This window comes from Peromyscus maniculatus, chromosome 10 (genome assembly GCF_049852395.1).
Source record: "Peromyscus maniculatus bairdii isolate BWxNUB_F1_BW_parent chromosome 10, HU_Pman_BW_mat_3.1, whole genome shotgun sequence".
Taxonomy (NCBI): domain Eukaryota; kingdom Metazoa; phylum Chordata; class Mammalia; order Rodentia; family Cricetidae; genus Peromyscus; species Peromyscus maniculatus.
The window spans coordinates 96,675,883-96,820,061 of record NC_134861.1 but is presented as its reverse complement, the minus strand read 5'-3'; the positions used below and the strand labels follow the sequence as shown (position 1 = coordinate 96,820,061).

The window sequence follows — 144,179 nt, the reverse complement described above, 5'->3', positions numbered from 1 at the left end:
ATGTTCATAGCAGCACTATTTGTAATAGCCAGAACCTGGAAACAACCTAGATGCCCATCAACGGAAGAATGGATGAAAAAAATGTGGTACATATACACAATGGAGTACTACTCAGCAGAGAAAAACAATGAAAGCATGAAATTTGCAGGCAAATGGATGGAACTAGAAAAAATCATCCTGAGTGAGGTAACCCAAACCCAGAAAGACAGTTATGGTATGTACTCACTCATTGGTGGATTCTAGATATAAAATGAACAATCAGACCACAACCCATAGAACCATAGAGGCTATATATATAGCATGGAGGTCCCTAGGACGACTGTGGCATATAATAAATTTCAGTTTTACTCAATTATTGAAAAAAAAAATAGCCAAATGAATGGAAACACATGAACTATGAACCAAAGACTGAGGGGCTCCCAGCTGGATCAGGCCCTCTGAATAGGTGAGACATTTGATTGGCTTGATCAGTTTGGGAGGCATCTAGGCAGTGGGACCAAGTCCTGTGCTCATTCCATGAGTTGGCTGTTTGAAACCAGGAACTTATGCAGGGACACTTGGCTCAGTCTGGGAGGAAGGGACCTCCCTGGACTGAGCCTACCAAGTCGATCACAGTCCTCGGGGGAGGACTTGTCCTGGAAGAGGTGGGAATGGAGGGTGGGCTGGGGGTAAGGGGAGGGCGTGGGAGGGGGGAGAATAGGGGAACCCATGGCTGATATGTAGAACTGAATGGTATTGTAAAATAAAAAATATATATCAAAAAAAAAAAATGGGATAATGAGAGGAGGGTGTGATCCAGTGTGACTGCTGCCCTTTCCAGACAAGGAAGGACACAGAGCAGCACACAGGGAAGAAAACCCATATGACAACCACCAGAGGAACCACCTGGAAGCCGAGAAGACACCGAAGCACCCCCACACCGTGACCGTGGACTTCAAGACTCAAGTTTCTGTTTAAGTCGCCCAGTCTGCGTTATTCCTCTATGACAGCCATGGCAGGCATAATTCAACAACAGTCCAAAATTTTTACTTGACATTTCTAGTAACAAGTCATGAGACCGGAAGAAACATCTCCACTCTCCACAGTAGAAAGCAAATGTCCACAGTGCTGAACCAAAGACCAAATAGCTGTTCTGTTCTAGGTGTAAATCAAAGAGTATTGATTTAATAAATGTAAACTAAAGCTCATTGCACATGGAAATTACTTAGAAAATGTTATCTTATGCTTTTATATTTGAGAGATTTTTATTTTATCTTTATTTTTAATTTTTAATTTGCCTATTATTATTTTAACTTTTTTCATATATATATATCCCAATGCAGTTTCCCCTCTCTCCTCTCTCCCAAGTCCCTCCCCCACTTCTCCCCTCCACTCCTCCTCCATTTCTCTTCAGAAAAGGACAGGCCTCCCATGGATATCAACCAGCCATGATGTAACAAGTTGCAGTGAGACTAGGCACCTCCTCTCCTATTAAGGCTGGATGAGGCAACCAGATAGGAGGAAGGGTCCCTAAAGCAGTTAGCAGAGTCAGAGACAGCCTCTGCTCCCACTGTTAGGAGTCCCACAAGAGGACCATGCTACGCAACTGTCACATATATGCAGAGTGCCCAGGTCAGTCCCATGCAGGCTTCCTGGTTGTCAGTTCAGTCTCTGTGAGGCCCTATGAGCCACGTTAGTTGATTCTGTGGGTTTTTTTGTGCTGTCCTTGACCCCTCTGGCTCCACAATCCTTCCTCCCCCTTTTCTGCAGGATTTCCCAAGCTCCACCTAATGTCTGGTTGTGCGTCTGCATCTGTTTCTGTCAGTTGCTGGATGAAGCCTCTCTGATGACAATTGGATAGGCACCAATCTATGAATATAGCAGAATATCATTAGGAATCATTTCATTGTGTTGGGACTATTACTTTTAACTGTGTACAGATGTGTTATATTTGTCTGTGTTGCAGAATATTACTTTAACTATGTAAAGGTATGCTGCATTTGTTTACGCGGCATTTAATTATGTAAAGATGTGTTGCTCTTTTACCTTGCCTGCCTAAGGCATCTAATTGATCTAATAGAAAGCTGAACAGCCAATAGTTAGGCAGTAAAGGGATACGTGAGGCTGGTGGGCAGAAAGAATAAGGAGGAGGAGGAATCTAGACTCGGGAGAAAGAGAGGAAGATGCCCAGGGCCAGGCAGCCACCAGACAGACAGACACGGAGTAGGACATACAGAGTGAAAGATAAAACAAAACATAGATGAAGAGAAACAGGTTAATTTAAGTTATAAGAGCTAGTAGGACAAGCCTAAGATAAGGCCGAGCATTCATAACTAATAATAAGTCTCCACATCATGATTTGGGGACTGACGGACTGAGAAAGCCTGCTACACCATTGACCTTTTTGTTTTCTGCCAGTCAAGGTTGGTTCTATCCTAGGTCTCTGGACTATCCAACTTCTGGGTCACCATTTTCTCTTTTTATTGAGAAAAAAATTTCATAAAATATATTCTATTCATAGTTTCCCCTCCCCCAACTCCTCCCAGATCCTCTCCATTCTCCATCCACACAACTCCACACCTTTTCTTTTTCTTTCTCTTTCTCTTCAGAAAACAAACAAGCCAAAGGGGTAAAATCATCACCATCATCATCATCATCATCATCATCATCATCATCATCATCATCATAATGAATTACACACATACATACATAAAACACAAGATCAAAAATTATAATATACAGGAAAAAATCAGTAAGACAAAAAATTCCCAAATAAGGCAATATGAGACAAAACATCTACAAAAATATCGTACATAGTTTGTTTTGTGTTGGCCATCTACTGCTGGTCATGGATCCTACATTTAAGTGTGGTTAATATACCCCATGAGACTCTATTGGAGAAAACTAATTTTTTTGCAATTGGATGTCAACTGGAGATAGCTTCTTGGTTCAGGACAGGAGATTGTGTCCACGTCCCCCTCTCAGCAGTGGGACCCTACCTGACTTGAACCTGTGCTTGTCTCACGCATGCTGCCACAGTGCATACAAGTGTCACATCTGAGTTCACATGTGTCAGTCCTGTTGTGTCTGCAAGACACTGTTTCCTTGATGTCCTCCATCCCCTTGCACTCTTGCAATCTTTCTGCCTCCTCTTCTGCACAGATTCCTTGAGGGGAGGGGTTTGATGAAGACATCCCATTTAGGACTGGGTGCCCCAAAGTCTCTCGCTCTCTGCACATCATCCAGTTGTGAGTCTCTGTGTTAGTTTCCATCTGCTGCAGGAGGAGTTTTCTCTGAAGATGGCTGAGTGAGACAACGATCTATGGGTATAACAGAACGTTGTTAAAAATCATTTTATTGCTATGTTACTTTAGCAGAACAGTAGCATTCCTGTAACATCCAGGTGTTCTGATTCCAAGTGTCTATGTAAGAGCAGGGCACTTGCCTGATTGCAAAGTTCCGAGATTCGTGCTGAGAGCCATCACCTATGAGGCCAGAGATGCTGATCTGGGGTCACGTGCATTCCAAGGCTAGGTCATTACTCACAGAGAATCAAATTGATGAAGTGGCCCAGGGTGACCCTGTTTTAATTGGACGGATGGATTAGTGTGTATCCCTGGGCACCCCACGAGTCATCCCTGTAGTCATGCGCAGCTTCTAAACACCAATGCTGAGGACACCAGACTCCCTGAAACCATTTTAAGGGGAGAGTACATGGAGTTTCCTGTGAAGGGACTCCTTGCTGCTGCCCTTAGGGTTATTACAAGACTTGGAGAGAAAATGTCCCCATGGAGAAGTTAAATGTTTCATGAGCTCATGTTCTCTCTCTTTCCAAAGAGAAGATGTGGGGGAAGGGTCAAATCCTGGAAATACTAAAATAGTTGTAGAGAGAGGAAGGCCAAATTAAGATTCAAAAATATGTTGTTTTGCCATGGAAATAGTGGAAAAATGAGTTCATAGGAGTTTCTTTCATTGAAACTTTTGGAAGGAAACATCCAACAGTGTTGGGGGAGGGGAGTCTTCCTTCCCTGAACAAACGCTTAAGTTCCGCCATCTGCACCTCCACTGGAAGTGCATGTGCCCTTACCTGGAGATCATTGTTCCCTGGACCATCTGAGAACACAAGGACATGATCCACGTGGCATTTAAATTCAGCCAGCAACTAACCCTGGGCTGTTTGGGTTCAGAACCTGCTGCATCTTCATTTAAGCCCATAGTGAACCATCTTTTCTTCTGTTGGCTCTGACCTGATTATCGTGAATGCAGATGGCCTTGAAAATCCAAAGCAACAAATTTTCAGAGCACTTTAACCAGAAGCGTTACAGTAATACGCCAAGGAGAACGTTCATGTTCTCCTAGGAGATGGTTCTGGTTTTATTATTACTGCTGAGTGAGTTTAGGACATTGTTCTGTTGTTCATTTACTGGAGATGGTTTTACAAGTAGATTAAATCCATGGTCTTAGGAGTTTGTTGGGCTGCCTGGATGACAATCCAGCCTTGTACTTACCAGCTGCGTGAACCTGTGCCTCAGGTCTCCTATTTATATGTGGCAATATTAATGAATAAACTATGTCACAAATGGAAGGTATTATAAATGGGTAACACATCATGAGATTTATACAAGAATGGCCATAGAAGCATTCTTTCTTGTAATAGCACAATAGCTCAGAACGTACTTCAGGGATGGCTGGAGAGATGGATCAGCAGATAAGAGTGTTCACTGCTGTTGCAGAACCTGAATTGGGTCCCTAGCATCCATACTGGGTGGCTCATAACTAGCTACAATTTCAGATCCAGGGGGACCCAATTCCTCTGGCATCCATGGGTACCTGCACTCCCACACACCTGCCTCCTCACACACGCATATGAATATATGTAATTGAAAATAAAAAAAAATTTTAAATAATTTTAAAAAATGTATTTCAGCTTACTGTTATACTGTGGGATGGTCTGTATGTCAAATGTGTTGCTGATTGGTCAATAAATAAAACACTGGCCAGTAGCCAGACAGGAAGTATAGGTGGGACTAACAGAGAGGAGAAAAGAAAGAACAGGAAGGCAGAGGGAGATACTGCCAGCCGCCACCATGACAAGCAGCATGTGAAGATGCCGGTAAGCCACGAGCCACGTGGCAAGGTATAGATTTGTGGAAATGAATTAATTTAAGATATAATAACAGTTAGCAAGAAGCCTGCCACGGCCATACAGTTTGTAAGCAATATAAGTCTCTGTGTTTACTTGGTTGGGTCTGAGCGGCTGTGGGACTGGCAGGTGACAGAGATTTGTCCTGACTGTGGGCAAGGCAGGAAAACTCTCGCTCCACTGTTACACAGAACCTGCTAACACAAAGCCTATTTCATGAGAAAATGTTGAATATCCCACCCCATATAATGTACTAGGTTCCAAAACTGCTGGCTACAGGGCTGGAGGGATGGCTCAGTGGTTAGGAACACTAGCTGCTCTTCCAGAGGACCTGGGTTCAATTCCCAGCATGGCAACTCATGCCTAACTATAACTCCAGTTCCAGGCCTTCTGATACCCTCACACAGACATACATGCAGACAAAACACCAACAAACATAAAGTAAAAATAAATTATAAAAAAAAGTTTTAATTAAACAGTTTTTTTAAATAAACCGTTTTCTAAATGCTGGCTACATAGTGTGGAGTAGAGAACCAGCCATCTGTCCTCATCCTCACATGGCTGACTGGTGTGGTTCACTACCACTGTTCCAGATTGCCAAGGTATGCTGCTCTGTGTGTCCCTGTCACAGAAAAGGGTGGAGCACTGGCAACAGAGTTCTCCTGAACACACACCGCATCTCTCCATCGCAAAATCAAACCAAGGCTAGATAGCACCACTCCGGTAAGCCACATTGGCTTGGCTGTCCCTGTCTCCTCCTCCTGGCTTCACTTTTGGCCAAGGCATTCAGTCTGGTCTTCAAGGTTTGTTTCCACACAGACAGAGTCTTGGTTGGTTTTCCCTGCTCACCTGCCTCTGATAGCGCTGGGTCACAATGCAGAAGCACAATAACTGGCTGTGATGCCGTATGACTGACCGGACGGACCGTGGTTTGCAGTTACGCTATCAACTATCTACTCAAGTTTTAGCATGGGGTTTTGGACAAGGGAAGTTGTGTGCACCAGAGCTCAGCACAGGAAACAGCTCGGCTCCTGAGGGAGCTGTGTTCCCGGACTCCTGTACCCCACACAGGGAATTTTTCTCAAGCTTTTCTCCACTTCCGTAAGCCCCTTGGCATTCCTTCTCTTCCTCTCAGGCCAACATCTACCTTTCTCTGTCCCACACCCGGCAGACCCTTCCTTCCTCCCAGTGCCGATTCAACCAGAAATGTCTTTGTACAACTGGAAGCCCGGCAGCTGCGCTTCTCCTGCTCGGAGCCTAAGTTTTGATTCATCACAATGCTTGCTCTACGGCACAACCCCATTTTTGGTTCAGCTATGCTTTTCTTTTATCTTTTATCTAATAATTTTATGTCATTCTTTCAACAGCGAGTACCCCACGCACATACCACGGAAGGCTGGCAGTTTCCAGCGTTTGCCTACAATGTCTCCGCTGTCTGTGCCCAGCTTCTGGCCACGGAAAGTAGCCACTCCCTCCCAATGTGTTTTCTTCTTCTCTTTGTTTTTCCAAAAATACTGTTTTGGCATAGTACAACAATTTAAGAAAGCATATAGGGTAGTTTGAGTACCTATAGCTTTCTTCAAGAAGTATTGTAGTGTAATGTAATTTTGAGGGTGTAGCTTTTTTTTTTTTTTTTTTTTTTTTTGGTTTTTTCGAGACAGGGTTTCTCTGTGTAGCTTTGCGCCTTTCCTGGAGCTCACTTGGTAGCCCAGGCTGGCCTCGAACTCACAAAGATCCGCCTGCCTCTGCCTCCCGAGTGCTGGGATTAAAGGCGTGCGCCACCACGCCCGGCTATGGGTGTAGCTTTTTTTGTGTGCATGTGGGGGTGGTATGCATGCATGTGAATGTCGTGGTCATGTGTGTGGGGGTGTATTTTTTTTTTTGGTTTTTTGAGACAGGGTTTCTTTGTGTAGCTTTGCGCCTTTCCTGGAACTCGCTCTGTAGACCAGGCTGGCCTCGAACTCACAGAGATCCACCTGGCTCTGCCTCCCGAGTGCTGGGATTAAAGGTGTGTGCCACCACCGCCCGGCAGGGGGTGCATTTTTGTGCAGGTGCATGTGAAGGCCCAAGGTTGGTACCAGGTGTTTCCCTCTCTCTCTGTCTCTTTGTCTCTCTGTGTCTCTCTCTGTCTCTCTGTGTCTCTCTCTATCTCTCTGTGTCTCTCTCTGTCTCTCTGTGTCTCTCTGTCTCTGTCTCCCTCTCTCTCTCTCTTCCTCTCTCTCTCTCTCTCCCCACCTCCTTATATTGAGTCAGAGTCTCCTGATGAATCACTGTTTGGGCTGGTCTGGCTTCTGGCTAGCATCGTGTTCTGATTTCTGGTATCACCTGTTGTCCCTGGGAACAACCAGTGGGCTACCACACCCACCTGACATGTATGTGGGTTCCAGGGGTCCAAACTCCAGTCCTCACATTTGCACATGTGCTTTATCTACTGAGCCATCTCCTCAACTCCAAGTGGCTTATTTTTCACAAAAATTATACTCTTAATATTTAATTATGTTTGCTTATTGTCCTTACAGTAAGACAATTCATTATATAACTCTACTGTAGTTTACCAGCTCTCTTGAAACTGGGCATTTGGATTTATTTTTTCAAAATTATTTCAAATAAGAAAGAGTGTCAGCCGGGCGCTGGTGGCACATGCCTTTAATCCCAGCATTTGGGAGGCAGAGGCAGGAGGATCTCTGTGAGTTCAAGGCCAGCCTGGTCTACAAAGTGAGATCCAGGAAAGGCACAAAAGCTACACAGAGAAACCCTGTCTCGAAAAAACCGAGAGAAAGAAAGAAAGAAAGAAAGAAAGAAAGAAAGAAAGAAAGAAAGAAAGAAAGAAAGAAAGAAAGAAAGAAAGAGTGTCTTTATGGAAATTCATGTATATGACTCCTAACATAAAGGTACATAAAGATCTTTAGATTTTCTTTTTTCTTTCTGCCTTCTTTCTCTCTCTCTCTCTCTCTCTCTCTCTCTCTCTCTCTCTCTCTCTCTCTCCTTCCTCTTCTCCTTCCCCTTCCCTCTCTCTCTCTATTATAGAATATACCTAAACATAGAATTACTTACCATAGAGTAAATCATTCAACTTCCAGCTTAGGAGGCAACGCCAAATTGTTTTCAAAATAGTTGAATCCTACCAGAAATACGTTAATCCATTAATATATAGCCTCTTTGATATTTTATGGCTTTTTAATTTTTAGATGTATTTATTTTATGTGTATAAGTATTCTGCCTACATGTATGTCTGTGAACCATGTATGTGCATGGAGTCGATGGAGATCAGAAGGCGTTGGATCCCTTAGAACTGGAGTTATGGATGGATGTGAGCTGCCACGTGGGTGTTGAGAATTGAACCCCAGATCCACTGCAAGAGTGACAGGTGCTCTTAAGTGCTGAGCTGTCTCTCCAGCCACTGGACATTTGCAATTTGTAGTTGGGTTTGAAATAGGGTTCCACTGTGTCATCATTTCCCTATCCCTAGTGACATTAAATATCTCTTCAAGTTTGCTGGCCATAGCTCTTGTGTGAAACAGCTATCTGTGACTTTTGTCTGTGTCTTAATTTGTCTTTATAACCTTTTCTTATTAGTCTACAAACGAACTTGCTCGATCTCACCTCCCTTCAGAAGCTAAGTCAGGCTGGGCCTGATTAGCACTTGGATGGGAGTGAGTTTTAGTTATAAATATAGAGTCGCCTGCTGTCACACACGTTCAGAAGAAGCTTAAAGTGTAATTACTGAGGGCAGTTCCTCAGGGTGGATGTCTGATATCCACTTCATGTGATAAAAGAAGGACCATAGCTGGAATATGAGCAGAGGTATGGACAGTAGCAAACTCTTGACCAGCTGGGTAGAAACCACCCTCACTTCCAAGAAATGCCACATAGATGGCTACTAGGTGTGTGGCCTGGATTTCACCAGTCTTATGTTCAAGAGCCTAGAAGTCTGAAACAAAGGGGGCAGCGGAGTTAGTTCTCACTGTAGCCTGAGGCAGATACATCTCAGGACTCGCCAGCACCTCTTGGGACTCCTGTCTTGTGGGCTCATCTCTTTCTCTATCATCATGTCATTTCTCAATGTACTTCTGGGTCCTCTCCTCTTCCCAGAGCACCAAACATTGAGTTTCAGTCCCTTCCTAAATGGATCTCTAGATATCGGACAATTGCATCTGCAAAGGTACTATCTCCAAATATGACCACATTCTAAGGTTCTGGGACACAGTACCTGAGGTGAGAAAGAAACTATTGGGGGTGGGGGGACAGCATATTGGAAATAAGTTAGTGGAGAATGAGCAGAGGCAGGAAGTTCTCCATCATACAGGTCAACACCAAACCCCAGGGGTGCCAAGCAACCAGCTAGACAAAGTGACCTGACAAGTGGACACCAGCCAGCCTCTGCCATCAGTGACTCACTGCTAGCATGTGGCCAAGGTGATAGAGTGGCCACTGGGGCAGGTAGAGGGGATGTATGCAACATGGGCTCCCACTCACCAAGGCCGACTTGACGATAACATGACCCTGCCAAAGGCAACCTGTAGGTGAAAGGGATCAATATTGAATGCTCTGTACGTATCACAGTGTCCTGTTCTTTTCCCCACTCGGCCTTAATCAAAAACCACTGGCAGTCACCTGGAGGGGCTCTCATCGATGTTTTTAGTGGGACAATGTTCCATCACCATAGCTCTTTTCACATTTCCACAAGCTTGTCATGGGAAGACGGGACGCAAGGACACGGGAGAGGACCCTGTCCCTACCTGCCCCTGTTTCCTCCTGCTCTGCTTCCACGTTACACATCAGAATTGAACACTCGGGGAAGAGCTGAATTTCTGCAAGCCATTAAGTTCAACTCTTGATATTGAGTGATAATTTTAGAAATCCATTTCTGGCTAGAAGCTAATAAGGCTACCGTTCTCTCCAATAAATTATAAAAGCAGAGACTCTCTCTGAAGAAGAAGTAGTTTAGAAGAGCTGAAGAAGCACTCCCAGGGTCGGAGGACAGTCAATAGCAGGAGTCCGACACCCACATGAACAGGCTCAATCCAGTCAGGCCTCATCCCAGTGCACGCACGGGTCTCTCCTAGCCTTGAGCTTCCGGAGGACTTGTGGGGGCCAGTAGAAGCGCTAAGAGAGAACCTGTCTACCTTGCTCTCACCCCAGAACTGCAGCCGCTGCTTCCGGATGTCCTTATTTGGCGTCTGTTTCCTCTTGTCCCTCGAACAGTTAGCTGGAACACACTAGGGCAAGTGGTACTTGGCACTTCCTGAAAAAGACCACAGGCCAACACTGCAATTACTGAGAGGCCCTGCCTAGACACCACAGCGCCTCAAGCCTCAATCACCGGAAGAGGAGATGTCCTGTGCTCTGGTGAAGAGGCTGGATGTGAACAGTAAGGGGTCCATACTGCTTCTCTATGAATACAGATCCCATCAGAAAGGTGTTTGCAAAGGGAAACTGTCTACACAGGGTGACTGATGACCACCAAAAAATGTTCAGCAGTTCAGAATATCAGAAGAGGGTGAAGTTCTTGAGGAAGCAAGGAAGAGGCATGAGTATTCAGAAAAGAGGTGCATTTGCCCACTGATCTGGAGCTGGGATGAACTAAGTAGTTTTATAGTTGACCTATTTTGTTTATCAGAGTCCTGGGTAAAATAATAATAATAATAATAATAATAATAATAATAATAATAATAATAATAATAAATACTTAGGCAGACATGTAGCTCTATGTCCTGCATGGCCCAGCATGTACAAGGTCCTCAGCAGATAAAAGATTCCCTGATGCCTTAGTAAACTGCTCCTTCTCAATGACTAAAACAAACCAAAAAATTCCCTTCCACTGCTGTGGAACAAGCCATATGCTAGCATTTCATAACATAGAAGTTTCATAACAAAGAAACCAATTCTTATACCACATATGTACTATGTGACTAAGCCAGTCATGGTCACAGACCACTGTAACCCCAGCACTCAGCAGGTGAGGCAAGAGGATCATGAATTTAAGGCCAACCTGGGCTACATACTAAGATTCTGACTCTAAATTAGATAGATAGATGATAGATAGATAGATAGATAGATAGATAGATAGATAGATAGATAGATAGATAGATAGATAGATAGATAGATGATAGATAGACAGATGATGAATTGAAAGACAGACAGATGTGATTTTTGAATTAAATAAGTATCTATAATTACTTTCCTTGGATGTTGTAACTCTTCATCAAAATAAATAAGTCACTCACATTACATTGTGTAAATTTACCAGTGTCTTTATTCACCTTTTGAGAGAATTGCATTGATATAGATAAAGCTACCAGAATATTTCTGTACAGTGCCTCTGTGAACACAAGTTGTCCTTTCTCCAGGATAAATGGTCAAAGTTTTCTTGCTGTGCTATCTGGCATTACACAGTTGACTTTTTTTAGAAGACACTACCATACCCAGAAACACAGAACACACTTTTCCAGCATTTGTAATTCTCAGTATTTTCCTGTAATCATGAGCAGGATGACTCTCTTCCTTTATCTGTGTGCCCTGTGTAAGCCTGAGCACTGTTTAAATATTCTAAAAGTGCTGACTAGGTCTACTCCTAGTTGAGCTGGGGAGGGGTGCTTTGGCGCTGCCCCAGCTCCTTCCCTGGGAGACACAGAGTGCAGGAGCTTGGGTGGAGGCTGGGGGCTTGGGAGCATGCCTGGCCCCCACCTTCAGGTCCCCGGGGTGACAGATGCTACATTCTCCTTGCACTGCCTTCTGTGGTTTGAACTCAGGATTTGTTCCTAGTGCGCTACTTCATCATAACCTTATGGAGAATGATATTTACCAACAAATATTGTTAGAACAACGAAAGCTTTTTGATGACAAGCTTCAAAACTATGAAGATGATAAGGGAAAGGAAATTGAACCCCTCCAACAAATGGCATCTTAATTAAGTAGAATCAATTAAGTACTGCATTGCACAGATGAAGATTACTGAAGATGACAGTTAAGCAGAAAACATGCAAATGGAACTGCAAATTCTATTAATCCCATAGATGCAACTTTTCAGCTTGGTCCCTTGGAACCTGTGATCAGCGCAATCTTCCCAGACTATCCTACCTCTAAAATACACTCAGCAGAGCAGGGACTGCCTTCTCCACCCCACATTGACTACCTTGGGACATCACTGGACTCCAACATCAAACAGCTCAGACAGTAACACTCACCCCCGGTAGCATTCTCATTCTCTTAGCCCTGTCTATGTGTCTCCAGGTACAGGCCAAGAATTCTCCTGTCTAGCAAGGGAGGCTTCTGTGATGCTAATGAATTCTACCCACATGTCTCAACCCCAAACTGCAAAATAAATTCTTCTGGATCTACCTAGTCTTGACAGACAGCAGCTTGGGAAGTAATCTAAGTCACTCACATATCACAGAATCATTGAATTGTCTGTGTCCAATGAAGCAAGTGGGTCACATGACAGCAGAGTCTGATGGAGAGGCGGGATTGGCGGAGGAAGACAAGCCCATCATCAGGCAAGTCTTGTCATGGGTTAGACATGAATTAATCCCACTAAGGTAGTTCTTCCAACACGCATTCTTCACGGGCTCTGGTAGAAAGGTATGCAGACTTTTTTGCACATCTGGACTTGTTTCTGAGCATTGGTGACCAGAAGCATCCTGGGAACCAAATGGTTTAGTTTGTAAAATGGTACCTCTCAGTCTGCCCTGCAAGAAGGAAAGGCTCAGTGGCCAAAAGACCATGAGCCCCATTTGGGGTGATACCCTTCAGTGTCACTGGACCTCACCAGATGATACAAAGAACACAGCAAGCCTCAGAAGGTTCAGGTCCCTGTGTCCCCACAAATACTAGCATTGTAGTTGAAAGGGTTTCCCACCGTCAGTCCTGTTTGCCGGGTGTTTTAACAAGATGCAATCCATGACTCCTATGTGGACTAAATCAAAATTCCTTGGGATGTCAACAGGGTGCATAGCATAGGATAGGGTTATGTCACAGTGACAAATACTGCATTCTTACATTCCCCAGTGGCTATGGAAAGTCCATCCTCATAGTGCCCTGGGTGGAATTAGGAGGAGAATACATTAATTGTTCAATACAGGCTACAGGGCAAACATTGTCTTCCACAATAAATCCTTCTATGAGTTCAAGATGCACAGAATTCCAGATGGGGCTTTTTTCTCCTCGTGAAGTATTTTCCTCGGCTAAAGGGAGACAGAATGGAGTGTTGCATGTATGCAAAATATGCAGCTGGGGGGAAGAGTCTTCGCAGACACCAAGAAGTTGCTCATATTCAAGAAAAAAGCTTCACATTGGGAGATCAGCAGAAGTATGGGACCTGCCGCCCTTGGTAGGATGTAACTTTTAAAGGCAGACACAGTGGAGCAGCAACTGAGGCAAGATTTTTAAGAGAGCTGGAGCCCCAGAAAGGAAGAAGGAAATCCAGGGGACACAAGGCTACTCTTGGATGATGGAGAACACTGGGTTTATGATGGACCATCAATGAAGCATCTTGATGCTGTGACTCATTAGGCAGGGAAACTCAGGTGACCAACACATGGTGACCAACAGGATAGGGACAACTAGGCAGTGACCAGTCTTCCTTCGGGAGAACCTATCCCTTCTTAGTGAGGAAATCCCTATCTCAAGACACTGACCTTCCAGGTGAAGGCAAACAACCAAGGCAGGAAAATACCCTGTTTCCTCTATGACAGTTACTTGTTGACTTCAATCCTGAGAAAACGTCAAACTTGGAAACAAAACATCTTTTCTAAAATCCCATGCTTTAAATGGTATTTATAGGTCTAAGTCTCACACTCTGTTCTCTAGGTCTGGTGTTAGAAGACCTCTGTTTTTGAGTGGATACTGTCTTGAGTTCTGCATACACAGATATGTGTGCCTTCCCCTCTCTCTCTTTCTCTTTCACACATGCATACACACATAAACACACACACACACACACACACACACACACACACACACACACACACACAAACATACACCATAGCAGATTTTTCATAAATACTCTATATTTATGGTCTCCTATAAATTATGGTCCCTTAGAACTTTAGAATTTAGTACAATATATTAATTGAGTTGAATGTTAGGAAATTACAATAACTTATTTTTAAATTGAATTATTATCCTGTTGAAAATAAACTTGGATTACAATTATATGTTGGGTTCCTTTAAAAAGTCATGCTAGCCGGGCGTTGGTGGCGCACGCCTTTAATCCCAGCACTCGGGAGGCAGAGGCAGGCGGATCTTTGTGAGTTCGAGGCCAGCCTGGGCTACCAAGTGAGTTCCAGGAAAGGCGCAAAGCTACACAGAGAAACCCTGTCTCGAAAAACCAAAAAAAAAAAAAAAAGTCATGCTAATTGGGCTGAGGGGCTGGCTCAGTCAGCGAAACACTTATCTTGCAAGTTTGAAGACCTAACCCCAACCCCTAGAAGCCACACAAAAAGCCAGATGTGGTGCCATGTGCTTGCAATCCAAGTGCTGGATGGGGAGGTGCAGAGACAGGAGAATTCTTGGGGCTCCCTGGCCAGCCTGCTAAGCCTAAATCATCAGCTCCAGGTCAACCAAAGATCCTATCTCAAAGTTCCTGAAGGTGTCATCCAAAGTTGTCCTTATGCCCATGTACATACACATGCTAGCAGACTTGTACACACATGTGCTCCTAAACATATACATGAACACATAAAGACATTAAAACCAGTACTTATAAAACATATTCTTTCTCAGGGAATTCACATGAGTTCAGGGATAGTATATTTCAGACTGAATCTCCACCATGGATTATGCCATGGTCAATGATCTGATCTCAGCTTTAGCAATTCAGAAACTATTTTATATATTGATCTAGAAACCAAAGGATGCATGGGCATTAGCCATGCCAAGCTCCCAAGAGACTGCTCTTTAAGCTAGAACATCGAGTATAACAATATGGGACAAAGCTGCCCACAGAAGGGGAACCCATTTCTTCTGGCTTCCTGGGTCTTCTCAGAAACCCAAACAGCAGGGTGAATGTTTACTGAAGAAAAGTGCAGGGTGTGTGGTTTTCCCGCTGGAATCTTTATGAAGCAAGCCTGGACGGATGAGAACATCCCTTCTCTTTAGATAGCTCTTGGTGAGTCAAAGTCTTTGTCCAGAAGATTAAATTATTCTTGGGCTATGACTGTGCTGGGAAGAAAGACTCACCTTTAATTCCCTTCTTTTGGGACATAGAATTGCAACACAACCCTTCATCCATTACTTCTATTACCACCCTAACCCCCAAGTATGCTAGTATCCATTAACTGCATTTTAAACCATCAAAGGGTGCTTTGGGCCCACTCTTATGGGGCTGGATATGATCTGATAACTTGTAAATAACTAACTACTACCATAGCCTCATAGCAAGCGGGAGGTGTGGGGGAGACAAAGACAGAGAGAGACAGGGAGAGAATTCCTGTAAAAAAAAAAAAAAAAAAAAAAAGCAATACATGAGTTTCGAGCTTGAAGCTTCTTGGTATAATTATATTACTAGCATTTAACACAGATATCTTTCACTCCAGATTTTTTAGAGTCTCTAATGCCTTGATGTCTACACCATCTCTCCATGAACTGAATATGTTTAAATTCTAAGTATTAGCTATGTAGATAATCACAGTGATACTTACTAGTGTTTCTAATCATGCAAGATGGTATCTAAGCACAAACTCAAAGGTGTTCTGGTAACTAATGTCATTACGTTATAACTGCAAGTCACTTCTGACCGCTGGAGCCACCCTTCACTGTGGCAAAGAAGCAGAACCCTGGAAGGGCTCGCAAGTCCTGGCTTGAAGTGGCTTCCTGATGCAAGAGATCTGCCGTGGAAAGTGGTGTTCCTCCCTGAAGATGCTTGTACTACACTCAGAACCTTTGAAGGGTTTTTTTTTCCTTTTTTTTTTTTTTTGTGGCTAACTAAATTGACATTTTTTTAATTGAATTACTTTGTTCATGTATGTTATAGGTTAAGTGATCTCAAACTTCAGTGACTAATACAAAGTATAATTTTATTTTTCTCCTGAATAGGACATCCTGGGAACGGTCATGCAAGGTTGACAGGGTGTCCCTGCCATCCATATCATGCCCCTTTCTTGTCTGGGGCTTAAATAGAGGTCCCAGCACCCTCCACCACATCCGTATCTCAGGCAGTGTGAAGTGAGGGAAAGAAGCGCGCATTTCCCACTTCTTTTAAGGATGTGGTGTGGACACAGCTCATAAGGCTTCTGCTGACTATACAAGTGCAGCTTGCTGCAAGTAAGCCTGAAAAATAATCCCCAGGAGGAAGGCAGAGCCCAGCCACGAACCAGTAGGTTGATGGTTGAAGAAAGAAGAAGCAGGCATGATTTGGGTGGTTTTGATCTCCTCACACTGCCTAGTAGATGTATCCACAAGTAGCCATGGCTGCTGCATAGTAGCAACCGCAATTGGAGGTGAGTGTAACAGAACTTACCGTGTTACGTTCATTAATATGGCTATTGGGTTTTTAAGGCAGAAAATGCCAAGTTTTAAAGAGAATTTGAATTCTTGGGCATAGTTAGCGTGAGTGTGGAAAGGTACAGCCACAATAGGAAACACAATGGCAGCCACTCAAAAGGTTAAAATAGAATCACTGTATAGTGTATCTACTCCTTTTCTGGACAAATAACCAAAATAATGGGAGTGAGTTGTACATAGTGGCATTATTCCCAATAGTTAAAATTTGGTGACAACGCAAGTGTCGTCAACAGGTGAGCAGACAATTAAAATGTGGTGTACACATACAGTGGAATTATTATTTAGCCTTAAAAGGGGAGGGAATTCTGAGAAGGGGAGGCCATGACATGGATAAACCTTGTGGGCACTGTGCTGCGAGATAAGCCAACCCACACAGAAACAATCTGGCACTCTCAGCACAAGGTGTAGTCAGTGCCACAGGGGTTGGCATTGCGGCTGACTGTGTGGAGAACTTCCGCTTCCAGAGTCCTGAGGATGGCTGTGAAGGGTTGTGCACTTGAATCTGTTCAATACCACTGACTGCACACTTAAAATTGTCCAGGTGGCACATTTTGTGCTATGGCTACTTTACCAGCATGAAAAGAAGAATGAGGCTGCCTTCTATTGCTCACGGCTGGCACCCAGTCTCTCCTAAGCTTTAAGTCTAAACTCTTCCGCTGGAGACTCCTGATAATCCTAGGAGACAAGGCACTTGCCTCTTGACAAACTAAGGAAGCTGAGCTATGAAAGCCTGCCTCAAAAAATAAGGAAAGTGAAGCGAAATGAAGTTTCCTGCCCCAAGCGGTCCAGCAAGTAAGTCATAGGGTCAGACTTTGAGTGTACGCAGTCTCCCTGTGCCTACTGAAGAGAAAGCATCCTTACAACTCCTTCCCTTGCCATGTGTGTGAGTTTACTTTAGTCTCATAGTAATCTCCTGGTACATTTACAGGTGGGAAAATGGATTTTTAACATTCAATAACTTTTCTGAAGTCACATGGCCAGCAGATGATAGAGAGCAGCTTTTCTCCCAGGCAGTCTTGGGCCTTGTCCCCAGCCCAAAACAGAGCCAAGGCCCAGACCTACACACACACAGCACTGTGTACAGGGACAAAGAGTACAAGCCAGCACGATTCTGTTTCATCTTCTAACGGTCTTCCTATTCTGCCTTCTAATTCAGCAAGAGTGCCTCACAATATAAAATTAAAACAGCTCAACCACCAGGAGCCGGGGGATGGAAGTGGATTTGTTTTGTAAGATGAGTCATCTTCGTCCTCTGTCTGGTAAAAACGTTGTTTTGTCTCCCCGAGGCCCTCGGTGGTATTTAAGGTTATATCTACAGATACCTTGAGTTTGTCATCTTTGACTATAAAAATAAAGCCACATGGCATGCTGCAGGTCCTGCACTCGGGCTGAATGCATGCAGGTGGGAGGAACGAGAAGTCACATGAGTGGCAGGAAGTTTCCCAGCCAAATGACTGTGAAGCCTTCCAGTCTTCCTGCTGTGTTGGTGACATGTGCACCCTCCTTCCCACTCGGAAAGAGCTCCCGGTATCCAGCCATGCGTCCATACTCTGGACACTTGTCAGGAAGGCAAATCTTAGGAAAAATTGTAAACTCCATTCTGTCCTGAACACCACCACTGTGTCCCTTCGGAACTATCTTGGTGGCATCTTCAAGCTATCTTCTTCATAGTTCCAGCCTCATGTCTCTGTCCCTGCTTAGGCTCATGCAGTATTAGTTTTTTGAGACATGAGTAACAAAACAGACAAAATCCCTCATCTTGAGAAGTATGCATTCTAGTGGGATCTGGCAGGAAGTAAACACAATACAGTATAAATGATCGTGTTGTTTAATTTGTTAGAAGCTCATTAGTACTGTGTAGAGAGATGAGATGGAGTTGGGCCCTGAATTTAGAATGAAGGAGGAGAAGGGACAGGTGTGTCTTGCAGCATTAATAGTATGATGATCAGAGGGAGTGGCATTGAGAAAATGTTGGGAAAGACTTGAGGCTAAGGAGAGCATAAGCCACGTGGATAAGAGGGAAGAGCATTTGAAACAGAGGGGAAAGATGGTAGAAAGGCCTTAGGTGAGGGGGTGTGAAGGGTTAGAAGATCCAAAAGGAAGGAGAATAATGGATCGAGAGAGTGAGTGGTGGAGAAGAGGCAAAATAGTAGAAGATGGAATCAGCAAGATCCTAGATCATAGTGTTTTGTAGGCCAGTAGAAAGGGTGTGTGTGTGTGTGTGTGTGTGTGTGTGTGTGTGTGTGTGTGTGTGTGTGTATGCGCACGCAAAGCATATACAGTTTAATCAATAACTTTATAGTGAGGGACAATGTTTACAACTTAATCTTCTTCATCTTACATGCTTTCACCACACAGAGTGCAAGAGTCTCCCCTAAAACGGCCTCCCTAGAGCTGAAGAGTCTATCCTACCTGCTCACCTCCCCTTACCTACTCGACATCTGTGTAGAAGTGCGTATAACCCCACCGAGAGATAGAGCCAGAGAGAGACGCCGTCTGCCACACATGCTAATGAGAGTCCAGCCCTTTGGGCTCAACAACTGTATCTTCCATTTAGGTAGAAGCCATGTGTACACATGTGCCCATGCACACACAAACATGAGCACATGCATGTATCATACTCCTACGCAAGTAAGTATATTGCCAAATTCTTAATTAATTAAAAGGTAGCTGATCGGACATCAAATGCAATTAATTTTGGGGTAAAACAGGGGTTCCTTAAGAAGAAGAAAAGAATGCCGGGTGATCACTGGGAGCAAGACATAGAGAAACACTGGCACACTCTGATAAAATGGCCAAGAGGAGAGCGAGGGCAGCAAGCACTCCACAGCAGACGCCCGCAGCCGTGTGTGATTTCTGTGACCCTCTCCGAGCTTGCTGAAGGACAGCTGATACACAGGTGCTCTGTCTGCCCCCTAAGCCATTGGCAAGTGCAGCCTCGAAATCCAGCTGTGCAGCCTGTAGACACAGTTCTGAGTAACAAAGAGTGAAGAGACTCTCTCACAGGGCTCTGTGGTCACTGTCACCTCCCGTGATACCGTCACCATGGTAACAAGAGAGCTAGTGGCTTGAAGGGGAAAGTGGTGGCCCTATCATGCGCAAAGTTTCTCAACATAGCTTTGGGAACAGTGTCCGAGGGGAACTCAGCCTGGATGAAGGTCTCTATCCACAGAGATGCTAGGAGAATCTCCCCAATCAAAACCACCAAAAACATCTCCAGACTTTGATCAATACCAAAGCACCCCCTCTGAGACCCAGCAGGCACGGAATGACCCTGGTGTGTCATTCTTTACCTAGTTCATTCTCAATCTCAAAATCTATCTTCTGGGCTGGAAAGCTGGCTCGATGGTTAAGAGCCCTCACTGCCCAAGAATGAGGACCTGCGTGGAGATGGCAGCACCCACAAAGCTGGCTCTGGCCCTTCATGCCTATAACTTCAGCACCGATGGGAGACAAGGACAGAAAGAGCAATGCGGCCTTCTGCCTGCCAGTCCAGCCAAAACCAGCAAGCTCCATGTTCAGCAAGACTCTGCCTCACAGTCATCAGCAGAGGGTGATGGGGGAGGACACTGGACACCTTCCTCTGGCCTCCCCATTCATGTACAGCCCTGTGCACCCACCCATGTATGTGCGTGTGTGTATGTGTTTGTGTGTGCATATACTACACACATACACCACAGTTATACATTCAGAGACACGAAATTAAATGAACGATCGTTAATTTTTAAATACTAACTCTGTGGAGGATGATAAACCTGAGCCTTTGAAACAACAGCTGGAGTGGAAGTAAAATATAATAGAGAGAGATAAAAACTCAGTGTCAGAGTTCTGGTTAGGCACTCTCCTTCTTCAATGCTTTTGCCATGACTCTGGATGTTTTACAGAGGTGAGGAACCACTTAGTCGGGGCTTGTTAATGTGGTTAAGAGTTCTAATCCCTATGAAACAATTTAATCAGTGTGAGAAAGGACCTGGCAGCCTCCGCCGCCCTTGGACGAAAGGTTAGCTCATTCCTTCCTGTCTTGCGTGAAATAGAGACACAGTGTGGAAACACACCTGCCTCCTTGGCTCAATAATTAAGTCCTGTCTGGATGTAGTGTAAAAATAGGTATTCCTCTGTCTGAACATGAAAATAGCCCTTCCCCAACAAAAGCCAAAAGTTTCAGGGCTGGAAAGATGTTTACTTTTGTGAAAAAGTCCTTTCCTCTGGGGATAATTTTGGGACTATGTAGGAGTCCGGCAGGGGTAAGCAGGTATATAGGGCTCAGAGACCAAGCTGTGTGAGTGTGCTTCCTGCCGAGAGCGGGGTGAAGGCAGTCACACGTGAGGGCAGGCACACATGCTGCTGTCATGCACATCCTTCCCCTTTGAAAGCAGGGGCTGTGCTGAAATGACAGTGACCACAGTTCATGGAGCTCTTGATTCTCACTGGGTTTATCCGTCCATCAGATACGGCCCGGCACTGCTTCTCCCTGTGATATCCCAATGAATAAACAAAAATCCCTGGCCTTGCAGAAATTTTTAATAAATTGAAATTAATCAGACATTTCAGTATGCTCCTGTCATCCCAACAACTAGGACATGGAGGCAGGAGGATCTGGAGTTCAAGGCCAGCCTCAGCTATGTAGTAAGCTTGAGGCCAGACTGGACTATATAAAACCCTGTCTCAAAAAATAAATAAAATATATGGATAAGAAGATGGATATTACTACAATTATACAAATATCTACAGTGTACAGTGTCATAAGTGAATAGATAATGGAATGGATAGTATTACAATTATACAAATATCTATAGTGTACAGTCTCATAAGTGAAAAAACAAGCAAACAAACAAACAAAAAACCCAACAGGAAGACACTGAGAATTTACTATAAATGGAGAATGGGAAAATATTTTAGGCTTTGTGGACCAAATTGCCTTTCAACTCTACAGTCATACCCAAGCTCTGAAAATAGACGTGTGCCTTTGTTCCAGGAAACCTTTAATTGCAGGTACAGGTGGCTCTAAGTCATGATTTGCTAAACCCTGAGATAAGGTTTAAAAAAAAGTGGGGGCAAAGATCCTGGTCTCAAGGAAATCACAGATTTAAATGAGGTTATTGGGGTCTCATTGGAAAAAAGAATATTCTCCCCAAAACCAGAAAAAAGATGAAAAAAATAGGTCTGTTTCATACAGAGTCAGTGTTCAAGGGGAAGTCCTGCTGCAGAGACATGGCTGGTGTGTTTTCCACATTAGGGGAGACTCTGGCTGAGCCGGAATGAATGAGCAGCCCTACCCATCACCATTCCCACCTGGTGTCTCCAATTCATCTCTGACTTCCTTCCTGTTTTCCCTTTTTTAGTAAAAAGAAACTGTGTTGCTCTAATGAGGAAGGGCTCCGAGACAGGCTCTTTCCTGCCCTAGGGAAGGTAAGAAGCATCAGTTCATTGTGATCTGTTTCCATTGTGGTCTGGGTTCAACTCAGGACCAAGAACAGAGATGGCAGATGAGGGTGAGACCACCGGACCCCAGGCACACCTTCCCACAGCCCTTTACCAACACAGACAACTCACAGCCAAAACCTTCATGACCCAGTGAGTAGATACAAAGTACTGTCTCGCCTGCCGCGTCCTGCTCGTTCCCGGTGTGTTTTTTAAAGAAGCCGATGCCTTGAACCATTCTCAGGAGCAGAAAGCAGAGCTGTTTTTCTAAACACCAGTAGACCTGTGTGCTCAGAAGTTCTCTGGATGCTGATGCTCTGAGGAAAGGATGACTGGGTTCCTCCATCAGAGCAAAGCCAGGACACCTCAAGGGTCCATGGGCTCCCCAGGGCAGAACAATACACCTGCAACCATGAGTGAACCCATGGACCTGAGGGAGCCTTGCTGTTGGTGGTGTGTGAAACGTGATTTCATTTAATTTCAGATGCAGTCTGCATGTGATGCAACTTGGAATTTAAAAAAAAAAAAAAAAAAAAAAAAGCTTCATTTATACCCTGCCTTGTTCCATGGGGGGCGGGGAGGGGCCGGAGTTTCTGGATTGAAAAATGCCAAGTCATAGTTCAGAATGAAGAATTCTAAAGGTTCCAAAGACAGAAGATTTTCTTCAGGATTCTGACTTAATGTAATTGGAAAAATAACGGAGAAACTGTGGCAGGAACTACATGTCTTTCAAACTCTTTGTAAATAAATTTTCCAGTCAGGATTAGGCTTGGCTGTACGGTGAAGAAGTGAGGTCATATTCTCCGTGAGCACAGGGACCAGGCCCTGCTCATCCTTAGCTGGAGAGGGTGTGATTAGTCCAATGAATGACCTTTCTCCCTCCACTCAGGTGAAGGAATGACTCAGTAGTCCAGTTGTTTCTTAGGCAAGACAGAGGTTCATACTCCCCTCTTGTGGCCACTTGGAAACATACTGGCCCGTACATGGGAGGACGTGAGAAAGCAAGTATGTTTACAGAAGTCAGGAGGCAGGGGAATTACCCAGCCTTGGTCCTTGTATGATTTCAGATGCTTTTAAAAAATCTGCTGGTGTTTAACACATGAAAGCAAGGGCTATGACTTGTATTACATCTTCATTGGTCGATGTTTTAACTTATTTTAAAAGCTTATAATTGGGCCAAAATAGGTGAAAGTATTGAAACACATACACTACACAAGGAGCCTGGTTGATCTGAACGTAGCACTTGACTCTGTTACCCGCCCCCCCATCCTGGTCCACTGTAGGTGACATGGCTGGACATTGGAGAGGAGTCAAATCCTGTAAGAGATGACCCCTGCTTGAAAACACTTAGTATGGAAGAGAGGCCGCCTGTACAGATGACTGTGTCACAGGTCAGGAAGTGGGGGCTCCCAGGGGAAAGAGCAATGACATCCTGCCGTGACACCTGACATGGCCTGGGTGGAAAGTGAAGATGAACAGCTTCTTCTGAGCCAACCCACCAAGTGCAGGACAAATACGGATGCCATTTGTGCCCTACCCTGCACTAGGTATCCCACGCACTTTATCAGAAATAGCGTCTTGGCAGGACTGACGAGCTGTAGAGCCCTTACCTAAGACAGGGATTTGAACGCCCTCAGGACTGCTTTCAACCTGAGGGAATTCCATATGACCCAGTACATGGGTGGATAGAACAGGCATGAAGTGGGAGGTGGATCCGTCAGGAAGTACTAGCCAATTAAGCATTAAGACCTGAATTTAACCCACACACACAAAAAGCCAACAATGGCAGTGTGTGATTGCAGAGACAGGAAGACCCCAGGGGCTTGGTGGCCAGCCAACCTAGCCTCCTTGGTGAGCCTAGGATTCTGTGAGAGGCCTTGTCTCAAAACACATGGTAGCTGACTCCTGAGGTTGACTACTGGGACTCTGCACACAGCTGCACACTCATACACTTACAAACATACACATACACACACATACAAACTAAATAAGCAAAAAATGAAATAGCTATAGTAGTCAAACATTTAATAATAATTAAATTAAAATAATTAAATCATAAAGAAATTTAAAATAATTTTGGTATACATATTTTACCATGTATTAAAGATGAGAGAATTGATAGAGTAATGAAATGGGTGTGCTTGTTTATTTTACATGTTAAGAATTAAATCTCAGCTGAATATTTGATACTGCAGGACACAGAGTACCTTCAAAGTTTTTCAGAGATTATTCTCATTTTGATTTCACAATCACCTATACTAAGAAATACTACTTCACATGAATACATACTACAAAATGGCAAAAGTATGTTTAGGACCTCTTTAGAAATTGTTGGAATACAGGAAACTAAGGATGGCTGAGAGAAGAAAAATTAGTCTTCCCCAAGGATGAGCCCTCTAATTATTTATTCCCAAACCAGCAGGTTGATTTGTGTATTTATGCAAAGAAAAAAGACCATGAGCCTAAGAGGGAAGGCAGGGATGGGGTAGAGAGAACTGGGAAGGGTTTGAGGAAAAAGAGAAAGAGAAGATGATGTGATTATGCTTTACTTTTTAAAAAATAAAAATTAATTTTTTTTAAACGGGAAAATTTTGGAAGTTCTGCCTTAATTCCAACCCAAAATTCATTTAAGGATTTTTTTTTATGAAACTCAAGTCAACAGCTCCAACGGTAATGACACCCTAAGACAGCACTTACATGCTAAGGAACACAGGTAGGAAAAACTTTGTTTTCTGTAACTAAGCCCGAGCAGGAAGCCTTGCACGCAAAGCAGAAGCGCTGCCGTTGGTAACACTCCTCAGCCTCGGGTCTGCGCTGAAGCGCTTCGTTCACGGCTGCTGCATGGTGCAAGGGCGTGTGGAGCGAATTCACTGTCTGTGTCTTCCAGAACCAGGGCTACGATGGAGCTAGCTGAGTGCTGGAACTCCTCAGGTTCATTACATGTTTCATTCTAAACTAATGTTTCAGTCCTTGCACATTCAAAAACTTTTTATTGCTGCAAAAATTTTTAAAGACCCTCCTGTTGTTCAAATCTTTGATGGTCTTTTAATTAAAAAAAACCCAGAGCCAGATATCAGGATGAAAGCTGAAAGATAGAGAAGCTGAACAGCCAGGCACTAGTTCTTACCTCTAAGAAATTCTCAGCCTAAAGAGAATGAGTTCCTGTTTCCTCACGTTTTATATACCTTTCTTTGTCCAAAGATCACTTCCTGGGATTAAAGGTATATATGCTTCCCAATACTGGCTCTGTTTCCAGTGTGGCCTTGAACTCACAGAGATCCAAATGGATCTCTGCCTCCAGAGTGATAGGATTAAAGGTGTGTGCCACCACTGCCTGACCTCTATGCCTAATCTTGAGGCTGGCTCTGTCCTCTGATCCTCAGGCAAGTTTATTAGGGTACATAATATATCAACACACACACACACACACACACACACACACACACACACACACACATTCAATTTAAAGAGCTGTGGCTTAGCATGTGTGAGGCACAGGGTTCGATTCCTAACCCTGCCTCACACTCCCTCTGGCATGGCCTCCCCACCATGACAGTCTGCATCTAATCGTTAGCCAAAATAAACCCTGCTTTCCCTTCTTCTTCAAGTGGTCACACAAATGAGGACAGTAGATTATACAGACGGCTTAGATCTGGAGTGGGGAAGAGCACCTGGAACTGTGGCCAAAATGAGTACTCAGTGGCCCTCCTCAGCTCTTAACCTGTCTTCTCTGGCTGGAAGAGGACCCGTCAATAACTGAACAGCTGAACATCTTAGTTAGGGTTTTCATTGCTGTGAAGAGACACCATGACCACGGCAACTCTTATAAAGGAAACATTTAACTGGGGTTCGCTCACAGTTTCAGAGGTTCAGACCATTATCGTGATGGTGGAGCATGGCGGAATGCAGGCAGACGTGGGGCTGCAGCTGAGAAGCTACATCTTACAGGCAACAGGAAGTCGACTGTCTGACTTCGTGGTGTCCTGAGCATAGGAAACCTCAAAGCCTGCCCCCACAGTGACACACTTCCTCCAACAAGGCCACACCTCCTAATAGTACCACTCCCTTTGGGGACCATTTTCTTCCAAACCCCCACACTGAATTTTCAGATTCTGACTTCTCTTTAAATCAGTAAAATCACCTGACAGCCTCAGACTGTGATTTCTCCATGACGATATGACTGCAAGAGTTGATGGCAGCAGTTAACTTCAGATAGACATCTCCCTAGTTCCCTAGTCCTGTAAGCTCCTTCGTGTCCTCCTGACACAAACTTCAGTGCCAGCTGCCAGTCACGCTAGCCTCCGTGTGTGTGTGTGTGTGTGTGTGTGTGTGTGTGTGTGTGTGTGTGTATGGTGTGTATGTGTGTATGTGTGTGTGTGGTGTGTGTGTGTGTATGTGTGTATGTATGTGTGTATGTGTGTGTGGTGTGTGTATGTGTGTGTGTATGTGGTATGTGTATGCATGTGTGTGTGTGTGATATGTGTATGTGTGTGTTCTTACTTCTGACCCTCTTCCTGAGTTCACAGGACCTCCCAGTCCCTCTAGAGCAACTGCATTTATGATTGTGAACCCAGAGCAGAGTGGGATGGGAGATGCTGACAGCTCTCATCAGGGACTCGGTAGCAGTGACAGAGCATGTGCCAGACACATTTGTCCATCATTTCTATAACACAACCCAGACCTTAGCAAAACTGACACCATAATGGAGGTACCATCCAGGCCTTAGAACCCAGCACATAGGCCACCACAACTCCCAAAAGGAGAACAAACACCTAATCCATCCAAGTCTACGGTTCTGGGAAAGTCCCCGGATGCACTCACCTTGCTTTTTGGCTTCTGCAGTTCTTCTTCTGCCTAGCTGTTCTTACTAACTGAAGTGTGTCAACCCAAGATGCGGTTTTGTGCTTAAAAGCTCACCCTGAGAAAGGCTTGGGACTGTCCTCAGATCCCGAACATACAGTGTAGTCGCTGGCCAGGTATTCAAGACTTTCTATTGGCTTAAACTCATGTCCTGGTAGTCTTCTCGGTGGCTACCTCACAACATCTCCAAGTCTCAGCCAAGACAGGAAAAGATTGTAGTTACAGAAAGGTGATTTTATTTCCTCAGGGAAACCAATTGTAAATGGTTTAAAAAATAATAATAAAATAATAAAAAAAATTTCTCTGTATTGTTCCTTCATTGGAGTTTATAGAGCTGTGAATGACATTAAAATAATAGAGTTCCACAGGAACACACATGTGACTCAGTTTCTCCCATTATAAGTTGCACTTGTCAACTGACGATACCACAGCAAACTGTTTTCAAAATTGAATTTTTACTTTTTATTACTGTGTGTGTTCACATGGTTGTGTGGTGTGTGTGTGTGTGTGTGTGTGTGTGTGTGTGTGTGTGCGCGCGTGCGCGCAATGGTGTGAAGGGAGACCTTGGAGGACAATTCTGCGGCAACTGTCCCCTCTGTCCACCCCAGCCTGAGCTGAGTTCCAGGGAGTTCTCGGGCTGCTTGGCTTGTGAAGGACATGCCTTCAGCAGCTGGACCATGGTGCCGACCTAAACTGTGTGCTTTTAAATCGTGAGACGTATTTCATTTCACTGCTGAGGCGCCTTAACCAAAGAGCAGAAGTGGGCGGGAGGAGAGCAGGCATTTTAAAATAGAAGTGAGATGGATGGGGTCCTCAAATGTCATTGGGCAGGAGCTGGAGGACACTTGGGGAAAATGTTCAAAAAGCCCCTTAGGGAACGAAAATGCACATTAACACTAGGCTAGTGTTCTGGAAAACACTAGACACCCAGTACGGGTGTTACATAAGCCATTCATGTGGTCTCCTTTCTAGCAGCCATCTAATGCCAGCATAGATGCCACCGAGTCCTAAGCTGGCTTCCCTAACATTTGCAGGAGACCCAGCTCAGCAACGGCAGCTATGAGCGCTGGAGCAGCAAAATCTCTCTACACACCCTCGCTCTCCTAGAACTAAAAACCCAAGCTGGCCCACCTGAGCCAGTTTCTGCTACAAGCAGCCTTCCACTGTCTAAAAGAGTGTGCCGTGGGAACCAACACTGCAGCTGAGAAAACACCAGACGGACTTGGAGGAGGGAAGCATTTGGCGAATAACAGCAAAATGACCTCACCCATGAGAAGGCTCGGCTGTAAACTGCTGTCTCCATGTGTCTAACCCATCCTGCTGATCAAATTCACAGAGACACAACGAAATCCAGCTGCATCTCCTTTGAACGAAAGGTTAGAACACTGGGTGAGCAGATACATGGAGCTAGATGGTAAGTCTATCCCACAAAGTCAGAGGGGAGCTATGTGGTTCATGTTGCCAGCACACAGCCAATACCAAGCCCCCTCCAAAGGCGATGAGGTTCTGTCTCAGAAGAGGCTGCGTGGCTCTCCAGGGATTGTGTGAGCAGCTGCAAATGCAGAGCTTGGCTGAAAGGATGCATTTCATTCCTTCTGCCTGAAAGAAGTGTTCCTTGCAGAACGCTCCGGGTCATTCATGTGAAAAGAGGAGGCGTTCTGTGTCCTATTACATCTGTGACGGTGTCCAGCGAGGTTTGGCCTCCTAATTGGTGGCCATCGTCATTCTCATTACTTATTATTATAACATATCAGGCAAAGCACTGTGGGAATACCATCCTTTCCCCTCTCATTGCCCTAGGAGATAGAAATCATCATCATCCACATTTGCCAGATGGAGGCACCTAGGCACAGAGAAGCTGAGTAAGCAGCCTAAGGTCACAGAGCTCAGGAGCATCAGAAGTAGGATGTGAAGTCAGTTGTGATTCATCATTTTCTGCTAAACATCTTCCAGATAAAACACTAGCTAGGACATGACCTTGGGGAAGCTGAGTGTGTAATTCAGCTAGGGAGCTGGCACGCCTTCCTCCTGGTCATAGTCGATTGCCTCTCTGATGAGGGCAGCCATCAAGAAGACTAAAGGACAAGCAAATGGCAGACATGGCACTTCAACTCCAGATATCCTTAAATGCAGAATTAGCCAGGTTCTAAATCAAGGCGCTAGGATGCATGCCTTTGTACATGTCCCCGGGCTGGACTGATGCACGCTGGCACTGGATTTGACAGAGAATGTTTTGGGCCAAATGTCATCAAAACTTTCAGACAGAAAAGGTTTCTTACTGTTGTAATAGAAGAGTCCTGGGAAAACAAAAGGAAACAGAACACTCAGTAAAAATCCATTCACACACAAGTGCAAAGCATCATCACGAAAGCAGCTTGTGGAGTTTGATGCAACTGAGAATGACCTTAAGTCATTCACGAGGGGAAATCTGTGTAAATCGTGTGTCTTCCTCAGCCATTAGCCCTCTGCCTCAAATTACACTCAACCATCGTTTGTTGAACACCCTCAGGGGTGTCTCGTGTGCCCCCACATGGCATCTCCTGTCTTGTGATTTCTTGCCGCATCCCCTCTGGGGAATCATCTGCCTACATGAGTTTGGTACCACTCAGGCCACCTACCACCAGCCATCACCCCCACCTGACAAGCTCCACTGTTTTCCAGACACCATCAGTCCCAATGGGCACCATTTTCCCAGCTGCCCTTTGGCAGGCTTCTCAGGAACTCTGCCTCCACCACATTCTGCCACTTCCAGCCAGGACTCCCACCACCAGCATTAACGCCATGTCCTTTTACCCACAGATGGACCTTGCCAAAGCTCAGAACAGAGCTTCAGTGCCAAAGTGGCTCCAAGTGCCTGGGAATCACCCATATGCGGAAGCTTGCTATGTCTCTGTCACACTCAGTCATATGTGTACTGACACTGGGTCCCACAAGTCCCAAAGTCCTCAGGAGATTCGGTGAAAATGGCTTGCCCTGTTTAAGCGAATGATCCTTCTTTCAAGGAGGAAGTGATCCAGTCCTCTGAGTGTTGGGGTGGGGTCACATCTAGGAGAATTAAACAAGCTGATTGCTCTAGCAATGACCTTACAGAGCTAATCGTGTCTGCTTAGCTTCCTGCTCACTGAGAATGAGCCTTTCCAAGGAGTCCTTGCCTCCCCCTCACTGGCCATCCCAGTCAACTTTCAGACCAGTCCAAATTTATGCAGTAATGTGCAAAACAAGGCTCAAACTGGCCCAAAAGTGAAGACCCAACCCTAATTGCAAATACAGATAACATTTGGGATTTTGCTAAATGCTAGACTAAAACAAAGAGAGAGAGAGTGAGAGAACCATGACTGATAATTCTTTCACAGCCTTGGACTTTAGCCTTGTTGCCCGCCCTCCTGGGAATATTGTAGGAAACAACAAAATGGACTTCACAGTCTAAAGACCTGCTGCTTTCCACAGTAGCGTATGTGTTTATATGTGATGGGTGACCTTCCTTGTCAGTTTGGCTAGATTTAGAATCACCATGGAAACACGCTTCTCAGTAGGGCGATGGGAGTGTTTCCAGAAAAGTCTAATGAGAAAGGAAGATCCACGGTGAATGTGTGCAGCACCATCTCAGGGACTAAGAGCTAAGAGCCGGCCCCTCCCCCACTTCCATAGACACAGGTGACCATTCACCTCATGTTCCTGTCACATGGCTTCCCCACCAGAATGGACTGCACCCTTCCAGCATGAGCCAACATCACCTCTTCCTCCCTTCTCTAGCTTCTTGCCAGGAACTTGGTGACTAATGCAAGGACATTATGAATCATTTGCTTCATTCTTTTGAGTAACCAAGTGTAGAGTTAGATTTGCAGCCCATCATGTAGTAGGTTAAGTTGTGCCCTCAAAATACGTGTTCAGGACTCAGTTCCTGGGGCTTGTGGATGTGACCTGATATGGACATAGAATTTGGTAGATATTGTCAAGCTAAGATCGGACTAGATTAGAGTAAACCCTAAATTCAGTGGCTGGCATCCTTAATTTAAAAAAAAAAGTGAGGAGGACAGGGGCTAGAGAGATGGCTCAAGAGTTCAAAGTATTTCCTGCTCTTCCAGAGGTTCAAGGCTTGGGTCCCAGCCCCCACCTCAGGCAGCTGACAGTGACCTGTAACTTCAGCTTCAGGGGACCAAACACCCTCTTCTGGTTTCCATGGACACTGGGCAAATGTGGCATACACTCACATAGACATATGCTCATAGACATAAATAAAAAGAAATGTTTTAATCAAAAAGACACAGAGATTTAGAGGAGACCCAAAGGGAAAGGCCATGTGAAGACAGAATTGTCACAGGTGCAGAAGACCACCGGGAGCCTCCAGACAGGAAGGGGTACAGGAAGAGTCACACAACCTTTGGGGGCAGTGCAGCTTTGAGTGCAGCTTTTGAGCCAACAGGATTCATAACAAAATAAAAGTAAATTCTTACATTTTGAAGCCAGGCAAACATATGGTAAAAAGTTATACATCCTTCCAAACTACATCAACTTTGATATTGAGAATGGTGTGTTGTCTCAGTTACTTTTCTGCTTCTGTGATAAAATACCATGGCCACGGCAAGTTATAAAAGGACCAGATCATTTGGGGCTCCCAGTTCCAGAGGGTTAGAGTCCAGCACCATCATGGTGGGGAGCACAGCATTAGGCAGCAGGCACAGCGCTGGAGCAGTGGCTGAGAGTTCACATGCCCTTCCACAAACAGAAAGCAGAGATCATCTTAGGAATGGCAGAATATTTTGACACCTCAAAGCCAGCCCCCAGAGACACACCTCCTCCACCAAGGCCACACCTCTTAATCCTTCCCAAACAGTTTCATCCAATACCAGGGTCCAAGTATTCAAACATGTGACCATTCAAACCACCACAGGAGCTACAAAAATAAAATCCAAAAGATATTAAAGTGGCTTTGCGTAATGGCGGTGGTTGGAAGAATTTTGAAACATAAGAGAAGCTTAGAAGACCTTGAAGGATTATTGAGAGAAATATGGACAATTGAAAATGAGGACATGATCCCTCCTAGGTAGGGCTGAGAAGACTTTTATTGTAGATCAGAGACAGAGAACAGCCAGAGGCATCTGCAAGAGTCCAGACTAAACATAGGCAGCAGAATCGACTGGACCATGAGAGGAGAACAAGAGAGGTAGAGAAGAGAGAGGGGGAAAGAGAGAGGACAAGAGAGGGGACCAGGAGCCAAGAGCATCAAGAGAACCAAAGGAGCTATAGCCAAAATGGTTGAAGTTATACAGGTAAAGAAGCGGGTGGGGGGGGGAGCGAAGCCCGGGGGCTGGAGAGGTTTAAGGTAGGGGTGGAGTGAGAAGTGCTGAGAGAAGCCAGGACTTTAACAGGATGTGATGCTGAGAGCCCAGTGGCCAGGGTCTGCTTTGATATGTTACGTAGGCACCTCAGCCATTTGTCCTGAGTTCCTTTGAGACCGAACAATGGACGCTAAAGAAAGTCTACCAAAGTCCCAAAGCAGAAAAAATTAGAGCCGAAGATAAATCTTCTGTCCTCTTGGTCATCTCAGTTACATTTTATTATGACCCAAATGTTCACAGAAATATCGGTGTGTTTCTGGGGAGGGCTAAGAATGAAATGCAGAGTATTACTGAACCCTGGAGGAAAAGCCAGGCTTGCTAGAAGGCATCAGAAACCCGAATTATGTTCAACTGCTGGGTAGAAAGCAGGACTTGTAAGTGATGAATTTCACTATTTAACTGAAGATATTTCCAAACAAGGCGTGGGAAGTGTGGCCTGATTTCCATTTGCTGTTTATAGTGAGAAGTGAGAGGAAAGATATAAACAGAGCAAGAAACCGTTAAGCAACTTGGTGATTTTGAAAATTCTCAGCAAAAGATGAGGTTGAGAGAACACCACAGATGCAGTTCAACAGCATGTCCCAGTGGAGACCGAGTGTTGACACTGGCCAGGGGACCTGGGCAACCTCTCCAGTAGAAACCAGAAGCAACACAGCTTGTCGGGGGGCTTGGGCCCCATGAATCACATGAGAAATCAGCAAGATCCTAAGACTGTGACATCAGCTGAAACACTGGCCTGGAGAGAAAGAGGCAAACAGAGAACAAAAGGAGGGCTATGGAGTTCCCAAGGTTCCGTCTGTCAGAGGAGAGTGGCTCCTGCTGGGATTAGTTTGTCCCCTCTCAAAATCTGTGTGTTCCGACACCTCGGAATTCAACTCTGTTTGGAGTAAGGTAAAATCCCTGACCCAATGTGGCTGCTGTTCTCAGAGGAAGATTAGAACACAGGACACACAGAACAAAGACCATGTGAGGACATCAAAACAGGGCAGACCTCCACAAACCAAGAGGCCCTACCTAGACCGATACCCTGATCTCAAGAGTTCTAGACCTAAGACAAAGGCAGTTTCTGTTGTTCTAGGCTAGCTAGGCAGCCATGTTTGTTCCGATAGTCCTGGCAACGTCAAAGCAGACACAGGGGATGCTGAAACCTCTGGAGGTCCAGAGGGCATAAGATGCCTTTGTGGGCCGGAGGCCAGAGCACAGAGCCTTTGAAGATCATCTGGCCTGAAGGGCAGTAGCACTTGGTCCTGCTGAGTTTTGAGCTGGTTTGGGCCAAATGATCCTTTAATTCCTCCCATTTTCCCTCTCAGAACAAGAATGTCTCCTTTATTTCACCGTATTTTGGAAAGCAGGTAATATCTTCTGTTCAGGAATAAACCCTCCACACCCCTAATCTAAATGTCTCAGCTGGTGAGGGCGGGAGGTTTTTGAATTGATGGTATTTCTGTGAGACGGGAGACTTGGAATTGATATGGATTGGACTAAGCGTTTAGAACACATGAAGGAGGCTGGAGAGATGGCACAGAGTTTCCAAGCTCTTGTTCAGTGCCCAGCATTCACGTGGCGGCTCCAAACCATCTTCAACTCCAGTTCCAGGGGATCCAACACCCTCTTCTGACCTCTGTGGACACCAGGCATACATGTGGTCCACATACATACGTGCAGGCAAAACACTCATACCCATAAAATAAAATTAAAGGCTCTTAAAAATGAAAATAAAAAGAAACACATTAAGGACATTGAAGTGGCAGGAATGTGCCATGGCACGTGGGGAGGAGGTGAATTTGGGGACCAGAGGGCAGAGTTGAACTGTAACCCCCAAATGTGTTCTCTAACCTCTGACTCTGGAACCTGTGGATGAGACCTTATTTGAAAGTGGGTCTTCACAAATGTAGTCAGGTAAAATCAGTCATTACTAAATAATGACAAACTCACTCCGATGACCTGTGTCCATATAAGAGAAAGAAACCCACAGAGATTGAGGAAAGATTTAAAAGGGCAGAGGCCATGTGAACCCAGAAGCGAGGATGGGCGTGGTGCAGCTACAAGCCAAAGACTATCAGGCAGTCCTGAGACCCTGCTAGGTGAGGCTCATACAGAAAGGATTCTCCAAAAGCATGTGGGAGGAGCATTGGGAGGAGCATGTGGGAGGAGCATGGGGAGGAGCATGTGGGAGGGGCATGTGGGGGGCATGTGGGGGGGCATGTGGGAGGAGCATGCACCTGCCTGGAGCGTCACAACTGCAGTGTTTGAGCTCTCAGAACTGCCTGGGGGGGGGGGCAGCCTCCAGCAGCGCAGGTCTTAAAGGGAAACCCACGGGGTTGGCATGTATTATTACTGTTTTATCTGAGGGGCATTGGGAAAAAGACACTCCCACACTCTCTCTTGATGGTTTCCTTCAGACCTCTTCTTTATTCTTCTTTTGCGTTCTCCATTCTCTGTTCTTACCTCTGTCCAGAAATGTCCCTTCTGTCTCTCTCGATGTTTTCCTTCCATCTTTTTTCTTCCTTATTCTCTCATTCTGGATATTTTCCTCTAACTCTCTCTAACTCTGTCTTTATTTTTTTCCCTTACAATTTATAGACCCCAGAAAAATCTTTCAGGCAATATAAAAATTACAATGTAGTTACATTCTGTTTTTCAAGAGGGTGCTAGCTTCCTCTTCCCTGATGATGGCAGCCCGTGACTATGGAGCCCTCCTGCCAGGTTTAACTCAACCTGCTTACTTGTTCAGCTGCTTACCTTGATCGAGGTTGATCGGGGCTCCTTGTGCAATGAACCTGTCTCCTCGACTCAAGGGTGTGCTTACGTGTGAAGCGTTTCCAGGATGCTGCTGCAGCTGGTGCCCTCTGTCAGAGCAAGCACAGCATACTTGACCCCACTCTTCTGTGCACGTGTCTGTGTGTCTGTCCATTCTCCATTCCCTTGGCACCCTAGTCTGGTTTCCAGGACCAGGCTGTGCGGGGCATGGAGCTGGCACATTATTCTAACTAGAGGGAGGCAAAATTTCATTGTGGTTTTATTGGCGTTTTCTGATGATCAGAAGTTGATCTTTTTTCACACACACATCCATTTGTCGGTCTCCATTTGTGTGTCTCCTACAGAAAAATGTCTTTTGCCCATTTTTACCTGCATTTTGCAGTTTTGCCTTTGTTTTTGCTGTTGAGTTCTTAGTGTACTTTGTATATTAAAACTTTATATTTCTGTTGTCCAAGCTTTCTCAACTATTTTTTATGTCTCATAGATTTGGTGTATATGTTTCTCCTCCTCTCCTTCCTCTTCTCTCTCTCTCTCTCTCTCTCTCTCTCTCTCTCTCTCTCTCTCTCTCTCTCTCTCTCGTGTGTGTGTGTGTGTGTGTGTGTGTGTGTGTGTGTGTGTGTGTGTGTGTGTGTTGATCGTCAAGCCTCACACATGCTAGGCCTGCACCCCCAGCTCATAAAATTGGCTCTCATCCCTCCATCCTTTCTTTTATCTGGTTTGTAAAATGCCCCTCCTGCCTCACCTATGTTATTTTCCTCCCATTTCTTGATACTTTTTCAAGAGAGTCTTCTATACTTCTGTGTTAGTTATCTTTGTGTGTCCTTGACCTAAATCACTAGCAGAAACAACTGAATGGAATAAAGACTGATTTGGCTCCTGGATTCATTGGGAAGGTTTGGTGGGGGCTGTGATGTCTATGGCAGTGGAAGAGAAAGGAGATGCTATTCACACAGCAGTGGACAGGAAGTAGAGCAGCTGGATGCAGGATATGACACCTGATGGCCCATCCCACATGACCTCCTTCTTCCATCCAGATGCTACCTCCTGAAGTTTTCATAGCCTCCGAAAATTGCACAACAAGCCAAGCAGCAGGTATTCAAAACCCGGCCCTGTGGGATCCATTTCAGACTAAGGCAAAGGAGCTTCCACTCCTGGTGACAGTCTGTTTCCTGGCTTTCTTCCCTAGGGATCCTCTTCAGTGAAACAACCCACAACCATCCCACTGAAGTCAGGTGCGTGTGCTCCTATGACTCATTAGTCAATTTGTTGCAGGTGGAAGGGATGTGCATCATACCCAGGCGGATGCTCTAAGAACGACGTACAGTTTGCCATGTGGGGACCCATCCCATCTGCCGGGATGCCAGAGTGAGGATGAGAAACTATTCCAGGAAGCACAAGTAAAACAAAACTGTGGTTGATACATCATGCACCCCAATATAGTGTGTACCCCAATATAGTGTGTGCCCCCAATATAGTGTGCACCCCAATATAGTGTGCACCCCAATATAGTGTGCACCCCAATATAGTGTGCACCCCAATATAGTGTGCACCCCAATATAGTGTGCACCCCAATATAGTGTGCGCCACCAATATAGTGTGTACCCCAATATAGTGTGCACCCCAATATAGTGTGTACCCCAATATAGTGTATACCCCAATATAGTGTGTACCCCAATATAGTGTGTACCCCAATAAAGTTATCTGGGGTCAGAGAACAGAACAGCCACTGGACAGACATAGAGGCCCGAAAACGGTGGCACACACACCTTTAATCCTATCATTTGGGAGGCAGAGATCCATCGGGATCTCTGTGAGTTCAAAGCCACACTGGAAACAGCCAGGCATGGTGACACATGCCTTTAATCCCAGGAAGTGATGGCAGGAAGCAGAAAGGTATATAAGGCGTGAGGACTAGGAACTAGAGCCTGGTTAAGCTTTTAGCTTTTCGCAGCAGTTCAGCTGAGATCCATTTGGATTAGGATTCAGAGCCTTTCAGTCTGAGGAAACAAGATCAGCTGAGGAGTTGGCAAGGTGAGGTTGGATGTTCTGTTTCTCTGATCTTTCCGCGTTCACCCCAATACCTGGCTCCAGGTCTGTTTTTATTAATAAGACATTTTAAGATTCATGCTACAGAAAACAGCACTAAAAGCCCGAGTCACTGTAAGTACCCCACATTGGAAAGCTGTTTCTCACTCTAAGTACCTCCTTTACTTCCAAACCTTCTAGAGCTCTCTTGGCCTGATTAACAAAGGCCAGACCATTTAGTCTGACATCTAAAAAGTTTCTAGTCCTAACCAGCCTTTCTCTTTTATTTTTACTTACTATTTATTTATTTATTTATTTATTTATTTATTTATTTATTTATATGTTGCTTTTGAAAATGAGTTTTAGAAAAACAGCAGCTAATTGCAAGAGCCAATCATACTCAGCAGAATACTGCATAAATCCTGCCATTCCTTTACTTGTTAATTGCCCCTCTGTGCCAAGGCTTTGTATAAGACCTGACAGAGAGTATGACCCCATGGAAGAGGCCGGCCAAGAGAGGATGGCCTTAATAAACTCCCACAGAGCACAAAGTCAGAAACTAACTCAGGTGATGTAGTGTAGTAGAACAGGCCCATAGGGTCAAGGAAATTGGCTCAAACCAGTTGCCATGGAATGCACATAACGTACTTCCTTATGAGCCAACCTGGAGTCTGTCTGAGGGCCTAGCAACAGGTGCTGTCAGAGTTCCTGATCATGCCCAGCCAATGAGGGACGGCCACACAATGTCACCAGATTGAAACACAGCCTGGGGGGCTGAGAGGAGGCCTCCCTCGTTATTTAATAAATGCATCTGCTGTTTGCCTTTCACCTGACTCCTGGCATCTGTGTCACTGACTCTGTGCCTTCTCACCCCCTCCTCCAAGGGAGCCATTAGGACCCAGCAACACTGTGGGCTAGTCCTTCTGTACAGTGTGAATATGCATTACCCTCATTGGTTCCTAAAGAACTGACAGGCAGGACAACAAAACTAAGGATGCTGGGATGAAGAAGGGCAGAGTCACAGGAATCGCTGGGCAGAGGCAGAAACAGTCAGACACACAAAATGGGGTAGAGGTAAAAGCCACATGGCAGAATGTAGACTAATAGAAATGGGGTAATTTAAGTTCTAAGAGCTAGTTAGTAATAAGCTTGAGCTATTGGCCGAGTATTTATAATTAATATTAAGACTCTGAGTGGTTATTCAAGAGTGCCTGCTCTTGGTTAATTTTGATCAGCTAGTGACTAGCTCTGCCCTCTGACTCCAAGCAACCTTTATTATCAGAACACGATCAAAATATCACAGAACACCCAGGAGACTGACGACCAAGATTGAGCAGAGAGAAACAAAATGCTTCAGTGCAGGATCTTACAGTGGAGGATGTAGGCACGGGTCAGCAGCTGAGCTGGAATCAAGACCTAAGTGCAGTCTCAAGGAAGACCCGCAGAGCATACATACCAAGGGAAGTGTCAACGTCAGAGAATACATACCAAGGGAAGTGTCAATGTCACAGTGCAGAATTATGGGAAAAAAATCATTTCTCACTCTGTTTCCATGCTGACATTTTAATCTCTAAAGTTACTGTGTTTAGAGACAGGAGCATTGAAGCAGTGATAAGCAATGGGATTATAAAGTTATGGTCCTGAAAGCCAAGGAAGGAGTCCTCAGGAGAAACGACAACACCTTGAATCTCAACTTCCAGCCTCCAGGTTTGTGTTTAAACCACACAGGTTGTGGAATTTTACTACACAAGTCCTAGCAAAGTGGTATGTCCGGTCAGCACATGAGAATGTCCTAGAGGGCAAGACTTAGTCAAGATTGTTGCAGGCATTCTGATTCCCTGCCTCATTCCTTCACCCCTACTCACTTCCTAACAAATACATGTTACTCCTTTAAGGGAACAGTGCCACACGCCAACAATGACTGTGCCCCTTACCTCACAGGCTCCTAATAGGCAAGGTCTTGATATCCTTTTGGATCACTCAGATACTTAAACTAAAGAACAAAGAGGCCCACTGTAAGCCTAAAGAGTGATTGCAGCCATCTGTCTGCATCCATGGGCACTCTTTGCAGCGCCCACAGATACCAAGTGGTGGGTGAACCAATCCTTTATACAATGGGGAGTGTCTGCACGTAACCCATGCACATCTTCTTGTACACTTTAAATCAACGTTAGGTTACTTATAATATCCAATTCAATGTCAATGCCGAGAAATAGCTGTGGTGATATTGTGTTCCCCAAAATATTGTGTACTCTAATAAATTTATCTGGGGTCAGAGAACAGACAGCCACTAGATACAAAGGCTAGAAAATGGTGGCACTCACACCTTTAATCCTAGCATTCCAGAGATAGAAATCCCTCTGGATCTCTGTGAGTTCAAGGCCACATTGGAAACAGTCAGGCATGGTGACACACGCCTTTAATCCCAGAAAGCCAGCCTTTAATCCCAGGGAGTGGTGGTAGAAAGCAGAAAGATATATAAGGCGTGAGGACCAGAAACTAGAAGCATTTGGCTGGTTAAGCATTTGGCCTGGTTAAGCTTCAGGCTTTTGAGCAGTAATTCAGCTGAGACCCATTCCGGATGAGGACTCAGAGGCCTCCAGTCTGAGGAGACAAGACCAGCTGAGGATCCGGCGAAGTGAGATAGCTGTGGCTTGTTCTGTCTCTCTGATCTACCAGCATGGACCCCAATAACTGGCCTCGGGTTTGATTTTATTAATAAGAACTTTTAAGATTCCTGCTACAAATAGCCCTTATACTGAACTGGGTAGAAACAATGAGACAAATGTCTATGCATGTTTAATAATGACAAAGTTTGTGAATTTGTTTTTTATTTGTAGTTGGTGGAATGTACAGATCCAGTAACCATGGTTATGGAATGAAAACCTTGACTAAAAAGTGTTCTCTAATCTTTCCCCTAAAATTGGGTTCTTAACCTTCCCGGAAGTCCAGAGTGGGTCAAAAAGCTAGAGGTGATCCACAGACAGCTTCACACTGATGGTTAAACAGAACACTAAATGGTGGCGTGTGTCAGATCTCCTGACCAGTGTTGACATCTGGTGGCATCTCCTATGCGGTCATAAAGTCTACTGTTTGTCACAGTCCTGCTACTTCACACAGAGAGCGTGCAAACTTTCCAGCTCCATCTGTTAGGTGGGTATTGTTGTAGGTTCATTGTCCTCAGCTGGGAAAGCTGTAAACTGTTTTAGAAATGACAGTGTCATAAACAATAAGAGCTTGGATATCTGCCAGCGAACATTCCCAAAATAAAGCCATACTCTAAAGACATCATGGACTCAAAGCCCTTTTTACTCATTTTTAGTCATTTTTTCTTCTGCCTCATTTGTAAGAGTTTGTATATATTACAGTGTTCTGAATTTCTTTCTAGTCACAAAACTGAGTCAAATTCCTCAAGCTTTGTAAGCTAAATTTGCTCTCTTCATACATAAAATTGCACTTAAATCATGATTCCAGTTTGCCTTAAACAATCTGTCTATAAGGAACTTCATTTTTTTATTATTTCACCAAAATATGTCAAATTTAGTATTAGAAAAAAAAAATTTAGTTGGTCAAGAGTTTTTTTTTAATGCTCTCCAGCTGAAATTTTCTCTTTATTCTCATTGGATTAATCTCATTGCCTGTAATCAACCTCATAAGCCACCTTAAACAAACGGGGGAATGCTAATTAAAATAAGTTAATATTTGAGGTCTTTGAGAAATTTCTCTAACCAACAGAGTCAAATCCTCAGGGATGCTTTTCTATACAACCTGAATGGTCTCTCCTCTCCCAGGTCCCCGGGGGACACTATTGCGGAAATGGTGCCAAGGTCCTCTACTCTGCTAAGACCAGAGAGATTTGTCCAGAGGCCCCTTCTCCTTCCTCTGAGGAGCTGCTCACACTCCAGGCCTGAGCTGAGGAAAAACATCCCATTGTCTGAGGCCCCGGGACGTCATATCCTCAGTCCTTCCATTAGGAGCAATAATCCTGATCCTGGACACGTGCGCCCCTTCCCAGCTGTGAGGGCTCTCTCTCTCTCGGGCAAAGTGCCCGGTTTCCTCTGCTCCCAGACTCCCCCACTGCAAAACAGAGATAAGTTTTGTTACCTTTCTCCTTCGGTGTTCTGAAAATAAATAAGGCAAATGTTTCTGGGGTCCTTGGAGGGAGCTGGCTGAGGCATGCCTTCTTACGTTGTAGCTAAGAGCTCTGTGTGTTTGCTTTGCTTTGGTTTTTATGACTCTGCTTTCCTGGTGACTTTGTCAGACATTCAGAAAACCTAAATTAAATTACAGCTTCTCGTCTAATTTTCATGAAGACGGCATAGCATCCAAAGCATCAGTGCTAAACACCTGGAGAGTAGAGGGGTGTCATTCCCACCTGCAGGGAACTTCACAGTTGCTTACCCAGAGCTGGGAGAATCCCGCTTGACTGGTTACAGTTGGAGGCCCTGGAGAAAGCACCCGGCCTTCCCAAGCTTTGTGGTTGTCTGACGGACACCAGAACAGTTAACATTTTTTGAGTGTCTGCTATATGGTAGTGAGTTTATGCAGTTTATTTGCATTAAATCGTTTAAATTCAGAACAATTACCTGAGATGGATCCTATGATCATTTCCACATCTGTAGCCTCCATCTTATAGATAAGAAAGCTGAAGCTTAGAGACATCATGACCCGGTTCCTGGGTCTACAGTTAGGGTGTGAGGAAGCTGAGAGGCAAACCCAAGCTCCCTGGTCTTAAAGCCTGTAGATTTAACCATTAATTGCACTGAACTACCTTTCAGATGGGAACATAGCAAAACCTCCAAAGACTTGTCAGAATCAACTGACACAATGCACAGAAAGCTGTTATCCCAGGGTCTGACGCACAACAAATGTGCACTAAATATAGACATAACCGCTGAAATGATTAGACACATATACATAAAGCACCAGGATGCAGGGCCAGACATACTGGTGTCTTCCTTTAATCCCAGGAGGCAGAGGCAGATGGATCTCTGGGGGTTCCAGATTAACCAGGGCTACATGGTGGCACCCTGTCTCAATAAATAAATGCCACAATGCAAAGTCAGAAAGAAGCACAGCGACAGTCTGCTTCCCAGGAAGACCTCTTCTCGTACACTAAGCTTCACCGTCCTGGGCTTACAGAAGGGGATGGCTGGGAAAGAGCAGGCTGTGAACTGCAGCCTCCTTAAATCAGCACACTTGTGCTCTGTAAGCAGCAACCTCAATTTCCAGAGCTGCTTACGCAGAGGAGTGTTAAGTAGCTGGAACGATTGGCTATTAACATTCAGGCTGCATTTATGAGGACAGTTTCCAATCGAGCATATAAAAATGCATGGGCAGCAAGGATCCTCCTCTCCGTTTAACCCCGACTTTCCAATCGCCTCAGGAATAAACAGCAGTGTGGAGTCTCTTTTCAGCGTCTTAAAATCACACCCCTCCCCAACCCCAAGGGATCCCAATCATAAGATCTCAGAACTGTTTGAAAAAAGAAAAAAAAAAAAAAAAAAAACGCACAGAGAGCCAAGAGCTTACATTCTGGCCAAGTTAGGAGCCTATGAGAACAAGAGCTTAGGGGAGGGCTGTGCGCTCCACACACGCAGCAGAATAGCTCGCTCCCTCTGGGTCTGGGCTGCCTGCAAAGCTCAGCAGCACCGAGGGAAGAGATCCAGGAATCTGCGGCAGAAACGATGACAGTCTGACAGACCCTCTGGTGCCAGCCTCCAGATTCTCATCTGTCACTTCAGACCCTGCCTGGCTGACAGGGCAGCAGAATTTCAACTCCAATAAACTTGAATGTGCTTCTAGGCAAAGAAGCCAAGCTAAGGAGGAAGGGGGTTGAAAGAGTTCCTCTTGGGCGTCTGTCAGACTTTTACTTCCTGTTGTGTGCAAAGAGGGGATTCAACACCAGCTGCAAGCTACCAAGGCCCTGGATCCAGCCACCTCTCGGCAGGTAAATGTTAATGAATTCGCTACATTGGCCAATTGCATGTGTTAAACTGACTTCTATTATCTGAAAGGCCTGGTTAATGATTTTGATTAAAAATTCAGAGCCATTTATTTATTTTAAAAATCCATTTTGAGTAGTTTATAGGGGAAGAAAGACAATTTTACTTTTTGTAGTCATATTTCTTTCCCTCCTACAAAATTAAATACCAAGCACTAATAAACCATAGTTTTAGTCATGACCAAACCAGAAGGATAGATTTCAAAATCAAACAATCTGCATGTTTCCCATGTTTAAACTATCTAAAGTTATCCGTCATTACCGTGTACCTAACAGCAATGTAGGGGTGGAATGTTCTGTTTTTCTAAGAGTTAGGAACTCTCTCTAATATTATATTCTGCTTCTGTTATTTTCAACTTATCCCTTCCCTGGTTCCTTTCTCTAACAGTTTAGCAGGTTTTTCTCGCCTCCTGCCAACATTTGTTAAGATGTACACAGGGAACAAGGAATTTGTCCAATTCCTGGTAATGTCTTCTTTAGACAAACAAAATGCAGAAAGAGAATTAGAAGCTAGAGATAGCAACCGTGCTATCTCTCAGAAGGTTCTCGTGTCTGGCTCTTCTCAAATGCAGCATTTTCCTGTAAGCCCTGCTGGATCATTCCTCCAGGCACAGATCACCCTGCAGGAGAAAGCTGTACCCTGCTTTCAGCTGCAGAGCTATACAGTTGAAAAGGTACCCCAAGAAGTCCTGCTACAGTCTCATTTGCACTGCCTTTTGTCTGCAAAGAGGTTAACTATGTCACCTTGACATTGTATCTGCCACTCCTCTGGGGCAGGCCCTGACCACACTGAATAGAAATGTGCCCACAGTCAAAAAAAATAAAATTATTCTCTCCTTTCTCTTGGGTACCAGGCTTTTGTTTTTGAGTCCATAGCTTGCTCAGCTAAATCTTCATGGTTCCGAATGGTTTTCTTTGTTTTTCTTCAAGACCCCCTTCTAAGAAAATATTTATATTTTGGATTATCTAGTGAAGTCTAACAAGGTAGGGCGGTCTGTTTGTCTATCTGCTTGTCATTCAATCAACTGATGTTCCTTCCCACATCTGGGGGAAGATGTTGTGTGTTGCTGGAAGATCAGACCCCCTCCCGTTTACTCAAAGAGTTTTTGGACAGCTGTTAGCAGTTAGAATGTTAGGGCTGTTTTCCTTCCCTCAGCTTCATCTCCAGTAGGCTGTCATGGCCACAGGAAACCGAGAACCAGCAACGGCAGAGAGAGGTGTGCCATGAAGCATCTAAACGACACCAAATGCTGTTTGTCTCAGTCCCTCCTGACTCTTAACTCTTTCTGAGCTGACTTGAAGCTGCGCATGAACATGTCTGCTTTGTTAAGTTTAGCATGGTGTCCAGAAACATGTTGGGGATGTTTTCTTCCTACCAAAGATGGTAGAAAAACGTGTCACAAGGCTTGAGGCATGTCGGACTTCCTTATTATCCTGGAACAGTCGTCAGTGGGTGAAAAGGGAGCCCTGTAAATCCAGGAGCCCCTCTTACGGGTCTCCCAGGATGCCTTCTGCCATGGCTGCACTTGTATTTGTGTTACCACCTAGCCACAGCCTGTTTCTTTGTTGGGGACATCAAAGGACCTGCAGAGCCCTGGAGGAGACTGGCTGCTTCAAAGACAGCCAATAAAATTAGCATGGGGAAGACACTGGCCTCTGGTTCATACATGCTGATCATGTAACTCTGACTTACATAAGACCACATAGGTGTGGTTTATATGCATATTGTCACACCAAATAGCTCAGGGACCCTGGACAAATGACTTTACCTTTTTGTGCCACAGAACCCTTTCTGATGTTATCAGAATCATAAAAATGATAGATACTGCTGATAGGTGATGTGAGGACTAAGTGGGAAAGTGTCTACTCCTGGTATATATTGAATAATCATAGCAAACATGAGAGTATTGGTCTAGCTCTTTTTCACCGTGTAAACTCTGGAAAGCGATGGACTCTAGGCTTTCCCTGTCCTTATGCTCTCTGCTCCAGCAGTTCCTCGGAATCAAGCTAAAGTCTCCAGTTCAGCCTAGCGGAGCGGGCAAGCGCGGGCTGCAGAGATGGATGCACCTGAGCTGCAACCCCAACGCTCCCTCACAAGCTGTGTGAGCCTGGCCCACCACTTCACACCTCCAGGCCTCAGCTAACCGTCTCTTAGGCAAATGATTCCTGGAGGTGGGGTTATTGTAAGGGTCAAATGAGATATTTATTAAACACAAGTGCGTATGGCACCAGCTAGAACACGAGACTCACCAGTAGAGCTACCAATTACCATGGGAAATCTCGTGCCCTAAGCTGTCTACTGTGAAGTTGGAAAGAGGTGTCCAGTAGCAAAGTTAGAAACGAATGAGGAAATATCTTTGAGTTATCTTTTCTTTATTCAAAGACATGTAAAAGAAACCGTTTTCAGGACGCCAGCCCAGGTGCTTGTTCCTGAGTCTCCATGCTTTGCGAGTTCGGCTCTGAGTCATCTGGGAGGGGGTGTTTTCCAGCGCCAGCCCTTCCAGAGGGAGGCAGAGTGGAGCTATGCCGCTCTGCAGCCAGCTCTGTTTGAGGGGTCTCCTTGGACAAGGGGGGGGAGCCCCAACACTTTCCCTTTCAGACTTTTCTTGGAGGCAAGAATAGAGGTTTTGACTTTGCTCTGGGAGTGTTTATTCCTCTGTTGACGTTCAGACAAAGAGGCTTTCGGGGGGGCTGGTTGTTGTGGGGGGTTTTTTCTGTAAACGTCTCCCCCGTGTTCTGAGCACTGAGATGTCAGCAGCTCTTTCTGGCTGTGTAAAGTAGGAGCTGCCTGTTGTCATAGTGATGAAAGGGGACAGAGAGAGTCCCGAGTCATGGCCAGTTCTGTGAAACAGCTCTTGTTGGTCTGAAAATCCTCTGTGGAGATGAAGTGCCCAGGCCTGGCTCATTTCTTGCCTATTATGCAACCAACTTATGTGCGGCCGTAGCTAAATGTTTCCTTTAAAGATCCGGTGAATAGGAGGTATTAAGCAAGCAGCTGAAGCAGAAGCCATCTCCTGTGGGGTGCAAGGGGGAAAAAAAACCAGGATGAGAAGGAGAAATAGAAGTCACCCCCCTCCCTCACGGCGCGCACACACACTGCAGTTGTTACTCAGCATCTAACCCGTGCTAAAGCTAGCAGCTGGACTCAAAAGCCTTAGCTCCCCTGTTTTTAAAGGGGGAAACCGATCACTGTAAGATTAACTGAGGTGATGGGTGAAGGCTTAGCAAGGATTAGTTTTGTCATCTTTTTCAAGATGAGGTCTAATGCTGGCTGAGGCAGCCCTTTTGAACTTGGAGTCTCCCAGAGAGTAAACTGTAATAATAGCCTCAGAAAAAATCATTGCTAAATTGTGGACCAGGGAATTTGTAAAGAAAAAAGAAAGTGAATAATTACCGGTTTGGGGGTTGGTTGGTATTTATTTATTTATTACATTTTAACGAATATAAGAGTCTTGTCTGAGTACTAAAACAGATGGGATAAGGCATTCCACCACAGCTTTCATAACATCTCAGGTTATTTAGACAATCACTTAAATAATGCTATTTTTAACTGATGCCCCCAAACGACTGAAGCACACAGTGTTCCTTATCCTGGGAAATGCCAGGCAGGGAGCCCAGAGCAGAACTGGAGCAGGGCTGTGCTCCTCAGGGCCTGTGTGGAGGGGCACCGTAATTGATCAACCTATCACAGGGACGGACATTGCGTATGCAAGCATAAGGTGACCTGGAGGGCAAAGCCATCTCCATTTTTCTAATGGTTTTAGCCAGTCCAAATGTGCAATGGGCAAGGCAGGACACTTAACGTATACTTAAGGTTTCTAACCTATTATTTCACGTACAAATTTTAAATATCATTTCATTTTCATCATTTTATGTCTTTTGTTATCTCACATCTCCTGACTTCTGTGGAGAGTCTTCATAAGTGTCTTTGACATCCGTGTCTGTGTGGACCGGCTCCCCGCTATCACTGCCTGACAGTACGCATGCTCAGCCTTCTGCAGAGCGTGATTCACCTTTCAAAACCTGCTGACGCTGGGAATGCAGCTCCAGGCACAAGCTCTCCTCCCCCTGTGGCGATGCGGTCCACATTTTAATTACTTGCTGTTTTGCCTCTTCCAGTGCTCTTTAAAAGGTTTATGTAAAACCACTCAGATCTGTAAGTGAGGCTCTAGGACTGTGTGATTTCAACACTTGCAGCAGTGAAGTCATGCCTTAGGAATAGTGATTCAGTCTGCTTTTTTTTTTTTTCTCACCCATTTTGTCAAGGCCGGCTTCCTAGGAATGCAAACAGGCAATGCTGGAGGTCACTTCAGATTGGTCTCCCTAATAGCACTTTTTTGCTCAAAGTGAAGTCATTCAGACCGTGCACTCTAACAAGAGAGACCACAGAGGCACGGAATTTACACCGAATCCACCTTCTTATACACCATGATTTTTGAGGGTGAAAAGAATTCACGCTGTTTCTGAACACATAGTATACGCAATTGTATGCTGAGATGTAGGTTGCATGGTTAAAGCATGTTTGTTCTAAGAGCTTGACCTCTACTCAAGGTCAAAAGCAGCTTCTGCCTGCTCCCATCCTCCCCTCCTCCCCCATCTGAAGGCTAAAAATAGAGGTTATGTGTGGCAGGGTTGTGGGGAGGGGTGATAAATGTGAGCAGGAAGGATCACAGCCTATGTGACAATTTGATGGGCAAGCAATCAACTCATCTGAGAAAGAAGAAGAAGATTTGACTCTCTAATTCCCCATGAAGCACGTCAGCACTAAATCTGGGGACTCTGCTTGATTCAGGATGCCTGTCAACAGCTCGGAGGATTTCTGGTTAGATTCAAAGCCCCAGTGGCCACGAGCCTCGCCTACCCCAAAGGAAGGTCCACATGATAGTAGTTTGGTTAGGAAAGACATGGGTGTCTGTGGTCTAGGAAAGTCTGAGACTATCACACTCCCAGGACAGGCACACCTTGATGTCAAATAGTGACTCAGCAGAAAACTCAAAATAGAAGGGCTTTGTGTGCATCCTTCAGGTGACTTTAATGCCAAGCCGTAGACCTCTCCCTGGAGACTCATTAATACTTTAAAAGCCCCAAAGCATCAGTGTTAACTCAAGATCAGGTAGCAGCATGCATTTGGCAGGTGAAATATGACTAAAGGATTTGCTCTCAGATAGCAAGCCTGTGACTCTCACGAAAGACGAGGAGAGCACTATTTGAGTCTGACTATGAAGTGCCTACAACAGTTATTCTGTATGCTACCTTCTCAGAAAGGAAATTTTCCATAGTTACAACAACTACTAAAAATAGTGGCCGACAGGCTTCCTCTAATACAAAGAACCTCCATAGAGGATACCTGGCCTTATTTGGAAGTGTAGATGTCCATGTTCCAGGGAAGAAAACGTTAGCAAGAAGGAGAAAAGGAGAACACAGAGGGACCATCAAGGCAGGAGTCTCCCTCTTTTAGGGTCTCTGGGAAGTCCTTCTTGGGTACCTTAACTTGAAACAAAGATGAACAGATCAAACGGTTGTCAGCCTTCAAGACCAGCCCCTGAAGCCAGTCTCCTTGGTTAGGAAGGAATAGGGCTTAGCTGCTTGATGACGCAAGGCAAAAGGAAGTCAATTCAGGAAGGAGGTAAAACTGCCAGTGCTTAAATTTCCACGTAGCACAATGTGATCAGTGGAAAAGAGGAATCTTTCAGAGGTGTGGGTGACTGTATGGTGCCCTGGCTTTTAAAGTGTAGAAGAGAGTGAAGGACAATAAGGTAAGGGTGCTGGCAGGGGACACAAAGGATATGCAAAGCAGGTTTACGTGGTGAGGCAGTCTAGAACTTATGAAATAAAGTTTAACTTGATTTAAATTTATATATGTTCTAAATTAATGCAATGATTTAATTAACATTCTAAAAAACTATCCGAACTAGAAAGAAATCAATATAAAAGTCTACCCTGCCCTATCCTTACCATAAATCTCTACAAAACGTTACAGTAACTGAAATGGAAGCAATTGTAACCAAAAAAAGAACACACAATGAATTCATTATTTAATTTAAATAGAGAGTGATGTTCTAGTGTGTGCCAAATTTTAGACACCTCGTTCTCTAGGAGACAGACACTTCCAAACAAAGAGATAGAGATGAATCAAATGGATAGAGAAATGTCCCATTTTCCTACCAAATGCAATGAACTAGGGCTATGTAGCTGTTGGAGGCCCAGCATTCTATCTTTAGTCAGGAGGACCCTCCTCATGTTCTCATAGGCCAAAGCTAGAATTGCTCCCTCAGAGACCAAGAGTGGCTGACGCATGCATAGACACTCCACTGTGTCCAGCAGCCCCGTGTCTCCAGGCTCGTCTGAACTCTTTTTACAGCTGAAGAATAGGACATTCCAGCTCTATGGCTTGCTTTTCCAAGCATGGGGCCTGAGGAGCTGCTGAGAAATCTAATTAGTCCTTCCTTTCATGGTGAAATCCAATTACAACCTCTCCCATGGGGAAAGCCAATCCTTTTAAAACAAAAAGAAGCCAAACAGAGAGAGTGTCTGTGCTCTTCTCTATTGAGGAGACTGTGCAGGCAGGCTGCACGGACCTTGCAGGATAATCATCATAACCTATCCCTATCCCTTTGCCCCTGAAAAGGAAAAGAATTTTACATGTGATACCAGGAACTTGAGGGAATTTTCTAAAGATCTATTAGCTATGACAAAGCAAATTTTGAGCCAGCATCTAGTCCCTCCACACACTTTTTTTCAATCAGCAAGACGACTTTCCAGGGCTGAAGAGATTCTCAGCAGATAAGAGTACTTGCTGCTCTTCCAGCAACCCTGAGTTCAGATCCTAACACTCACAACCAACTGTAATGCCACCTCCAGGGGATAAAATACTCTCTTCTGGCCTCAACTGGCACTTAGAGACAAACAGAAATACACCTAAATAAAAATGCATAAATTGGACTATTTTTAAAAGATAACTTTCCCTGTTGAACTTGGGATAAATAGAATAAGCTATTTAGGCCAGTATCTGTTTCTGACATCCTTAACGCTATGAGCCACAGTTCCAGCCCATCTGCTCACTCGCAGACAGTGTGGAAGAGCAGTGTTGTCCGAGAAGGGGTCTCCCTGACTTCCTAAAGCCCCGCTGAAAGAAGTGGAGACAAGCTTATTTATAGAAATGTGTGTTTTATACTCACATCGGTGGCACATACGCTAGAAATGTGTATTTTATAAGTACTGGACATAAATATTTATAAGATGGCTAAAATAATGACATTGTACATTCCATTCAAATCTCTGTCACCACAACCTAATCATTGGAGTGGGTCTAGTATCCAGATTTGTAACTTACAACAAAAAGAGTAGGCAAAATTTTGGAACAAGCCTCCAGCCCACTACTGGGTTTTAAGCAAAGACAAATTTAGAATGCAGGATGAGGAGTGGTTGCTTTTCACAATAACATAAACTTTACCCTGAGTGCTGACAGAATCTGCTCTACACACACACACACACACACACACACACACACACACACACACACACCATAGCTCTAAAATCAAAGCTGTGTTTCTGTATTGATCCAGCTTCAGCTGCCAACCTACTGATGTGATATGATGGCAATTCACTGGGAGGTGACCCAAGATTCAGGAGCAGAAAAAACAATCACAAGAATTTACTTTATTTATGGCAGTGGAAGGCCTGTAATTGGTTTCATATCACCACACTGGCCAAGTAGTCATACTATGCCCTCACACTGGAGCTATTGGTAATTCTGGAGCAAGCCGTGGTGCAGTGCATGCCACCAGCCTTTTATTGGCCACCAAACAACACTGAGTCAACTCTTGAATCAATGCGACGTTCTGTTGCGTTCAGAAGGAACAAAACCCCAAGTGTCTTCCATTCGTTTCCTTCCTTCCCCCCAGCTCTAGCGCATATCAGTGTGTTTGAAGACCTTACACTGGAGTGCAGCTTAACCTCTCTGTAAAAACTCCCCAACAATTTCCTAAAACCTGGGGAGAACAAAACACTAGGAACTCGTTTAAAGCAAAGCAAACTTTAGTTTAGACCTCAGCACCACCAGCCATCTTTTTGCTCAGTAGCTCAGTCGTGGGAGGTTTCCTCAATGCCTACTGTGATCTGAAGAAACGTGGAGTGACTGATTTTCCTCTAAGTGTGTTGTTACCATTTGAGGTTTTTTTCTGGGCAAGAATGTATATCCAGGGCCTGAAATCCAGATGTTGTCGTTTTTTGTCTCCACAAGGGACACAGAGAACCGGCCTATGCGTACACTGTATTTGGTTCTTTGTCGTTGGTTTTTTTTCTCAAACCCTGTGCATTTCAAGAGAGACTGTAGTAAGGTCTGAGAGGGGGTCATGTTGAAGATGTCTAACTTACACCACTGCTTCCAGCATCTTGAGAACAAGGCTCAGGGGTCCAGGAATTCAAAGTCTAGTCCTTGAAGGTGGCGGGTGCATTTTTTGTGTTATGAAGCCAGAAATAAGTGTTATCCAAAAAAAAAAAAAAAAAGATTCCCATGTCCACTATTATTCATCCAAAATGCAAATTATATTTGCATTCAGCTAATTGGACTGCTCCTAACTAGATAAAATTGTGCGGGTCCTAGGTCTAAGCCTAGTGTGAAAGGGGGCTGGAGTGGAAGAAAAATAGGACAATACAAACTGAAATTGAATGAGCTAAGTAGCGTCAAGAAGGCCTAAGACGTGGTGTCCCTTGCTGTATGACGAGATCTGAAGATACGGAAACCCATGACTCCTGCATTTTTACTCGAAGTTGTTAACAATCAAAAACACAGAAAGGAAATGATAGTTCTCAGCAAGAAACTCAAATCTGAGAACTTGGGGAGAGAGACTGTCATTAGAAGTTATTTACCAACGTGTGTTCCGCCTGTGAAGATGATACAGGGTGTTTAGGAACAGGGCAGTAAAAACTAAGTTTGGTTAAAAAAAAAAAAAAAAAAGTTCTCTGAACCCGAGTTTAAAATGTTGTGTGAGACGGCCATCATGAAGGGCTATGACACTCAAGAAGGAGCGCAGCCACCTGAAGGGAGCTGAAAACCACAGGCCCTTGCCTTGTTCACCTCTGACTCCTCCTTTCAGGGCTCCCTGTTGGCTGAACCCAACAGAAACTGGGTAAGAAAGCCTGTTGATCCCACCCCTGGGGGCTCCACATGGCTGAAAATGGGAAAGGAGAGAATGGGTGTGGGGATACAAATGGACAAAGACTGTGTCAGATACGTGGGCAACATCTCTCCCCAGAGTGGGAAGGAAGCGGTGAATAGCCACAGTCCAGCTGTGAGCCAGCTGTGAAGCAGCTGTGCTTTTCCTAGGGCTCTCTCAAAAGGCACCAGTAAAGCTCAGCCGCTCCCCTTTTCCCAAGGAACTCCTCTCACCAGCTCCAACCATGAAGCTCCTTGGGGTTAGCTGCATCTGCAGCTATGAGTGATGAGCTATGTTACATCACTGGGCAAGCAATGCAGTCCTCATAAAAACTGTTGGCCCTGACAAGGCTGCAGGAGAGGCTTCCCCCATGTGCTAAGTCCTGGAGGGACTCCTTGGAATGAGTGTTTTCATCCGTAGCTTACACAAGAGCCAAAACCTCCTCAAAGCACACCACTATTCCCCGGAGGGGCCCAGTACCATGAGAATCAGGCTACTTGGAACGGCATTTAGGTATTATTTGCTGTTTTTCTTAATCCTGAAAGAGAACTCTCTCAGTGAATAATTCTTGGTCCATTCACACGGTTGAAGAAAACACTTGAAATCCTTCTCAACTAGAACTGGACAACTGACTTCGTAACGAAAGGGACAGTTTCCACCGAAGCCAGCAGCATTGCTGTGTACTCACAGATTTTAGCCAATAAGAGAAAGTCAAAGAAAAGCAGTCGGATGAGAAAGCCAGGACCAGGCATTCAAGGGAGAAAAGCCCGGTGGTGGTGGTGGCGGTGTAGGGAGGAACTAAAGAGGAAAACCGGATAGGATATCTGACCATGGCAGGAGCCAGCCCACAGGCAGAAACTCCCATGTTTTTAGTGATATGGAGCATTTTACCTGTATTATTAAGCCCCCATAGTATCACAAGTGTGAGGGGCCTTCAGAGAAGCAGATGTGAGATTCATGAAGCCAAGAGTTTGTGCAATGTATGGAACCTTCTTTGGTAACATAAAGGAGTCACTATGGTCAGGCTCTGAACCTCATGTGGCCCTGTGCAAATAAGGGCTCTGAAATTTGAGCTTCTTAGTTTTGTAATCTGTCCCTCAGCTATCTAGCTAGCTAGATGTAGATAGTTAGATAGATAGATAGATACATAGATACATAGATACATAGATACATAGATAGATGATAGATAGATAGATAGATAGATAGATAGATAGATACATAGATACATAGATACATACATAGATACATAGATAGATGATTGATAGATAGATAGATAGATAGATAGATAGATAGATAGATAGATAGATAGATACAGAGATACAGAGATACAGAGATACAGAGATACAGAGATACAGAGATGATGGATAGATAGATAGATAGATAGATAGATAGATAGATAGATAGAGATAGATAGATAGATAGATAGATAGATAGATAGATAGATAGATAGATAGATAGATAGAGGATACATAGATACATACACAGATAGATACAGAGATACATAGATGATGGATAGATTGATGGATGGATGGACAGATAGATACATAGGTAATGATAGATAGATAGGTAGATAGATAGACAGATAGATAAATGAGAGATAGATAGTTTCAGATATTTATAGCTCGAAGAATATGCAAAGCTATTGCTGAACAGTAAATAATGTAAAAATGAAGAAACCTCGCATTCACAGAGAAAGGGGAAATAGGACAGTTGCCATAACCGGAATTGAAAAAGGGTAAATATGACCAAAATTACTTCCCTAATTACACTATGAGGTAGGGCAAGATGGAGCATTCTAAAGGCAAATTCTTGAGGGAAAAACCACCGAGAACGGCTTTGTGACTGTGCCTCGTGGAGGACGGGAATGAGACACGTGGAGATTAGTCTGTGGTATAAGATGAGGGGCCCTGAGAGGGATGATGAAGCCATGTGCAAAGGTGCTCATTGTCGTCTTACCCCGAAAAGCCTGTGGGAGCCTCTAAACATAATTAAAGTAATCCTTCAATAACAGGCCCTAGAAGAGAGGGACTGCCCTCATCTGAGGGAGAGAGAGGGAGCGTTGAGCGTGTCCCCGGAAGCACCCGTTGGCATGACTGGAATGGCAACAGCAGCGAAACTGCCCATTTGCAAAGCGGGGTGCTGGGGAAGTTCTCCCTGGTGGGCAGTGCTGAGGAATGGCGGTAAGGTCACAGGTGGAGGACCTGAGTGACACACAGGGAAAGAGCTTACCACATTGCCTGGCGTTAAAGTCGGGGGAAAAGAAGGTACACTTTTAACAAAATTATACTTTGGGCAGCACAATGAATACTAAGAGACTCAACTTCCATTTCAGTCATCCATTGCTGAATACCAATATATTGACCCAAAACAGAAGCCCGTATATAATGTGGAAAGATTTTGTGGGTCAGGGATCTAGTCTCGTCAGGAGTCCTGACCTGATGAAGGAGCGTCACCCACACATGAGTGTGCTTTGTCAAGGACACGTGGAAAGTTGAGATCATTAGGACTGGTAAACAGTGTCTTCGATGGCAGAACAGCCTAGGGCAAGTGACTTGAGACTCCTGAAACAAATGTTCCGAGGGAAAAGCATTAAAATTCTGTGAGCTGGATCCAGAAGTCTGGAACGTCACTTCTACCTTACTCACATGACGCTCAAGCAAGTCACTGAGGACGGCCCGAATTCAAGGAAAGAAATAAGGCTACATTCAGTGAGAAGAGCAGCAAAGACCTCACAGCCTGCGGTGAGGAGTCTAAGGCATGGTCTCCAGACAGCTCAGCAGCATCACTTGGAACACAGCTGGTGTCTGTGGAGCTTTGGCTCTTAGTAGGATATTTCTTTCTGCCGCCAAATGTTTCATCTGGGTGTTTGCCTTCACGGCTCGGACTGTCTGGCCAATAGGAGAATTCTAGACATTTTGGGTTCTAAATGCTGGTTTCCTCAGAAAGGCCTTAAGCATAGCATGAGTCTAGCCGGCATCATTGAAAGTTTCAGCTGAAGTCCTCCATCTGGTAGGAGCCATCCTGTTCTTAACAGAAGGAAAAGGCTTCTTTTCCTCCTTTCCCACCGCTCATCTCAGCCTCTCGTGCTGGAGAGCACGAAGTGACAAGGTGATTCCAAATCTGTGCATTACTAACGGCCAGAATCATTAAGCCATTTTCTGCCTTGGAGTACTTCAAGAAATTGATAGTTTCTTCATTGTCACAGGTGTTGGGAGTCCCCGACAGCTAGGTGCTCCCATTTGAGTCTCATGGGAAAACTGTCCCTTCCCTGTTTTGTAAGTGAAGAAACAACTTGACCAAGGTCTCTGGGCTGTCTGAAGACAGTTCCAGTCTGGAGCTCAGATTCCACTTCCCTACCAATGGTTCTTTCAAACCGTGCTGCTTTGAGCAAGCTTGTAGATTTGAAGAAGAACCTTTATCATCTCCCGTCAGTGCGCAAAACCGAGTCATCAAGTATAATTCCACATATGTGAAATTTTGTCTCTCTCAGCATCTTTCATCTAGTTTCAACTGGTCTTTCTGAAAACAAAGTCTGCGTTTGTAGAAACAGCACACCAAGTCTGACTGTCTCAAAATAAATGGTTTTTTTCACTTATCCCAGAATAAATAGTATTCATCATACTGAGCGAGGACATCATGGTTTTCATTTTCAAAGTACATTCATTGCAAGCATCAGCAAATGAAGCCTACTGAGTCTTCAGTATGGTACTCGTTTTCACAGCATCTCTCACTTCCTAGTACAGCCCTCCACTTCGTACAAATCAGCACATTCAAATAAGAACCTACAGACCATGAAGTTGTTCCCGTCAATGTGGGACAAATACAGTGACCTTGACATGGCAGCATGCCCAGTGATTTATCTAAAGGACAAAGAACACACTAGCACCATCTCCTGCCTTTTAATATAGGACAAGCAAGTATTTACCAATGGCTTACTAGTAGTATGTCATCTCAGGCAGTTTTTACATAGTATTAAACATAAAATTTTGAAATAAAGAAAAAGGAAAATGCATTTTTCAATGATTCTTTACAATTAGCACTCACTGAGAGAATAAAGTATTTTTGGACTATCATCAATCATAGATATATCTTCTGAATTCCCTCTAAATTTACTGTTTATTTACTTGAAATTTGTGTTATTTTTGCTCTTAATTCCAGATATGAAACATTTTTATTTAAATTTTTATCCTTTGGGAATTTCACATATGAGTACTATATTTACATCATTTCCACCTCTTCCTCTTCCTCCTCTATTTCCCCTTCCCCTAGTAAAATACTTCTTTTTGATATTTGAGTCAAAATGTATTCTGGAGAAAGAGCCTCTGGGAGTTGTGAAACGTATAGGGTTACCTTTGGCTTCATGATAAAACACTACAGTTGGAGCAGAGCTGGAGGTCCCCGCAGCTGGTGTCTTTTCTCATTGTAAATGGAAACAAATGAAGGATCTGTTTTTAGAGGAATAAGACGAGGTAAGGACTGAACTAAGTCTGTCCATTCAGATGTGGGAGACTGGTAAAATGATAGTCACTCCTAGAGTGGGTAATAGCCAACTAGCGTTTGTGAAATTACTTGGTAATCTTCCTGAAGGAAACCCTCATGATCACTGACACTGTCTCCTTGATTCACAGGTCCAGACAAAATGGTAGCTGCTCTTTTCTTCCTGTACCTCTTGGGGACAGCAGCTGCAATCCCGGTAAATTCTGTATTATGTCTCTTCTGTGTTACATCTCTCCCTCTTGACTCTGTATTTAGATAAAAATGTTCTTGATCTGAGGTGTTGAAGCAGGAAGATCCATGTCAAGTTCCAGCTGAGCCTTAAAAAAAATCCCAACAAAGACACTCCCACCAAAAATAATTCTTTTAGAATGAATTTGGATCTTTTTTAATTCCAATTACATTCCTTATTGTCCAAGAAGTAAATGAGTAAGTAAAAGGAAGAAAACCAATATAATATGCTTTAAATATATTTTTCCAAACAATAAGGTAAAATAAGTATGTAGCAGAAAATGTTGACTATCATCTTATTAGACCGAGTGTACCCAAAGAAATGGCCATGGAGAAATAAATTAGCTTACAGATCTGTGAAAAAATAAAGAATTTAACATGTACTGCATAACCATTCTCCTCCATTATTTTCTTCAAGACCAAACGCATGCTATCTGATTTCTCAGATTGAGACTCTCTCCAAATACTCTACAATAATAAAAACAGGAATTAGTGTAGCAGGACCATAAACGGCTATGGTAATCAATGGCTGCTACCTCATCTCTAGGCTGTCCAAGAAAGTATGCTCCAAGTAGGCTTGACAAGGGCTTCCTCTACTTCATAGCCAAGCACGCTCACCCCACCGCCATCTACAGTAATAAAGCCACTGTGTGCAAGTCCTTTTCCAGGAGGTCATGTCAGCAGCCTCAGCACTATTGGAAGATTTCCTTTTAAAATAGATACATAGCCTTGTGATCACTTCTGATGTTCCACAGAGGACCTGTGTCATCTTCCACTAAACCATTGTGCCAACTGTTTTTCTTCAGCCAATGGAAGAACCAGCCTCCTTTAAATAGACCACATTGCCACCTCTACTCTAGCCCCAGATTCTGTGATTCGTTTTAGGTGAAGGGGGGCTAGTTCCAGACAGCTTCATCGGCAAAGACCAACTCCATGCCACCCCGATCCAGCAGTTCATAAAAAGAAAGAATTTATGACAAACACTAAGAATCACGCTGTAAATTAACTCATGTGGAGTAGTGCAGTTGACGTTACACATTGTGCTCTGAAATTAGAAAAGTGGGACAAATTAGCATAGAACCGAGTTCCCACAAAATCATTGCTTTTTCCTGAAAATACGTTTTCCCTTTGGAATGGTCATGGTTTCAGCTTTGTAAACAGACATCCAGAGTCTTTGAACCAAATGTCTGGTGACACTCCCACATACAGACATAAGCCAGATGTTTCCTTTCTGAGGCAAGTTATTATAAGCAGACCCAGCCAGATGCTGAAAAACTAAGTATCTTCTCAACGGACTGGCCACTACAAAATCCTGCAGCATTTTCCAATCCTGGTTGACTTCTTTAGCAGCTAATAGTTTCTATGTGGCCGAGAGATTCCAAGCAGACTCTCAAGACAGCACAAGAAATAAACATAGATAGACATGGGAATGATGGCGAGATAGATTTCAATTACCAGATACTTCTGAAAGAAAGTGAGCTGCCGTACCAGTGTGCACTCCTTGGAGATAGGAGGAGCAAGAAGGTGCAGGAGAGAGCCAGGGAAGGGGAGCAAGCATTCAGCAACAAGCCCACCGCCCCCTCCAGCGCCTCTCCATGATGCCCTGTGGAAGAAGGGACTTACCAACGCAGGCTTCATTTCTCCTTTTCCTCTTCCCTTCAGTTTCTTTCAAATCATTTTCAGTGTTAATCCTCTTAGTGAGAAGGAGGCGAGATGCACAATAGCAAGCAGAACACAACAGATCCCATAGCCACCTGGCTTACTTTACAGACACTGTCAGCACTACAGGACCTGAATGAGAAGACACTGTCCAGTCAGAGCCTGGCGCTACTCTTATATCCACTGCATACCCACAGGATCTCCATCTGTGATCATGGCAAACCCCTGCTTCAGACGCTGACAGTTCATGGGTTATCATCATAGAACATGACTGTCAGAAAGAGGAGTTTTAACTTGGGAACTCACTGAAATTTACAAAAAGTTTATGTCCATCACTCGGGGTTTCTCTGTGTTTCTGCTCACTTTGCCAGAGGAGGTGGCAGGTTAGAAGACAGCAGCTTGTCAAGGCCCCAGTAGAGATCAAAGAGCCCTCGAGGCTTTGAGGGAGATTCCCCTCCAAGTCTAGCCACTCAGCTTCCCTTTTGTGCATCACTGCCCAGCTTTCCACTGATGTCTCCAGCCTTGTATGAAGCCGTTGCTCTGGCTGGAATCAGACGCATCAGCGGCTGCTCCCAGCCAGCCTCCATGCCTTGTCTCACACAATCTTTGAATTAGTTCTAAATTAAATTGCTTATTTAGACAAAGATGTCCTGATGTATGTTGAAGCCGATGAGACCAAGAAAATAAATAAGTATTTAGCAAAGATCTTATAATCTTTTCTACCAATTATCAGTGAGAACGTCAAAGCAGCCAAGGTGCTGTACATTGCTACATCCCAGGACTAATTTTGTTTTTCTTCAACTTTGTGTTAAATGACACTTTTCAAGATTATAAATTATGAATGCTTCTGTCAAGGTTTGAGAATTCCAAAAGTCAAGGATAATCTTTATTGAAATGTCTTCTGTTTTATTTTCAGCCAGTCTTTGTATATATACATAAATGTGACTATAATTCTTTCAAGTAACAGTATATCACAGGCATTTGCTTGTAGCCTAGAAAATTCTAGAGACTATCGTTCATTAATGTTATCACTAAAGACTGCAGTAGTGAGTGGTGATAATGACAAAAATAATTCGTATTTTTTAAGCTGGCACCTGTATATTAGTAACACAAAGTCTTCATTTTTTCAGACAAATGCAAGGTTTCTCTCTGATCATTCCAACCCAACTACTGCAACCCTGGTGACGCCTGACGACGCTGCAACCCCCAGTGTCGGGGTGGAAGCTGCGGCAGATACAGAAAACCATGCCAACGATGAGGTAAAAGTAATCATTATATGAGGGTCATCTTTTTTCTTTCTCCAGAGAATTCAGTATCAAGGCATGCTTAAAGCTTAATATATTCATTTCTCAGTTTAATTTTGTAAGTACAATAACCACATGAACTGTCTCTAAATACTAGACATTATCTGACTAATGAGTGTACTCCCTGTCGTGAATTGCTATATAAAACATTTCATTTTACAAAATTCAAATTCAGGATAAACCTGTGCTTTAGAATGTGAAGAACCACATGAATATATTTACATGATAATGTATGGAGAAAAAGAAAGAAGAATGTTCAATGCTAGCTTTGTAGTGGTAAATAGGAATACCATGTCATTTATTTCAAGAATAAACTTTTGTTCTTTTAAGGCTGAAAAACCTTCAGCACTGAAGTCGGAAGAGGAAACCCACGAGCAGTCAACAGAACAGGACGAAACCTTCAGCCATGAGATGGACCTGAAGGGTGAGGAGGACGGTGATGGTGATTTAAGCGTGAATCTGGAATATTCACCCACGGAAGGAACGATGGAGGTACAAGAAGGGACAAGTGAGCCTGGCCAGAAAAAGCTCCTAGAGAACACCGATTCCCCTGCTATTGCCTCGACTTCCTCTGTAGATTCCAACCAACGTGAAGACATCACAAAGGGGGAGGAAAGCCAAGAGCAGCCTGTAGGGGACACGAGCCAACCACTGAACAGGAGCAGCGAGCATAACGGAGACTTGGCGGATGACGAAAGCCAGGAACAAGAAGCTCCCGATGGAGAAGAGGAAGAAGAGCCAGGAGACATTGGTACTCCCAGCGAGAACCAGGAAAGGGAAAAAGAACTTCCTGAGGAGCAGCCTGCCAGCAAGCAGGAGGAGAACAGTGACCAGACTGATGGCACCTTAGAAGAGTCCAGTGAACCAACTCAGATAATCAAGATGCAGAAGAATGGGTCTGAGCAAGGCAACCCAGGGCGGGAGGGTGACTCCAATGCAGAAGGGGAGGCTGACAGGGCAGCAGGCAACAGGAAGCATATTCAGCACACAGAGCAGCAGGGCGAGGAAGGAAAGGCTGGTCTTGAAGCTATTGGCAACCAAAAGGACATGGATGAAAAGACAGTTTCCACAGAACCTACCGATGATGGTGTCATCATGACCAGGGACAATGGAGGCAGTGATGACTCTAAGCACGGTACAAGTGACGACTATTTCATCCCCAGCCAGGAATTCCTAGAGGCTGGAGACACAGCTTCCCTTGACTATCACGTCAAGCATGTTGAGAAAGCAACAGATGAGGATGAGAACGTAGATAAGAGTGAGGCTGGAGACGACCAAGGGGTGAGAGTATTTACATTGATGCTTGTCCAATCAATCAGCCAAGAAACAGACACACTCTGCTGTGTGTGCTTCTGGCAGTACGTCCTTAAAATACAGGGCAGGCTGAGCTTCCCTCATTTGAAGTGACGGACCAAAAGCATTGCAATTTTGTTTCAGACTCTGTGCTTATACATAATGAGATATCTTGAAAATAGAATCCATGTTTAAGCACAAAATTCATTAATTTCACAAACACTCTCTATGTGTGTTTACAGCTTAAGCATAATTTTATACAATATTTTTAATGTGTCTGTATTTTAACTGTGACCTGTCTCATGAGTTCATGTGTTAAATCTCTACTTTTGGGGCTGGGTCAGTACTTAAACAGTATTTGGATTTTGGAGAATTTCATATTTCAAATGTTCAGATTATGGATGCTCACCTTGCTCAGTTATGTATTTGTCTGCCTGTCTCCATCATTAGACTGAGAACATGTTTTATTTGAGCTCCTAATAGAAGCAGACCTTTGATTTGAGGGACAGTTATTATAGGAGTACAAGAAACAATTTAAAAAATTAAAAATTACATAGGGAAGGAAAAGAAGCTAAAAAATTAAATTCATTAAAATTAAATTCATTAGAAAAAAACTCCCAAGGATTATTCCATTTGGGAGTAAGGGAGCTGGGACATTTATTTTGCCTGGGACTTGCTAGAGAGGTAACAATTCCCCCAACACATCCAGTCTGTCCTTTGAATAAGCCAAGTAGATTTCTATGGCTTAGGGGGCTTAGAAATGCAGAGAGGGGAGTTGAAGTTCCCTGCAGCTGGCTGGAAAATTCTGACAGACCTGAAGAATGGGAGACAGAGGCAGCTGCAATTTTGCTGTCTTCAAAACTGGCGTTCCGTTGGTCCAGCCGAACCACTGTGTCTGTCAGAATGCCTCCAACATGGTCAGGGCCAGCATGTTCGTTGAATTAACCATAAAAATTAAAGTACTCCTTTAAAATGCAAACACATGCCCATATGAAAATATGGAAATTGCAGTTGGGAGAAAGAGGGAATTCTGTTTTGATCTGGCTGCTTAATCACCTGGGACTTTCAGGGAAATTCCCAGCACACTGCCTGCCCCCGCCCCAGGAGGAATTGACCCCATCTGGCCCCCCAAACAAGAGGAACTGACCCCATTTGGGGTGGCAGGTAATCTCAAGTCCCAAGACTTCTGCCATTCTGAGGTAGGAAGTTTCTTACACCTCAAACCCTGCTAAGAAAGTTTTACCAACACCTCCACAGAGGTCACTGATGGACTTCCATCCTCATGACAGAATCTCAAGACAATGTATGGGGACAGTGCTTTGGACCCAACTCCAAAGGGGTGATCCTCCTCACATGGAACGTTTCTTACTCTCCAAGAGTTACTGTCTCCCTCTGCAGTTGCAGGGATTTCCCTGTTGAGATCTTAGTATGCACAGCTCAGTGGCAGCATGCACAGCTCAGTGGCAGCATGCACAGCTCAGTGGCAGCATGCACAGCTCAGTGGCAGTATGCACAGCACAGTAAGACAGAAAGCAAATCACTGATCTCTTTATCTCATTGAAATTCTGCTCTTGTTTTCAAAGGCCAAGAAAGCCGAGAGCTCACCAAATGTTGAACCTTCAGAGGAAGGCAATTTGAGGGGGCGCAGTGCTGGTGAGTGGAAGCCCCAACAGGTCCAGGGAGGGATGGACTCTGACATTTGGGTTAGCACCCCCTTCCATTCTGATCCAGAAAGCCATGTCCCCGGCCTCCCTGAGGAAATATTCCATAAGGTGTTGGTATTTCTTGTGTGTGTTTGATAGGCTGTGGGTTAATGTGCTTACACACTGAAAGTCCTGTTGAGATGTTAGTTACACAAAGCTGTCTTTATCCTCCCCAGAGCCCCAACACTGCTTTCAGTTCTGAGAAGGGCTGACTCTGTTGCTTACTCTCAAATCCATCCTACCCCAACCACAAACATCTTTAATTTCAACAAAATTAAATTCCCCTGGCTTAGCTTCCAGCTTCTTTGCACATCATTTTGTGCACTTCAGATTCTGTCTCAGCCAGGTCAAAGAGGTCTGCTGTCCTCCTCCAGCACCCTGCAGTCTGCTGTAAGGAGACTGCTGAAGTCCTAGGCACACGTCTGAGGCCAGAGTCCATCTGCAGATGAGCACATCGTTAGGGTGTTTTCCACCGTCTCCCTGCTTTCACGGTTTCAGAATCTGGTTTTCCTGTCTGGTGCGTGAAAGAGAAGCGAACCGTCTGGATGACGTCATGTTAGTGCACAACTTCTCTGTGTCTGTGTTCCCTTTTCACTCTCTCCTGTTAGGTTCCTGCATGAACTTCCCGTGTAAGAGGGGGCACACTTGCGAAGCAGATCAGCAGGGGAAACCCCACTGCGTTTGCCAAGATCCGGAGACTTGTCTCCCTGCAAAAATCCTTGACCAAGTAAGCATCCTGCCCAATAGTCCTCAACATACACCAAAACTCCAGTTTCCTGAGTGGAAACAGTTTGCAATTTAATCTATTCTTTTAAGTGGGTACATCTTTTATTATCTAATATTTGAAGGATTATCGAGTGGGAGCAGATACCAGAGAGATCAAAGTGTTTCGGTTAGGGCATAACAAATTAATAATGGGGCTGAGGAGATGGCTCAGTGGGTCTGTGGAGGTCTAAGGATGGGAATTTGGATCCAGCACCCACATAAGTGGTAGGTGAGAGTGGCAGTGTCCTTGTAACCCAGGACACTCAGAAGGCAGAGGTGGGGACTGCCGGAACAAGCTGACTAGCAAGACCAGTGGTGTAGATGAGCTCTGGGTTCAACTGGGAGACACCACCTCAACAATGATGTGGGGAGAAGTCAGAGATGACCTGGCATGAGTGCCCTACACACACACACACACACACACACACACACACACACACACACACGTGCATAACGGGAGAACACACACAAAACAGACTGTAGTGTGTACACTACACCCATAACACATAAAATATTTACATTTAAAATTTAAAAGATAGCAGACAAACTTTTAATTCATTCTTTCCTGGGGACATTCACAATTACAGTTCTATGGAGATCTGTCTGGAGCTAAATTATCGTCATGGGTTTAACTTAGTAGATTTTTCTTTCTTGGTGCCAGATCAGAAAATCGTTGTTTTAATGGGCTCTACCGAAGCACATCTTTGGCCCACACGTTTACCAAACATCAGGGAAGTGTCCTCCGGGGGTACTGGGTTCCATCACTTCTTGTTTCCCTTCCTAGGTTTGCGGCACTGACAACCAGACCTACGCCAGCGCCTGTCACCTCTTTGCCACCAAGTGCAGGCTGGAAGGGACCAAAAAGGGACACCAACTGCAGCTGGATTATTTTGGAGCTTGCAAATGTAAGACACAGACCACTACTGCCAGACATCATTTCCGGGTCATTTTTGTGCCTCTCTAGATACTGTCTATACAAACAAAAGAGTTGATATAGTTATGGAATCAGTCTGAAACTAACACCAGCTCAGGAATCCCCAGGCCTTCATCATGGGAGGTTCTGAATCCATGGGGTTGTGTCAGAACTAGACTTTTGTTTTTCAAGACACCTAGACAATTCCAATTCTCCCCCACTGGGTTCAGAGGCACCATTGTGAAGTGCACTTAATAAAGGCTTGAAAGACTGGGGTTTTCTGAATTTCTTACCTTCCCTCCAATTTCACTTAAGTCTTTGTCAGGAATTTTTTTGCAGTAGATTCTTCCAGAGGTTGTTTAGTACCGTCTTCCTGCTCCAGGATATCCTCAGTGGTGTTTGGCACATCAGTAGTCCCACACTAGTACAGCCCAGGCGTGTTTCTGCTTCTCCTCAGTTTCTACACACACAAGATATTAAGTGTTATTGTTTGGCTTGCTCTGTCCACTGAGGTGGACAAAATCATCCATGTGCATTCTGGGCAGAAGACTGGGATGTTACTATGTTCTCTCAACTTGTCCCCACAAAGGCTGGGATGTTACTGTGATCCCTCGGTTTTTCCCCACGAAGGCTGGGACGTTACTGTGATCCCTCGATTTGTCCCCACACTCTGAAGCTTTGCACTGAGGCAGTAGCCACAGCCTTGAGATCCAGGGAGACGGCGATGAACTGAGCCCTCTTGGCAGCCGGTGTCCGGTGTGGGGCCGCCTGGAAACAAGTGTGGGCTTCTCTAAGTGCAGAGATGCATGATTTGCTGCTGCAGAGAGAGCTCCTCTCGGCTTTTTCCTCTGCTGCTAACCAACAACCCGAATGCCCTCCACTTCCAGATACCTGGTCCCTGGTTCTATAGCACTAGTTCTCAGCCCTTTACTGCATGTCAGAATTACTTGGGGGTCTCCTAAGGCATCCTGGTGCCCAGGTCCCACCACAAAATTATCAAGATCTTCTTTCCATAGTAACTGTTACCTACTAGGCACAGTAATGGCACCTGGGAGACTGAGGCAGGAGGATCACAAAAAAATACCCAACACCTCCGGCATTTGATTGGGATGTTTTTAAGACATCCCAGGAGGCTCTGTTGCGCCACCGGTCAGGAGAAAGCAGGTGTGGAGCTTCGGGTGATGAGGACTTGTTGTTTGAAGTATGGTCATCTCCTATTGTCTGCTTCTCCCAGCTATTCCTGCTTGTACCGACTTTGAAGTGGCTCAGTTTCCCCTGCGGATGAGAGACTGGCTCAAAAATATCCTGATGCAGCTTTACGAACCAAATCCCAAACACGATGGTTATTTAAATGAAAAGCAGAGAAGCAAAGTAAGATCCATACTCTGATACATGAGTGTCTGTCTGCAGGACCCGAGGGGGCGGGGGTGTGGTGAGCGCTCACTGCCTGGCATGTCTGCAGGACCTGAGGGGTGTGTGGTGAGCTCACTGCCTGGCGTGTCTGCAGGACCCGAGGGGGCAGGGGTGAGCGCTCACTGCCTGACATGTCTGCAGGACCTGAGGGGTGGGGTGGTGAGCGCTCACTGCCTGGCATGTCTGCAGGACCCGAGGGGGGTGTGGTGAGCACTCACTGCCTTACACAGCAGCAGAGTCTGCCCCCTTTTCTGCATCTGCTTAGCCTGCGTGCATTAACATTCTATCGTGGTCACCATCCATGCCACAACTTCCGTAACACAGCCAAACTGCCCGCCTTCTGTTCACGGGGCTGCAACCTGGAAAGTGTTCCTGAAGTTTCTATGACCAAGCAAAGTTAACAAATTCAGCTTTCTGATCAGCTTTCCCTGACTGTAAGAAATACCTCAGACAATACGACTTAAAGAAGAAAGGTTTACATTCAAGGCAAGGAGACAGATTACTATACAGAAGTAGATTCATGTGTATGAAATGCCTGGCAATAAACTGAACCTTGGCTCACAGTTTTGAAGGTTCTGGTCTGCGACCAGTGTCGACTGTGGTCTTTGGGCCTGTGTTGAGGTAGCACATTGTGGCAGGGAATATTCACTTCACAGTGGACCAAGGGACAAAGTGCAAAAGAGGAGGTGCGGGGCTCCTGGAATCCCCTTCAAGGGCATGCTCAAGGACATGCCCTGTATGACAGGAAACTTCCAACTAAGCCCTACCTCTGAACAGTTGCATCGTTTCCCATCAGTGCCGTGGGCTAGGGACCGAGCCTCCAACTCATGGGCCTTTAGAGAGCGCTGTATCTGTGATAAAGCAGGCCTAACACGCTTAAATCTAATATTTTTGGCCTCATAGGCCAGGCACAGGTTCTGCTCTAAGGGAACTTGCTCTTATGCCAGCACACATTAAGATGTGCAGAACATTGACCCCAGAAGTTTTAAGAGAAGATTCTTTCATCAGGTAGTTATTGAATGTATCCCAGGTGCCATAATTGACCTACATTCTAGAGATACAGCAGCGGACACGGAAAACTTCCACCTTAAAAAGTTTACATTCAAGGCAAGGAGACAGATTACTATACAGAAGTAGATTCATGTGTGTGAAATGCCTGGCAATAAACTGAAATTTTATTCTGCTGAGTTGTTTTAAAACAAAAAGAATGAGAAAGGGAGGCAGGGAGGGAGGAAGGGGAAGGGAAGGGAAAGGAAAGGAAAGCAGAGGCTGGCTGTGTTCATTAGAATCCATCTCACCTGGGTCAGGCTCACATCCTGGGCAGGTTTCCATCTGTCACACTGTTACCCTTCCATTAAGGTTTAACAATTCTGAGACACGTTCCTGGTCCTCTGACAGCCTTCTATCTTCTTAATCTCAGGTCAAGAAAATCTACCTGGATGAGAAGAGACTCCTGGCTGGAGACCACTCCATTGAACTTCTCCTGAGGGACTTCAAGAAAAACTACCACATGTATGTGTATCCTGTGCACTGGCAGTTTAATGAACTGGACCAACATCCTGCGGACAGGTAGAGACTATCCCCACCCGAGACACTCCCTGGTAATGATATCTAGGTGAAATAGAACTCCAGACACCACTGGGAATACTTCCACCTTCATTTTCAAACACTGATTCAAACCATTGTGGTTAGGAATCTAATTAAAAATCAGTGAGGAAATAACTGAAGATATCAACAGCACAGCCTCTGAATTACCGTACCCAGTTTACTTATTAAATCTCTGTGTTTCCCACAGAGACGCCTTCTATTCTCATTCTTGAACTAAATCCACAAGGTGATCCAACTGGCTCAGCTCGGGTCACCTCTGGGACAATCTCAGCCTGGCCAGTGAGTGAGAGCCAGCTCACACAGCCCGACTTGGGGCACCACATCTAGAGACTGGGATTGGTGGGTGCACAATTCTCAGACCGAGGCAAGCTTTGGGCACCACGACCCGTTCTTGCCTGCAGCTTTTTACTGTATACAATTCACTTGGCATGCACAGTGACCTTGTGGAAGGAAATGCTCTTGGTGATGGAGTCTTAAGTCCTCATGCACAAGCCATGCCGTTAACAGGCGGTCATTGTCTTCTTGCAGAATCTTGACACATTCCGAACTTGCTCCTCTGAGAGCTTCCCTGGTGCCCATGGAGCACTGCATAACACGATTCTTTGAGGAGTGTGACCCCAACAAGGACAAGCACATCACCTTGAAGGAATGGGGCCACTGCTTTGGGATTAAAGAAGGTAAATTCGTTATCAAAGAACAATGCCTACTTCTTCAGATAAATGCTGAGTCCTATGGCCTAATAGCAAGATTGCTATTAGGAGTGTGTGTGTGTGTGTGTGTGTGTGTAGGTGTAGGTGTACCCATGCATGCACACAGTCCTTTAATCTCAGAACTCAGGAGGCATAGGCAGGTAGATCTCTATGTGTTTCAGGCCAGCCTGATGTACATAGTGAGTTCCAGGACAGCCAGGGCTACATAGAAAAACCTTGTCTCAAAACAACGACAACAAAAACAATAATAATAATAATAACAATGTAGGAGAAGCCTGACTAACAATGCTTGCCTCCAGGCACACTATGCAGGCACACACACACACACACACACACACACACACACACACACCAAATGCTTTATGGTTATATCTAAAAATATATACACATGAACATACAGTCAAGCAGCAAGAAAAGACAGGCCATCAAAAGTCGGAGTTTCCCTCAGAGGTTATATGTGTGACCTTCACCTTAAAGTTCTTCACGCCAGTGTACAATGGCTTGGAATTAGCGAGACCTGCGAGTGTCAGCACTGAGTCATTTAAAGTCCAGCAGAAGACCAACCCTGCCGCTCTTGATGGTACTCTGGAATAAACACCAGTGAGAGCCTGTTCTGTGAACACCTCCTCTTCTGTGTTAGTTGCTATACCACATAACAAATCACCCCCAGATTGTTTGCCAGGGTCAGGAGTCTGGGAGTCACTTTCCTGGGCAGGTCTGGCTTAGTGTCACGTGACCCATCTGTTAAGGAGTGCAGAGGTTACCTGCAGGATCTGCTTCTAGTCACCTCGTTGTTTGCAGGTGGCTTCAGGACCCCACCGTGTGGTAGCCACCTACCTACCCTTAGTAACCTCAAGTTGAAGTCCACATCATTCTGCCATGTTCTGGTGGTCACACAGAACAACCCTGCTCTCAGGTGGGGAACATGGGCCAAGGGGGGATCATTGAAAACCATTTTGGAATCTGGACTTTATTAGTACTAAAAGAAATGAACAAGCTGTTAGACCCAGACTGATACAAAAGGATCGATTTCCTTTCTAACACCTATTCTCCAAGCAGAGTATTTATACAAGTTCATATATATCCCCACAAATAGTTAAACCTGTCTTTTCAACTCCCTGCTGAAAAGAGAGAGCACCCCCAAGTGCAGCTGAAGCCCACTATTATCAATATGAGGGGCTCAGCTGGGCCAGAACATTTTCATTTACGTCCTCTTTCAGGACGTGGTTGGGATTTTAAAGACCTGATAAAAAGGCAAATTTGAATAAAGGCATTTACTTAAGGAAAAAGAGTTTTTCTTCTGTTTCCTTTACAAAATGTCTGGCAGTTCTTCCACAGTCAGCCTGTCCAGGCTCTGACTGGAAGAGCAAGAAAAGTCCAAGCCCGGTGATTTGCAAAGCTGCTAATGGTCTTGTTTGTCACTGTGGTCTGGCTGGCCTTGCGCTATTTTGAGGTTGGGAAAGATTTATCACATACTAAGCCAATTAAGGCCGTCATTAAATGTTCAGTTAGAATAAGTAAACAAGTTATCACTTTGGGAAACAGCAGGGCAAGGCAAAGACAGAATGACATCTCTTTATAAATGAACTTCCTTCCCTGAGAACACTAATAAGAGCACAGGAGAAGATCAACTTCAGGCAGCATTTTCCTGAATTTCAGCTGCCGTGATCTAAACTAGCGATGTTCAAATGGCACCGCATCGCCATCGGCCAGCTCTGGGCATGCCACTCATCTCAACCTCATCTTTAGCTGTAACAACGAGGCTCAGAAAAGCGGTGGGAGGGTCTTCGTGATGATGACACACCGTCTGTCTGTCTCAGTCAGCGTTTCTATTAACATGATCAACACCACGACTAAAAGCAACCTGGAGAGAAAAGGGTTTATTTCACCTTACAACTCTCAGGTCGCAGTCATCACTGAGGGAAGTCAGGACAGGAACCTGGAGGCAGGAACTGAAGCTGAGGCCATGGGGGAATGCTGCTCACTGCTTGCTCCCCATGGTTTTCTCGGCCAACTTTCTTATAGAACTCAGGACCACCTGCCCGGGGTGGGGACCATCACTCACAGTGGGCATGGTCCTTTTACATCAATTATCAATCCAGAAAATGCCCCACAGGTTTGTCTTCAGGCTAATCTGATGGGAGCATTTTCTCAACTGAGGTTCCTTCTTCTCAGATAACTCCAGCCTGTGTTGAGCTGATAGAAACCCAACCAACACACCACCTCTTGCATCTACTCACATGACTCTTAGATAAAAAACCTTCCAAGTGAAACTACTGAGATAAGTCGGACCACACAGGGTCTCCTGAGCCCTTTAAAGACTTTAGGAGTGTCGGGGTGTCATCCAACAAGAGTCCTGTGGTTACACTGTTGAGTGAGTAACGAATGGCTGAGGATGCTGTGGTAAGTCCAAGAGTTGATAAGAACCTGACTCAGAAGTGACTGGGGAGATAGTGATGCCGTCAAGACATCTTAAAATAGAAGCACACCCACACGGTGCAGGCCTGGGGTATAAGGAGGCAATGGCTGGGAGAAAATACTAGGCAGGGAGCAGACAACTGAGGGAATCTAGGGAAAGCATGTCGTGTCCCCATTCCTGCTTTGGGCCAGGCAAGATAGTTAGGGGCACTTTTCCTCTGAGGTAGGAAACACAATGACGGGAGCGGATTTGGGGCAATGACAAATTCCATTGGGACAAGTTGAATTTTTAATTACTTACAAAACAAATATGATCCACCGCTCAATATAGGAGTCATAATTTCAAGAGAATTTGGAAATTGAAATATACATTTGGAGAGTTATGGATATAATTCAGTGGTAAAATTCTTACCTCCAATATGCATGGACCTGAGTTTATCCACAGCAAGAGAAGGAGAGAGATTGGGCATACAGGGAATACTCAACACTAAGGAAGGGAATTATTATGCCAAAGAAACTTTATCAAGTTATAGGGCAAAGGTCTAGGATTAAGCACCATGGAATCACACATGTAGACAACATATACTGGATAAGGAGTGCAGAGAGGAGAATGAGCAGTGTCCCTAAAGGGAAAGGACGAAGGAAAGTTCCGTGTCAAAGAAGGTGTCCCAAAGGGAAGGGACTATGCTGACTGCAAGGATGATCCACGGCAGAAAAGGTTCACAGGTCCATTGATGTGGAAATAGGGATGTCCAGGCAGTGCTGGCAAGGCTACCCTGGTCCAGAGTGGTCTATGTCCACCAGAGGAGGCCGTGTTGTCCGCCATCCCAGCAGCAACAGGCATGTCTGCAGATGACTCAGTTCAAAGCTGAATGAGCTGTGCCTAGACGTTTGCCCTTCCTATGGCACTTCAGCCTTCCTTCATACTTGGCACTTCTTGCCCTGGTCCTCCTTTGGTGTTTCTCAAACTGTACGAAGAATTCCAGAAGAACTGTCTAGGTGTCCATGTGACAGCTGTCCACCACCAGGGATTCTGATTCCAGAAGCCAGAGGTGAAGCCTAAAGACATTTTCAAAAGTTCAAACTATGTCGAGAATCACTTCCATGCTGCCTTTTTAGATGGTTTTTGCACATCCCCAGCTCTAACCTTCCTTGGTTTTGTGGCTTTCCAGGTGACTTTCTAAGAGTGTATCTATTTATGTATTCATTAATTCATTCATTCATTTATTTTTACAGAAGACATAGATGAAAACCTCCTGTTTTGAATTAAGATGTGAAAGAATCGAGACTTCCCCATCGGCTCCTTCTGCGTTAACCACTTCGGAATACATGCAGCCATGACACTGTAGATTCATATTTAGCAAAATGTTTATTTGCATGTAAGAGAAGACAATGACAGTAACTGCTTGATGGTGATATACATATGTGCTAGGCTTTAACATTCCCTTAGGAAATAAACCTTTAAAATTAAGTAGACTCGATGTCTACAAAAGACTGTACTGTCTGGGAACACTTTAACTCATAATAATGCATCTAATTTTATAATTGATAACTATAAAACATGAAAAAATGTCTTTGTATTGTGACTAACACCTTATGCATGTTAAGGAAGTGAGATATTGCATTTTGTGGTTAATGTGCCTCATTTTCATTATCTTAATGTCTAATAAAGAGCCAATAAAGTATCAAATGCCTGCTCAAGTTTATTTCCAGTTATTTATTTAAAAAATTAAATGTAAAAGACCAACCCAGGGCTTACATTAGAGATCAAAATTGAATTGTGCTTGCTTACTGCTCAAAATAAAAAGTGCACTTAAAGATTGAGATGTGTTCTATAGTAAACAAATTGTAACAAGCTAATCTCCAGCATCCTTCATCATTATGTAAGTTTCAATGGAAGTGGGGAGGTTGAATTCAATTACTTTTTAGCCAAGTGCAGTTTAAAATGTGGGTGATTCCACATTGCTTTATCCAACCTATTCCAACTTCTGTACAGCAATCCTTGTGTATCGGGGAGAAAGAGGTCTGAAAGATCTCTGTGTGTTTCATTTGTCAACATAAAGTGAAAGGGGCAGACGGTGAGTCATGGAGTGAGTGCCATGATGGCCAATGCTGTGAGAAATCAGCACTACTCCTGTGGCCTGATTGTGTCCCAGAAAATTTGTGTTTTCAGTTGGGCTTTTCTGCGATGCTAAAAATGGGGACATAAAAGTATAAAGGACACCACACAGTTTTCCAATGTCTGAAGTGAGGCACAAAAAGTTTCTGGCATCCATTTTATTCCAATTTTATAGTATTTGAAAAAATGGGAGGTTATGTAATTTCCTGTTGAAATAGAAGCTATTGACATAATTATCTTCAATTGTTTTTTATCTTTTTTTTTTGTTTGTTTTGTTTTGTTTTGTTTTTTGAGACAGGGTTTCTCTGCGTAGCTTTGCACCTTTCCTGGAACTCACTTTGTAGACCAGGCTAGCCTCAAACTCACAGAGATTCGCCTACCTCTGCCTCCAGAGTGCTGGGATTAAGGCGTGTATCACCACCACCACCACCACCACCACCACCGCCTGGCTGTTTTTAATCTTTTATGAGGTAAGTAAGTCCCTTTTTCTTTAATTAAAATCACATTAAATCATATCCTCTCTAGATAATTAGGTTAAATTTGACCAAACAAAATCTAATTATTTATTTTTATCAAATAGGAAATTAATTTTAGAAATTATTCTAAACTTCAGAATATGATAATGTACACCACAACTGTCTTAATTAGAAACCAGTTTTTAGAAGTTAGGTTTTAGAAACCATGTTTTATAATTATACTAGCAGGTGTTAATTAGGCCTAAAATTTTATTTTACTCTCAGGGAACTTCATAAAAATGCTTTGTAATAAGGAAAACTGATTTTAATATTAAGGATGCCATCTAAACATTTACTAAAATCTTTTATTTGAAAATCATTTTCATTTTGAAACGAAAATACTAAGAATGGAGGCGTTCAATCTTACTGCAGGTCGAAGGCCCCGGGAAAGAGACCACAGAAGCACTCTCATGTTCTCGATGGTTAGTGCTTAATGACCAGTGGGTTGTGATACAGATCACTCTAATCCCAGTCAAGGCAATGAAGTTGTCTTTTCAGAATCAGTCTTTAAGCCGATCTCGGTAATTGTGATCTCCTAAAAATGGGAGTTCCTAGTCTCAAGCCAATTGCTCAGTGTAGCCATGAATTTGTGAGTCATATTGCCCATGACCATGTAGACATTAGTAACACAGCTTAAATACTAGCCAGGTGTAGGATGTCCGTCCACACTGCTTCCTGAAGCTGTCGCTCTGAGGACCGTTTGAAGCACAGGTAATTAACACAATATAATTTATACTTCTCAAAGGATGTGGAACATTCTTGGGTTGGGTGGTTCAATGATTTCTACTATGTCCGCTTATCAAAATAAGAAAGAATTTTTAGAGTTTGAATCCAGAAAATATAGAAAGGAAAACTATGAAAAGAAGTCTCTGTTCAAGCAAAGTGATACAAACTCAAGCAGAATTGAGTTTAAGTATAAAGTAGCTGGCAGATGATTCATAGACAGAATCTGCCTCAAATGTTGGGGACAAGTGTTCATGAAAAATATGGTGAGGCTGTTCTCTCACAGCCAGACTCCATAGTACAATGGTGTAGTTTAAAATGCGGAGGGTAAGTTAGTTCTAAGTGCATGTGATTTTACAAATGAAGGTTTACTTACTTCAGAACCAACAGGGCAGAGCAGACCTTGTTCAGTTGCTTTCCTGAATTTATTCACATTGTGCTTATTCTTATCAACCCATGATGCCTTGAAATTTTTTCTCATGTAATGTCCTTTCTAAGGAACTGTAATTCTCAACAGCTGCATCCAGGGCATATGGACTGGTCAGTCTCATGTGGCACAAAGCTTTATCTGTACATTCTGTAAAAGCTTTTCTCTACTGTTAGCTGGCGATGGTCACTCCCTCATTGTAACACTGCAGACAAGAGATCTATGCAGAGAGATCACAATCTCAAGTCACTAAGGAAGAGTGGGGGTGACAGGCAATGTACCAAGTCAGAGAATGACTGGTCTAGGGGCATTTAAAGCTTTTTAAGGGTTTTCCAAGCTTAAAAAGAAAATGTGAATCTAGAGGCAAGATTTAGCCTGTCAGCATGTCTGCTTCAACCGTCTATTCACCATGGAAACAGGATGTGGAGATCGATCACCTCATCCTTCACTCCAGCCTCTCCCTGCAGAATGAAGGTTTTCCTCCTGGCCGCCCTGCTGAGCACCACCACCGCTCTGCCCATCCCTGTGAGTACTTCCTCAGCTGCTGTCAGTCACCACTGTGAGTCTTCATGTTTCAGGGCTAGAAAGCATCTCACATCTTCACAGAAGAGGAAAGCGGAGTCCAGGAGTGCAACGGGATCAGGAATCTTCCTGGGTCTCAGGCTCTGTGTGTCACAAAGCTGCTTCTGGAGACCTTAGCTAGAGGGTGACCTTGGGCAAAGAACTAACTCGTGCTCTCCCTGTCAACCAAGTAAGAACAACTGCAGTGTAAAAATGACTAGATATGGTTCTAAAACACTTAATGTCCTAATTGCAACAGAGAGCTCATGGTAAACTTAGCAATATAAACCAAGGACTCTACAGGGACCCAGGTCGAAAGTGAGCAGTTGACTTGAGCTTCGTTTATAACAGTGCCCTATATCACCTGGAGTTTTCTTAAAAGGCTCCTCTCAAAGATGCTCTGACACCAAGACTGATGCCTGATAAACTTGGTTTTACAGGGAGGAAGATTTAAGACTACCCACGCTAGTTCCAAGATTAATATTAAAAACTTAGGTCTGAAATACGCAGTTCGGGAGTGTGACAGATCATTGAAGTATTATACATGGATGTCTTTATTTTGGGAAACAAGATTTGGATAGCAACCTATGCCCATGTGCAGCATGCCTGAATAACAAGCCAGTCTGTTGTATTGGGTCACAGTGTCTTCTTGCAACAAGAACCGTTGTTGTGATGTATTCTTGGTAGTGCTGGGGCTCAAACCCAGGGTGTTGCCCATGCAAGGCAAATGCTCTTCCGTCCAGTTACATGCCCAGCCCAGACACACACGGCTGTCTAAAGTTCCAAACGAGATGCACCGCCCGCCTCTCTAGGAACACCGTGCTGAAGAAGCTGCTGCAGCACACACATCTCCCTAATTTTAGTTAGCGTCTCTGAAACGAGTATGTGTTTCAGCTGTGGGGCGATAAAGCACTGTGTCCATTGGACGGGAGCATTTGCTCTGCAGGTGATCTGTGAAATAATGATGCATTTTATGACACCACCCTAGAATACGTAACGCACAGCGACACCCCACCACCAGCAGCAGCCTAACCTTTTGCTGTGCACCGACTAACCACGCTCCCCACATCTGTAGTAAGTGGGACCTGTAGGAACAATTTATGTTACTGTGGACAGTGCCTAGCACCAGGGAAGCATGAAACCCTCTCCATGCACATTTGGCCACAAAAGGGGGCTTTCAAGGGAATGAGAGACCATTCAGAGGTTGTGGGGAGATTACAAAATTTAAGTAGACACTCACGCTCCCTTTGAACGTCTACCTACTGAAAACTGATCTAGAGCAGCCCTAGTGCTAGATATACCAATACAAAAAATGCAGGGCAAAATCTTAAGGGAGTAAATAAGTACATGGTTTAGATATAAACTTAAAAGCCAAAAAGTGCTTGGCCTTCTGGACAAAATCAAAGCATCACTCCCCTGTTAAACATGTAATTTATTTCAGAGGTGAAGCTACATGACTGACAGGCATAATGCTCAAGGCGTTTTAGCTGTTCTCACATGAAATGAAACGTCTTGCTGGATAAGGTGCTGTGGCCAGCTGCTTCACCTTGGTGCTTTTCTTCTTTTTTTTTTTTTTAAAGCTTGGACAATCTGGAGGAAGTTCCAGTGAACAGGTACACGTGTACATTCAAATAGCATGTTCTTCACTTCAAAGCTGTCGTTTATAATCAGACCGACTCACACTGTGCTTCCTTTTACAGAGATTCAGCTTCTACCCACCACAAATCCTGCCCTTCTTCCCTCAGTTTCCCTTCCCCCAGGCGCCTCTGGTAAGCAGGGGGTGGGAAGTCTCAAGTGTATCAGCTGGGTGATGGCTTTCACACTCCCCAAATTTTGACCCAGAAATACGACATGTTAAAAAGAAAGCTGCCGGCTGTTCAGTCCTCTCCAGCACAGCTTGTAGTGAGGAGTGGCCACGGCCTGGGAAACGCGCCTCCGGCACTGTGGCCTCTCCCTGTTCTGCCACACCCAGTCCACGGGTGCTTGTGCTGCTGACATTGACCATGAGGAGCCTTAGCTCCGTGAAGGTAATGGTAGCCTGTGGCCGCCTTCTTTCGCTGTTACTAAATCACTTTGATGCTTTCTCTTCTTTAAAAGTTTCCTCGGGTTTCTATAACTTTTCCTCAAAAGTCAAAGCAAAAAGTTACGTTGCCCTTCTTGCTGACACCCTCGGTGTCTCCTAATAGTTGGATTTTTATAACTGTCTCAGTGAGGGCTGGGCAAATATTAAGTGGATGACAGGGTCTTGTTGAGACACGCTCCCAGAGGCAAGGGCATCGCGGGCCAGCGAGGCTGTGAGTCAAACACTCCCCAAAGAAGACAGGTCCTGAGCAAGAGAGAGAAATCCTTAGTGTGGAAGTGGAGGCTCTCCACCAGGAGAGGGCGCCAGTATCTGCAGTAGAGAAATCGGTGGGTTTGCAAGACCCGCCAACAGAACCTGGGACATTATGTTTAACTAACTAATCAAAATAATTATAACTCCTAAAGGAAAAACAGTGTATCAAATTCAGAGCTGCATAAGGGCAGTAGCCTTGTTTATCGCCACCCCAGTCCCAGAGGCACGCACTGAAAGGCTAAAATGGTGAGTGAAGAAAACCGCAAAGGAAAACAGGCATGCTTGCTTCACTCACAATTCATCTTTTTTTTCTTCTTTTTTGTAGATTCCAATTCCTTTTCCCTTCCCTTTTGATCCAAATCAGGTAAATATATTTAAAATTTCCTTTAAGAAGATATTTGACTAAAAATTATAACTTGTTTTGTTTGATTTAAAGATGTAGTGTACAACCCCACCTATCACTAAAAGCGGAAGCGCCTAAGCCAAGCTGTGATGGCGTGGAGGGAGCAGGGGCCCAGCACTAACTGGAGAACCGCCTGAGGAGGCAGATGCAGCCTGCTCTTTAAGCATGGGGCGGGGGACACTCAGGGCAGTGGGGGTCTAACGGTCATCTCACCTGTAGGCTGTTGCGCTCACATTTACAGGGATAGGACTTCATTGAGATGTAATTTGTCCTAGAAGCTCTACTTAAGGTTATGGTCAGAGCACAAAAGGTGTATTTACCTCGTAGTTTTTAACAAGGTTTTCTTGAAGCAGGTGATAATGATTTGCAAGATGATACATTCATCAGCTAAGAACCCAAAAACAAAGCTGTGTGTTTATTATACCACAGTAATTCAATTTTTAAATGCTATTGAATTTGTTAGAAATGACCATTGACTCATTTTCATGATGAGCTTCTCCTAAGTATAATGTGGTGAGCCTGTGTGAGTGATCTTCACAAGACGTCCCTGCTGTGCTGAGCCCACAAAGCAAACCGTGGAGAGGTTTGAAAAGGCCGCAGGAGGGTCTGTAAACTATCGGTGGTGCAGGTTTGAAAAGGCTGCAGGAGGGTCTGTAAACTATCGGTGGTGCAGGTTTGAAAAGGCTGCAGGAGGGTCTGTAAACTATCAGTGGAGAGGTCTGAAAAGGCTGCAGGGGGGGTCTGTGAACTATCAGTGGAGAGGTCTGAAAAGGCCGCAGGAGGGTCTGTAAACTATCGGTGGTGCAGGTTTGAAAAGGCTGCAGGAAGGTCTATAAACTATCAGTGGTGCGGGTCTAATGGTGAAATTTTAGGAATGCTAAGGCCCTTAAACGTATGTTTCCATTTACCAGGCTAACTCAGAATTGTAACTCCAAGTTAAAATGCTAAATTATAACTCTTGGATTATTTTGTTTCTTTTATTCAAGGTTCTGACACCTACTCAACTTTTAGCGGTAAATATATTTTGTTCTGTTGATCTATAGGACTCTAAGAATAGAACACATAATGCCATGAAAAGAGAGCCAGCTCATTCTGAAAACCACTGCACTCACTCAGCTCATTCTGAAAACCACTGCACTCACTCAGCTCATTCTGAACACCACTGTCCTCACTCAATTCATTCTGAAAGCCGCTGCACTCACTCAGCTCATTCTGAAAACCACTGCACTCACTCAGCTCATTCTGAACACCACTGTCCTCACTCAATTCATTCTGAAAACCACTGCACTCACTCAGCTCATTCTGAAAACCACTGCACTCACTCAGCTCATTCTGAACACCACTGTCCTCACTCAATTCATTCTGAAAACCACTGCACTCACTCAGTTCATTCTGAAAACTACTGCACTCATTCAGCTCATTCTGAACACCACTGCCCTCACTCAGCTCATTCTGAACACCACTGTCCTCAGTTCATTCTGAAAACCACTGTCCTCACTCAGTTCATTCTGAAAACCACTGCACTCACTCAGTTCATTCTGAAAACTACTGCACTCATTCAGCTCATTCTGAACACCACTGCCCTCACTCAGCTCATTCTGAACACCACTGTCCTCAGTTCATTCTGAAAACCACTGCACTCACTCAGTTCATTCTGAAAACCACTGCACTCATTCAGCTCATTCTGAACACCACTGCCCTCACTCAGCTCATTCTGAACACCACTGCACTCAGTTCATTCTGAAAACCACTGCACGCACTCAGTTCATCCCTACAGAGTAAAGGCACCTGTTAAACCCAAAGGCAAAACCCAACCCAGTATATGAGAAGAGTTCTTTCCTTTGACTCAGTTCACTGAGCTATAAAGTGTCAAGGCAATGTCTTCTACCATTGATGCAAGTGAGTGGCGTGAGTGAGGAGTCAGAACGGAGGAACAGATAAAGCGTTTTAGGGAGATAAGACAGATTCCATTACTAATGAGTTGCCACAAACAAACACGTGAAACATTACCACATCAAAACCCCCGAAGAGGCCTGCTTGTTTGTTTTTGAGACAGGGTCTCTCTCTCTAGTCCTTGGTGGCCTAGAACTCACTATGTAGACCAGGCTGGCCTCAAATTTATAGCAATCCACCTGCCTCTGCCTCTGCCTCCGCAGTACTGGGATTAAAGGTCATATCTGGCCCAAAAGATGTTTTTAAATCAACTGCACATAATTCAACTGTTTAATTAACTGTTTATTAATTAGTAAGTACCTTAGAGTATCAGTTTGAGAAAATATCAGAGGAACACTTTTAATATAATTACAAAAGATAAAACTAAAAAGTTCCACTTCTTTGTCTAAAACACAAACATTTCTGAAATGGGAACATATTTCACAATGAACAAAATGCATGTTATCCTTTTAAAAGCTATTGATAAAACATTTTCATAGTTAACAGTGTCTTAGAAACAAGGGCATGCAGTATTCTTTTAAAGGTCAGAAAGTTGCTGGGCGATGGTGGCGCACTCCTTTAATCCCAGCACTCGGGAGGCAGAGCCAGGCGGATCTCTGTGAGGTCAAGGCCAGCCTGGGCTACCAAGTGAGTCCCAGGAAAGACGCAAAGCTACACAGAGAAACCCTGTCTCGAGAAAAAAAAAAAAAAAAAAAAAAGGTCAGAAAGTTGGACCATAATAGTTTATGTGTGTGAGAAAAAAATTTCCCAGGATTTTAAAATACAAACTGGTTCAAGTCATCCTGAAGACTGTTCAAATGTACCAGGAAGCCTACAGTCAATTTCAGTTCAAGCAACTGGTGCTCTTCCTACAGCGCACCCTGTTTAAACCTTAGAGGGCATTTCCAGAGACCAAATCTATAATACTCCAAGCACGCTTTTACTAAACATGCTTCAGGGACCCCTTCAGACTGAGTGCCAGTGATTACAAAATCAGTCGGGCCCCTTTCCATCCCAGCCTGGCTGCAGGCGCACGGAGCAGCCAGTGGAGGGGAGCTGGGTCCTGATCTCACCTGTAGAGTTGAACAGGCTTTGTGGCTTTGCCGAGTCCCCCAGCATGGAAAATACAGACCCTGCCAGACCCTGAGAATATTCTCTCTTCAGAGAACCTGACTCATTCAAGTTACCGGAGGCCTTCTTAAAAAACCCAAACAATACTTACAGAACTGCCCTATATAGCCAGAGAGCACCAGACGCTTCTCCTCTCCCCCTCTCCCCCTCTCCCCCTCTCCCTGAACCCCGTCTCTCTTCTCCCCCTTTCTGGCCCCCCTCCAGCACTCACCCCCAGAGCCTGCTTATCCACCAGAACTGTTGAGGCTGGCCAGTGTTCAGTCCGCTTCGGCATGCCTGTGCGTTCTAGGACTTTACACGGCTTAGACCAAGTCAATTTCCTGAACGAGCTGCTGAGTTTTTAAGGAAGCTACAGAGCAACACACTTCCAGTGACACAGCTGTGTAGCCAGATCCTCAGGACAAAGCACGCATTCACAGCTGCGCTGAAAGAAATCATTCAACGGGACATTCGCATCCATGACCGAAACGCCACTTGCTGCGAGTGACCCAGAGTTTCCTCAACTTTCTAACTTTCACATACAGGAAATACAATTAGAAGGTAGAGAAAGTATTGGTTTGTAAATTAAAGACAGTTCAATATCTTCATTTTAAAATCTTATATGAACAAAATATAATTTTCAATAGAACATTTCTGTACAAAACATTTTACGGGACACATGCACTACAGTAAATATGAATTAGAAGTCTGACCCCTCACTCAGTACTTATCCCTTTCTTCTTCACAGCTAATCACTTCCATTCTGAATCAACTGCAGGTAAATCTTTTTTTTTTTTTCATAAACTACAAACTCACTAGTAAAGGGAGTTAGTATTTAACTTTTTTCTTTCCTTATTTTTAGGGCTTCCTTGGGGTAAGAGTTTATTTCTGATTGTACTTATAAAAGTGACATCCAATGTCAGGGGAGGTAAGAGCAACTCTTCTAAACTATAGAAGCATAAGACAGAATCAACCCAACAGATTAGGCCAATTACAACCCATGGCTTCATGAATTCAGTTCCCAGACCTTTACATCAAAGTTTCTTCATCTCTAACAGTGAGTATCCTTTCCCAAGGGGGTTTTACAAAATTCAAGGTTATAAAAACTGACACATCAGGTCATGAACTTTCAAGTAATTGTACTTTACCTCGGACTTGCTTCTGTCTAATGGACAATTCATGGTAACAGAATGAGAAAAGCCTTTTGTAAAATTACCAAATGTAGCTATGTCCTGACCTCAAGGCAATTTTCAATCCCAATTTTGAGAAAGAAAAAAAAATTGGGTTTTCACCCACTCGCCTTCCTTGTGATAGGTTCCGCTGCCCTGGAATATTGCTAGCACTTTTTTTAAATCGCTGTGACAACTTCCCTCCACCAGGCCACCACATACCATGTGGAAGAAACAGGCTTCTGTGTTATAGACAAGACCATGAAGGATTCAGTTTTTCAGCATTTACATATAACCAAAGCACAGGATTTTCCATGCCATTCCCGTAATCACACCAATATTAACACATCAACAACAAAATAACCATGAAATGGGAGAGGCTGGTGGAGGTGGCGGAGAAACTCTGAAGATACCTCACATACTAACTGTATCTGCATTGGCTATTTCAACAGAAATAATTTTCACTGTTACATCAGAAGACACACAAGGTAAAATCCCCAGAACTCTCCCATGAACTCGGATGTACTTTTTTAAGAGTTTTATCACCATAGTGTCTGTTAGTAAATTAATGCCATGATAAAAGCAAGAATTCAGAAGACCAATTGAACTACAGAGGGTATGGTTCTCAATGGATGGATCCTAACTGCTTAAGTGGGCTGGAGTGTGGCTGGGGCAGTGATGATCGCACAGCATGGGTAAGGCCCTGGGCTGGAGTGTGGCTGGGGCAGTGATGATCGCCCAGCATGTGCAAGGCCCTGGGCTGGAGTGTGGCTGGGGCAGTGATGATCGCCCAGCATGTGCAAGGCCCTGGGCTGGAGTGTGGCTGGGGCAGTGATGATCGCCCAGCATGTGCAAGGCCCTGGGCTGGAGTGTGGCTGGGGCAGTGATGATCGCCCAGCATGTGTAAGGCCCTGTGACCACTCCCAGCACCACAATGTAATCAAACATAAATGTACTTAGTAAAACTCCAGAAATATCTTAGAAAATGTATCACAAAGTTCTGAATACACTCAAACTCATCGTTTTACACCTGGAGTCTTGCAAAATAGCTGGAATTTCAAGTTCCCTCCTTATCTACTATACTTTTAATTTTTAAGATAACTATGACATTAAGTAAAATTAGGATTAATATTTATGTCTGAAATGTTTTCAAAAGCTCAAGAGTGCCTGCATCAGACAAATACTGACTATGGCCATTATCCTCAGACTAAGAAATTATGAAATAGACTATCGTTGGCCCCAAGTTACGCATGGTTTCAACAGCACTAGCCAATCAGACAGAGCCTAAGTCCCACACACTGCCGTGGCTCCCGTCAGTCCAGCTGTAACAGAATTTACATCACTATGCATAGTCTGCATCACTGCCCCTTCAGGAGCAAGTCAGAGGCAGAACCTTGGTAAAGACCACAGACGACAGAGAGCGCACCCTGGGACTAGGGAGAGTGGGATCAAATCCAAGCTCTGTCCCTTGGGGGAGAAGCTCTTGATCAATCTTTCCAAATGCCAACTGCTTCATTTGTAAAATACCTGAGGATGGAGCAATATGCAGTGAATTATCTAGTATTCCTACTGATTCTACTAAGGTCTCTTAGAGAAGAAAGCACTCTTCATACCAGACACGCGCAAGTATGGGGGACCACCAGTGACCATGGGCAGACATGACAAGAACAGGGGGACCACCAGTGACCGTGGGCAGACATGAGGAAGAACAGGGGGACCACCAGTGACCGTGGGCAGACATGACAAGAACAGGGGGACCACCAGTGACCGTGGGCAGACATGAGGAAGAACAGGGGGACCACCAGTGACCGTGGGCAGACATGACAAGAACAGGGGGACCACCAGTGACCATGGGCAGACATGAGGAAGGACAGGGGAACCACCAGTGACCGTGGGCAGACATGATAAGAACAGGGGGACCACCAGTGACCATGGGCAGACATGAGGAAGAACAGGGGGACCACCAGTGACCATGGGCAGACATGACAAGAACAGGGGGACCACCAGTGACCATGGGCAGACATGATAAGAACAGGGGGACCACCAGTGACCGTGGGCAGACATGAGGAAGGACAGGGGACCACCAGTGACCGTGGGCAGACATGACAAGAACAGGGGGACCACCAGTGACCGTGGGCAGACATGAGGAAGAACAGGGGGACCACCAGTGACCATGGGCAGACATGATAAGAACAGGGGACCACCAGTGACCATGGGCAGACATGAGGAAGAACAGGGGGACCACCAGTGACTGTGGGCAGACATGACAAGAACAGGGGGACCACCAGTGACCATGGGCAGACATGAGGAAGGATGGGGGACCACCAGTGACCGTGGGCAGACATGAGGAAGGATGGGGGACCACCAGTGACCATGGGCAGACATGACAAGAACAGGGGGACCACCAGTGACCATGGGCAGACATGAGCAGGAACAGGGGGACCACCAGTGACCATGGGCAGACATGACAAGAACAGGGGGACCACCAGTGACCATGGGCAGACATGAGGAAGGATGGGGGACCACCAGTGACCATGGGCAGACATGAGGAAGAACAGGGGGACCACCAGTGACCGTGGGCAGACATGACAAGAACAGGGGGACCACCAGTGACCGTGGGCAGACATGAGCAGGAACAGGGGGACCACCAGTGACCATGGGCAGACATGAGGAAGAACAGAGGGACCACCAGTGACCATGGGCAGACATGAGCAGGAACAGGGGGACCACCAGTGACCATGGGCAGACACTCCTGACAGGAAGACCAGAAGCTAAAGGTTTAACTGTTTTCTCTACTGCAGGTGGTGCTGGTTACCTGCTCTGCTATCTGCAGCTCAGAACTGGGTTACCATCTTGTATTCTCTGTCAAAAGTTCTGTGAAACTTCAGACAACACAGGGAAGGCTACTATCTACAGACCATCTGCTCTAAATAAACTTCTCACTAAAACACGTATGGGTTTCAGTTCAAGTGTTCTAGTGACTGTTCAAAGTTTCTTGAGAGCCTTTGAAAACTGTTTGGTCTCAGTGCCGGGAAGTGGCATTCTCTCCAGGTTCACACAGCACCTCCTGAGCAGTTATCCTCTTCAAATCCAAGTGCCCGTGACAGGCCTGAGGGCCAGGCATGTCTGCGCTTTTAAAAATAACGAGTCAAGAGAGTTCACCTTGACATCAAACATCTCAGAGTTTCCCAGCAGACTCTTTCACACTACCGAGGCTCCAACCAGCTCAGCTCAACTCCCTCTACCCCCGCAGGGTCCTGACAACAACATATACCCCACCCCCTTTGTCTTTCCCTCTAGCTGGAGCGATCCTCAACTTGCCAAAGGACAACCCTGGCCAGCATGTGTCACCTGGGTTCACTGGGGTCAGATAGCATTACTTCCCTTTCTTCTTTCTGGGGCACCCCACCAACACATTCTCTCCATCTGGGATTTATAATACTAACGCCGCATCTCTCAGAAAAACTACTTCAACCCTTAATACTATCCTCCCATCAAAAGCCACTTGAACTCACGAAGGCTCCCAGCTGACCCTGAATAATTAATTCCTTTCTCTGTCTATTCTTTGTCACGCAGTAGTCACAGTAAAGTGACATCTCCATAAACTACTAATTTACCTGGGCATATTTTTAAAATTCAAATATTCTAAAAGTGAGAGCTTCTATTCATTGACTTTGATCTTTGACCACTAGAAAAAAATGAGATACAGTGAGACTCTGCCTCAAAACGAATAAATAAATAAATGCACGAACTGAAACTCCATTGTAAAATTGGTAACTCGGGCTGGAGAGATGGCTGAGCAGTTAAGATCATCGCTTGCTCTTCCAGGACAGGGGTTTAATTCCCAGCCACTCACAGAGGCTCACAACCTGTAAACCTAGTTCCGGGGGATCCAACGCCCTCTTCTGCCCTCCTCGGGCACTGCATGCACAGGAAACAAAACAGAGCAAACAGTTGAAAGGCAATGGGGTCAGGCAGGCATTACTGCACACGGAGGTGGCACCTCCAGAAGTCCAGCTCAGCAGGACACCACCCGGCTCCACGGGCAGTGAGGAGTTAACAGTAAGAACTAGAAACACCAGTCACCACCAGTTGGGTTTTTAAATTTTTATTGTAACTATAATTCTCTAAAGACCGCTTGTTATTTAAATTTTGTTCAGCCATGCTTAAATACATACAAAATCTGTCGATCTAGTCCTTTGAGAAGAAAGCTGAAAGTTCAGTGTTCTTCATCGTACTCGCTCGTTTTACCTGGTTGCAGACCTTCCTGAGTGTCCTCTGTGGAGTCAGTTCTGTGTCCCTGATGGCTGGATGGCTGTAGCACTCCCAGAATGCCTCTGGCTCACGGGGATGAGCTACAGCCCACGGTTGTCAGCAGCAGGGTCCTCGCTCCAGTGCGCATCCCTCTTCTCCGCCACGAGTTTGATGAACTGGGAGTGGCTGGCATAAAGCTTGAGCTGATCGCTGATGTCAACCCACTTCACCTTTCCAGCATCGTCCCCGGCCTCCAGGGTGAGGTTGTCCATGGTTTCCCCTAGATCCAAAGAAATGCACCAAAGAAAGGGAAATTCGTTTATTCCGTTTTTAATCAATGTAATTCTGTATTTTCAAACAGTCTTACTAAAAATAAGATTAAATCATTGTTATTAGGTGGCCAAAGAATTAAAAACCATAATATTCCAAAATGCCTGAATTCTAACTGATTAAATATTAGATGAAAACTTTTCTCTTTAAAGACTATTCTCCTTGAGAGATACCATGCTATATGAAACCCTTTACAAAAATAAATTCCAGAAGGATTACTGAGTTAAATATAAAAAAAACCTAAAAAACAAATTTATAACTCATGTAGTTTAAGTTATATAATTGAATGCCAAATCAGAAACCATAATATAATATATTCATAATTATATTTATACATGTATAAATGCCATCACTGTTAGAAATGTACACTGCTCTTCCTATGGGATAAATTGTCAGTGTTTACCCAGTACTTTAAGAAATGAATTCTCCCTGATGAGCACGTCATCAATAACTTCCTGAATGCCTGTCAGACTCTGCTCCAGGTGGAAGTACAAGGAGTTTAGAGAGCTGGGATTCACTCAGTGGTCAGTACCTGCCTAGCATACACCAATCTCCGGGTAAAATCCCAAACGTTGAAAACAAAAGTTAGATTAAACAAGGTGTGATGGCTTACTGCTCCAATTCCAGCACCCAAGAGAACTGAGGCAGGGGTATTGCCATCAGTTCAGAGCCAGCCTGGGCTACATAATGAAAGATTCTGTCTCAAAAAAAAAAAATTATTCAAAGGAAATAGAGGGTAAACTATTCAAGGCAATATATGTGTGTGTTTTATGTGCATATATAAGCATTGAGTATCATATACTACATTCTTTATTTATCTCTAATGTGCATGGTGTTTTGCCAGCATGAATGTCTGTACACCACGTGTGTGCCGGGTGCTGGAAGAGGCCAGAAGAGGCACTGGATCCCTGGACTGCAGTTACGGGCGATCCTGAGTCACAGGGAGGAGCTGGGAGTTGAACCTAGGCCCTCTGGAAGAGCGGCCGCGCTCTCAACTGCTGTGCCCTTGCACCAGCTCTCAGTCTGGAAAATGGGCAGAATCAGACTTATCGCCTCGTGACACAGGTTAAACATGATGGAGATTCACAGTGGAGTGTCACGTCATTAGACACAACGGAGATTCACAGTGGAGTGTCACGTTAAACAGGCAGGTGACAGGCCCAAAATGGTAGTCCATGACTGCAATCCCAGTATCTGGGAGTCAAAGGCAGGAAAAGACTGCCCACAAGTTCGTAGCCAGACTAAGCTCTACAGTAAGCTCAGGATGGCCTAGGCTATAGAGCGAGTTCAGGGCAGCCTGGGCTATGTGGCAAGACCCTATCTCAAAAAAAAAAACAAAACTAAAAAGAAAGAACAACCGTAACTGAGGCCAGCCCACATCTGTGGCCATCAAGTGGCCATAATATGCTTTTGAGTGAAATGCCAGTCAAGGAAACAGAACACACAGCCCGAGCACCTTTTCTCTATCTATTTGTGAAGCTACACAAAGTTTGGAAGAAGCTAAGCAAGCTGGCAATTGAAGGTGGTGGTTTATATTTTCTTTACGTCAACTATTCTCTAAGTTCCAAGTATTTTACCGACGTCAAAATCACCGTTACGGTAAGACAGCAGAAGTCCTTCCTAAAGAGGACACAGTTGGCACAGGCTCTAAGTACTAGTGCCGGCATCCCAGCTCCACATCTGTCCATATTCCAGCTACCAACACCTTCCCAGACTGAGAGACGCACAGCTGGTGCGAAGCTAAAGCAGTGGTCCTCAACCTGTGGGCCATGACCCCTTTCACAGGGGTCACCTAAGACCATCAGAAAACACAGATGTTTACAGTGCAATTCATAACAGTAGCAAAATTACAGTTCTGAAGTAGCAACGAAAATAATCTTATGGTTAGGGATCACCACAACATGAGGAAGTGTATTAAAGGGCCACAGCCCTGGGAGAGTTGAGAACCACTGATTTACAGTGTCCTGTTACCTCAGTCCAGTCCTCTAGCATGCTGTGTTTTATCTGAACTAACAATATCCAGACTTTCTTTTACCGCTCTGATCACTGACATTTAAATACACACAGGGTTCAGCAGCTCCCGCTCCCTCTCTCACTAGAAGAAAGCTGAACGAAAACAGTTCTCAGATCCACACTGCCACGTGCTCAGGTAGAAAATCCCGTCACAGCAGAGAGAGGGGCACAGCAACCAGCCTGAGCACACCCACCGTTTACTGCCCTCGGGTACAATTCTTTTACCAGCAAGGGATCAGCTGAGGGAAGGGCACACCTTAGAGTCTCTTAGAGATGCCCAAAGGCGTGAGGAAGACAAATCACTAAGACCAGGACGGAGCCTAGTGCTACAGGCCTGTCTGCCTTAATTCCTTCTGTTAGGTAGACCATGGCCAATCTACACAGGCCAAAGACTTGGAATTAAAGAAGAGGTTTTTGTTTTTTGTTTTTGTTTTTTTTGTTTTTTGTTTGTTTGTTTGTTTTACAGAGAAATTGAGATCAACCACCCATCAGGTATATAATGTACCTTCAATCTTTGGAAAAAAGGCCATTTGTTTTTAGCCTCACGAATAAGTAATGCATTGTGTGCAGTTAAACAAGAAACCCGTTCTAAACTCCGTTTGCACGTGACAAGTAAGTAATGAATTGTGAAGGGAATTAATTGCTACTGGAGTTTCCGGAGGCCAAGCAAAGGCAGAGTGAAAGGAGACCTCCCACATCTAAGCTGCCGTCCAAGGACAAGTGATTAGCATAAGATCAGGTGGTTCAGCAAAGAGCCAGAAGAACAGGGAGTTCTCTGAACATGGCTCATTTCATCACTCCTCAAATGAATGCCAAACACTTAAAACACCACTCAGCTCAGCAAGAAAGGGTGTTCTGAGGAGCAAGCTGATGCATAAAGATCCTAAGTCATTCTGAAGACAGCAGGTTCCCTTCTCTTCTGTAACAACAGACTGTCTCTCCCAGAGTCCTAAGACCCACAGGTGAGGGAATGCACTCGCTCAGTACCACACACTTATTACAGACCCGTCAATCCCCAGGCCGCAGCACAGGGATGGCAATACATCACACAACAAGATTAATGTAAATGCCACTTCTCCCTTCACCGCCAAACTGCCCCACCCCAATTCCCATTTGCTTTTGCTTTTGTTTACACAAATTTAATTGCAGTTTAATAACTGTACTAAATAATTGATGGCTCTCAAGCGCATTATTTTAGCCTATAAATCCAGCTTCACGTGCCATCAACAGATTAAGGACATTTCAGTCACGGATAGAATTTGGCAGATTTTGTTCTAAGTATTCTTTTAATACAAACAACTTCACTTGCAGATAAGCACAGCCCTAAACTCAATAGTTAATTGGTTTAAGAGCTAAGAGACTCTAGATGTACTGATGTCCTAGTAGACATCCTGGCTTTAGCTGGTCCTCAACTCTAGCCAATGGGAGCATGTTTAAGACTAAAATCACCTGTCTCATCGTGGTAGTTCACAGCCTCGGTCTCCATCCACGCATTATCAGTGTTCCGAGGATCGTCAACATACCCCTTATATATCTGTTGTAAACGGGGACAGAAAAACAGTGTCTAAGGTGAGATGGGAGTGAGCAGGAGAGACTCAGTTAATACGTGGAAATATCCTGATGCACACTGAACACTACTGAACTGGACATTTTAAAATAGTTATAGTTGTATGTTATATTACATGACTTTACTTCCCCACCCAAAAAAAATGCTTACAAAGAAATATAAACAGCATACAACCTTTAGCATAGCTTCACAGACTTGTCTTATGTTCCTCGGGGTACAATACTCTCTTTTGAGGTAGACTTAAAATTCACAAAATCCTCAGCACCACAGAATGTGAGAGGGACTGGAGGTGTAACTCAGTGGTAGAAAATGATTAGTATGCTGGACCCCCAAGTTCAACAGCACCATGGGAGTCAATCTGGGCCACATCCATAGTATAAGTATTTCTCTGTTTTAATAATTTCTGTGATTATAATTTCATAGATTGGAGGGATTATTATTCTTAACAAGCCTACGAAACAGAAATCTAAAAACTGAAATTTAGAGCTCATTAATAACAGAAAATATTGGATCTAGTCATCCAGCACAAATGTAAGATGATCCAGACAGCATATATAACAAACAGGAAATCCCCTTTTGGAGAGAGCTCGGTCAGTAAGGTGAATGCTGGGCGAACACAGGAGACTCATGGGTCCCCGGGGCTTGCTGACGTGTCAACTGGGTCTAACCAATGAGACCTCTCTCTCAAAAAGCAAAGCAAATGGCATGTGAAAAAGTCCTCTCTCCCCTAGCCTTACACACACACACACACACACACACACACACACACACGAGAGAGAGAGAGAGAGAGAGAGAGAGAGAGAGAGAGAGAGAGAGAGGGAGAGGGAGAGGGAGAGGGAGAGGGAGAGGGAGAGGGAGAGGGAGAGGGAGAGGGAGAGGGAGAGGGAGAGGGAGAGGGAGAGGGAGAGAGAGAGAGAGAGAGATCTGTTCAATGTGTAAGGAAATAGCTCATTTGTCACACGAGTTCGGTCCTCAGCTGAAGAAAATTCAGAGGGAAGAAAGTAATGAATGATCGGATGAGCTAAAGCCTGGATATAAACGTAAAGCACAGTCTGCTTTGTGAGCAGATCCCACGGCCCGGCTGACAGGAGCCTCCTCCCAGGAGCCCTTACCACGAGATGCTCCTGGCTGAAGAGCGTGTGCAGCTTCTCCTCGATCTCTCTCTTCTCAGCACTGGACTTCTGTAAGGAGTTCAGGGCTTCCTCACCAAACTCCCTCTTCAGTGTGGCACTGATCTTCTCTCCGGGGTCTACCATCCCCTGCAGGCACGTTGTTTAAGAAGTTAAGCTTTGGCTTATTCGACACATGTTTACCGACTGGCACAATAAACGTGTATTATTGTGTTTCCCCAGCCCTCTGTGAGAAGTGCTCCTTAAACCGTTCGTTTCCAGAAGCAGCAGCCAAGAAAGGCAACGCATACACTGAGCCACAGTATTCGGTCCAAGGTTAGGCTATGGCAAGCCGTTCCAGGCAAACTCATTTCTTCGTACTTTCCAAACCCAAACTACAAGGCCCGGAGGCAAGAAGACGGCAGTGACTCTTCCCACACTGACTAGTCCGTTCCAGCCACAATGGCTTCCTCGGCGTTTCCAGATGCACCAGCAGCACTCCGTCCGAGAGCGGCTGCGCCTGCTAGCTCTCCCCACAGAACCCCAAATGTCTCTCCACAGACACTACTCATTCGCTTCCTCCGTAATGTCATTTAAATGTCACCTTCCCCAAAGGCCTTCTCCACCTGTAACTAAAATGTCAATTTCTCAATCACTTTTTACTTCCAGGCCTGGTCTAGATTTTCCTGTTCTGACATAAAACTTAGATTTAACTGATCCATCTTATTACACGAGCTACCTTTCCCACTGAAATGTAACAGAAGACGGGATATCTGTTCATTTGGCTCTGTTCTGTCTCGGTGTCTACAACGTTAACTGACAAAGGCAGGGAGTCGTCAATGAGGAGATGAAAACTGTATCAGTGTACTCAGAAACCTATCAGCGACAACTGCTGCTTCCCGATCGGAATTTCAAATAACGATAAAAATGCAATGCCCTACGGTAAAGCCATTCTTGTGTTATTGCACTTAGCAAGAGTGAACTGCTTCCCGGTGTCAGCCTGAGCTTGGATCAGTCAGCTAGTCTGCCATTCCATTCCATTTTTACACTACAAAGAAAAACATATTCTTACCGACAGCAGTATATTCATAAAAACTCATCTTCACTCAGCTACCCCATCTCACAGCAAGACACTACAAGGCCTCTAGCACACATAGCATACATATTTTAATGTATTCAAATATACAAAGTCAAAATGGGCTACAAGTACACCCTTCCTGATGGTGATATGGAAAAGTTTGTAACCAGTGGTATTATGATTAAAAATAAGAATGCAATCAATAACGCTAAATATATAACTGAGTTTAGAGTAGGGGGCTGAGATGAACCTTACATAAGGAGTGCCAACCATATGTCAAACATTCATTGGCATCTCTCTGAGGGCAATAGGGCTACCTCCATTTTAACAACGAGGGCCTGGACTCCATCACCCACAGCCACTGCACAGGGCAGAGCAGGAGCCTCGGTCTAGCCGCAAGTTCATGTTCTTCCAAAGATGCTACAACTGTATGTGATCCTAAAAGCTTACATCATTCTAAACCATGGTGGTGATAGAGACTGATGGGGAGTGAGGAGCAGCCTCCTCCATGGAGGTGATAGAGACTGATGGGGAGTGAGCAGCAGCCTCCTCCATGGTGGTGATAGAGACTGATGGGGAGTGAGGAGCAGCCTCCTCCATGGCGGTGATAGAGACTGATGGGGAGTGAGGAGCAGCCTCCTCCATGGAGGTGATAGAGACTGATGGGGAGTGAGGAGCAGCCTCCTCCATGGCGGTGATAGAGACTGATGGGGAGTGAGGAAAAGCCTCCTCCATAGAGGTGATAGAGACTGATGGGGAGTGAGGAGCAGCCTCCTCCATGGTGGTGATAGAGACTGTGATAGGGAGTGAGGAGCAGCCTCCTCCATGGTGGTGATAGAGACTGATGGGGAGTGAGGAGCAGCCTCCTCCATGGTGGTGATAGAGACTGATGGGGAGTGAGGAGCAGCCTCCTCCATGGCGGTGATAGAGACTGATGGGGAGTGAGGAGCAGCCTCCTCCATGGTGGTGATAGAGACTGATGGGGAGTGAGGAGCAGCCTCCTCCATGGAGGTGATAGAGACTGTGATAGGGAGTGAGGTGAGGAGCAGCCTCCTCCATGGAGGTGATAGAGACTGATGGGGAGTGAGTAAGGAGCAGCCTCCTCCATGGTGGTGATAGAGACTGTGATAGGGAGTGAGGAGCAGCCTCCTCCATGGAGGTGATAGAGACTGATGGGGAGTGAGTAAGGAGCAGCCTCCTCCATGGTGGTGATAGAGACTGTGATAGGGAGTGAGGAGCAGCCTCCTCCATGGTGGTGATAGAGACTGATGGGGAGTGAGTAAGGAGCAGCCTCCTCCATGGTGGTGATAGAGACTGATGGGGAGTGAGGAGCAGCCTCCTCCATGGTGGTGATAGAGACTGTGATAGGGAGTGAGGAGCAGCCTCCTCCATGGTGGTGATAGAGACTGATGGGGAGTGAGTAAGGAGCAGCCTCCTCCATGGTGGTGATAGAGACTGATGGGGAGTGAGGAGCAGCCTCCTCCATGGAGGTGATAGAGACTGATGGGGAGTGAGGAGCAGCCTCCTCCATGGAGGTGATAGAGACTGATGGGGAGTGAGGAGCAGCCTCCTCCATGGTGGTGATAGAGACTGATGGGGAGTGAGGAGCAGCCTCCTCCATTGTGGTGATAGAGACTGATGGGGAGTGAGGAGCAGCCTCCTCCATGGTGGTGATAGAGACTGTGATAGGGAGTGAGGAGCAGCCTCCTCCATGGAGGTGATAGAGACTGATGGGGAGTGAGGAGCAGCCTCCTCCATGGTGGTGATAGAGACTGATGGGGAGTGAGGAAGGAGCAGCCTCCTCACACGGGAGCCTCACAGTGAGCAAAGCAATGGACAGTGACAGCATCAGCGGAGGGCGGGGCCGTGCTTACCCCCGGAATTGCCCACTCTCCACAGTCTTTCCTTTTTATTGCAACAAACTGTAAGATGCATTTCCCGGAGACAGGATGTGTGATTTTATTACCGCTCTCATCCCTTTTCCACCTGTGAGTGGGGACAGAAGACAAGATTCCAGCTTACATCTGTGACCATAAAGGTGCTTTCTCCATACCAAAGTACTTATTTACCCAAACCAGCCGGTTTAAGACTGTTTTTATTAGAAAAATGATCTATTTAGCCCTGTTATAAACCAGAAGGAAGTTTACATCACACAAGGTTGCTGTATTCTTTGTAAGGAAAATTTAGATTACATACAATTTTTACTCCTTAACAAAGAACATTTAAAAGCAGAACATAATTTGAAGGAAGGTTCTCAAGGTGTTGCAAGGTATTTTTCCACCAAGGATCCCTTTTAGAAACGGAAGTGATAAAGAGGCCCGGCAATACTTCTTGGACTGAGCACCTCAGCCTGGGATATCAGAAAAGCAGGCTACCAAGTAGTTTCAGCTGAGTGAAAAGTAGTGCTCTTCAATCTTTATACCATCCTCAGACTATAAGGGGGAAAAACCTCCATCCTATACTTTATTTTTATGTCTTGAATTTAATTATGTGGTTAGGGAATAGGCAGTTCAGAAAACGTTTTTCTAACCACATCCTCTTTCTCCAAGACAAGCCTCCCTCCCTTTCCTGATCCACAGCTTCAATTGCAAGGCTTTTTCTAAAACTGGTCTTCTAGACAAAGGCAAGAACTTTGTACTTCCAATAACAAGTGGGTAGGGAAGCCTATGGTGCAACTCTCACCCTAGAGGAAGGGTGAGGGCGCACTAGTGTTGGATGGGTCTCCAAGTTTCATCTGACCCCCAAGTCCTCACGAGAGGTTCTGGAGCAGGGCTAACCCCCAAAGTGACACATCCTAAGAAAAGGTTCCAGACTGGGGAGGACAGTAAACAGAGCAAAAGAATTAGTACAGACCCGAACACAACATAAGAAAGATACAAAGCAATAAAATATTGGTCCAAGAAAATGAACATCTAAGCAAGTGAGGGGGGCGTGGAGTGTGAAGCTCAAGAAGGCAGTGAATGTTTACACAGCAGAATTCTCAAGTCTGTGTTCTTAAGAGAGCCAGAGAGTATTGCTCAACAGGGTAATGCCACAGCCCGTTAGCATTTTAGAGAGCTCACTGACTTCCACAGAGGCACGAAGATCACTCGAGGGAAACAAAATGACTCAAAGACCAGACAAAATGCTGTTACCATCTGCTACTTGCTATTTCTTTCTTTACCTTTTACCTGCTACACTTAATAAACTCATTCATTGAAACTGAAAGTGCGGCTTTCATAGATACCATCCTCTGGAAAGGGCAGCATCCTTGTGCAGGCAGGGTGCTCCACGGCTCCCTTCTAAGGTAAGACTATAAGTGAGTTTACCCTTTTAGACGTTGGAAGCCAAGGGCTAGGAGTGACTTGTCCATTCCTGAGATACCCTCAAGGTCCTTCCTATACCAGTCCACTGAAAGCTCCTGGATTCTTTTTAATGGCACCAAGTTCTTTAACAATCATGCCTTCCTCAGTGATTTTATGGACAAACAAGTTTACTGTAAAACATTACGACACGTTACTCCGGCTATCTCATACGTCTTATGTCCATCAAGAGGCCACAGTGAGTGACTGGCCTGCATCATCTAGGCTTGTACAAGCACACTGTGTGACAGGCACACAGTGAGGAAATTGCCTAATGACGTGTTTCATAGGACGTGTCTCCAATGCTGAGCAATCCATGACTGCACTTGGTCATATTTCATGCTTTTTATTTTAAATTTCCCACCTCGCAAATGAAGCTACAGCTCTTCAATGACCAAAACCTTAATTCTTATACTTATACTTTTTTATATGCTCCAAAGTTCATACTCAATGATGAAAGAAAAAAAAAACCAATGTTCAATAAATATCTGCCAGGTATATGCAAACTTTTGACAATGTAAAACATGACTCTGTCATTTACAAAGTTCATGCTGGAGAAACAGGCTCTCGAGTGGGAAAAAAAAAACCATCTCATGTTGTGCTGGGCCACATTCACAGCCATCACTGGGCACAGAACGCAGCTCTCGGGCAGTAAGTTGGACATGCCTGGTAGATAATGCTTGATGTACCACATAAAACCGCAGCTTAATCAACTGACTGATTTTGAGGCTTTGAGACGGGCCTCAAGTCCATGGCAATCCTCCTGCTTCAATCTCCCAACTATGGGGATCACAAGCATAAGCCACAACACCTCGCTAAAACCACAGCTTTGTTCTTCCACCACACACCACAACGTCACCTAAGGTCCCGTGTACATACAAACACAGTCTGTACCTACACGTAGAACACAGACAGAGAGCTGACATTTGTATTTTTCTCATCACTTAGCTCTCTGCTACTCAAACACCTTACTCGGTCCTTACCTGGTTATAATGGGATCTGCAGCATGATTTGGGCCCCATCTCCCCAAAAGACCCCGGCCAACCAGTCCTGTCCTTCCTGCAGGATTTCTATGGGGAAAAGAACACAAGACCACAAACAACACACACTCAATTAAATGCACTCATTATTTAAAGTCTGGCTTGATACAGCATGCGTGTGTGTACACACATTTGAATGTGTATAGGTGGTATGCATGTACATGTGTGGAGGCATGAAGCAGACATCCGGCCTGAGGTGTCTTCATCAGCAGCACTCCAGTTTATCAAGGGAGGACCAATCAGCTAGTCTGAGGTAGCCTGGCTGGCCAGTTACCCCTGCCATGGCCTGCTCAGTCCCTTCCTTGAGTCCTGAGATCACAGGCAGGCACCCTGCCTGCTTGGCTTTTGTGTGGGCTCTGGAGGGCCAGACTCCTGTCTGTGTGCCTATACAACAAGAGCTTCACCACAGAGCCATCTTCCCAGCCCCCAACTAACTTTGTGTTTGTTTTTCTGAGACAGAGTTTCTCTGTGTAGCCCTGGCTGTCCTGGAACTCACTCTGTAGACCAGGCTGGCCTTGAACTCGAAGAGATCTGCCTGCCTCTGCCTCCTGGTGCTGGGATTAAAGGTGTGTGCTACTAACTTCTTAACCTAATCCACAGCCCAGAATAAAATGTTAGCTACACGCATCCGCACACATGTCCCATGACATCACCGCATCTGCACTCACACCCATCTGCATTACTGCTATTGAAACTGAATGCATTTTTATATTGTTTTGCACTAGACTCACAAACTTTTTTAAAGTCACCTGAACAACTAACAATAATTTTTTTTTTTTTTGAAATTCACAGAAGGGACAGGAACGGGAGATGGGCAAAAAGAGCCTTAATGTTTAAATTACTGGGTTTTACTTGTCTTTTAAATTGCACTCTATTTAGTGTGGTGTGTGTGTGTGTGTGTGTGTGTGTGTGTGTGTGTGTGTGTGTGTGTCAGAGAACAAGCTACAGGACTCAATCTCTCCTTCCAACCTGAGTCCCCTGGGGCAGGTGGTCAGCCTTGTAGTGGAGACTTTATACACTGAGCAATTTTACCAGCAAAGAGTTTTACTATCTTTCATGTCTTACATGTTTGAATAAATTCTGACTATAGGCCATTAGTTCATTTAACAAATATCCATTGAAAATATAAATTTTAGTCCTTTTTATACTTATCCAATTATTTGTTTCAACCTTCAAGATAAAATAATGAAACAATATATTCAAATCCTGTCTCCAGCACTGACTAGCTGTGTGCAAACTGCTCACATTCTTTCCTCATCTGTTAAATGGAACTAAAAATACGTGAATGCACAGGGAGTTCTGTGAAAACGTCTGTGGTCACACACCGTGCCTGGCTCTTACGGATTCACTAACTGTAGACTGCAGACTGCTAACACCTCCTCTCCCTGGAGATCTCAGGCTAAGTGACTCCACGCCAGCACCCACCTGGGTCTCCCATTCTCAATCTCGTACAGGCCGTTCTGGCTCTTTCTCTCCACGTGCCCATCCTTTTCATTGAATTTGGGAGAAAAGCTGCTTTCACTGCAATGAGAATGACAATGCAAAATAAAACGATGATTAAACACCACCTACAGCTTAACAACCTAACACACTGTTATTCATAATAAACAGTATCTTTGAAAAATTTTAAGAGTAAGTTCTGATTTACAAACCATCTTATTCAATCAAAACAGGCTCTAGGGGTGGGCAAAGACCCTCTTAGCCAAAGCAGAAAAAGATGTCATATTATGAGGCCTATTAACCCTTTTCAAAGAAGGAAGGGAGTCCCTCCTACATGAGCAAAATGTCCACATCATACCAGCAACCCAGAACCATCTGTGGGAACGCTGCAGCAACAGCCACTTCCACAGGGTTCCCAAGCAAAGGTTCCTTCTGAACAGGGTGACATCCCTACTGCCTCCAAGTGACTTTACCTGAATTTAATGCATATTGGTTAATGCTGTCAAATATCCACATATCATCAAAATTCACAAAGGGTGAATTCATCCCCTCAATCATACAGTAAATATGATGCATATTAAAAATAGCCATAGTCCTCTGGAAATGCTGGAGATCTTGACCTGAATTGCACGTTTACTAAACTGCACACTTTGGAAATGCACATGGACTGCATTTATGTCATGCCTCAACAGAAAGATTTTATAACAAACAGTATGTAAAATCTTGCAAATAAATTAAAACAAGACCAAGATGAACCAGACCTAGAACCCATACAACTCAATGGCCTTCTATACAGTTAGCGTGGGCATTCGGAACAGAGGCCGAGAAGTTCTGCATTACATGTTACACTTTCTGTATCAAACATATTCTTATGCACTTATCCACTACCACAACCAAAGAACGCACCAGTTAGACCTAGAATGGCAATTAGCTGTATGTCCTCTTTCGTAGCTCATGTCCAGCACCCGCACTCAGCCCTTCCTCACCCCTTATATGCAGCCTCTCTTGTTCTCTTCATGTGACGGTGCACCCACATGTCCATTGTTTACATATATGCGTATATTACTCGCTACATTCTGGGTGAAGGAGGCCTGGAGCTCTTTTTCTTCTGAGGCTGTGTGATGGCAGTTTAGCAGAGTGTAAGAGAATAAACTCGGGAGGCAACTGAGTTAAAGACAGGGTTTCTCTGTGTAGTTTTGGTGCCTGTCCTGGAAGTCCCTCTGCAGACCAAGCTGGCCTCGAACTCACAGAGATCCGCTTGCATCTGCCTCCCGAATGCTGGGATTAAAGGCATGCGCCACTGCCACCCAGCTTTTTTTGTCTTTTTAATTAATCCATAATCACTGTACATATTATGGGGAACAGTGACCATCTGGTACATTTATAAAAATGTGACAACCTAATTTAAGTCATTAGCATTTACATCATCTCACACACTTACCACTTCCTTACATGGGGAACTTTGAAACTCTCTTTTCTAGTTCTTATATATATATAAATTATATGATATATATATATATATGATATAAAACATAGTATTGTAGGCCGGGCGGTGGTGGCGCACGCCTTTAATCCCAGCACTCGGGAGGCAGAGCCAGGCGGATCTCTGTGAGTTCAAGGCCAGCCTGGGCTACCAAGTGAGTCCCAGGAAAGGCGCAAAGCTACACAGAGAAACTCTGTCTCAAAAAACCAAAAAAAAAAAAAAAAAAAAAAAAAAACCATAGTATTGTGAATGGTAACCCCCGCTGAGCCATAAGATGGCAGCACTCCCTAAGGAACTGTGTGTGGGCAGCTGCTGACTACCCAATCACCCGCTTACACTTCCTACCCTGTAGTTACCCTCTCCTAATATCTACCTCAATCAACTTGTTTGATTTTTGCTGTTAGAAGTGCTGGGGTGGGGATGCAAGTGTGCATGTTTGTGCGTGTGGGGACCGGAGGTCAACCTCGGGGATTATTTCTCAGCAGCCATCCACTCATTGTTTCTTAGACAGAACCCCTTACTGGTCTGAAACTGGCCAAATATCCTGGGCTGCTGGCCAGCAGGCTCCAGGGATCCCATGATCCCAGCCTCTCCAGCACTGGGGTTACAAGCACATGCTGCACCTGCCCCTGTCCCCACTCCCCCCACCTGACCCTCCCACGTCCCCCACACTCCTCCCTTTTTACATTGGTTCTGGGGACCAAACTCAGGTCCAAATGCTCTTATAGCAAGCACTTTAACCACTCACCAATCTCTCCAGCTTAAAGTCATTCTGCTCAGCTCAGATATAAATGTCAGACCAACACACGGTCACAAATTCTCCAAATTCGCCAAACATAAATGGACTGCACACTGTAAATGTAATTCTTATTTGATAATTGTTCCTACTGTATATATTTTTACTGTATCAGAGTTAAAACTTTTCCCTTTCATTTAGACAAAAAGGGGGAAATGGTGTGGGGTATTTGTACACTGTGTGAAGATAGATGTATCGCTGTGAATGTTGTAATAAAAAGCTGAATGGCCAATAGCTAGGCAGGAGGTATAGGTGGAAATTCCAAGCAGAGAGAGAATTCTGGGAAGAAGAAAGGCAGAGTCGCCACTCAGACACGGAGAGAAACAGGAGATACAAGATACAAGAACATCAAGTGGCAAAATGTAGATTAATATAAATGGGTTAATTTAAGTTATCAGAGCCAGCTGAGACAAGTTTAAGCTAATGAGCAAGCTTTCATAATTAATACTAAGTCTCTGTGTAGTGATTTTGAGCTGGCGGCCCCGACAGGAAAGTACTGCTACAAAGGGGTTGGAGAACAAGCTACTCAATGGGCACTGAGGTAGACATACATAGGATTACGGGTTCTGGTGCTATTGTACACTCTGGTGACTTCAGAGCGATTACAGACCATTTCAAAGAGCTAGAAGAAATGATTTGGAATGTTTTCAACTTAAAGAAAGGAGGGTTGAGGAGGCAGCTCTGTTTAAGCTGACTCATATGTAAGAAAGGAGGTTTGAGGAGGCAGCTGCGTTTAAGCTGACTCAAATACATACATGCATCCAACACCGGTGCAGCCTTATGTTTTTATACATGAGTTAAAATACAAGCTTAGGCTGAGAATGTACCTTAGTGCTAGACTACTTGGATACTTAGCAATGACCAGCAACAAAGAAGTAAAATAAAATAATTAAAATAAATCCAATGAATGAGTAACTTTTAAAAATAATTTTTAGATTGACTTTATTTCATAAGTATGAGTGTTTTGCCTGCATTTATTACATACATCACCAGACTGCCCATGGAGATAAGAAAGCCCCTGAAACTGGAGTCATGAAGGTTGTGCACTACCATGTAAGTGCTGGAAACCAAACTCGGGTACTCCATAAGAGCAACAAGTGCTCTTATACTGAGCTCTCTGTCTAGCTCCTGAAAGCTTTTTAAAACAGTCCTACTGGTGTATTAGATGTATCATTAAAGGGAACATAAATAGCAGGCACATGGGGAAGATAATGCGGCAAGGACTCGAGGTTTTGGTTTCGTATGAGGATCAGTTCCGGAGCTCTTCTGTCCGGCTCAGTGAGCACAGCCCACACTGTGCTGGAGACAGATCTCCAGTGTTCTCACCACACCACAGAAAGCAGTATACAGGACGGCAGTGAGTGTGTTAACTGCTGTTACTATGGTAATCGTTTCACGATGCACGCATGAAACAAACCACTGAGCTGTACATCTTAAATACATATAATTTTTGTTGATTATAGCATGGCAAAGCTGGAAAGAGAATAAAAGAGAATATGATCATGAAATATGAACCAAGCCAGGCGGTGGTGGCACACGCCTTTAATCCCAGCACTCGGGAGGCAGAGCCAGGCGGATCTCTGTGAGTTCGAGGCCAGCCTGGGCTACCAAGTGAGTTCCAGGAAAGGTGCAAAGCTATACAGAGAAACCCTGTCTCGAAAAACCAAAAGAAAAAAAAAAAAAGAAAGAAATATGAACCAACTTCCAGGAACATAAAGCACTCTGCCTCTCCTCTCCTCCTTCCCCACTTTTCTCTCTCCCTTTCCTATTTTATCATGCTCATCATCTGTTTTTGATAGTCTGGAAAAATGTCTAAGAACATTTTCACAACCTCAAATACCAGCCTAGCTCTGTTGGAAACAACAGAGGTGTACAACTGTTAACCCAACTAGGACATGCAAAAACAGACACCTGCTGTGGGATGGTCTTTCTGTAGCTGTGAATATGTGTTGCTTACTATTGGTTAATAAAGAAGCTGCTTTGGCCTATGGTAAGGCAGGATAAGAGCCAGGTGGGAAATCCAAGAGAGACACAGGGTGAAGTAGGCGGAGTCAGGGAGACAGGATCCAGCTGCCCAAGGAGGAACAAGATGCCAGCAGACTGGTAATACCACGACCACAAGGCAAAATATAGATTAATAGGAATGGGTTAATTTAAGATGAAAGAGCTAGTTAGCAAGAAGCCTGAGCCATAGACCAAAGAGTTTGCAATTAATATTAAGCCTCTGAGTGATTATTTTATAAGCTGCTGTGGGCCGGGTGGAACACAGGGAAACTTCTGTCCACAGACACCACCCACTGTTATCATTTCAAAACAAACAGCAGGTATTTCAAAGCAAAATAGATAAGCCTATTAGGAGAGATCCTCGCAAAACTTAGCAAAGAGTAAACAAACATGGATTATTTGGTTTGGGCAGAAACTGACTTGTAACAATGCCCAGAATGGATAAAAATGATTTCTCTAGGGACAAATGACAACTGAAAACACATGATCTGTAGACATCTTGCCCCCAGCTAACACCCACCTCTCACCTGATCTGAGGATCCGCCCACCTGGGGCCAGCCAAGACGGAGACCGCAGTGTACTCCACCGGGTTATAGTCCTGCCACTCGACGAGCCAGCCCACCTTCTCATTGGGGACCTGACTCCGTTCAACTTTCGAACCTGGGTAAGGAGATGTCCGAGCCTTGTTGTGGGAATTGTCTTTGGCATCATTAGAACCAGACATGATGTTGGCGTTAAGGTGAAATCCACAGGATGGAAATGAGTTCCTAAGGAGAAAAAAGAAAGGCATCTTACGAACATTCTAAAATATGAATTAAATAACCTAGTTCAAAGTTTGCCAAAACATTTTTCAATTTCAAATACTTAAAAATTAGAAAATTGGGGCTGGAGAGATTGATGACTCGGCGGTTGAAAGCATATGTCGCTCTTCCAGAGGACCCAAGCTTGATTCCCAACACCTAAGTCAGACAACGCACAACCACCTACAACTCCAGCTCCAGAGTATCCGAGGCCTCTGACCTCTGAGGGCACCTGCACTCATCTGTGCATCCACATGCACACGCAAAATAAACACTTTTAAATCAAAAAAGTTAAGAACATGTAGCATCCACAAGGGGTTTTTCTAAATATCGAGCTTTTGAACATTAGCTAAATCAGACTGGAGAGATAACTCAGCAGAAGGCTTACACGAGGACCTCAGGTCAGAGCCCTGGCACTGACACAACAGGTGAGCACCTCCGCACAGCCACCACAGACAGCATCGGAGGTGAAGGATGTTCACCGGGAAAACTCAATAGCCAGCCTACGGGTGAGCTCCAGGGTCAGTGAGAGAGACCCCCATCTCAGGGACCAAGGAAGACATCCAGGATCAACCTCTGGCTCCCATATGGACGGACACACACACACACACACACACACACACACACACACACACACACTGACACCACACCAGCATGCACACACAAACTAGTTAATCTCATAACTGTTGCCTATTGACTGCAATTATTTTAGCTGAGGAAACAGAAGGCAGAACTTTCATTTTGCTTCCTTTCAGGAAATGGGCGGGAGTGTTATGGGAAATCAGCCATGGGCAAAAATACAAACAGGAGTTTATTAATAAAAAGGTATGTGCAAGTTTTTGTGTGGACATGAGTTACCTGTGGTGTGACTGCTGAGTCATACCAACACAGAATGAATGTTTTTGTAAGAGAGTGACAGACTGTCTGTTCTGTCTGACTTTAGCAGGTCCAATTCCGCCCTGTTGTCTGTGTCTAGAGCTGTGAGTGTAATGCAAGCTGTTCTCTGTCACACCATTTAGAGACTTTCAAAACTTCATTTTGCATGCCCTCTGCATCCATGAGGTATTATCAAACTCCCAACTGCAGGGCATGCCCAACTAACGATTCAGTTCCCACCCCAGGCAGGCTGGGCTCCAGTTGAAAAGCAGGAGAATATATAACCTGACTCACTTTGGGCAAAGTACAAGTACAATTCGGTTCCCACCCCAGGGAGCTGGGATCCAGTGGAAACCAGGAGAATATATAACCTGACTCACTTTGGGCAAAGTACAAGTACAATTCCCGAGCAGTGGGGACAGCTAGGGAGGCCACCTGATCAGAGCCAGCCTGGCTGCTCAGCAGAGTGCCTCACAAACCAATAAAACTGGTGGGTTTTCATTACTTTCCTATCTGATGACATGTTTCCTTCAGCACTAAAGATCTGGAAATCTAAGTTATGAATTCTCTGAAAAATAAAGACCATTCAAAGCTCACACTCAAAAATACGTAAGTATAAAACGTGTGTATTTATCTAACCAGATTGCAGGTATATGTTTTTAGAAAGTTAACAGAGTCTGTTCTCTATATTGAAATGAGAGATAAGTTGCATGGATGGGAATAGGAAAAAAAAGAGAAAAAATTCATTATTCTATCCCAACCACGTACCAAAAATATTTAAGTAATCTGAGGTTCCCTGTTCCCCAATTTAGACTAAGCAAGCAGAACTGTGTCAACATGCTCTCTGGTCTCAGACTTACACGCCTGACTGCTTACTTTCGTAAGTCAATTGAATTCCATAAGAAAAAGAGTGGAGCTGGAGAGATGGCACTTCCACCAAGACCAGCAACCATCCAATCACTGGGTACTAGAGTTCAGGCCTTCAGGTCCCAGGACGCATCCAAAAAGCCAGGTAGTCCATGCACACCTGTGACCTCACCTTGGTTGGGGGGGTCAGGAGGATCCAGCCCAGCCTAAAAAAAACCCCACAATTCTTTTATGTGTTCAGGGAGAGAATCTTCCTCAAATGAATAGGCAGTGAGTGATGAGACACCCAATATCATCTGCTGGGCTCCACACAGGTGCACAGGCACACATAATTGCACAGAATGCATGCATGCATGCACGTGCACACACCACACACCACATAACAGAGAGAGAGGAGAGGAGAGAACACTCATAAATATTTTTAAAACAAATAGCAAAATAAAATCAGACTATGCATCTTCCCTACAGAGAAGTGCAATCCCCATTTACATCTGCTCTCCAACGTGAGACAGGGACAACTGCTAGAACAAGAATACTTATTACATACATATACGGAGCCTAAGTCTTTTTTTATTGAATAACAGATCTGTGCAAGAAACTTTTGCCCTAACAAATAGGAATTAGGAAACTAATTTGGAAATAAGTCTAATAAAGACTCGGGAACCTTAATAGGTTAGCTGAGGCCATATATTCTCAGCTGAATCAGAATCCAGATCCAGGCTCTCAGCTGGGCCACACCCCTAAAGAAAACTATAGTCCCAAACTCTTGATGGCACACGGCTCTTGCCTGTCCGCAGAGGGTTTACAGTATTAGATTAGCAGGAGCGCAACACATTCTTGCTGACTCAGCTTTGGACTTTACTTCTGAACATGCAGTTTCGGTTCTGGATATACCACTTCCAGAGTTCACTTCCTCGTCTTACTAAAACAAAGAATAAACACCAAGCAGCTTGACACTGTTCTGGTAACAATCAACAAAAATGGCATTAGTGACTTCCAGGGAGCTGAGTTTTTTCCCTCTGCAAACCCCACTGAAGAAGACCAGATGTACAAGAGGAAGTTCATTCACACCAGCAGACAGAGGACACTCTGATTGAGGGGTTTTAACCTGTCAGGAAGACAGAAAACAGATGAAACCATGAGGCCTACAAACCACAGTAGAAGAGGTTTCTATTTTCAAAAAAGTGAAGGAAGACGATGTCACTCCTGTAAGCGGAGCCCTCAGGAATTTCAAATTTTGTCGTATAAGCCGGCCACAGAACTAACCTCTTTTCCTCTGTGAAACCGAAGCTTGGTCATAGTCTACCTCCTGGATAGTCAAGTCTGAGGTGTGGGTGTATGTGTTTTCAGGAGGTGAGGGTTAGGACCACTGCTACAGACACTGGTGTCGGAGAACTTAAGACAGAACCAGGCTTACAAACTTTCCAAGTCACTCGGAAAGTCGCGGCCACCTTGTCCAGCAGAAAGAGAAAGAGCGAGGTTACACTTTGGTTCTCGATGGAACCAAAAGCCAAGAGTCAATCGCCTTCCTTGCGCACAGCAAGCAATATCTGCTACTCACAGTAACAGTATATATGTTTCCATTACAGGTGTCCAGTACCACCCCTCACACCCAGCAACGCAGAAAACGCTCTTTCAACTCCCTGGTGGTCTATGAACTAACACTGGCGGCTTAGCTATGATGGCAAATTTAGACATCAGAGACCCAGAAAGGTCCTTGCTCATAGTTTGTTTTTTTCCCCCCAAAATCCAGTACGCGGGCAAAGCCTACAACACAAACTTCAGGAAGGGCAAGTGGGGGTCGCAGCCCACCCGAGGTCGGGGGAAGGAGCCGCAGCCCGTCCCAGAAACGGGGTACCTGGACGCGGGGACGCCGCGGCAGCCTGAGGACCGCACAGTCAGGGACGCGAGGGCCACTGAGAGCGACACGGTGGCGACCGCCTGCCCCAGGGAGCGGCCGGCCATCGGCGCCCGGCGCGCGGGGTCTGCAAGCCGCCCGGCCTGGCTCGAGCCCCGCAGCGAGCCCCGCGCCGGGTGCGCAGGGTGCGCCGGGCAGCCAGCGGGCACTAGGACCCGGCGGCGCTCGGCCCTGGCGGGACGCCGACGTCCCGTGTCGTCCCCCCCACACCAGCCCGCTGTCCGCAGCCCGCGGCGCCCGCAGCCCCACGACGCACCGGCCGCACGACGGCGCTTTACGACGACGATGCCGCAAACCAACCTCGCTGCGCCCGCCTGCCCCGCCCTCCGCGCAGGCGCACGGAGGTGAGCGTTGGGGACCGCGGAGGCCAAAGCGGAAGAGAAGGCGCGGGGAGAGGAAGACCGGACGGAGTCACGTGGGCGGTACGGGGTTCGGAGGAGACGTCATGGCCCGGTGGCGGCTCCTGAGACGGCAGCGGGCTGCTTTCCAGAAGCCACCTAACTCGCTTTTCGGACCGCGCGCTCCGAGCTGACGCGGCGACCGCCCTGTGAGCGGGAACGGGGGGCGGAGGGGGAGGGGGGTGGAGAGCCTCCCGCCAGTCACGTGATCCGCTCGGTCAGGTGACCTGCGCCCCGCTGGGACCTAGAGGAAGGGATCCCAAGCCTCCCGGAGCTGCCCGCGTGCCGCTCTCCACGGTGTTAGTTTTTTCCCGGAAGCCTCTCGTCCAGAAGGACAGCCAGCCGCTGTCCCACTGGATCCCAAACCCCTCCTACACAAGCGCACAGTCGGGGCAGTAAACTAACTAACGGAGGGCAAAAGTCAGACAGGTTGAAAGTGGTAACACCGAGACAAGCTGGTAAGTTTTAAGGATCTAGTCAACTTCGGCCTCTGCACTTTTGAAACATACCTTAAGGTGTTGGCAGTTTTTAAAGCCGGATCGATCAGATTTCAGCTATATGCTGGAAACTGCAGGACTGTCGGGGTGGGACAGCAATAAGGAACTTGACTCTGCTGTAACACAGATTACAGCAGTTGAGGGTGTTGTCTTTGTGATTGTACTGCACCCATTAAAATCCCTCGAGGTATGGGAAATTTCCTTTTTTTATTCTCCCAGCCCAAACCTGGTGCCATATAGGTAGGTCCTGAAGTAAATACTATAACTATATATTCCTTCTCTGCACTTTGGAGTGCAACCTAACATTTTCCTGAAGCTGATTGCCATCTGTCTGAGGTGCCAGCATTCAAGGAAGGTAATTCACCTTAGGCTCCACTCCCTCTGAGAGATGGTTATCCTACTTCAGCTTGTTCCACTGCCTCCTGTCATGAGAGAAGCTTATTTCTCTACTGGACAAGTGGCCCGGTCACAGCCATCAACACTCACCAGCACTCTAGATCTTTCAGCAACATTCCCCAGCCTCTAAAAATCTCCCCCCTTTTGTTTCATGAAAATCGAATCCAGTTCATAGTGCAGTCTTTCTTATGGCAGCTGTCATCAATAAAATCTCTCCTTGTGTCTTTAACTAATGTCCTCATATAGGCTTATCTTTTTAAGATTTACTTACTTGATGTGTATAGGTGTTTTGCCTGAAGGGCATCCCAAGTGTGTAGTGTGGACATAGTCCAGAAGAAGGCTTTGGATCCCTCAAGACTGGAGTTACTGTTGTAAGCCACCGTATAGGTGGTAGGAATTGAACCCAGGTCCTCAGGAAGAGCAGCCAGTGCCCTTAAACTCTGAGCCATCACTATAGCTCAGGCATTATTTATCTGTGACAGCTCCTTCCAGTAGCATTTCTCTTAAAATCTTGTTGATAGAAAAAGCATAGCTCTCAATTCAAAGGGTCTCAGAGTTTCTTCTGGAGCAAAATGTGAATGCCTATGGCCCCAGGAACACAGATTTAGATTACCCCAAATATCATGTTCCGAGGTGGTAACAATTTCATTAAGTTTCTATAGCAGTAGAACAAAGAAAATCCCAAATCAAGACACTTGAGATATGTTAGTAGATACATCAAGTAGGCCCCAGTTATAGCACATCAGTGAAATCTCTAATATGGACCTCAGATGTTATGTGATCTTCTTTGGGATGGGGTCTGTTTATGCATTAAAACAGAATTTATATAATAGTCACAGTGAGGGCAATAAATAGCTATTTAGATAGATAACCCAAAATAATTTGGCTCTGGACCTGCAACATTCCAACTCTTCAGTCATTGACCCCTCATCAGTTAGCCAACCTTGTAGAATATTGATGTAGTTGTGGCTTTTTTTTTTTCTAGGAACTTCAGTTCAATGTACATTTGAAAGCAGATCTTAGTAGCTTGTAAGTGTAAATTCCAGCTCAGAAAGTTGGGGCACAAGGATCAGAAGTTCAGAGCCAGCCTGGGCTTTATAGTAAAATCTTATCTCAAAAAAGAATGAGTATTTAAAAAATAAATATCAAATAGGGCATGGTGGTGCACACCTTTAATTCTAGCACTCAAGAGGCAGAGGCAGATGTATCTCTGCAATTTGAGACTAGCCTGGTCTACATAGAGAGTTCTAGGATAGCCTGGGCTATAGAGAGAGACCCTGTCTCCCAAAGGGCTGCTTTCTTGTAGAGGGAAATGAGGAATAAGAAGCTAGTGACATCTGATTAGGGGAGTGCTCAGTGACTGGGGATGTAGCTAAGTTCTCAGTGTGCACTTACCATGCCCAAAGCACCGAGGACTTGTGGTAGTGATCTTGTAATCCTGGCACTCAGCAGGCAGGAGAATCAGAACTTCAAGGTCATCCTTGGCACATAGCAAGGTCCGGAGGCAATGTTGCCTCAAGAAAGGAGAAGGGAAAAGATCGGAAGGGCAGGAGGAGGAGGAAATGGGTGGGGTGGGGGAGTAAACAGTCTCCTGTGGGAGTCACTGCTTGAGGAAGGAGTCACTTTCCATTGCAGTAGGCGTTCCCAAGCCCGTCCCAGTTGAGCAGAGATGGACAGTACGAAGCTGCTAGCCACGGCACAAGAGAAGAGCAGTCCATCTAAGAAGACTGGAAAGTGAATATGCTCTAGGAAAGGGGAGAGCTTGCCTGCTAACAACAGAAGGCCAGCACACGAAGCACAGTGAGCAGTGAGGCTTGGCCTCCTTCCCTCGGGGTTCCTGTGGAAACCACTACGAACATGGAACCTTCTCTGCACTCCTGCAGCTGAGGAGCCACGTGGTCCTCTGTGGTCAGTGAGAGTAAGGTGGAAGTTTGCTGTGCGAGTCTTGTGAGAACATGCCGTCTCCCTGGTGAAAGGGTCTGACTTGCTCCACACGTCCATTCCACCTCCACACTTTGTCCCTGCTGGGAAGGAGGGCAACTCTCCTAAAAATGGAGACTGCCCTGTCGGAAGCTGTGCCAAGTAGAGCACAAGAAGGAGACTGCAGCTTCAGTGGGTCCTGAATATTTGCATCAAGCCTGGACAAGCTGCTTCAGAATGGAGGACAACAAATTCCTTTCCTTATTTCTTTCTTTCTTTTTTTTTTTTTGTTTGTTTGTTTGTTTTGTTTTTTTAAGACAAGGTTTCACTGTTGAGCTCTGGAACCCACAGAGATCCTCCTGCTTCTGCCTTCCGAGTGGTGGGATTAAAGGTGTGCACCACCACCACTGCCCAACTGGAAAATAAATTTCTAATTGGCTAAATTATGGTTGGGTTTGTTTTTTTTTTTTTTTTAATCTGACATGACAGTGAAACATTTGCTGAGTTTTTTCTAGATCTCATGCTATGAAAAGCCATTCATACTCCACGGATTTAGTCTTCACAAAATAGATACATGGCTGGGAGTAGTAGTGCTGCTTTTAATCCCAGCAGAGGCAGAGGTAGGCAGACCTGAGCTCAAGGCCAGCTGGGTCTACACAGCAAAGTCTAGGCCAGTGAGGGCTACGTAGGGAGATGCAGTCAAAGAAAAAGAAGAAGAGAAGGAAGACGAAGTTACCCAAGTTGAAAGTGGATAAACAGAGTTTATTATGAGTTATCGTAGTGGGATCGTGAGTTATCATGGTGGTACACGGTCGTCAGCTTTCCATTATCTTGATGACATGCATGAACTTCTGAGGTTCTGTTTGGCTCATGGTTTCCCAGGGCTGGTTGACCCTGTTGCTCTTGGACTTATGCCCAGGCAGCACATTGCGCACAGAGCACAATCAAGCTGTTCACTTCGTGGGCAGAATGTGAGAAAAGGGACGGGCTAGGGTTCCAGTACCCCTTGAAGGTTGGTCACCAGTGGCCCAGCTTCTTCCTGATAGGCCCCACCTCCCAGAGGTTCCACCATCATCTCCCAGTAGTGCTAAAGTCTGGAAACCAGGCTTGAACACATGGGCCTCCTGGAGACATTCAGAACCCCAAACTCTAGCCGAGTGAAAAGTGGGTGGCCGGTTTCTTGATGTATCACTTACTCTCGTTTCTCCTTTCATTCTCAGTCTACTGGGTCAAGCATAGCTTCCCTCTCCATTCCCAAACCTAAGGGTTTTCTTCTTGCCTCCTGTGTTCGCCCCCACAGCTTCTGCTTTTTGATGACTTAAGGGGCAATGAAAGAATTTTTAAAACTCTCACTCAACAAAGCTTGGCTTTCAAGATTAATCCTGTGCTAGAGACTGAAAGTCCCCCTGACAGTCACACCTTTGTTCTGACCATATCTGTTCTTCCCTCTGAAACACTGGAACTATTATTTCAGTGGATGGAGTGCATCTGGCAATAAAATATGAGAATATTTTTAAAAACACATCTAAAATATTTCAAAAAATTATTCCCATGGTATTTTTCATTTTGATCATGCAATTTGAGCAGACTGTTTAACTTCTCTGTTTCCTTGCCTGTGAAATGAGGAGATGTGATAGTCAATACGGAGCCATGAGAACTAAGCAAAACAGTTTATAAAATGCCTAAGAAACATCATAATAACTATGTTTTCAACATAATCTCTACAAATTGTCCTGTGTTATACATGTTACCGCATCCTCTAGGGCATCTGCTGTGGTTTTCCCTGGGATGGGGTACAGACTCAGCACCAAGTTGCAAATTAGGTAACTTGTCCAGGTTCATACAACATATCTAATAGTTGGTACAGCCCACTGTGTCCATTTTCTTTCATTGCTGCAACAGATCAATAGTTTGAATTAGAAATTTTTTAATCTCATGCTTCTAAAAGTCGGAAACTAGTTTCACAGTTCCAAAGTCAAGATGGCAGCAGGACCACATTATCGGAGGGTTCTGCAAGAGTCTGTTCTTTGCCTTCTCTGCCTTCTAGGTCCTTGTGACTCCTAGCATCCCATGGCTTGTGGTCACATCACTCCAGTCTCTGCTGTTGTCGTCATATTGCCTTCTACCTTTTCTGTTTTGGCCTCACTCTTTGATTTAAGTAGTGCCAGTCCAGACAATCCAGGATAAGAACTCCATCTCCAAACCCTTAATGACGTCTGTAAAAGCCTTATTTCCATATTAGTTACTATTTTCAGGTACTTTTGGGGATAATATTTCAGCTTGCTTTATCATGATTCAAATTTAGATCTGAATGACTATGAGCTCCACTTCCTAACCAAACATGTATGTGTTCACTATTAAATGCCTGAGTTATTTAAGCATAGTGGCAGATACTGTGGATGTGAAGTGAATGAAACCACCACCATTAGTTATCAGGCTGCCCTTATAAACCTGTGGGTTAGCTGAGGAGGTAGATAGTGGTTTAAAAAGAAAGTAATAGGGCTGGAGAGATGGCTCAGAGGTTAAGAGCACTGGCTGCTCTTCCAGAAGTCCTGAGTTCAATTCCCAGCAACCACATGGTGGCTCACAACCATCTGTAATAATATCTGGTGCCCTCTTCTGGCCTGCAGTCATACATGATGTATACATAATAAATAAATAAATAAATCTTAAAAAAAAAAGTAATAATCACACAAATTAATGTCAAGCTGCAAGTATGACTTGTGTTCTGACTGGAGAGTCAGGTTGCTCTGCAGAGGGATGATGGGAGACCTGGTCAAGGCTGGGAAAGTCCTCCTAAGAAGCAACAATTGATATGAGATCTTAAGGAAGAGGAAGAGTCACTGGACATAGAGAATAAGCAAGCCTTACAACACCTCTACTGCAGAAGATGTAGTATGTTACATACTCAGAAAGTCAAGTTCCCTCTTTCCCTCTGTTCCTTAAGGAATCCACTGGGGCAGGCTGGGGGAGATGCCTCGGGGGTTAAGAGAACTGGCTCCTCTTCCAGAGGACCTGGGTTCAATTCCCAGGCACACACACCCCCCCCCCATGGTAGTAAACAGCTATCTGTAACTCCAGTCCCAAGGGATCCAAAGCCCTCTTCTGGCCTCTTAGGACACCAAGCAGGCACATGGTACACACACATACAAACAGACAAAACACTCCCACACACATGTAAATAAAATTACTAGGGCAGCTACAGGGTTATTTTGATCAATAGATTGACAATACGATGTGGCTGTGGAATACCCTTTCCCCAAGAGTCTTTTTAACTTGCACTGCAGCAGGCCACACAACGTTGTCTCCAGGAGTCATAATTGAGTAGATTTTAATAAACCTGTACTATATGTTGCTCAAGCAAGGCAGAAAACAAAAAGGAAACAGTCTACTGTGCCAAGAGACAAGTGTTTTCTCAGTTACTCAACGTTCTAAGATGTGACATGATCAAGGATGTTCAAAGGGCCTGACAAACTCTGCCATTAGAGAAAAATAAGTCTTGATTCTCAGATAAGTTGTCAAGCAAGACAAACTCATTCAAGGACAATTTTTACAAATGTGTTGCTATGTGTTACAAGAGAATTCAGAAAATGTACTTTTGAGTTGAAAGTATTTTTGAATGTTTTTATCAACATTTATTACATGAAAGAAATAAGTGTATTTAAGCAGCTAGTTGAAAACAAATATGCATGAATTTGATGTTTTTAATCATTTCGGTGTCCTATAAGTAAACTCCCATCAATACATTAGTATCTATAAAACTAGAGGAGTTCCCCCATCACATAAAAACCACCTCATGAAGCCAAACATGGGATATGCACCTATCATTCCAGCACTCAGGAGTCTGAAGCAGGAGGATCATGATCCTGAGGAAAGCCCGTCTGTACAAAAAGGCCTGTCTCAAAAAACTGGAATCACTTTGTTTATTTTGAGTATATACAGTTAAATGAAACCATAAGTCATGAATAGTATATAACCTATGGGAATGCCCCGAGAATTATCCTTGAGTGCTCCTATTCCACATGTAGGCTCTTAGCAGTCCTTACTCTGATTTGTTTCCACTCTGTCTACCTCAGTCACCCTGTTTAAACCCACCATCAGCTCTTTCTTGTATATTATGATCACTTCCATTTGTCTTCTATACCTTCTCTTCCAGAAGCCAATTTCCCACACTGACCACAGAGTGGGTCTTTTTAAATTCTGAAGTCAGAGCATGTGACTGTATTATTTAGAACCTTTTCAATGGTTCTATCTCTCCACTTTTTAAATTTTTTATGTATATGGTAGGTGTTTTGCCTGCGTGTATGTGAGTGTACCATATGCATGCAATGCTCATGGAAGCCAGAAGAGGACAGCAAATCCCCTGGAACATGAGTTTTTGTAAGCCACCATAAGGGTTCTGAGAGCCAGCTAAGCCATCTTCCCAGTGATCAGTGATTTCCCTGGTCAGTGATTTTCAGGTGCACTGAGAATTCAAATAGTGGCCCATGAGGTGGCTTTGTGAGTACAGTGCTTGGTGCACAAGCCTGATAACCTGAGTTCAATCCCAGAACCTGTGTAAAGGTGGAAGGAGAGAATCAGCCCCACAAAGTTGTCTTCCACATATGCACCATGGTGTACACACAACGCGCACACACACACAGGCATACACATACACAAAATAATAATCATTTTTAAAATTAAATTCAAATTACCATAGCTTGCAAGGTCTTGCATAGTGTAGCTTCTGCTTAGCTTTGGAACTTGACAACAGTCTCCTCCTTGATCACTATGTCAGCCATCTTCTCTTATCACATTTTTTAACAAGTTACTGCTGCCACAATCAGTTTTGCTCATGTATAAACACCTGTACAGCATATCTCTCTATCTGCCATGGGGCTTTTCTGATGCCAGGTTTGTGAGATAAACCCATAAGGATCCCATATGGCTGTACTGGAGGTCACCTGCCCTCCTGGAAGTGCAAATTGACATTCCACAGACAACCCATTGAACAGTGGAGAGCAAGAACCTATAGATGAGTTCTCTCTCATCCTTTGGATGGAAAATTCTGAGTACCACATGACTGGTCAGAATCACAAGTCTCAAACTCATAAAGCATCACACATCAGTAACATACCCTTGTATTCATTAGTTTTTTGTTTTTCTACTGTTTCACAGGTTCCGAATTCATTTCCCTAGAATCACTTAAAAAGCTCTCCATGTGTGTCTTGGGCTCTGCTTTTGTGGTATCTAACCTGTGACAGTTGGTAAGAGAAGTGGCCTGGCAGTGAGACGTTGAGGGTAGGATTCTGATTCAGGATGAGGACTTCAAGGCAAATGGTTAAATTGAGAGATAACTGACAGAATGCAACAGTAAAACTTGTACCAAGACTTCATTTGTGGAGACATAAGGCAAGCATTGCCTCGTGGGAGGCATTGGCTCTCCAATGATAGGAGAAATCATTGGGTCAAGGAATAAAGTTGGCTGGTTTAGAATTGGTTTTAGATGTCTTGAAAAAGAAAAATCAGAAGAACAAATCAATCAGCCATCTATCCAAAATAGGATATCAAATTTGGGAGTCTTATATCACCATTTAAAGAACACCTTATATCACTGAACCATGTAGTACCTTGAACTAAAGTGCACGCCTCAGATTTAGTTATAAAGGTAGTAGAAATTTAAAGATGAATGCAGTTTTGCTAGGTGTCTGAGGCCAAAACTTGGGTCCTAGTAGAAAAAGAGCAAGATCTCAAGGGCTGAGATGAGGGTGTTTAGGGTAAAAGAAAGAACCTAGAACTTCTGGGACAGGTCAAGTACAACAAAATGAACTAATTCTAAGAGGTGACCAGCATAATATAGGATTGGCTACTGAGAAATGGGGGTCTCTAAGAAAGGGTGTACAGCAAAATGTGCAAGATCCAATACAAGAGGGACAGAATGCCCAAGGGAAAGATGAGGTCTTGTTGAAGAGGGTGTGGCTGTGGTTTGCTGAAAGATAAGTTATCCATCTTTGTCCACCTACAGAAATGTCTGGAGGTTACCCCCTGAGTCATGTGGAGAGTAGACTATCTAGGCTGCCAGAAAAGTCTCTTCAGTGGGTCTCCCCTAGGGTTGACAGTGAATGTTCTAGCTTCTGGCAGCTGGCTGCTGTGCCCTGCAGGAATCAGGTGCAGTAGAGGGGCATGGGCTTCGGGAACCCGAGGGAAGGAAGTCAGGATCAGGAATTCACTTTTTCCTCATGTAACTTAGCTGTGTTCTCTCTTAATGAGGCTTAGCTTATTTCAGCTAGCAGAGAAAAAAGATCTAGAGGAATCGGGTGTTTCCATGGAACAGGGGGAGAAGGGTGAAAAGCAGTAAGTGGGGTGGGGGAGCAGCATAAAACAACGAAAGGAGTCCAGAAAGGGAGGATGGGCAGGTGGCTTGCTGCACAAGCTGAGGACAGGAGTTCAGGTCCCCAACTCCCACATAAAGCTGAGTGGACAAGCCCTAATAGATAATCATGACCTCTCACCCAGTTTGTCAACATGAACCTGTTCTTTGATCCAGGGTCACTAACCAAAAAGGAGTGCTGTACTGACACCACAAAAATACAGATAACATATTCCTCCATTACTTTTCCAAATAGGCTTATGACTGTTCAACAGAGCAGTTGTAGACTAGGCAAAAGGTAACATCCAGACTTTGTAATATTTGCGCTGATACTCATCAAGGAAGCTGGAATGCTCTCATGGCCTCTCTGCTAGACACTCACCAACACTAAGTGATAAATGGACTCTTGACCTACATTCAAGGCACAGCAGATCTTTTGGCTCTCTGAGCCCACCCTATAGTTATTCCCTTGATCACCAATAGAAATTGGGATAGGAATACTTCCATACCAGATCTATGGAAGGGGCATTGGGTAAAGAAGGGCCAAGTGAGTCAGAGGTAATCTCATTCGGTAGAGCAAAGATCACCACTATCAGGAGATTCTATAGTATAGGGGTGATCATCCCCATCGGAATCTCACTCTCCTCAGTTCCATTTTCCAAATCAGATGCATGTGGTGAATGCTGGTAGCCTCTCAGACAGTTAATCAGACAGAAGCTCCAGTCTGGAGAGCTCTTCCACTGTGGTACCGGTCTTACTCCATCTGCGGCACTTGGTGTCCTAACGGTGCTAATGGCCTGGTGCATGTTTTCTTTCCATTACTGGTCATTTTAAGAAGTGGGAAGTAGTTTCCTTTCACAAAGGGCAGACACATTCTAGGGCTTTGTAAACCTTTCGGCTGTCGTCCACAAATAGAGCTCCTAGGGGCCTTACATAAAGTGACATTGTGCAGAGTACTGTTCTGGCTCATGTTGATAACATCAATTTTCAGGAACTCTGTGGTCAGCAAACAGCTTGTGATCCAGGTGCACTAATGAGACATACAAGTACCAGAAAATGGAGATTAAACTCCATTGGAACCTGAACACCTGTCGCTTCTATGAAATGTATAGAGGGCCAACTATCTGAGGCATCCCTTGAAGGTAGATGCACAATGTTGTTCTTTCTATCATGTTCTTCTAAGAATAGGTGACATCGTGGCCTCTTTGGATTTGAATATCATGAATATAGATAACCATTGGGTAAATGGCTTTGGCATATTTATTGTTTACCTCAAAACATGTCTGCTTTTGAGTAAAACTCAGAGGAACACAGTGTTCTAGGTCAAGCCAGCCTGTGCTGAAGGATGTCTTGGCCCAGGAGTTATTTGTGGGAGATAAGAGGCTGTATGGTATCTTCCAGTGGACGGTCAAGAGCAGAAGGCCCTGTCGCTCTGAAGCAGAACTCTGAATTTTATGGAACAGAAATATTTGCTATTTGGAAATCAACTGTAGGCCTATTACACAGCCCTAGTAGACTACCAGTCCCCAACCGGGGGAACTCAAGTGACAATGACCAACATGTTATTTAAAAAAAAAAAAAAAAAAACCATTTAATGCCTAAGGAAACTACAAATGTTCTTCCAAATTCTGTAAGATGGTAAGTCCCAAGGTGCTTTTTGGTTAGTTTTATTACAGCAGTAGAAAAGCAAACCAGGCCCTCCCCTCCCCCTACAATGCCCATGTGCCCTTAATCCTGCCTCTTTGAATCACATGCTTCTGATACACACACACACACACACACACACACACACACACACACACACACACACACACACACACACACAATTCTCCCAATAATCTTTTATCAGTTCAATTCACAGACCCCCAAATATTGGACACCAGAGAGTCAAGTGTTTCCTCTCTGACAGCCAAGCCTTTGGGCTCTGAAGAAAGATTCTTTCCAGGACAAAAAAAAAAAAATCACTTGATTTTAAAAAACCAACTCCAGCTGGGCCGGTGGTGGTGCATACTTTTAATCCCAGCACTCAGTAGGCAGAGCCAGGTAGATTTCTGTGAGTTCGAGGTCAGCCTGGTCTAAAGAGTGAGATCCAGGACAGGCACCAAAACTACACAGAGAAACCCTGTCTCAAAAAAACAAAAAACAAAAAAAAAACAAAAAAAAACTCCAAGAAGAGGGAACATCTGCAGAAGGCTGAAATGAATGAAAGGTACTCTCTCTCTCTCTCTCTCTCTCTCTCTCTCTCTTTCTCTCTCTCTCTCTCTCTCTTTCTCTCTCTCGTGTGTGTGTGTGTGTGTGTGTGTGTGTGTGTGTGTGTGTGTGTGTGTGTGTGTGTGTATGGACGGACACAAAGCCATATAGCCTCTCAGTAGCATCAATGGAAGAGACAGCTCCCGGGATCAGGTGGGTTCGGTACTGGGATGAGGAGACTTCTTGTGATCAGTTCTATTTTTGACAGAGGCCATGATGTCATCAGAGGGTGGAGGGTGGGAAAGGCAGTACGGGGAGTTAGAAGAGTGGCAGCAGTTCCTCCAGGAGCCTCGGGGTCTCCTCGCTCCGCAGTGATTGAGGGGTGGGTTGGAATGGGGAGTGTTCCACTTGCGCAGCAGATCATAGGAGGGAGTGGCTGGGGCCTCACAAACACTTAGCACGACCAGCCTGGGTCCGCTCAGGAGAGCAGGGAAGGAGTCTGGGGATGGGACATGGAAGTGACTCTTGATTAGAGAAAGCCAGTCAAGCAGACTCTAGTAGGCTCATTCAAGTGGGTGAGCTAGAGAGGACTTAGGGTGCTGAGCGAGGGTGGGTGGGTGAGGTGGAAGTTCCAAGCTGACACTGGAGAGCAAGCGGTACAATAGTTGGGAAAGCTCAAGGCCATGAATAGAAGCATAAATGATAAAAAATCAGATAAAAAGGAGGTCCACTATAATTTTTTGCCCTATTTATACTACCCTGTGTAGATGGGCCTCTAATACATAATATTGTGCAATGTTTTCATGGTTGTGTAACAGAGAGAGCTCAGAGACAGAGCTTCACCTTCCCCACATGGATCAAAGAGCAGTGAACTTGGAAAGGTTATTACAGGTCATCAGTGGTAGAGGGTTAGCACCAGTAATTTAATGTGGAGATAAAAAGGGCAAAGACAGGGTTGGCAATTCTCTAAAGCCCTTGGGAAATCAAGCAGATAAGTCTTTAGGGGCCTGGAAGGCTACAAATAACAAAGGTGATCTTTAAAAAGGAAGAGGGCTCCTGAGGGTCAGGTGATTTCAGTGCCATGAAAGGTAAGGTCCAGAGCAGGAAAGAGGAATTGTGATAAGAACAAACGAACGTTGACTAATGCCCCAGGCAACAAGGTGAGGCCATTGAACCCCTTGCCTTCCCTTTACTCTATGCCTCCCAGAGTGGAAATGCTCTGATATGAAGTAAGTTATAATGAATATCCATAGTCATCTTGAGGGGAAGACCAAGATAACAAGTGGAGACCATGGAGAAGGTTGGAACCTCCTCCTCCTCCTCCTCCTCCTCCTCCTCCTCCTCCTCCTCCTCCTCCTCCTCCTCCTCCTCCTCCTTCACCTCCTCCTCATGCAGAGCTTGTCCTGGGATCAGCAGTCACAGAAACTGGATCAATTACACAGAGAGGCAGTGAGTGCTGGTGCAGAGCGGAAACACTGTACAAGAACTCCCACTTAGTGCTAGAGTGCTTCCCTGGCACGCTCAAGTCTGTAGTTGGACCCCAGTACCAGTACTACAAAATAATAAAAAGGTACAGTTTGGACAGCTGGTGGAGTGAAAGTCTTAAATAAGATGTCCATATTTAAATTCATGTCACACTTGATCTTTATATATCTAGTTCAGCTCTGGCCTCATGGCTGTAGAATATCAGCCAGGAATTTAATTTACTTTTCTCGATGCATGTCCTTGGGAAGGATTTCCATACTTAGGGCCTGATAGATCATAGTTTTCTGAAATCATTCTGTGGCTGAATTAGTCTTCAAAATGGTTAACATGTATGTTTATGTGACCACTGTTTCTCTGATTCCATCTTTAAAACACAGATGATCATTGGGTCAGTGACAATGTACTGTATTTTAAAAGAACCTGAGGAATGACACTTCAGCTATACTCCAAAGTGCTTCCCACAAGTTATTCATTGCCTCAAGTTATTCGTTGCCTCATTATTAAGAAATGCAGTTAGCCAGGCAGTGGTGGCACATTCCTCTAAACCCAGCACTCAGGAGGCAGAGAGGTAAGCAAATCTCTGTGAGTTTGAGACCAGCCTGGTCTACAGAGCTAGATCCAGGGCAGCCAGGGATACACAGAGAGGCCCTGTCTTAAAACAAATAAATAATAATACAGTTAAGAATTCAAGAGACAGCTCAGTCTTCAACGTGCTTGCCACCTAAGCATGAGGACCAGAGGTCAATTCCCAGAGTTGACATAAAATGTTGGGCATGGTGGTACATGCTTGAATCCCAGTGCTGGGGAGGCCGGGACAGGAAGAATCCTGGGGCTGGCCTCGCCTAATGGGTGAGTCCCAGGTCCCAGAGAAGAGGCCCCATCTCAAAACCCAGATGGACAACTGTCCTGAGGAACAACACCTAAGGTTGATTGCCCTCTGGGCCTTCACACCGGTGCACATGTTTGTATACTTGCACACATGCATGCACCGGTGCACCGATGAGCATACACACATGCTCTCACACACAAACAAGTTGAATATAATTCCTTAATAATTTATGCTAAAGTTGCAGTGAAGCAGCTGATGAGGGGAAAGGTGGGCCTGTGGGCACCTTCCCTTACATTGTCAGCACATGGAGCTAAGGCATGATGGGCGTGAGGACAAACACAGTGAGGCATTTTCATCAGACTTGCCAGGGAGAGAACATAGTTCCCAAAGAGTTTGCCCAAGAGGAGATGCACTGTATATAGTATATAAGCGAAGCTGCCCATGCCACAAACAGCTGAGATCCTGTGAAGCTCAGTCTCAATGAAGGCTAAAGAACACCAGAGGGCAGAACAGAGACGCCCCCTAAAGGGAGATAACCATGACTGCTGGGTAATCCATAACCTTAAACCAGAGGCATAGTAAATGTGCATGGAGCTAATTAGCATGGACGCTAATAATACCCTGAGCATGTTTAAACACCAGCTAGTGAATGAGAATGAGGATGTGACTGCTCCTAGGTGTGGTTGAGGAGAAGGTTTTTGGTAGATATGAGGGAGAGCCCAGCCTCAGGCATCTGGAAGGGTCTAGGCTGAACCAGGTCATGAGAGGAGAAAGGAGGGGGAAATGAGACAGGAAGAGAGAGAAAAGGAAGAGGCGAAAGGACAAACAGACAATGAAGAGAGGTCCAGGAGCAGAGTCGAGAAGAACCAACAGAGAAGCCACAAGTGTGTAGCCAAAATGGCCAGGTTATATAGGAATCAGAGAAGCTGGGGGAAGGGAAGGGAAGCTCAGGGGCTGGAGAGGTTTAGGGTGGAGGTGGAGAGTCAGAACGACTCAGTGACTTGTGAGTAGGGGCTGGGGGAGCCTAGAGGCTAGAGTAGACCTTGATGTGCTAATAGCACCACAGGCATAGGCTAAGAGAGGAGCATATGTCCCTTTTGCCAGTGGTGAGGATGACCCCTTTTAACTCTGCGGGAGGTTCGAAGTGAAAGTGTGTTTATTTCTCTCTCTGTATCCAGATAGAAAATACCCCAAAGACGCTACCCCACGACAGTTACCTCCACTCCTCCGCTCCCTCCCACCTGCATTCTCCTAGAAACAGAAACAGCTGTAATTACAAAAGGAAACTAATCTTTTCATAAATTAGCATCTCACTGACTAGCCGCCCTTGCCTTTTTATTTTCTTTCATGGTTTATTTGTCGTCAAGTTGATTTATTTGGTATATCCCAGTTTGTATAGCTTATGCAAAAATATGAAGAGAAACAAGCTTCAATGGCATTTTCTTAGTCTTTAACTCAGGTCACTTGTTGCTCGTGGTTTTGATCCACAAATAGCAGTATTTTTGCCCAAGGTTAGGAAAAACAAAGATTAAATAGCAGTACATTTTCATTACACCATGGGAAATAAATAAAGTTCCATTTTCTGCCTCGTTCGGCTTTCTCCCGCCGTGTCAAACAGTGGTGTTTCAGTTCAAGCTGGTGTTTGACATTTGACCTCCTGTCATTCATGCTGACTCATTTAAATAGTCTAGATGGCAATTCTCTATACAAATTGTCAAAATTTTGTATGCAAATAGACAATTTAATAACATTCTATGAATCTTATTGTTTAAGTTTTTATTAAAATACAAAATGGTATGTTAAATCTGTATAAGATGTGGTACATGTTAGGATGTTATGTGAGCCTTCTGGGACTTAGCTATATGCCCAACCCTTGGTTTTTTGAGACAGGATCAGACTAACCTTGAACTAGTGATCCTCCTACCTCAGCCTTCAGTGCTGAGATATGTGCTGGCTAGTTCTATGTCAATGTCATACAAGCTACATTCATCTGGGAGCAGGAACCTCAACTGAGAAAATGTCCCCACCAGATTGGCCTGTGGGAAAACCTGTGGGGCATTTTCTTGATTGACTATTGATGAAGGCAGGCCCAGGACCCTTGGGCAAGTGGTCCTGGGTTCTATGAGAAAGCAGGCTGAGCAAGTCACTAGGAGCAAGTCAGTAAGCAGCTCCCCTCCATGGCCTCTGTGTCAGCTCCTGCCTCCAGGTCCTGCCCTGCTGAGTTCCCGCCTCCAGGTTCCTATCTTACTTGAGTTCCCTTCCTAGTGGTGGACTGTGATATAGAACTGTAAACTGAAATAAACCTTTCCTCCTCAAGTTGCTTTTAGTCATGGCTTTATAACAGCAAAAGATACCCTACCTAACACAGATACATCTGTGAGAATGGTCACATTATAATTGTTGAGTACAATGATACATGAGAACGTGAACTGTAATTTACCTGATCATCTCATTTCTAGAGATCTGAGCACATTATCACTTAGGATCAATAAGATTAAAAAATTATTGCTTTTATCTATTCATTTATTTATTTTTGTTTATTTTGTTTTGTTTATGGAAATTGAGTCTAGGGTCTGATGCATGTTGGACAAACACTCTACTAGCCCCCCCCCCTTTTTTTTAACTTTTTATTGTTAATAAAATTGGGATCATATGTTTTCTAAGAAGTCATTATTTGACTATATGTCATGAAATCTGTAAAAGTCCTATTGGGCTGGCAAGATGGCTTAGCAGGTAGGAGTGTTTGCCATGGAGGCTTAATTACCTGAGTTCACTCCCCAGAGCCCACAGTGAAAAGAGGGAACTGACTCTCCAAAATTGTCCTCTGGCCTCCACATGCCCCATGCAGAATGTGTACACCATTTGTATTTGTGTTATACAAACACAAATAGTAATAAAATAAAAATAATTTTAAATTTTTGAAGTTATATCCCAAACTGGAGATTGTTATACTGAGTGAGGTAGCCCAGACTCAGAAAGTCCACATGTTCACTTGCTCCCATTTGTGACTCCTAGCTACCGAACTTTAGGTTTGAGTATACAACTTGGGGTAACCTTAGGAGCAAGGAAAATAGAAAGGGACTGTTGTGAGATGAAGGAACGGTGAGGGGCGGGGATAACAGGACAGGTGATATGGAGTGGGAGATGGGGCAGGGGGTGGGTTAATTGGGAGAAGAGAAGGGAGGTAATAAAGATGGAAAGGCAGAAGAGATAAATAACACTAAGGATATTTGAAAGGCCAACAGGAAACCTAGCTTAAAAAATGTGTGTGTGTGCACAGCACTCATGCATGAAATTCTCAAAAATTAAACATTAAATTAATTCAGTGAACCAAAAAAATTATATCCATGCCAGTGTTTCAAGAAGAATTCTCTCATTTCGTAGATGCAAAAATACAGGTCTGAAAACACTGCACTGTGGAAGCCTCCCTGACGCCTGCCTGGGAACCCTTCCCAGCTGTTGACACTAACGCTAAAGTATATGAAAGTTGTGTCTTTCGCCCGTTAGCCTTGGTGTAACTTAGAATGCAGATGGTCTGTTACCCCAGGCATTTGTCAGATGTTTGTCTGTTGGTTGTCTCTGTAACTCTCTTGTAGTTAGTTGGGAGAGGAATGTTTTGTTGTTAATGCTTTCTTAATATTCTAAGGCCATTCTATGCACCTGCCGAAGTTGACCTGAAGCCAACTCACCTATTGAAGTGGGCCTTCTTTCCCGGCTGCTCACCTATTGAAGTGGGCCTTCTTTCCTGGATGCTCACCTATTGAAGTGGGCCTTCTTTTCTTTCCTGGCTGCTCACCTATTGAAGAGGGCCTTCTTTCCCGGCTGCTCACCTATTGAAGAGGGCCTTCTTTCCCAGCTGCTCACCTATTGAAGTGGGCCTTCTTTCCCGGCTGCTCACCTATTGAAGAGGGCCTTCTTTCCCGGCTGCTCACCTATTGAAGTGGGCCTTCTTTCCCTGGCTGCTCACCTATTGAAGTGGGCCTTCTTTCCCGGCTGCTCACCTATTGAAGTGGGCCTTCTTTCCCGGCTGCTCACCTATTGAAGTGGGCCTTCTTTCCTAGCTGCTCACCTATTGAAGTGGGCCTTCTTTCCCGGCTGCTCACCTATTGAAGTGGGCCTTCTTTCCTAGCTGCTCACCTATTGAAGTGGGCCTTCTTTCCCGGCTGCTCACCTATTGAAGTGGGCCTTCTTTCCTGGCGTGTTGTAGAAGCTGACCTCCAGCACAACAGTCACTTCACTATTTTCATCACAGTAGCTGCGACTACTTGTAAAAAATTGTTGACATCAGGCTTCTTGACTGACGATGCTCCTTCCTAGAAGGATCCAGCACATGCAGAGAGTCCAGGACCCTCACCTGAGCTCCAGTCCCTCCGACTGCACCTCCCAATCTCTGTAGTAATTCTCTAGTCTTGGAAGGCACTAAAATGTGTATGTGTGGAAGGTTAACTGAAATGGCCACTCCACCTACACAGCTATAAGTCATCTATGCTGGGGTGAGAAGTCTTGGTGATGTGGCTGCTGTAGGTAACCCCGTTACCCTGCACTGTAAGTACCCTCACTGGTTGCCCAGGGTGAACTTCCACGGACTCTTCTGGTCTGGAAATTTGTCATTGGTTCTCCAAAGGAGGTAGCTGTTTCTTTGTGTCTCCCCAGGGAAAGAGCTTCTACAACAGTTTGTCAAAAATCTGATAATCACTTGATGGCCAAAGGGAAGAACATAACATCTAAGAGTACCTGAGTGCTAAACCTGATAGTCTCTTCATGGCCAAAGGGAAGAGCATAACATTTAAGAGTACCTGAGTCCTGGATGCCCATATTGAGTCACAGGACACAGAGAAATAGCTTCATTTCTCTATAGTTGACCTTCTCATCTGCAAAGTGAAGACAGTATCAAAGACAAAGTAACAGCAGATTTAAAAACTGACTTTCATGTGCAATTCTAGGCTTGGGAGACATCTCATTTTATGAATGTGTTCTGTTGAGTTAAGCAAAAGCGGTTGATTTTTATAGACAAAAATACTGACTAATCTGAGATTTATTACAGAGGCACAGAATAAGCAGCATAGTGGTTTCCTGGGTTCCATCCCCAGGATGAGAAGAAGGTGTATAGAATGGCTGAGCAAAACAGAAAGAGAACGAAAAGACTGATCATTTCGAAGTCGCTCTCCCTGTAAAAGTTAAAGCCAAGATGACTTCCTTACTAGGCCATGGTAGTACCCAAAGTAGAGGATTGAAAGGAAAAAAAAAAAAGATAAATTAGACTTTACCAAAATTAAAAACTTTTAGTGCTACCAAGGACTCTATTGACAAAGGGAAAAAAATCAACCTATGGAAATGGAATAAAATATTCACAAAGTAAATATCAGATATGAGTATCCAGAATATATAAATAGTTTTGGAAACTCGGCAACTGAAAGACTACTCAGTTTTTAAAATAAACAAAGGACTTGAGTGAACACTTTTCAGAGAAGAAACACAAATGGCCAATAAAAACATTCAGAAGAGGACTCAAAGCTGAGAGGAGTGGGAAGAGGAGGCTTGGGTCTGAAAGGATTTATGGGTAGAACTAGGGGTGAATATATCAAAATAAGTGTATGAAATTCTCAAAGAATTCATTAAAATATCATATTGAAAACATGTTAAACTGTTGCAGAATATTATTTCAACTGGGCAAAGATGTGTTACATTTGTTTATGCTGTGGAATGTTTAACTATGTGAAGGTGTGTTATATCTGTTTCTGCTGCCTTTATTAATGACATAAAGATATGTTACATTTTGTGGGAGACAAGCTCCCACATTTATTTACCCCAGGGACTCTTGAGGAACAAGGGATAAGAAATTTACACAGAAATAAGGAGGGAGAGCAACAGAGAGAAACGCAGGATAGACCGGGTGGACCGGGATCCTTATCCACCAGCCCAGAACTTCATTCCAAAGGGCTTTTTATAACAATGCCAAGGGGCGGGGCAAAAGACCTCCCTCTTGCTAGATACAGCCAAGTGTAGACCCTTCCAAACACCTGGTACCCAGGCCGGTAGTCCAGTCATCCTCTTAGGCAGTCCTGCTGGGTACAGCCACTAGGAAACCTAGATGGGCCCCAACAACATTTGTTTGTGCTACATTTGTTTAATTATGCAAAGATGTGTTGTATTTGTTTCACCTTGCCTGCCTAAGGCACCTGATTGGTCTAATAAAAAGCTGAACGGCCAATAGCGAGGCATGACAGGGATAGGCAGGGCTGCTGGACAGAGAGAATAAGTAGGAGAAATTTAGGCTTGAGAAGGAAGGAGAAGAGAACAGGGGAGAAAGAGAGGGAGGGACAGCCCAGGGCCAGAAGCCAGGCAGCCACCAGCCAGCCTTGGAGACAGCAGGAAAGTAAGATATAAACAGAAAGAAAGGCAAAAAGGCCCAGGCAAAACGTAGATAAAGAGAAACAGATTAAAATAAGAGCTAAACTAAGGCCAGGCATCCAAAACTAATAATTAGTCTCCATGTCATGATTTGGGAGCTGGCTGGTGGCATAAAAGAAAAAGCTTGCTACATTCAACATCATTTTTTATTAAAGAAACACATATCAGAACCACAATGGAAAACCACATCATATTCACAGGATTAATATAAAAATAATTTTTAAAGCATAAAATACAAATGTAAGTCAGAATGTGGAGAAATTGAAGCATTCATACATTGCTGGTAGAGATATAAAATAGTAAAAAAGTTAAACAGATATCATATTATCACATTGCCTATACTCCTATTCCTCTGTGTGTGTGTATTTGTGTGTACATATGTGTGTATATCTTAGAAAATTGAAGACTCACAAAAGCTTGTTCATAAGTGTTCATAGTGGCATTTTTAAACAATCACTTAAAATTGTTTTAAAATTATTTATTGTGTGTGGTGGTATTGTGTTCCCCAAAATATTGTGTACCCTAATAAACTTATCTGGAGTCAGAGAACAGAAAAGCCACTAGATACTTAGGATAGGCAGTGGTACCACACACCTTTAATCCTAGCATTGCAGAGGCAGATATCCATGTGTTCAAGGAAACAGCCAGGCATGGTGACTCATGCCTTTAATCCCAGGGAGTGTGGTAGAAAGCAGAAAGGTATATAAGGCGTGAGGACCAGAAACTAGAAGCTTTTGGCTGGTTAAGCATTTGACTGGTTAAGCTTTTAGGTTTTCAGCAGCACAGTTCACCTGAGAGCCATTCAGATATGAGGACACAGAGGCTTCCAGTCTGAGGAAACAAGATCAGCTGAGAAGCTGGCCAGGTGAGATTAGCTGTGGCTTGTTCTATCTCTCTGATCTTCCAGTGTTCACCCCAATACTTGGCCTCAGGTTTGATTTTATTAATAAGACTCTTTGAGATTCCTGCTACAATTGTGTGTGTGGGCACTTGTGACATGGCACATGGGTAGAGGTCAAAAGGCATCCTTGTAGAGGTAGTCATCTCCTTTGACTTCTCTGTGAGGTCTGGGGATAAACCACACACCTCTATCGACTGAGCCATCTTGCTGTCCCTGTAGAAACAATACTTAATAATAGCCAGATGTTATAAATGTACTAAATAGTCCTCAATGGCCAACAAACAAAATGTGCTATAGTTATTCAGTGGAATAATATTCAGGGAAGGGGGAAGAGTGGAGGAGAGGGGGAGGAAGGAAGAGGGTCGAAACAGCCTTGAACTCTATGGCAAGTGGAAAAGATCAGTCACAAAAGACAACTTATTTTGTTGTGAACCAAAGTTGTCTACAGAAGCCACATTTGATTGAGAGCAATCTACCAGAGCTTGGCTGACTAGAACAGCACAGTGATGAGGAAATGGAGTATTTCAGAACAAGAGCCAACATTACATGATCAACCTCTGTCTGGCCTCTGCCTCCTGAAGTCTAGATAAACCTTCTGAATCATATCACTAAGTCTAAGACTCTTAACTTCCATCAACCCTAAAGCCAAGAATGCAATAACATCAGGAAAATATAGAGGACAATTGTTTGCCCTTTCATAGCTCACCTGGCCTGATGCCCACCAACATAACTGGTAAATGTATTGACTTATGACCTGTTCTGTTCTATTGCCAACACTTATTCAGTTCTTCTAAGTTGGAACATAGTACCAACATAACTTGATTCTGTGCTCCCAGGTCAAAATAAATTCTTTTCGTATTTCCTTATGAGTAGTTTTTATCTTGACAGTGTGATTGCATCGCATGAAATGTTCAGAGTGAGCAAATCTATAGTGAGAGAGAATGACCAGTGACGGTCATGTTACCCTGGGGAGGGGACAGGAGAGACTGGGGCCTGACTGTTAATGAGCCCAAGGTTTCTTTGTGGGAAGATGAGAATTTAATCTGATTTGTAATGACCGTACAACTCCAAAGGCGTTCTGAAATCCGCTGAGCTATAGACTTTACAAGTCAATGCTATGGTATATGAACTGTTACTTCACGAGGCTGCTTTTGAAAATGCTGCGCACGAAATCCTAACCCTGCTCCTGAGAGGCAGGGTCTTCTTAGGCAAGTCATTTACTCTCCCAGAACTGTTTCTTTGAGAATTGGTTTGATTTAACTTCCCTCGGAAACATTTTCCCTCATTTGTTCAATACCTGTTCCTTGTACCCTCCTTGAGGGGGGATTGAACAGCCAGGGCTATATCATGAGTGCTGAACAACCAAGTGGCCCTTCTCAAATTCTGAAGTGCTGGGGTTTACTCAGACCCACCTAGAAGAATGATTCCCAGGATTCTTTGCTCGAGGCTGCATGAACACAGCTTGTCATGTAACAAGCCCTACTCTGAGCATTTTGTAAATATCTCATTTATTCATCACAATAAAGCTAATACTATATCTTCCTTTCATTTATGAGGAAGCAAAAACCAAATAGTAATAAAGCTTGCCTTGGGTCACAAGTAATAGGAAATTGAGCGAAGATTGAGCCTCCAGCATCGAGCCCCAGAATTTATTCTTAACAGCACTCTGGTTTCCAAAGTGAACGCCATAATGGGTATACACAGAAACACTCTTATACCTCACACCCCATCAAAAAACAAAAAGAAAAGTTGCAGCAGAGCTTACCAATCAGTACCTGGGATGTTTGCTGTAAGTCTCCTATGAACATATTTGATTTTTAAAACACTAGTATAATCTTCTAAATTGATTTGGCAGTAAAACTGATTCTCTAACATAATAGATGTTGGTGTACAATTTTTAAAATGCTACATTGGAATTTTAGTACACTTTCATTCCCTGTTGGCTGGAGCTCCTTTGGTTATCTTTGTTGTAGCTAAAACAATTGATTTTTTAAAAAAGTCTGTGTGGGTGTGTTGTTGGCATGCTTACCTGTGTACCATGTGTGTGCAGTGTCTGCAGAGGCCGGAAGATGTCAGATCTCCGGGAACTGGAGTTACAGATGGCTGTGAGCTACCCTGTGGGTGGGTACTAGGAATCACATCCTTGTCATCTGCAAGAACTAGTGCTCTCCACACGGATCCATCTCTCCAGCCCTGAAAAAAGCCATTGTAATCATATTGAGTAGATTAAAGTGTGTAATGGTCTTCAACAACATAAGACTATTTTACAACAAAGCCTCTGCTCACCTGGACTAGCATAGTCCTCTCTCCGTCTCTCTCCCCTTCCCTCTCTTCCCACCTCCACTCTCCACCCATCTCCCCCCCCTCTCTTTTTTCTAGTTGCTTTAATTTCTATTTAAATATTCTAGCCTCCTTTTCTCCAGGACGAGCTTCCTGGCCCTTAGACCTTAGATCTCCTAAAGAGAGATCTTTCTCTCTCCTTTGTCCTCAAGATGCTGTCTGTACATGAAGAATTTATATTAGCCCTTAATGAACTGGGTTAGATAGAAACAATTGTCCTCTTTGGGGGTGCGTAAGAAGAATAAAGATACCTAACATATTTGTTTGTTTTCAGAATAAGGAAGAAGAGTCCTCCCAGGTTTCGGCCCTACAGGAAAGATGTTTTCTTTGGTTCTTTTGGTTCAGGGAGGGTTCCTTTCATATTCCATGGCCACATTTTTCATTTTGGTGTTTCAGAAAAAAAAATTAAATGTAAACAAGGAAATCGCATAAAATTATATTTTTCAGTAAGTGAATTCTGAACTTGATAAGTCAATAAAATCATGTGTGACGTTGATCTTTCTGGTAGAAGTGTTTGCATGATAATATGCAGTGAGTTATGTGATACAGAGCTCAGCTCCACCTTCTAAAGCCTGGAAATTCAGAACCTGATGGGAAACAGAGGTCTGAAATAAAAAAAAAAAATCCTACATTTTGGAGAAGCAGAGTCTTTTGTTCAATTCCAGAGGAAATGGGAACATTTGCATTTGAGTCCCTAAAAACCACAGCTAACAGTCAGGGAAGTCCCAAGGAAAGCAAAGGTCAGTGATGCATCTTCGGTTTTTCCTAAGTGTGGCTTCTAAAGCCATTCCTAGACCTGAGATGTGATAAGGGATCCTCCCCTGCACTCCCCCTCTCCCTCTCTGCCCTTTGCCCTGCATCCGGAGGTCACTTTTCTCTTTGCTTTAGGCAGGGCAGTTCTCTGAAGCTACCAGAAAGCCTTTTGACCTAAAGCTCGGTGAGTGTGCCTGAGTGTGCCGGAGCAAGGGGTGAATCACTTACACCTGTCTTTCATCAAAAGCTGTCATTAGTCCAGTCAGCCCTGGCTTTATAGGAGGAAGTAGAAGTCGGGACTATATTCCTTGGTATTTTAGCATTTTTCACCTCTTTAAGAGAGCCTGAGATTGACATCTGAGCTCAGTAGCAACCCTTGCCAAGCACTTGTAAGGCCCTTGGTTTGATCTTCAACCTCCCTGCAACAAAGTCTTAGGGCTAAAGGTGAGTTTTGTATGACTGGAAGTGAGACTAAAGAGCCAAATCTTCATGTCCTAACATAATCAAACCTCTTAAGACAGCCACATTCAATGGCTGTCCCTGTGATGAAGACAGCAGACACAATCGTATTTTAAACAAGAATGTTTCTAATCTTTCCTCATTTCCCCCCAAGGGATTCCTTTTTTCACATTTATAAAGCATTTAAAATGTATCAGTCATTACTCTAAAGATTTTATATACCCTTTAATCTTCCTAACAACCCTAAAAGGTAGTAGCTATTAATATCCCTATTTTAAGGGTTTAAAAAAAGAGAGAGAGAGAGAGAGAGAGAGAGAGACGTAATTTTTTAAATTCAAATTCATCCAACTAGAAAGTGACAAAACCAGTATCTTTTATTTTATTTTATTTTATTTTATTTTATTTTATTTTATTTTATTTTATTACTTATTTGGATGTTTTTGTTTTGAGACCGGGTCTCTCTACATAGGTCTGGCTGTTGTTCTAGAACTCACTCAGTAGACCAGGCTGGCCCTGACCTCGCAGAGATCCCCGGTCCTCTGCCTCCCAAATGCTGGACATAAAGACGTGCACCACCATGCCTAACCGTATCTTTTATATACAGCTCAGGCTGGCACGGAACTTTGGATCCTCCTGCCTCCACTTCCAGATGCTGGGACCACTTGCAAGTGCTACTGTGTCCTGTTCAAGCCCAAATTCTCATCTACCCTCCCACCAGACTGCCTCAGATCTAAAAGAGGCCAGCAGGGTCTCTATAGTCCCAGGCAGTCAATCACGAAGTAGGCCCACACTGAGGGAAGCCTCCTTTGATTTACAGGAATGTAAACACTACTTGTCAGTTTTCGGAATCATCAGGAAAAGGGAACAAATGTAACCTCTACAAGACAGAAAGTAAATATGATCAGTCCTGACGATGGGAAAGTAAAGAAGACAGAAACTGGGAGTTAAAAAGGGACTCCGGGGGAAGAACGGGGCTTCTTTCTCCAAACAACGGTAGCCTGTAGTCGCTGGAACAGGACAGAAAAAGAAGTTTGTTCCCTAAAGTTGCAAACAAAAGCTAACAGAAGTAGCAAAGGGAAAGATAATTATATGGGGATGATAGGAGAGAGTATTTTGCAAGTTAAGCAAGCCACATCCTCAACTGTCCCTGAGAAAAGTCAGCTGCTGATGTTTATAGTTCATACACCAAGAACTAGCTGTGGGGAACCTTTATTAAGAGCGAGGGAGTCAGTCACTCAACAGACAGTTCGCTTCTGCTGCTGTGATGCAACACTGACCCAAAACAACTTGGGGGAAATAAAAGGGGCAGGGGGTTAGGGGTGGGGGTGGGGTTCCCAAGCCAACCGGAGCTACATGGAGATACCCTGTCTCAAAAAGTGTTGTAGGGGAGGGGAATGCTGAAGAGATGGGTGTGGCTCCCTGATTAAGAGCTCTGGCTGTTCTTCCAGAGGACCAGGGTTCAATTCCCCAGTGCCTACATACAGGCTCACAGCTCTCAGTAATTCCAGTTTTAGGGGACCCAGCACCCTCATCTGGCCTCCACCTGCACCATGAGCAAAAGTGATGTGCATGCATGCAGGCAAACCACCCATACACATACAAAAAGTAATAATAAATTTCAAGAAGGATCACCCTCCTTGAATATTCACTTTCTTTCTTGTTTCCAGATGCTCTGAGTCCAAATGGGAGTTGGTTGCCCATCTACACTGTTCTTCCCTACGGAAATGAGTTTACTGCAAGCCTTTCCTAAAACTTGATGATGCATTGGGAGGATACAGTCTCCTCTGCCCTCCAGAAATTGTGCTTAATTCAAATTAAAATGCGATGTAGGGTCATTTCTAAATCAGGAGCACGGCAACTGGCTTCTCCCTTTGTGCTTCGTTTTGTTTGGAGGGTTTTGATGTTTCGTTTGCTTTGTTATTAATTTTTGGTTAGCGTGCAGAGAAATGGATTTTGTGACGCATACATCTCATTATTTGTTCTTATCCGCCCCTCCCCCATAGCCCTCCTCCCATCCCCCCCTCTTGCTACTCCTCCTCCTTCCTCCTGAGAGTCCCCCTTCCTTGCTTCCTGGTCCTTTGAGATGTGGTTCCACATGTTTTGCAACCCTTATGCAGATTCGGGCGATTGTCCGCAGTAATCTGCGAGCTGCAGGCACTGGCCGCTCATCCTTCACGGCACGGGGTAACTACTTCTCCAAGGTCGGCTGCAGACAGGGAGGGGATTTTTCCGATGGAGGAGAGCGAGCGGTACCTACCCCTCCTACGAGGAAGTAGGTGAACGCTGTCAGGGTCGCACCGCCCTAGGGCTTGCGCCTGGACTTCGTCCCTCCCAGATATCCCAGCCAGCGAGCAGTTGCTCTGACCGCAGCCGGAGCCAATGGCAAAAACCGTCCTGAAGCCCGGCCCCGCGGAAGGAACGGTTTCAGAGTTGTTTGTTTCTCTTTGATAAAGGGACTCTGCCTTGCTCTGGCTTTTACTCTGTGCGTGACCAGACAACCTCCAGAAGCAGTTTAAGGCGAGGAACGAGAACACCGGGCAGCCTGAAGGATGAAGTATCTGCTTGACTTTATTCTGATGCTGCCCTTGCTCATCGTCTTCTGCATAGAGTCTTTCATCAAGCTTTTTGTTCCCAAGAAGAAGAAATCAGTCTCCGGAGAGATTGTCCTGATCACTGGAGCTGGTCATGGAATTGGAAGACTGACTGCCTACGAATTTGCCAAACTTAAAACCAAATTGGTTCTCTGGGATATCAATAAGGTAACAGCGCTCTCTTGGTGCCCTTCCTTTGTGGAGTTTCACTCTGGGGACGGGTCTACACTTCGCAAACAACCACCCTTTACAGCTCTCGGTAAAGAACGTAGAGCTTTTTAGTTGTTACTGATATTTCTCAGATTTCGGGAGAGGCCTGAATTATCTGTAAGGCCACATCATGAATGGGCGATGAGAATCTTGGTTACCTTCCATCGCTACATTAACACTATAAATCGCTTGTAATCTCCTCATCCCTCATAAGCTTTTTTTAAAAATTACAGCAGTTTTAGGTTGTATTCTAAAAGAGTCAAATCTGTGTAGCTGTTAAGTCTCTTTTGCAGTTATTGAGATTAATCAAAAAATGATACCCTATAGAAATCACCATTACGCGGCCATAGTTACTGACTTAAGTCGCTTTGCAGAAAAAAATAATAAAAGGAGAAAGAATTTCGGTGTGGTTCCCCTGGACTGCAGGCAGAGGTGTGTGAGGGAAGTTGGCAGGACGTGGCAGCGAAGCTTTAATTTGGGGTATTTGAAGGCGCCCGGTGGCCTAACCCGCCACTCATCACACTATGTACATCCAGTTATGTAAACAAGAAGCCAAGGTTCATGAGGTCAAATGAGAGCTCACCCAGGAGTGGCTGAGACAGCAGGTAACAAATTCTCCCTGGGTATCTACGGCCTAGATGTTAAGACCATATGGTAAAGGAGTATGGGTCCAGCAATGGCCTTTAACAACAGAGAAACTGCAGGCTTTAGAAGAGCTGGTACCAGAGCAGTTAAATGCTCAGCATAGTGAAGAATCAACCAGCCCTTGGAATTCTCCTGTGTTTGTTATTAAAAAGCAATCTGGTAAATGGAGAATGGTAGCAGAACTAAGAGCAATTAACAAGGTAATTCAGCCAATGGGCTCTCTACAATCTGGAATTCCTTTGCCTACTCTGTTACCAAAAGGATGGCCTCTTATAGTTATCAATTTAAAAGACTGTTTCTTTTCAATATCCTTACAAGAAAAAGATAAAGATTTATCTTCACAATGCCTACTTATAATAATTCTCAGCCGATTAAGAGATATCAATGGAGGGTTCTCCCACAGAGAATGTTGAATAGCCCGACCCTGTGCCAATATTTTGTACAACAGCCATTGGAAGTGATATGTAAACAATTCCCTAAATCTATAATTTATCATTACATGGAGGATATTTTACAAGCCGATTCAAATGCAGATACTTTAGGAAGAATGTTTGAAGAAGTAAAGAAAATTTTGCCTTATTGGGGATTATAAATTACTCCTGAAAAGATACAAAGAGGAGATTCTATTAATTATTTAGGATATAAAATAGGTTTACAAAAAATTAGACCCCAAAAGGTACAAATTAGGAGAGATCAATTATGGACTCTCTTTTTTTTTTCCCTTGATGGGGTTTCTCTGTATAGTTTTTGGTGCCTGTCCTGGATCTTGATCTATAGATCAGGCTGGCCTTGAACTCACAGAGATCTGCCTGGCTATGCCTCCCGAGTGCTGGGATTAAAGGCGTGCACCACTACCACCCGGCCAATTGTGGACTCTTAATGACTTTCAAAGATTATTCGGGCACATTTCCCATCTATGAACTGTTGTTGAGGTAAAAAATGATGAACTGAGTAATTTGTTCAAAACCTTAGAAAGTGACAAGGACTTAAATAGTCCAAGAGAATTATCAGCAGAAGCTGAGAGAGAATTGGCGTTGGTAGAAAAGAAAGTGCATGAAAGGACATGTGGATGGTATGGATCCAAAGCTGGATTGCATTTTGGTTATTTTACGCTCTAGGCATTCTCCTACAGGAATTTTAATGCAGAGGGAAGATATTATATTAGAATGGATATTTCTACCAAATAAACAGAGTAAAAAATTAAAAACATATTTGGAAAAGATCTCTGAGTAGATTTTAAAATGAAAATTGAGACTTTGTCAATTAGCAGGAATAGACCTAGCAGAAATTGTAGTACCTTTAACTAAGGATGACATTGAAAAATTATAGACAGAAAGTGAACCTTGGAAAAGAGCTTGCAGTAATTTTTTGGGAGAGATTAACAGCAAATATCCCAAAAGCAATAGAATTCAACTTATAAAGAGAGCTGATTGGATTCTGCCTCACATTATATGGTAAACACCCATATCTGGAGCTTGTATATTTTATACAGATGCAAACAAACAAGGAAAGGCAGGCTACAAATCAGAAAATTTAAGTAAAGTGGTTCAAAGTCCTTATAATTTGGTTCAAAAATCAGAATTATATGCTATTCTGATGGTATTAATGGATTTTTCAGAACCTATCAACATAGTTACTGACTCTCAGTATGCTGAAAGAGTGGTATTACATATTGAGACTGCAGAATTTATTCCTGATGAGTCAGAATTAACTTCACTATTTATTCAGTTATAAGATACAATCAGGAAAAGAAGTCATCCTTTATATATAACTCACATCCAATCTCATATGGGTCTGCCAGGCCCTCTAGCACAAGGTAATGGCAAGATTGGTAAACTATTATTAGGAAATGTGCTGAAGGCCTCAGAACTTCATTAAAAACATCGTGTCAACAGTAAGGGTTTAAAAAGGATTTTTCCATAACCTGGCGACAAGCCAAAGAATTTACAATTAAACTCCAATACCAGCAGGATGTAACTCAAAGAGCACTCAGAAGAATGAAATCTGGCAGATGGATGTGTTTCATTTTGCAGAATTTGGAAAACTGAAATATGTACACCAAATCATTGATACCTATTCAGGATTTCAGTGGGCAACTGCTCTGAGTTCCAAAAAGGCTGATTCTGTAATCACGCATTTGCTAGAAGTTATGGCCATCATGGGTATACCTGAACAAATTAAAACTGACAATGCTCCAGCATATGTCTCTGGTAAAATGAAACAGTTTTTTGCTTATTACAATATAAAGCATATTACAGGTATACCACATAATCCTCCAGGCCAAGCAGTCATAGAAAGATCAAACAGAACTCTAAAGGATATGCTAAATAAACAGAAAGGGGTAACAAAAAACCCCAGAAATAGATTACATAATGCTCTATTAACTTTGATTTTTCTCAGTGCTAATGAGAAAGGAACAACACATATTCACAGCATACAGAAAGACATCCCCTAGCAGGGTCCCTCAGTGTGGTGGAGAAAACAGACATTAGGTATTTACACAGTGAAAGAAAGCTACAAACTGGGCCAGCACAGACCAGCCAGCTGAGGCCCGCATGGCCATATGGTCAGACACAGAATGGGGTCTTGCTTCTTTGTTGAGAGACTTGACTTCCCAGACCTTCAGTTTTCTGCACAAATCTATGAAATAGCAGTATCAGGCTTAGAAGGCCAAGGAGATGAGAAGCTAGTGTGTGAGATAATTCAGCCACGTGTCTAGCAGATGGTAAGCAAACTAGTGCAACATTTTATTTTATTTTATTTTTTTTGTTTTTTGTTTTTTTTTTTTGTTTTTGTTTTTCGAGACAGGGTTTCTCTGTGTAGCTTTGCGCCTTTCCTGGAGCTCACTTGGTAGCCCAAGCTGGCCTCGAACTCACAGAGATCCGCCTGGCTCTGCCTCCCGAGTGCTGGGATTAAAGGCGTGCGCCACCAACGCCCGGCTGCAACATTTTATTTTTTAACAAAGAGTGACTTGGGCTGATGACTTCCAATCTCTAGCACTGGTGAGCACAGCATTTTCTCAGAAGTGTGTTTATCCAATGAGTGTTTATTGACATACTCTGACTACCAGACAGTGGTCTAATATAGAACTATAGACAAACTGTACAATAAAATATACAATTGGGTGGCATTAAATAGAAAGAAAACAATAAATGTGAAAGGAGCTTGTGGGGAAGACAGATTGCCAATCACATATAGGTGGCGACGGAAGGAAGGCCTCAGTAGATGGAGACATGAGAGACCGAGGTTGTCGCTTGGTTCTGACAGTACTTTCCTAGCATGCACAAGGCCCTGGCTCAGTCCCCAGCACCGACACACAAACACATGGAGACAGCTGCCTTGACAGGGCTCAGCAAATGTGAAGCCTGGAACAGAGTGAACAGAAGAAGAGTGTAGGATCTGGATCAAGGTCTGAGCTCGTAATGGAGATAGAAAGCACTCATCCCTCATAGCTGTTCAGCTTTTAAAATATTCCTGGTCGGAATCGAGAAGTGCTCTGGGTGGATAACCCACTTGATTCCAAACATTTGGTGTGAAAAGAGAAATGTAGACTATTATATTGGTGCTGTTTAGATGGTCATAGTTTGGTGGGCGAACTGGATTAAAGAAAAGGGTGGAGTGAACAATGTCTGTGAGTCAAATGCACACAGTTGGAGGAACTTCAAACAGCTGTTGGTTGTTTAGCAATGGTGAGCAACAGCTGTGCCCACTCTTTGCCAGCTGTTTTATCTGCTTCAACTTTTTACTCTGACTTGTGGGCTGCACACAGTGTTTTAGTTCAGGCTCTCCATGCCTTCTAACATACTTAGGTTAATTGTAACAATACAACCAAAACATGGAATCTGTGGTAACAAATGCACAGATAAGTGCAAGACTTTGAGAGAGAAACTCTGGGGAGACAACTTGGCTGATAAAATGCATGAGAACCCAAGTTTAGAACCCCAGTGCCCATTTAAAAATCTAAGTGCAGGGGCCGGGGCCTATAAGGACTGTCCCTGAGTGGGGAGCCTGGAGGATCTAGGGACCTGCTGGCAAGCCAGCCTAGCGGACTTGGTGAACACCAGGCTCAGTGAGAAACCCTGTTTCAAAAAACTAAGACGGAAAATGATTAAAAGAAATTGTTGACCTCTGGCTTCTATGAGCATGTACGTCGCTCACACAAGTGTGCACATGTGAATATGTACACATACGTATACCACACACACAAACGCGTACACATTCGTACAATGCATGTGTGCACAGACACAATAGAAAGGAGCTTGTCCATGTATGTTGGCTGAAGTGTGAGGTGCAGTTGATTGGAAAATGATGTTTCTAATTTCCTTTACTGTTCGTATCCCTGTGATGTAACTGATCTGATGCTTTTACTGATCTTGTCCAAATACTGTCCTGTTTTGATATTTGGTTATGGTATATTTTAGTACAAATATTTTGGGAAAAACACTAATTAAAGGCATCAGAGAAACAAATTCTTCCACTAACAAAAAAAAAAATCTGCTAGTTTAAATTTTATTTTTGTAATATGCTACTAAAAAATTAAAAAGAGGACTGTGAATCGTGACATTTTTGGAGACCTAAGGCCAGGAGCCCCAGTTCATGGTGTCTGGGGAGCTTTTTATTGTGTGTACTTTGGTTTTGACCCCTGGAGGCAGTGGCGAGTTTGGGAATAACGTGGGGTCAAGGAGACTGGAGAGGAGGCATGGCAGGAGGGATTGAAGGAGGCCAGCGGTTAGGACACCGACGGTTGTGAGCACTCAGGTAAGACTGGAGTTTCAGTGACCAGCTGTGGTCACAGAGGTTGTGCCCAAATCACTGAAGACCAGTGAGCTTACGAGGTTAGTTATTTAAGTAACCCACCTTGTATTTTAGTATGACGTCATCTTACTTGACCCTCGGCTTTTGAGTGATGTGCTCCCATCGTTCACGCTGTCCTCTTCCTCTCTTCGGGCTTCTTCTAGAACGGCATCGAGGAGACAGCTGCAAAGTGCAAGGAACTGGGTGCCCAGGCCCATCCCTTCGTGGTGGACTGCAGCAAGCGGGAAGAGATTTACAGCGCAGCGAAAAAGGTGGAGTTCTACCGCAGTTAGAAATATGTCGGGCGGGGTGGGGAGGGCCGGGAACTGTGTTGGAGAAGATCGCCTTTACGCCTTACACGAAGTGACTGAGAAACACTCTGGTTTGTACTTCCCAAGACCGTGTGTCTGGCTAGTGACAGACCTGCAATTACAGCACGCGACTGGGAGGCTCAGACATCGGTGTGCTCCCCAGCCTGCTAGGGAACTTCCTGAAAATACACACGCCTGGGGAAGGAGAGATGCCTCGGTAGGTAAGGGAAGAGGCTCAGTGGGTAGACACGCTCGCTGCACAAGGCCGACAAACATCCATATGCAAAACAGCCACCTGTGCCCAAGGCTTTCCGACTACCAGCCTGGCTTGGGAAGGAAGCAGAGGACGATAGAGCAGGGCACCCAAAGTCCTCCTCTGGCCTCTGTGTGTCTACACAGGGGCATGTACCTACATGTGTACTACACACATCACATACACTATACACACACACACATACGTGTCTGCGTATATATTATGCATATATATTTGAGGGAGCTTGAGGGGTACTGTGCAGCGAAGTACTTGCTCAGCAAGTACGAGGCCTAGGTATCAGTCTCCAGAAAAGAAAAAGCAAGGTGTGTGTGTGTGTGTGTGTGTGTGTGTGTGTGTGTGTGTGTGTGTGTGTAGAAATAGACATGCACATGTATGCTTTGTCAGCTTCACCCCCAGAGGTTTTCTTTCAGAAGGTGTAGGGCAGAGTCCAGGAACTTAACATTCAGCACCCTGTACACCCTTCCCTCCCCCATGGTCTGATGCAGTGGAATGTCCCTGACTGACTCTTGCCGACACTGACAGTGTCTTCTGCAGTCTAGTCAAAGATGTGGGAGTGAAACTTACTCTGTATTGGGTTTTGTTTGCATTGTAGGTTGATCTATTCCTACAAGGGTTGTTGCCCTCCTCTCCCTAAAACTGAAATGTTCTTTGTATGAAATGTGTTCCCATTTGTACCAGTGAAGAAAAGTCATGAGAAAAACAGGCAAATTCTTTAAAATCTGCATTTCTAGGCCTCTCCCTCGGCCAATCTGATTTGGTAGACACAAAGATCCTCACTCAACCAGGCTGAGAGCCTCTTCATTTAGATTTAGATATAGATAAATTTTTTTCTTCTATTTTTAAATAGATTAGTTTTTTGAATTTTTTTTTAAAAAATTTTTGACATCGTAATACAAGTACATCATATCTCCTTTGCCTTCCCTCCTTCCAAACTCCCCCATACACCCCTCCTTGGTTTCTTCCAAATTCATGGCCTCCTTTTTTACTAATTGTTGTATATATGTATGTATGTATGTATGTATGTATGTATACATATATATTCCTAAATACAACCTGTTCAGTCTGGATGATGTTACTTGTGTGTATGTTTTCAGGTCTGATCATTTGCTATTGAATAACCAGTTGGTGTGCTCTTGCCTGGGGAAGACTACTTCTCCCCTGAGCAGTGTTCCCGGGTGTCTTTTCTGCAGGGCTGAGGTCTCATGGGCCGTTCCCCATCCACCTTGGCTTGTGTATTGTTGCTGCCCTTGTTCAGATCATGTTTGGCATTCGTGTTGGCGAGACTCTCTGTGGGTGTAGCACCTGCCATCACTAGGAGACACAATCTCACAGCAAACACAGATCCTCTGGCTCTTACAATCTTTCTGCCCCCTCTTCCAGTGTTCCCTGGGTGTCAGGTGCAGGATAGTTTTGTAGCTGTGTCTGTTACGACTGGGCTCTGCAGTTCTGCATTTTGACTAGTTGTGAGGTTCTGCAATGGTCTCTCTCTGTTGCAAAGAGAAGTTTCCTTGATGATGAGTGGTGAGAACTATGCTTACCTGTGGGCGTAAGGACAAATGTTTAGAAGGTAGTTAGGGACTGTGCGGGTTCAGTAGAGCGGCGGTTGTAGGTCCTCTAAGATCCATGACTTTACTACCCCTGCATGGTTGGCTTGGTTTCCAGTACAAGGCATGATTCCCCTCTTGCCGAGCAGGTCTTTAGTCCAATTAGAGAGGTGTTGGCTACTGTCTTCGTTAGGGTTGCTGTGGCAGTGACGAAACACCATGACCAAAAACAACTTGGGAGGAAAGGGTTTATTTCACTCACACTTGCATGTGACAGCTCATCACCAAAAGCAGTCAGGACAGGAGCTCACACAGGACAGGAAGCTGGAGGCAAGAGTTGATGCGGAGGCCACGGAGGGGTGCTCATCATGGCTTGCTCAGTCTGCTTTCTTATAGAACCCAGGACCACCAGCCCAGGGATGGCCACACAATGGACTGGGCCCTCACCCATTTGATCACTAATAAAGAAAATGTCCTACAGCCCAGTCTTCTGGAGACATTTTCTCATTTGAAGCTCCCCTCTCTCTGAAGATTCTAGCTTGTGTGGCGCCTTCTGGTACCATGAACGATAGTCTTCAGGGAGGAGTCATTCAAGTCAGTTCCAGTTCAGGGGTCTCTGGCCATGCATCTGAAGCCCATGGTGTCTTCAGCAAAAGGGACTTGCCTTCCACTTCTACAGGGCAACCAACAGCAATGACAGTAGGCTATATGTTTTTGGAGTCTCTTGGAGAACCTGACCAACTCACAAGAGGACTTCTCATGTGTGTTGTTGGGGATTTTGTTAGGTAGTCTTTGGCACATTGTTGGCACAGATGAGCAAATTCCATTTAAACTATGTATTTATACACAGGTTTACATGTATTATAGGTTTCTTTGTTGTTGTTGTTCTCGGTTTTTGTTTGTTTGGTTTGGTTTGGGTTAGGTTTTTTGAGACAGAGTTTCTCTCTGCAACCCTGGCTGTTCTGGAACTCTGTAGATCAGGCTGGCCTTGAGCTCAGAGATCCGCCTGCCTCTGCCTCCCGAGTGCTGGGATTAAAGGTGCGTGCCACAACTCCTGGCTTTTTTGTTTTTTTGTTTGTTTGTTTTAAGTAAATAGTTGATGATGTGATTCCTTGTGACTTTTGCAGACATCCTTATTGTTACTTTGCTCTTTCTTAGGTATTTATCTCCCTTCCTAATTTGAGCTCCTCTTCCCACTTCTGGGACCAGATCAATTACACCCTGCTATTCCCTTCTAGACTGATCCCCAACACACCTACCCTGGCAACTGTCCCTTTTTACTTTCCTGGGTTTTGCAGTTACTAAAGGATATGGATTCAATCTGAAGATTTGGAGCTAGGAGCCCCAATGAGAGAGAACAATCGACATTTTTCTTTCTGGGTCTGGGTTACTGCAGACGGAAGTTTCTCTGTGTCCCATTCGGTCCGGCAGCTCAGTCCCAAGTAAACACACAGAGGCTTATATTAATTACAAACTGTATGGCCTATGGCTCAGGCTTCTTGCTAGCTAGCTCTTACACCTTAACTCACCCTGTTCCTGTTAATCTATGTTTTGCCACGTGGCTTCATGACATTACCTGTTCTCTTACATCTTGCTTTTCCTGGTGGCGGCTCGCAGCATCTGCTCTAACTCCACCTTTCTCCTCTCTCTATCGCTCTTGGATTTCCCACGGGGCTCTATCCTGCCCTGCTATAGTCCACTGTGGCTTTATTAACCAATGGGAGCAACACATATTCACAGCATACAGAAAGACATCCCACAGCAGGTTACCTCATTTATTATGATCTTTTCTAGTTCCATCCCTTTACCTGCAAATTTCATGATGTCATCTTTCTTTACAGTTGAATGGTATTCCAGGGTGTATATTTACCCCATTTTCACTATACATTGGCCGGTTATTTCCATTTCCCAGCTATTGTGAACAGAGTGCCAGTAAGCATGGCTGCACAAGTACCTGTGAAGTAGGATAT

General features: G+C 44.5%; 4 protein-coding genes, 2 long non-coding RNA genes and 1 pseudogene across 8 annotated transcripts in view; 5 read left to right on the top strand and 2 right to left on the bottom strand.

Annotated features, from left to right (window-relative positions):
- The first annotated feature begins 12,559 nt into the window (after positions 1-12,559).
- Positions 12,560-13,291, top strand: LOC121832541 (oxysterol-binding protein-related protein 9 pseudogene; annotated as a pseudogene).
- Positions 13,292-42,172: 28,881 nt separating this feature from the next.
- On the top strand, positions 42,173-72,403 carry Sparcl1 (SPARC like 1). Its single transcript, XM_006975427.4, has 11 exons — positions 42,173-42,979; positions 56,820-56,884; positions 59,706-59,834; positions 60,210-61,160; positions 62,756-62,825; positions 63,484-63,602; positions 64,425-64,545; positions 65,788-65,924; positions 67,387-67,535; positions 68,103-68,251; positions 71,939-72,403. The coding sequence occupies exons 2-11, from the start codon at positions 56,831-56,833 to the stop codon at positions 71,965-71,967; spliced, it is 1,908 nt and encodes a 635-aa protein (XP_006975489.2). The 5' UTR covers positions 42,173-42,979; positions 56,820-56,830; the 3' UTR covers positions 71,968-72,403.
- Positions 67,425-85,947, bottom strand: LOC121820985 (uncharacterized). Its single transcript, XM_076546828.1, has 2 exons — positions 81,060-85,947; positions 67,425-77,373 (listed from the first exon to the last, which is right to left on the bottom strand). The coding sequence occupies exon 1, from the start codon at positions 84,734-84,736 to the stop codon at positions 83,585-83,587; it is 1,152 nt and encodes a 383-aa protein (XP_076402943.1). The 5' UTR covers positions 84,737-85,947; the 3' UTR covers positions 67,425-77,373; positions 81,060-83,584.
- Positions 77,368-84,946, top strand: LOC143267674 (uncharacterized). 2 transcript variants are annotated; one of them, XR_013043068.1, is made up of 4 exons: positions 77,368-78,502; positions 78,565-79,170; positions 79,404-80,261; positions 80,438-84,946. It is a non-coding gene; the product is annotated as an uncharacterized LOC143267674 (long non-coding RNA). The 2 variants fall into 2 exon arrangements; XR_013043067.1 differs by lacking the exon at positions 77,368-78,502 and having other exon boundaries at positions 78,805-80,261.
- A 141-nt stretch (positions 85,948-86,088) lies between the features above and the next one.
- On the bottom strand, positions 86,089-107,187 carry Nudt9 (nudix hydrolase 9). 2 transcript variants are annotated; one of them, XM_042257751.2, is made up of 8 exons: positions 107,169-107,187; positions 102,979-103,218; positions 98,154-98,249; positions 96,672-96,758; positions 94,222-94,333; positions 91,273-91,419; positions 90,043-90,127; positions 86,089-86,530 (listed from the first exon to the last, which is right to left on the bottom strand). In XM_042257751.2, the coding sequence occupies exons 2-8, from the start codon at positions 103,173-103,175 to the stop codon at positions 86,352-86,354; spliced, it is 903 nt and encodes a 300-aa protein (XP_042113685.1). In that variant the 5' UTR covers positions 103,176-103,218; positions 107,169-107,187; the 3' UTR covers positions 86,089-86,351. The 2 variants fall into 2 exon arrangements, with proteins under 2 accessions (XP_042113685.1, XP_006975487.1); XM_006975425.4 differs by lacking the exon at positions 107,169-107,187 and adding an exon at positions 106,853-107,073.
- Positions 107,188-107,481: 294 nt separating this feature from the next.
- On the top strand, positions 107,482-110,569 carry LOC143267673 (uncharacterized). Its single transcript, XR_013043066.1, has 2 exons — positions 107,482-110,003; positions 110,087-110,569. It is a non-coding gene; the product is annotated as an uncharacterized LOC143267673 (long non-coding RNA).
- Positions 110,570-132,580: 22,011 nt separating this feature from the next.
- Positions 132,581-144,179, top strand: part of Hsd17b11 (hydroxysteroid 17-beta dehydrogenase 11) — a 45,386-nt gene continuing 33,787 nt past the window's right edge. Inside the window, exons 1-2 of the mRNA XM_006975424.4 lie at positions 132,581-134,599; positions 140,245-140,352. Of these exons, the coding sequence (XP_006975486.1) occupies positions 134,390-134,599; positions 140,245-140,352 (318 nt within the window). The 5' untranslated portion in view covers positions 132,581-134,389. The remainder of the gene's footprint in view (positions 134,600-140,244; positions 140,353-144,179) is intronic.

Bases quoted from the DNA above. Each gene is read 5' to 3' on its own strand.
- Sparcl1 (XM_006975427.4), top strand. From the start codon at position 56,831: ATGGTAGCTGCTCTTTTCTTCCTGTACCTCTTGGGGACAGCAGCTGCA. The intron at 62,826-63,483 runs GTGAGTGGAAGC...CTCTCCTGTTAG, and splicing joins TTTGAGGGGGCGCAGTGCTG to GTTCCTGCATGAACTTCCCG. The intron at 64,546-65,787 runs GTAAGACACAGA...TGCTTCTCCCAG, and splicing joins TTATTTTGGAGCTTGCAAAT to CTATTCCTGCTTGTACCGAC.
- Nudt9 (XM_006975425.4), bottom strand. From the start codon at position 106,959: ATGGCCGGCCGCTCCCTGGGGCAGGCGGTCGCCACCGTGTCGCTCTCA. The intron at 96,759-98,153 runs GTGGGTGCTGGC...TTTTCCCCATAG, and splicing joins ATTGAGAATGGGAGACCCAG to AAATCCTGCAGGAAGGACAG. The intron at 91,420-94,221 runs GTAAGCACGGCC...ACGTGCCTGCAG, and splicing joins GAGAGTGGGCAATTCCGGGG to GGGATGGTAGACCCCGGAGA.
- LOC121820985 (XM_076546828.1), bottom strand. From the start codon at position 84,736: ATGGTCACTGGTGGTCCCCCTGTTCCTGCTCATGTCTGCCCATGGTCA.